Source organism: Podarcis filfolensis, assembly GCF_964270895.1.
Source record: "Podarcis filfolensis genome assembly, chromosome: 9".
NCBI classification, from domain to species: Eukaryota; Metazoa; Chordata; class Lepidosauria; order Squamata; family Lacertidae; genus Podarcis; species Podarcis filfolensis.
This window is the reverse complement of record NC_139610.1, coordinates 52,648,616-52,792,794: the sequence shown is the minus strand read 5'-3', so window position 1 is coordinate 52,792,794 and position 144,179 is coordinate 52,648,616. Positions and strand designations below refer to the sequence as shown.

At 42.4% G+C, this 144,179-nt stretch overlaps 1 long non-coding RNA gene across 3 annotated transcripts; it reads left to right on the top strand.

Annotated features, from left to right (window-relative positions):
- The first annotated feature begins 76,061 nt into the window (after positions 1-76,061).
- LOC310742553 lies at positions 76,062-120,214 on the top strand. Of its 3 annotated transcripts, XR_014538544.1 has the most exons (7): positions 76,062-76,269; positions 98,132-98,199; positions 110,697-110,906; positions 114,299-114,399; positions 115,519-115,568; positions 118,424-118,499; positions 120,075-120,214. It is a non-coding gene; the product is annotated as an uncharacterized lncRNA (long non-coding RNA). The 3 variants fall into 3 exon arrangements; XR_014538546.1 differs by lacking the exon at positions 118,424-118,499 and having other exon boundaries at positions 76,063-76,269; positions 120,075-120,096; XR_014538545.1 differs by lacking the exon at positions 110,697-110,906 and having other exon boundaries at positions 76,064-76,269.
- The last annotated feature ends 23,965 nt before the right edge of the window (positions 120,215-144,179 follow it).

Sequence of the window (144,179 nt, the reverse complement as noted above, 5' to 3'; positions counted from 1 at the left end):
CTTTGGCAGCCCTGAGATGAAGCTCCTTCTCTGTGATAAGTCCCTTTCATGCCATGAGCACCCGAAAGATTGTTTCAACAATCTGTACTCAGGTGACTCTTTCTGTGTTACTGATTTTGCTTCTTTCGCGAGCACAGCTTTGTAACTGCATATCTGCTTCTGTATTCAAAATTAAGACATTTCTTGTGGTAGTGCAGGGAATTTGAATCCCTTTGCATTCAACACAAAATGCACTCTTTGCTGTGTGACTAATTTTCCAGATAACCAACACTGATTTAACTGAGCGATGGGTTGTGGAGAGGGTGAGGGAAGGAGGAATTACAATGCATCATCTGTTCAGGTCATTCAGTGTTTCACAGGTTTAATCAGGCTTTCTTCATCCTCCATTACACTCATTAGGTCCTGTTAGGCTAGTGCTCAGAGTTGATCTGTATCTTGGTAAAGACTATTGTGGATGATTAACTGTAATTACCAGTAATGGCCCCATACCTGCTCGGAGTAGGCTGATGATGCCATCATCGTGTGCAGGCATCTGTTCTGCGGCAAACAGGCTCAGCCTATTATCCATTTAGTCATTCATGTTTGAACCCACAGGTTGCGATCTGTGTGGGCTCAGCCCTCCTTGACAGGTAAACCCATGTTTAGATATTATGAATTGATGCAGATATGTTGAGGACAATGAAAGGCAAGCTAGTGGCACAGAAAACAATAAAACTGATAAAACAATCAAGATGAAAAGTAATTCAGCTGAATGATCTTTGTAACTGTTCTCAATATTTATAAGACTTCTCTCTCTCTCCGCTACTTACAGTGAACATTGCCATAAGTTTAAATGAAGACAGTATGGCCATAGGCACAATCCTAGCAAATTAAATCACTTAAAAATTACTAGGGGCATAATCCAGCCAAAATTAAGCTCCCATTAAAAAGGACTGAACAGAATGTTCTCTGGTTTTGATACTTGCTTTGAAGGTAGCACATTTTCTGCTATATTGCATTTTCCCTGTTTCAGTACTGCTTGTTTCTTTGACTGCTGCTGTTTCTTACTTCCTTCTTTGCCCTCCTCACTGCCCTCAGCCTTGTATGTGCATAGTCCTGTTTACACTGATCACTGCAACCGGTTAGATTAATACTGTTTAGGAGCCATCACATCAAATGTAGCACCATGGTATCATTGACAAAAAGCATGTCGTCCACTGCAGTCAATAAAATTAAATGGCAGTGTGGGTAAATGAGGCCATGGGCAGTGAGGGCAAAGCCAAAGGAGATGGCACCAAGAAGAACAGTACTGACATAACACATTTTTGCAAGTGCCCCAAACTCCTCAAAACAGGAGGCACTTTTCAGCACAAACAAAAATTGACACAGAAGAGGGTAATTGGTTGCAGCTCAGCCCTACTTTTAATTCCCATTGACTGAAATGGAAGTGATTTAAGCGCATGCTTTATGCCGCAATACAAATCAATGGGGTTTAAAGATGCTCATGTTTGGCTGAATTGCACCTATTGGTTTTAATGGAAGAATTAAGTACATGCATAATTCTGTCCCATTGATTCGAGACTTAGCAGTGCTTAATTGTGGCTGGCTTGTGCCCCATTCTAATAGCTGTAATCTTAGAAACGTTACTTATTTGAACGAATGGTTATGCAGCCCGTCTCCAGTTTCATTGATTCCAGTCCTTGAGTGAGTAGCGTTGTATGTTTTGAACACACAGGCATCTCACTGTTTAAAGGACACCATCATTTAGAGATCGTAGACTTGGCAGGCCTGTGTGAAATTCTAGCATTTGAACCAATAAACTGTGGCTTAAGTAAAACAAATATAAGATTGCACCAATGGTTACAGTTGGCGACTCGGTTTACAAGCTGAGTTCCTGACTTGCGAACACAGGTATATGATGTTGGGCTGGCGTTTTTGTCGCAATTTGAAGCCAGAAAGTCACTTGGACATTGAACACAAAGGCTTCAGGACAATATCGATTGTTATTCGTGTTGCCTTTGTATCTGCCCTTCCTCCAAGGAGCTCAGAGGCTTCCCCAGCACCAACCATTTTATCTTCACAACAATATCCATGTGACAGCATAGAGGGAGGGATGAAGAGCCAAAGTCACCCAGACAGCATCAGGCTTTTCTGCTCCCCAAAGACCTCCAAAGTAATCTCCAAAGTAAAATCTCAGGGTTACACGTTAATGAAGCTATGCATGTAAGGGAAACCGCATTGATCATCCTTTCTTTGTGGAAACGTGACGTAAAAATAAAATGAATGAATGAATGAATGAAGATAAAAACTTTTACAGTGGTACCTCAGGTTAAGAACTTAATTCGTTCTGGAGGTCCGTTCTTAACCTGAAACTGTTCTTAACCTGAGGTACCACTGTAAAAGTTTTTATCTTCATTCATTCATTCACCTTAGATCAAATCTATGCTGGGGTTTTAGAGTTTTTAGGTGGTTTTGAATGTTTTATGTAGTTTTGTAGCAGTTTTATGTAGCTTTTATGTAGTTTTATGTAGTTTTCTGGTAGTTTTATGTAGTTTTAATGTAGTTTTATGTAGTTTTCAATTTCATTGTTCCGCAAGGGACAATGACAATAAAGATATCGTATCGTATCGTATCGTACCACTTTAGCTAATGGGGCCTCCCGCTGCTGCTGCGTCGCTGCTGCGCGATTTCTGTTCTCATCCTGAAGCAAAGTTCTTAACCCGAGGTACTACTTCCAGATTAGTGGAGTCTGTAACCTGAAGCGTCTGTAACCCGAGGTACCACTGTACATGTTCTGAGGCTTGAACAAAAGTAAGGGTCACATTTGTTGAGCTACCAACTTTGCCTTCACGCACCCCCATCCGCCCTGGCATGTGGCCCCCATATGTTGCCAACATAGAATCACAGAAGAGTTGCAAGGGACCACGAGGGTCATCTAGTCCAACCCCCTGCGGTATAGGAATCTTTCGGGGCTCAAACCTACAACCCTGAGATTAAGAGTTTAATGAACATGTGGTCCACAGGCTGAAATAGGTTTCCCACCCCTGCATTACACTCTCCACGTGAATTTCCACCCGGAAGCAGTTAGGATTCATTGGGGAAAGCAATTTTTATCTGTAATTGCTCCATATTGGAGCTGTAAGCCTTAATCAATGAATTGGTTGGTCAATCAAATGGGTTAATCAGTGAGAGCAAATGTGAACCATGGCAGCTGAGACCAAAGAGAAGACTTGCTTATTTGTTAAAAAGCTGCAGTCTCATTGTGATAGGGAATGAGAAAGAAAAATGCTAAAAACAACCTGAATAGCAGCTCTTATGGAGTATTAAATTGCCAGGTTTTGCACTCCTCTTTTTTCTCAATATTCTCAAAGATGCACCTATATTGGGCTTTCTAAAAATATGCAGATGCATTTTAATTTAATGCATTAATCAATTAAGCTGCAGATTTTATCTCTTGAAAGGACATCTGTATAATGCTGATTTCCGTGAGCACGCTCTGAGGCTGTGGCACTGGAAGAAGATGTCTTATGGGTAGAGCTCTGTTATCTGGTAGAGATTAATAATAATAATAATAATAATAATAATAATAATAATTTATTTAGACCACACCCATCTGGTTGGGTTTTCCCAACCACTCTGGGGATTCAGAGAAACTATTGGAAGGCAGATACCATGACTTAGGTCCTGCTGTCTAAAAGAATTTACACATTCAATAGCCAGACAGACACAGAGCACAGCTTTAAAGCATTTAGAAGTACAATACTGGATTTCACACAAAGTCTTTCTTTGTCTTTCTTTTTATGAATCGTAGCAAGGGAAAAAAATCATTGCTCTCTGAGAAGTTTCTACATTTTATCCTGACTAAGCTTTTATTCATACTTGGCTTTGACCAATGTATCATTAGCACATAATGTGTTAAGCACCAGATTAAACAAAATTGGTGCTTGGAAGCATTCAAGGCTGGGATTTTCCACTTCTCCATTCCCTCCCCCATTTCTCTAGGGTGCAACCTTCAGATCATTTGCTCCAGGTTAGCCCCACTGACTTTAGTAAGATTGCTCTAGGGTGCATCTTCAGAGGACTGTGATGCTAAGTTCTGCACTACATGCAATTGTTCCTACAATAAATGTTCTGTTGAAGGAGTGCTGTTTCTTGGTGTACACGTAAGACCACTTTGAGGATTTTTTCTACAGTCAAGAGGTATATGGATTTTATGAAATAAATAATAAAATAAATAAAGGAAAAAGGGAGAACCTCAGGCCAAATGTAGCCTCCTAAGCCTTCCCATCTGGCCCACCAGACTTTCCTCAGACCACACCCCTTTTTCAGGACCACCCTTCCTTGAGTGGACGTTCTGGGAATCAGTGTGTTTTCATATGAGTAGAATATGTCCTTTTATTTAAAATGCATCTCTGGGTTATTTGTGGGGCATAGGAATTCGTTCATTTTCCCCCCTTCAAAATATAGTCCGGGCCCCACAAGGTCTGAGGGACAGTGGACCAGCCCCCTGCTGAAAAAGTTTGCTGACCCATGTATTAGGATGTTATCATGTAAAGCTATGGTTGAGTTATAGGTGCCAATAATAATAATAATAATAATAATAATAATAATAATAATAATAATAATTTATTATTTATACCCCGCCCATCTGGCTGAGTTTCCCCAGCCACTCTGGGCGGCTTCCAATCAAGTGTTAAAAACAATACAGCATGAAATATTAAAAACTTCCCTAAACAGGGCTGCCTTCAGATGTCTTTTAAAAAGAAGATAGCTGCTTATTTCCTTCACATCTGAAGGGAGGGCGTTCCACAGGGCGGGCGCCACAACCGAGAAGGCCCTCTGTCTGGTTCCCTGTAACCTCCCTTCTCGCAATGAGGGAACCGCCAGAAGGCCCTCGGTGCTGGATCTCAGCGTCCGGGCTGCACGATGGGGGTGGAGACGCTCCTTCAGGTATACAGGACCGAGGCCGTTTAGGGCTTTAAATGTCAGCACCAACACTTTGAATTGTGCTCAGAAACGTACTGGGAGCTCGGAAACGTGCTGGGAGCCAATGCAGATCTCTCAGGACCAGTGTTATGTGGTCCCGGCAGCCACTCCCAGTCACTAGTCTAGCTGCCGCATTCTGGATTAATTGCAGTTTCCGGGTTACCTTCAAAGGTAGCCCCACGTAGAGCACATTGCAGTAGTCCAATTAAAATAATGGAGTAGCCTAATTAAAATAAACAAAATGAGATTTGCAAAGAAAGAGGCTTTGGCCAGTCACATCAGTGGGTTTCACTCTAACCCTTTTGTGTACTGAATGAATACCTGAGCGAGCTGTGGAGGTCATGCTGTGTAATGCTAGCAACACCCACATGTACACATATGCTCATGGAATCATATGGCCAACAAACACACACCACAGGAGGTGTGGCCAGCAGGGTTCAGGCTTCAAGAAAGGCTCTGTGCAGGCATTGGGGGTGGGAATTCAGTTCCATTTTATTTAAATGTGAACCTATGCAATTCACATTTTCTGAAATACTGCATGAACAAAAACTTAACCAACCATTCCTTTGAAATGCACACTTCTCTGAATTTTGAAATGTGGTTCTCCGGCCAAATAGCATGCAGCAAAACTGCCTTTACTAATGTGAAGTGTACATAGAAATGCATACAACAGTGAAAATAATTTTTTAAAAAATGCATTAAGTTTGGAGAAATGTGCTCTGCAAAAATGTGTATTTTAGACAAAATTGCATACAGGAGAAATTCGCCCTAAAATTCTGATGAATTTTCACTATGCCTTTTTAAAAATATATATATCAAACTGTTGTGGGAATGTGCAGAATTATCTTGCTCTCTTTAAATATTAGCTTTTTGGGGTTTTATTGTATTATATGTTGAAAACCTTTAATAAAATTGAGCTTAAAAAAATGTGGAGAACTGAATTTAAGATTGGAAAAATGAGAAACTGAGAGAAACCGAAACTGACAGATTTGTGTATCTCTAGCTATATGACACAAATCTTTCCCACACAAATAAGGTCCGTTTAAGGGTTTAAAGTCACGCTTGCACTGAGGAGCACTACTGTAAACATTATGCCCGTTTACTCACATTGTATTAGCATAAAACTTCTCCTCTTTTCATCTGCTCTCACTGGAATAAGAGCTAGAACATTATCTTTCTTCTGCTTAAAAGTGATTGGCAGTGGAATACTAAGTCATATAGCTACAGAGGCAAACCACAGAGCTAGACACAGCACAGACAGTACATTCTTAGAGCCTGCCAACAGACCTGTTCCTTATGAAATGCAACCAAGGAACTACAAATTCTGGAATAACATTTCCTTGGCTAATTTTTTAAATATCAACGCAAGGAACATTTATTTTCACTGCTCAAGTGTATGGTATGAATAACATTCTGCTTTTTGAAAGCAGCCTTAATTCGAAGCATTAGATGCTTCCATTTCCCATCTTTTCACAGGAAAGTAGTCGGCAGAGCATGAAACTTGTAATCTCAGGGTTGTGGGTTTGAAGAAAAGATTCCTGCTTTGAGGGGGTTGGACTAGATTACCCTTGTGGTCCCTTCCAACTCTACAATTCTATGAGTCTATGAAATTATGATGAACCATGAAAAAAAATCCATAACTTTGCAGGGGAAAGCATTTGCACCTCCCAACTGAAGTGTGCCTTCAGGAGTCTTTGGTTCCAAATAGTACATGGGTAGAAAAGTCTAAAAAACCTGGGACACAAATTTTCATGACCCTCTAGCATCCATGTTGGCTCATTTACAAGAATTAATGTGTTTAGCATTAACTCTGGAAGTGTATACTCAATTCTGACCGAACTAAGCCTCCTGGTGTATCTTTTGCTCTGTTATATTTTCATCTGAACTAGATAGTGGGTTAACAACTCACTTCTCACAGGAGCTCAGTTGGTTAGAGCAGACATAGGCAAACTCTGGCCCTCCAGATGTTTCGGACTACAATTCCCATCATCCCTAGCTAACAGGACAGGTGGTCAGGAATGATGGGAATTGTAGTCCCAAACATCTGGAGGGCTGGAGTTTCCCTATGCCTGGGTTAGAGCATGGTGCTGATAAGGCCAAGGTTGTGGCTTCGATTCCCTAATGGGCCAGCTGCATATTCCTGCAGTGCAGGCGGTTGGACTACATGATCCTTTTGGTCCCTTCCAACTCTACAGTTCTATGATTTTCTGCAGGGCTGGCCCAAGAGGTTTTGCTGCCTGAAAGAAAAGTCCCATTCCATTCCATGTACAAAAGCCCAGCAGAGCATGACTGTTATCTCAACATTCTCCATTGCATCCCAACGGCAATGGTCGAGTTTAATGGATGCAGGACAGACTGCATGGCACATGCTCAGAATTCTCTCCACTTTCTGCCCCTCAATATTTGCTGTCTGATGCAGTTGCCTCACTCTGCCTCATGTTAGAGCCAGTCCTGCTTTTCTCTTCCAGTACTACCATCCAACTTCTTTTTGTTTCTTTTTCTTTAGATTGTCAACCTGTGAGCAGTTCCCGTGTCATTTCAATTTCTGTACAGTGTTTTCCATCTGTTTCCACGTGTGTATGTGTTTTCTGACGTGACTATGTAATTTGTTACCATTAGAATTACTGTTATTATTGCTTTCCCCCAATTAGTTGAAGGCAGCATACATAGTCCTCCCTCGCTCCCCACCATTTTATTCATACAATGTGAGGTATGCTAGGCTGAGAGAGTCTCCCAGTAAGGTTTCTGTCTGAGTTTTGAACCTGGGTCTTCCCAGCTCTATTCCAGCCACCACACCACACTGCTCCTCTTTAATTATTAACTTACTACTGAGAATATTGATAATATTAGGGCAGGTGGCTTTTTTCACAATAATGCTATTTCTTGTTAAAATTAATGTGTGGGGGGAAGCTCCCGAGTGGTGAGAAATAAGCTAGCTGCTCCACACATGAATCCGTCAAACTGTGGGCTTAAGCAAACTTCCCTTTTGCTCACTAAAGAACTTGATTTGCTTGTTCACAAGTGTAATTCCTCTGGACCTATTCCAACCAAATGCCAAATAAATGAGATTTAAAGCACTGCTTAAATATCATTTCATAATTCATAAACTACCATTTCATCAGCACTGCGTTATATAGTTATCTTAATGAAAACACAATAAAATGTTAAAACCCCATTTTACTTCTACGTTAATCTCAGCACAAACAATGAAACAAACTCGGTTGGCCAATAAAATATTCTAAAGCACTAAAAACCCAGTTTACGAGTCGGGAGAGGAGAGCCTCGATGCACTTCATTTGTTTAAGCTTTTCTAGGGCTCCTGCAGGCATTGGTGCTTTGAGAGCAGGATGGTCAGTCTCATAGGCTTGTATCCAGCGGTGAATTTGCCTTAACAGAAAGCACTTCCATGGGTGGAAGTCTGGACACCTAGTTTCTACTGAAAGCTCCTGCATCGTCTAGCCCTCTGCACCACATTGCTTTCTGTTCCAGAGTAATCCTCGACCCTCAGGGCTGGGGAGTGAGGCTTAAGTGGGTGAATGGTGGGTGGGTTCAGCAAAAATCAGAAGTGGTTTCTGCTAAGGCAAAGACACCACTGAATGCAACGCTTTTTTGTTTCCTTATATTATTATGCTGATAGCCAAATCACCACACCAGGCACCTAAAAGCTGCTTGTCATTACTTAAGATCTTTAAAAAGAATAACTTTAATTTGTGTATGTGGTACAATTAAAGACTAACTTTAATTTGTGTCTGTGATACAATCCTGTGTAGGATTATATTACTCAGAAATGCAACATTTAAATTTATTTATTTTAAAAACAAAAAAACAACCCTTTTCAGTATTTTATGCTATATAATGAGGTACTTGGTTTGTTTTAAGATGAGTGAAATTATCTAGACAAGCTAAGTATAAATATAATATTGCTTTGCACGACGTGTTTACCGCTTAGGCATATTTCAAGTGACAGTAAGGAAAAACAGTTTATAACAAAAAGAAGAAGAAGGAATGAAGCCAATTCAAAACAATTATTTAGACATCCTCTTTTTTGTAGGATGGTAGATATAAGATCAGGGCAGCTCCTATTTCTACCTGGCCTTGTTCAGCAAGGGCTGGTGCTTTCCTCTGATCCAGCAAATAGTAGATGGAAGTAGGTGAAGGTAACAATAGAGAGAAGGCAATAGCCATTTAACAAGCAAGAGCTGCCATCTAGTGTTCAAGTTCCCCTCTGTGATCCTGATACCAACACAGCTTTGCTTCCCAACAAAATGTACTCAAGGAACAGAATAGTATGAGGTTAAGAGAATATACTCTGGTTACTTTGTTTTACATGAGCTCAATAAACTGAGAGAACAATGTGTCACGGCAGTTTTGGACCTGATGTGCTTGTCTGTGCGCACACATGCACATGTTCATTTTAAATGCATGTCGTGCTGCACTGTTTGATTGTGCTTTCCAGCATTATGTTTACAATCCCTATAGATAGGCATTCATAAACTAGGTGCTTGTACATTGAATAATCGTATGCACTCAGAGCGCATATGAACAGGGGAAAGACCATTTTGTAAAGAATTTGCTCAGGCTGTGTGTGATCCCCCCCCCCCCCCAGGATTATAGATTCTTTAAAAAGTAAAAACTTGTAAAAGAAGCAGTAACACCATACATTTGAAGTGGAAAAAAATAAAATGAAAACTAAGATGATTAATTCACCTAAAGATCTGGGGCATTAGGAAGATATCTGTAATATATCTGGTTCTCGTTTCTTGCATGCGCACACTTTGAAAGTAAACTTTTGTGTATGTGGCAGATCTTCATTGCTCACAGAGACAACACAAAGCAAAACAGGCTTGAAAAAGACAAAGGAATGTCGCCTCAAAATATTTACTCCTTGGACTTCTTCTATTACATAAATGGCTTGCTTTTAATCTGCAGGAACCCCTTCTAAACTAATCATATTTACTCCCCGATCCACTTCCCAGTTAAAACAAAGTGCTCGGATTAAGCTGAGCTGAACGGCCTTAAGTCTAAGTACTTTGGCTTAATTGGGCTGTGCATCAGGAATACAGCCTTGTTCCCCTTCAACACCCCACAGCCATCCCATTCCTAAGCATTCCTACTTGGAAGCAAATTTTATTTCAACCGCCGGTATCAGCGTATAAGCATTTAGAACCACGGCACATTTCCTTTTAAAGCGCAATAGAAAGAACATTGAAGTGTTTGGAACAATCTTAACAATTAGCAGTAGTGATACCTTTGTTGTTGTCATCGTCAGTTAGATTGCTGTCACATTTCATTTGTAGCAATGATGTATTTTTAAAAGTCTTAAGAATGATCCAGGTAAAATTAATCATTTCCACCAATAAAGTGCCACTGATTTCAGCAGAAAAGTTAAGCATTTGTTGAAATATGAGTGACTAAAGGGGGCTTATTTTGGCTGAATTGGGTATGTATGAATGTATGTACAGTATGTATGTATGTATGTATGTATGTATGCAATGTCCTCACACTAATGCTTTTGAGTGATACCAACTAAGTCCTATTCACTGTAGAGCCATTAAAATCAGTGAACCTAAGTTCATTGATCTCAATGGATATACTCTGAGTATAACTAACATTAGATATCACTCTTTGTATTTATAAGAAATAAAAAAGAGAAGGGCTGGCTTTTTGGATTATTGGAATATTGCTATTATTAATAATGGCAAAAACAACAATTGCAATCATATTTGCAGCCAAATCTAATGTATATTTGCTTCATGGTATGTCTCACTAACATTTACTCCCTTGTAAGCATATATTGGATTATACCCTTAACTTTTATAAAGTCTTTTGGTGCTTTCCTGACTCTTCATATGCATTGTTATGTGCAATAATCCTTACCAAAATCCTGTAGGGTTTTTTATTTTTTTAAAAAAAAAAATCTGGAGTTTTTGCAGGACTATTACAGTGTTGGTCAAAACTATGGTCATTTCTGTAAGCTTTGATCACAAAGATGATATGAAACAATGAATAGTATTTTATTGCATAATTTGAATGAAATTGATATTGCCAACTTATTGGTGCAACAATAAATTCTTTCAGTTTTGTAGCTCAATTTGTGTATATATCAAAACTAATTTGTTTAGCCTAGCACTGAAAACATTCAGAGGACATGCTTATAGAAAAGTATTAGTTCCTCTTAATTATAACCTGACACATTTTCTGAGTCACATTTATGCCAGAAACACTCTCCCAAGTGTGCATAGTTTCAGTTCAATGTTCTCCTTTTAGATCCACATTAAAAAATAAATAAATCCTAATATCCTTTTTAGGCAGTTCTCTTTATGAGAACCACAAGGAGGATTTGGGTCTTAGTGCACAAAATAAAACTGAAATCTGTTCCTCTGTGAGCATAGAGGTAAAATAATTTCTCAGCTGGTCAGCAAAGATTTTGAGTCAGTGAAAGGAAGGATGCTTAAACTAATTTGGACATGGAGAGAAACACAAACTCTCTCTCTCTCTCTCTCTCTCTCTCACACACACACACACACACACACAACGTTGAGATAAGTTGCTGGTTCCTTATTGTGTATATACTGTGCAACAATCTAGAGATTTGGCTTCCTAGTTACAGATGTGGCTGTGAGACATTCCTGGAGAAAATCTCCCAACCCTCTCACTGGCTTTTCTTCTGCATTTGCAAGAGCACAGGAAGGTCACTGGAGATGATTTCTGATGGAAAAGAGGCCGCACATTGTGGAGGTAAGTGAGAGAGTATAAAATGGGAAAGGGATGGAATGAGTCAGCAGGACACAGATGTCCAGAGCAAAACCACAGTAAGGTCTTCCAGTCCACTGTTGCAAGCCTCTTTAAAGCAAAATCCAGACAGAGTCTGCCTCTCTATAAATCTTTCCCCTCTCTCCATTACTATTTGGGTATTGTTGGCCCTAAGCCACCTGATTTGTCTATGATTTATTAACTGCTATGCATTATATATGAGATTCAGGTTTGCCGAAGAGTTACCCTTGCTGCCACTGTTGCATACAAATCAGCTACTGTTAGAGAGGTTTATTGCATCACTTTTGTGTTGCCGGGACTTTGGTGAGGTTTGGGTACCGGGAGCCTTTCTGACTTGGGGGAAAGGGGGTCTGGTCATCATGTGGGTTTTGTGCGGCTTGCAGTGGCTTGTACCAGGGCTCTTTTTAACAAAAGGGTCAGACTGAGACAGATGGCTGTTTAGTAAGAGATTTCAGGTTCCATGGATTCACTAACTTGGAGACAAGGCTGCCATTTATACATCAAAATGAGTTAAAAGCCTTGGAAGAAAAAAAGGAGCACTCAGAAAGGGGGGGTGACTTTATTCCCTTCCTTCCCTTCCCCAGGACCTGCTAGTGACAGGTGTGTAGTAACAACAACAACAGAATTTAAGTTTCTCAGTGGCAGGGCCCTGCATGGGGGGGGGGGGGAGGTAGGGATGTTGTCTAACATAACCTGTCATGTATATTGACGGTACTATCTGAATAATAAATTCAAACAGTAAATACTGTGGACTGTAGTTCAGCGGTAGAGCATCTGTTTTGCATGCAGAACATCCCAGATTCAATCCCGAGCCTCTCCAGGTACGACAAGGAGATTCCCCACCTAAAATCCTGAAGAGCCACTGCCAATCAGTGAAGACAATACTGAGCTAAATGCACCAATGGCCTGTCGCTATAAGACTGCTTCCTATGCTCCTATTTTTGTCTATGTATACAGGCAACGAAGTGGAAATGAGTCCTAGTTGGCTTTCTAAGAAATCCTATTGCACACAAGGCTGACAAAGAAATGCAATACGCAGTCAAGTCACGCTGCCCTTACTTGGGCATCCAAGCCTGTCCTGCTAATTGATGTAATGATTTGGTTGAAGCAAAGGCTGCAATAATTGGCCTTTGCTCACAGTATCTGTTTGTTGTGTTCTGGGAATAGCTATCACTATTTTTATTTTTATGCCAGCAATGCCTAATGGGCAGGAGTTGGTGTTCTTGTTCCACATAGAAATTGCTGTCTTTTATGCAGAAGCAAGCAAGCTACCAAATTCTTCTTCTTTGCTATCCCCGTCTCATTCCTTGCATTGATTTTAAGAGCAAACAATTCTGGTGGGGTGGGGGGGAAGCGTCAGCTCCAGGTAAGGGAGGGTGGCTTTGCACAAATAGCCTTCATCTGTTCTGAAACTAATGAAAAGACAAAACGAGACCTGTATTTTGTGCAGGTAAAAGTGGTTATGGGGTGTACAAAGGACTGATGGAAGGTCAAAGGCAGAGTCTCTTAACATCTGAATTGTTGCTACGTTATTCAAGCCACAAGCCGCACAATCTGTTTCTGAGTGGCATCTGTTCTGAAGTGTTTCTGAAGAAAGGAGTTATTGTTAAGTGAAAGCATTGTGCCTTAAAAGGAGCATGCTAAATATTACCTATTTGCTTTCATGGGAAACATAACTCAGCTTTGCAAGGGCTTGTTTGCGTGCAGCTAAACTAGCATTTGCAACATCATTTCCAGGTTTTGCATAAGGCTAATCACAACAGGCATAATCCAGCCCAAACTAATTGTACTTTTCACTCGTCATTCAAAGCCCATAATGGTAACTGGATCATGCACACTATTTGTAAGTGAAACTAATATCTGTACTCTATTCCCCACCTATTCACTGAAAATACAGCTCTCATATGCAAAAAGCAAGACTCTGTCTTTCTCACAGGATGAAGCATTTATTTTATTTTATTGCTCTAGGTACATCCTGTACACACCTCAGCAATCTTTCCAGCAACTCTGTAATATATGCCAGCATTATTATTCCCAAATTAGAAATCAGAGATAGTAGTTTGCCTAAAGTAAGTTATCAGCAAGGCTTTGGCTGAATTAAAAATGCACAGTGAATATGCTGTGTCTTAACTGCTCTGTGACACTAGTTTTGTTTGCCAAGGATGTTTTCCTAGATGCAACCCATTTTTGTTGATATATTACCTATTCATTTGCAGTGAATTTACAGTTTATTTGTAAGGGCATTTGGCTTGTGGAAAATAGAAAGGTGGTGGTGTGCCTTGCGCTAAACTGTTATTGCAGTTGGATGTGATTCCCCATACATCTGCTTGGGAACAAGTTACACAAAGACTGAGAGAGAATCTGGTTCTTGGTGGAATTCTGCAGCCATTATTTCTATAGCTGAGATCCAGCAGAAAATTACATACATATAAGTCCCATTGAAATTAGTTGAAATTGTGGGTATGTAATGGTTATCTTGCCAATGGACCACCCAACTGGGCTAATAAGTTTGAAATGGTTTAGTTGGTCCGAGTACATATACTTTGCCCTCACACCCTTGTTGTGGGATCCCCAGGAGCATTGGCTTGGCCACCATTGGCAATATAACGTTGGCCTCTTCTTTATGTTTTATAAATGACATCATGGATTAAGCTGCATTTTGGTGGCTAGCTGTAGCCAAGTTGTTGAGGCTGTGTGTCTGCATCCACAAATGAGTAAATTGAAGCTCCTGCTACCCTGTATAATGTAAAATCCTAAGAGCATCTGAATATGACCAAGATTGCATTTGATCATCATTAATGTACAGCTCATGGCATGAAATTGCATCCAGGCAGGGGGGGAAATGGCTAGTTGCCTTTATAAAAAGGAGTTCTATTGCAGTCAGATGTTTACACCAGTCTTTTTCCATTGACACTACAGAACTTAACAAAAGCAGTACGTTTCCTTGGCAAACTAGATACTCCAGCCTACGGATAAAACCTAATTAAACTAAGTGCTACCTGTAGCAAGGACATTCAGGTAGTCAAAACAAGGAATCATTTTTCAAAGTTCAGAACCATCCTCAAAATTGGAAGGATAGATTGTTGTAGGTTCGTGTGTGTGTGTTTACAAAAAGGTGGAGAGAAGAGTCTGCTTTGTGATAAAGAGCTCAAATGAAAAGCATGCAAAATATTCATTTACATGCTTCATTTTCTTTGTTTCTTTTTTCATATTCTCTCATTGACATTGTCTCATAATTAATCAGAGAATTAGCAAAGATTAATAAGAGTGCGCAATAAAATAAATATGAATAATTTAGCAGTGGAACAGGACAACATTATTAGCCTCTGGGACAGCTCGCTTCCTCGTTCGGGTTCTAATATCTCATTCTGTTGTGTGAAAGACAGTCAGAGCAGTCTTATCATTAATATGGGCATTTTAAATAGCATAGGGTGTGGGGAGGGGCGGAGAGGCAGCAATTGGTGGCAATTGCGCGATGCAATGCAGTAGGAAATTGTTTCCAGTGCTGACGTGTAGCATCTCGTATCAACCCAAATGGAAGGACAAAATCTTATTGGCAAATTAACCTCTTAAAGTGTATTAACTTGTATAAATTCTAAAGTCCCGTTTGTAGAATGAAACAGATGTCTCAGGTCTTGGGGCAGGGGCGTGATTTGAATATTGTATATATGAGGCATCGCTTGAGAAGGAATGGTCTTACAATCCCTTGAATGGTATACAAATGGGTAATAAAGCATATGTTTTCCGGCACATGTTTATTATGTTCTCAGAACAATTATGCCATGCTTAAAGATAAGCAGAAGACGCCAGCTTTGGTGATGAGATTATGTGATTGTATTAACATCTGATGTATATGATGGTCTTCAGCCATATTGACATGAGAAAGGTTACTGTGTAGCAACTGTTCAATACCTTCCTTTGGACTTCTCTGATAGACCACTTAACTATCTCAGCTTTCCCAGTGATCATCTCATTTATCTAGGATTATTGCACTGAATTTACTGTTTGGTTTTCTTCCAGAACTGAAATGTCAAGTCCAGTGTCATGTATGCAGTAGCTTTGTGCCGTGAGAGCTCAACAGATCCACCAAAAGCTGCTAGCAGTTGATCTTTGGATAGAGCTAGAAATAAATAAATCCTCTTTAGCAGATCAATATTCATCCCATTTAATGCTTGATGTGAAACTTGTGGATTTGCGGTGGTAATGCTGATGTACAGCTAATCGTTGAAAATGGGCATTAGGGCTTTTATAGCATGGCAACATATTGTCAGGCAGGAAGGGAGAATAGCAGTTTGTACAGCTGTGGGTGTGGGTGTGTGCTTGTTTAACAATATTTGCATTATCGTATGCATAATTTTGTAATCTGTACAGAATGGCTCACAGAACAGCCGTTCTGTGAGGTTGTGCATAGAGAATGTTGCACAGGCAATGGGTGCAAATCTCATTCATAAAACATATTAGACAATAAGAAGTAGCAGTTTACCTTCTTCCATCCCTCCACACCAAGATGTGGACATTTATTCCATGCATATCTTGAAGCAACTAAACCCATGCCCTTGCTGTCTTGAATCCTGACCCAAATCCATACACATCTAATGACTCACTTCAGGAGAAAGTGGCTTTGAGGAAGTGGAAGGATTGGGGGTGGGGTTCCTGTGGCAGGGAGTCCCAAAAATGGAAATAAGCACTGCATTTATATATATGTTTATGTAGTCATAAATATCCTATTTTCAGTGGGACTTAGCATGTTTAGGATTGCACCTTAAGAATGTTAACTCACTAGGGAACCAATCAGCAATTTTCATTCTGAATATATATTTTGAATCAGGATCAGCAAATAATGGTGGTGTGATAGAGATGATGTATCACTTTTCCAAAATGGTTAGAGCACTGTTTCTCAAAGTTTGGGGTGGGCCTCACTTCCAGTCCACCTTCACGTGGGCCTCATCACTACAGTCCACCCACTGGCCATGCAGAAGCATTTAGGTTGAACAATAGCAGCTCCATAAGTAGTTTTAAAAAAATCGTAAATAGAGAAGAAGAGAGTGAAGCTGCCATAGGAAGGAAAAGTGAATGTAATGTGAGCAGAGAGGATGGATGAAAGAAACTGGCAATTCTAGGACAGGCAAAGCACATAGGATTTTAGAAGAAGGAAAGTGAAAATATTTTGAAAAGCAGAGGAGGGGGAAAATAAAAAGTATTTTCTACTTAGAGCCTCTGAATCAGCAAATAAAATGGGGGAGACTGAGCCACAATACTTCTGTAGTCAAGGTTTATAATTAGGAATGTCACAGAATTCCAGCAAAAACAGAAATGGGAGCAGAAATTGTGGATGTTTGCTTATTCGTCCCATATTAGGAATGGAAATGAATCCAGCTAATACAGTCAGTATTTCCTATTATTGCTTTCAGTCCACAAATGATATGTCATTGATTATGCCCCCCTCCAATTTGCACTGCATTTCCTTTGCACTGAAATGAAAGGGGAAGAATAGCATAATGGCAATATACCTTAAGTAATTGTGCAAGTTGTGTAATTTTGCCACAGTGGACAAGAAGAACAATAGAGTTCTTGGTGGAAGACGAACTGCAGCAGAAAATAAACAGCGTTGCATGCATTGAATACAAGGTGGAACGGAAAACGATTTCTTAGTCTTGAGGAAAGCTGCACTATGGAGTCACTGTGGCAAAGAATTTAACCATTTGCAAAGAGGGATTATATACCAAGAGGAAATGATGCCAGTGATTGCCAACTGATGATGTTAGTCACTGCCTCCAACTTCTTACTGTTTTCTGCCATGCACTGCTATTTTCTGAGCTCTCCCAAGTGGATCTTATTATGCATCAGGAGATCTATCTGATTATTTTAACAACTACGTTACACTGAAAATTGTGTTCTTAGCCCTGTGAGTTAGGTTGCTACTATTCTGTAATTTTGTGTGTGATAACAGAATAAATGATGTAAGGAGGGAGCTGCAGCCCAAGATAGGAAAAGAGGTAGTAAGGGAACACCTAGCTACTTTAAATGAATTCAGATCTCCAGGACCTGATGAGCTGCATTCAAGGATACTAAAGGAGCTTGCAAATGCAATTTCAGAGCCTTTGTCTATTATCTTTGAGAATTCTTGGAGAGGAGAACAGGTGAGGTCCCTATAGACTGGAGGCAGGCAAACGTTGTCCTCATCTTCAAAAAGGGGGTAGTTACCCAGGTAACTACTGACTGGTGAGCTTGACAGTGATACCAGGGAAGGCCATAGAACAAATATTTCAACAGTTGGTTTGTGAGCATTTAGAAAAGGAAGCTGTGATTACTAAGATCCAGTATGGGTTTCTCAAAAATAAGTCATGCCAGACCAATCTGATTTCTTTTTTTCTTTTCTTTTTTTAATGGAATTACAAACTTGGTGGATCAGGCAAGTGCTGTGGAAATAGTGCATCTTGATTTCAGTAAGTCCCCCCATGATATTCCCACGAGGAAGCTGGTAAAATGTGGGTTGAACAAGCTAACTGTTAGGTGGATTTGTAGCTGGTTGACTGACGGAACCCAAAGAGTTAATGGTTCCTTATCATCCTGGGGGAAAGTGGCAAGTGGGGTGCCACAGGATTCTGTCCTGGGCCCATTGTTGTTCAACGTCTTTATAAATGGCTTGGATGAAGGAATTGAGGGGATGATCATCAAATTTGCAGATGACACCAAACTGGAAGGGGCAGCTAATGCCGCAGAAAATAGAATCAGAATTCAAAATGACATTTCCAGATTGGAGAACTGGGCGTAAGCTAACAAAGTGAATTTCAATGTAAGGTTCAGCACTTAGGCAGGAAGAACCAGCTGCAGAAATATAAGATGGGGGACACCTAGCTTACTAATGGTACATGTGAAAAGGATTTAGTGGCTCTTAGTGGACCACAAGGTTAACATGAGTCAACAGCTAGTTTTCTCCTGCTCCAGAGTATAGGACTCGAATCAATGGCTTCAAGTTGCAAGAAAGGAGATTCTGACTAAACATTCGGGGAAAAACTTTCTGGAAATAAGAGCTGTTCAGCAGTGAAACAGACTCCCATGAGAGGTGGTAGACTCTCCTTCCTTGGAGGTTTTTAAACAGAGGTTGGATGGACATCTGTCGTGCATGCTTTGGCTGAGATTCCTGCATTGCAGAGGGTTGGACTAGATGGGGTACCTTCCAACTCTAAGATTGTATGATTCTATTATTCCATGGCAGTGGCAATTGAGCAGTCTCTTCTTCTATATTGGTACTAGATCCTACATTGCTGCTCGGAATTGCTGGCACCGCATTCTTCTTTTACTGCCTATAGTTTGTTTGGAAGAGCTTGGAATGCTGCTAGCTTACAACTTCAAGAGAGGTGTTTATTTAAGCATTAAGTGCATAGAACACTTGGCTGGTGACCCTGGAGGGATTTTGCCTTCTCCTTTAATGTAGCATGGCTAATGCTTGCCTGACAACATACTTATCATCCTTTGAGCACATCAGGAAGGGAGGTCCTTGATCCCTCCTGCTCTCTGTTTGTGTCAGAGGTAATATTCTTCTATTTGGGGATGGGGGGAAGGTATCTGTAAGGAATATTTTCCTTACAGGGCTATTGCACAGAACGGAACTTGAGTCTTCAAGTCTATTGATGGTGGTGCTCTGTGCTGAGCAGGGATGAGGAACCTATGGCCCTCCAGCTGTTGTTGAACTTCAACTCCCATCAGCCCAGCCAGTCAGGGATGATGGGTATTGTAGTCCCATAACATCCGGAGTCCACAGGTTCCTCATTCCTGATGCTGAAGATAGGATGGTAATATGGGGGCTTTCCACAATGCCTATATGCCCTTTGGAGGGCAAGGCAAGCAAGTAGAGGCAACTGTTGTCTTCCTTTGTTGTGGTCTTGGTTCCTCTTCTGCACTCCATTAAAGAATCATGTTGGCAATGATGTCGTTTTGTAGTGGGGCCAAGTTTGGCAGCAGAATGAAAGAGAGCGAGCGTGGATTAAGTCTATCTACAGAAGAATATTTTGTTGCAGGAGGAGAAAATGTTCTGTGTTTCAGGACGCAAGAATAAAGGAGATGGATGATCCAGAGGATGTAGAGTGATTCCCCCGGGGGCTGAATATTATAAGCAGGTCATTGAGATACCATAAACTGGTTCTTGATAACAGTTGTTTTTAACTGTTCCCATTTCCCCCAGAAAATATAACTCCAGATTAAATTGTGGGAGTATGAAACTGGCATTTTGATGCTAACAATGTCATGCGGCCATTGCAAAAGATTAGCATGTATGGGAAGTTCCTACCCCATAATAACCCTGCAAGCCCCCACCCCAGCTACTGGCAGGCAAATGGAAAGAGCCTGCATGGTTTCCTTGGATATCATGGGAATCTGCATTTTTTAAAGCCTGTCATACTATTGACCTAATCCAGACCTTTGGGGTTCTAAATACACCCCATATACTTTTTGTTGCAGAATTTACATTACTATGCTACAGTAGGCCTGTAGCACAGTCTTTCTAAGACATTGTTACCTGCACAGCAGTAACAAGTTTCAGCAATTTACCATTTACAGGGTGTTTTTTTCTGTACCCAAAAAGCACCAAGGACACACCCACACCCAAAATATCACAAGGAAACCAACTGAATTTTACACTTGGGGTGGAGCTGTTTTTTCAAATCCTAGCCAAGGTAACATATCATGGTAAAAAAAAAAAATCTCCTCCAAAAAGGATACAGGTTTAATTGCCCAAATTAAAGTTTTCTTTATGACAAAAGAAGATCCCCCACAACCTATTGATTGGAATCTGTTGTTTTTTTGTTCTTCCAGCCAATGTTAACGTATTTGGAGGACAGAAACAAAAACTTATCCAGAGAACCAAATGTCTTGATACCACACCCTTGGTTTTGGTTTGGGCACATTTCATTCCCTTGAGTTACATTGGAATTTAGCTTCTGGTGAAATGAGAGAGATTGAGATCCCTGCCCAAAAGTAATTTTTTAATGTTCTGAGTTACTGTAATGTGGTAACCAAAGGATTTTCTACAATCTATGGACTAATAAATATTTCTGTGGAGCAGCTATGGGTTTGCTATTTGAAGAAGCAGATGAGAAGGTTGTGAATTTTACTTACATTATTATCTGCCTCCCCCCCCCCTCCCCGCTTGTTCTAGCAATAGTCCATCTAATAGCGAAATGCTAAATCAAGTCTTGTTGGGCTCAATGGGATTGCAGCTTCAACCGCTTTTGCTGGGTGGGAGTGAGGAGAGCATTTTGCTTGCCAAAGGTACTTCTAGAGATCACAGGCATATTTTATTTCTTTATTCCAGTTGTTGAAAATATAAAACCATTAAGTGAACTCGGCCCAGCTTTTCTCAAAGTAAAGTGTAGCATTGAAGCGGGTGGGACCTCCTTCAGATATCAGTTAAAGGAAGCTCTGAGCAGATGACCAAATGGAATTTGTCTGTTTGTTATCCGTCTTCTGTGTTAAACTATGCCATTGGAAGTCAGAAAGAAAACATATCCACAAATCTTGTGAGGCAATGTTAATGTATGCAAGGAGGCTTTGTGACCAAAGCTATTCTATGTTGTTGTGTTGATTCCAAGAGTTAGAGAGAGAGAGATAAATGCATATAGATTTTTAGATTTGATTATACAAATTCTCATCACTGAGGCAAGCTGGAGTTCCCCTCTATTAAGAGCTCAGGCCTGATTTGAGGGAAAATACCCCCCTACACACTGTCTGTTGAAGTCAAAGAATGACTAGGATTCTTTCCCCACCCACAAAGACCCTTTGAAGTTTAACCTGCATAGCAAATGTTTGGCATTTTGAAGATGGCTGCCCACCGAATTCCTGTTTTCTTTTTCTTCAGAACGTATAGGCGGGTTCAGACAGGAAGTGGGGCTTGAAAGGCTAGGGCAAATCCAGTGGGATTAACCACAGCGCAGGGCCTCTGTGTGATCCTGGCTTACTTACTTCAAGATGTAGGGTGGTAGGAAAACGCATGCCTGGGTTGTGCTGCTGAGCTCTTTCTGCAACAAGAATGTCAGAGACAGTCACAATGATGATTCTGACACACACACACACACACACACACACCCCTTCTCTGTGGAAAAAGGCACCGCTGAAATCAGTTGGCTGCATTTGCACGAAACGTGTTGGCATAAGGGGAATTTTAACAGCTCACATCCAGTTTCTCAGTTAACCCGGGTCAAATTAGCATGTGCTTGAACCGGCTAGTTGAATGGCTAGCGTCTCCACATTGTGGGAGATTGACAAAATCCACTCTGCCTCATCGACAGGTAAATGGGGCCGAGACACTGTCTTCACTTTGGAATATGAACCTTCCAGGGTGGAACCCATCACTGGCTAATCTGCGATTCAGGTAGATTAAGTATCACTTTACATACACTTGATAAAGAAAGAAGCATGTGAGAAAACACATGTAACTGAGCTCCTGCAAAACAATACTAACTTCCTGCTGTTCCTGCTTCTGGTGTTCTGCATAGCAACCATTGCATATACAAATTTAATAAATAATAATAATAATATGCAGCCCAGGCCACTCACAGAGGCAGCAGCAGAACATGGTGGAAGGCAGATGGGGCCTGATCCCTGCACTAGCTCCAGGCCAGTGCAGTGTCTGGGCCTAAAATGGATCCAGTGCCAGTCAGCACCAATACAGGATCCAACAGATCCCAGGTCTGGTCGCTTATCTTAATCCTGTGTTTTTAAATTGTTGTAACCCACCCTAGGACCTCAAGCGGAAAAGTGAGTAAGAAATCTAAATAATGATGATAGCAACTTATATCTCTACAGTTCATAGAAAACGAAAGAACAACAAATGTGCTAGCGAAACAGCTTGACTCCTAAATTAACAGGATAGAAACGGACATTGTTTGCATTACATTTCCTCCTTCCCTTTTTCCTTTTCGATATTTAAAACTGAAAATGAACAGCAGAGGGAGCCCCAACACGGCTTAAGTCAAAAGAAAGGAAGACAGACACAATAGAGTCAGGAATTCAAGGGTGGGGGAGGCAAAGGCTGCCCTCTTTTGGAGCTCTTTAAGCAACACAGCTTGCCATCTTCCCTGAAGTTTGTCCCTTCCCTGCATTTCACCCGAAATTTCAGAGCAAACAGACGCTACATCTGCCAATCTTCCCGGAACATCCCGAAGGCAGAAGAGTGACCCACCTAATTCCCTTCAGTCTTTCTTAGATGAAGCTCTTTAGTATTTGGGTATTTGTGTAATGTATCATCTAATTAGAGATGATCGTTCACTATGCTAAGTAAATATTTCTTTTTAAATATCTATATATTTATCAATAGATCAGGGATAATCCTCTCATGCTGACACAGAGGGATTGCCTATTGTTTCTACCTTTGCTTCATATTCCACACCAAAGATCTGCTGTTTGCTTTAATAGCTCGCACAAGAAGTTTGAGCTGAAATCACTTTCATATTTGCCTTAACTCTTCCCCCCGCCCCTCAGCAAATAAGTGAAAATCAAACACTGACAGTGTCACTCAGGCTGCTGTTTCATGGTGTGGATGATGAATCACGGGGAAATGACAGCCTGGGTATTATGGGAAATCACTGTGTTGCACTTACAAAAGTACACCGAGGTGTAGCTGCACTGAATTTTGCACCAGGGAAAAACTGGAGCATTTCTGGTTCTAAAATGATTCCCAGGTCCCTGCTCCTCTGGTTTTCCTTGAACATGTTGTCATTTGGTGTCAATGTACTGCCATTATTTTTCTGGTCTGCTGATGCTTCAGAGCATTTAAAGCCAACCAAGCACTGGGTTGTCGTCGTCATCTTCAGAATTGTCACCACTGGCAATTGCAGACAATCAGGGATTCAAATAACTGTTGTTGGAAGAGTAGTTGTTCAGCACTTCTAAAGCAACCAACATTTTTAAAGTGCAGCAATGTATGAAAAGATAAATCAGGTAGAACCATAGAATCATGGAGTTGGAAGGTACCCCCTGCCATGCAGGAATATTTTGTGGAGCTTGAACCCATGACTCTGAGGTTAAGAGTCTTATGCTCTACTGACTGAGTTATCCCAGGGTAGACATGATACGAATGGGAAAATGTAATGGAAGGGAGGAAAGGGGAAAGCAAATATTGGGGCAGCTGCTTTTGGTTTGGCCAATGGATGGAGCTGTAATGGTCTTCCTGGGAGGAAGGGGCTGCCTCCTGGTGGTGCTTGGAGTCCTGGCTGGTAGCAGAGACCAGACTATGCCCCCCTTCAAGGGCCTAGCAGTCAGGTGAGGTGCGTGGTGAAAGGCCCACTCATCTGTTTCTATGGCAACCTCTTTGCAAATCATGGTACTTAACTAGCCAGCCAAAGTCATTCCTTTGGAACTGGTTTGATTGGTTTCCTCTTATAGATTCTACCTCACATACCTGACCACAGGTTTCAAAAGGGCACAAGGTACAATCCAGACTGACTGACCCACACACACACTCCAAACGCATAACAATATTGGTGACTACTGTCTTCATTGATTGCTGTTTTCAATTGCTTTGGGGCTGAAAGGCGGAATATTAATATATCAAACCAGTGGTGGGGAACTAGATCGGACCAGTGGTCCAGCTTGTAATCTCCCCTACCCCTTGCAAGTCAGGTTTGGTAGGTGGGTGGGGCTGCCTGCCTGTCAGTTTATTGATATCATTGCCTGCACAGGTCTTGCAGATCACTTTGCCTGCATGGGTCCTGCAAAGTGCTTATGGAGACCTGCCAGTCAGTGGGGAGAGTATCATTGAACCCAGATCCTCCTTTCAGGTTTCCTGCAAACATCTGGTTGGCCACTGTGAGAAGCGGCTGCTGGGCTAGAGGGGGCTTTGGTCTGATCCAGGAGGTCTCTTCTTAAGCTCACAGCCCTCAAGTTGGTCAGTTCCTTTCTATATTCTATATTCAAGTTCTATATTCTTACATTCCCTGCATACTCTCAAACCACAGAGGCCACATGTTTCGGTCTAGGCTGAAAGAATGCAGTCACCGACCCTACATGAATTTGACATGACTCTGAAATGGTTCCAAAGTTCAAGAGATAGCTCGGTGCGGCTCAAATGCTTAGCTCGCTTACAAACTGTGTTGATTCTACATCATGTTAAATGTATTTTAGTATGGTAATGTGACAAAAGGAATTCTGCAGTGCAAACAAGAATCCAGTCCATTGATTTATGCAGGCATGTCAGCCCAGAAACTAACTGCAGCTGCCTCCACTTCATATGGTTTCTGTACATCTCAGCTAGACAGTGGTTTCCCAAAAAACCTGGAGGGAACACAATTTACTTTCAGGTATATTCTGACAGAATGTCAGATTCATTTAAAGATGGCTACAATTTATTGAGTTCACATTTATAATTGCAAATGGAATTTACAATTTATTTTGCCACAGTGGAACTTCAGTTAGGGGAAGATACAGGAACTGTTTATAATGGAGAAAGTGCCTATGCAAATCAAGGCTGCTTTGCACACTAATATCAAATATGATTTATTAGGGAAATGGTTCCCATTCCAGCTATATGTTGATTCTAAAAAGGAATTGCATAAAAGGATTGATAAACTCAATCTTTCAGAGAGAGAGAGAGAGAGAGAGAGAGAGAGAGAGAGAGACTCTTTCAATTACCGTATTTTTTGCTCTATAAGACTCACTTTTTCCCTCCTAAAAAGTAAGGGGAAATGTCTGTGCGCCTTATGGAGCGAATGCAGGCTGCGCAGCTATCCCAGAAGTCAGAATAGCAAGAGGGATTGCTGTTTTCACTGCGCAGCGATCCCTCTTGCTGTTCTGGCTTCTGAGATTCAGAATATATATATGTCAGGGAACTGTCATCGGAGACGAAGGAGGTGAAAGGGCTCATGGAGGGTGAGAGAGACCACTCAGCGGAGGAGGGGACCAGCAGGGGGAGAAGTGGAGTTCCAAGGGAAAGTGAGTCGGAGGGAGGGCTCAGAGACACTTCAAGCGAGAACAGTGGGGAGGTTTCAGGACCTCCCGTAGGGACACCCACTCCTCGGCGGAAACTGTCACGCCGAGAGTCCAGAAGACGCGTTTCCGTTAAGGAGCTTTTATGCTGGAAGAAGTTCCGTAAACGCCCACTGTCCGATTCAACGAGCGATTGATGGAGCCATGCTTAAGGAGCTCCATCACAGACAGAGGTTTGGGAACTTAGCCAAACTCTGAGGGATCAGGATTTTACGCACAAGCAGCTCACCATCCCATCACAGCAATCGGACAGTCCCTGAAAGCAGCTTGTGCAGAGAGGCATCATGAGCAACCCAGCCGGAGCCGGAGGAGCAGCAGGAGCTGGAGAAAGTCCAAGTCTGGAAGAAAGGTACAGAATGTTGGAACTCCAGCTAGCAATGCAAACGGCGAGGCTAGAAGAAAGGAGGGCGCAGGATGCCGAAAAGGCAAAAGGCGCTACACTAGCAAGAAAGATGCCAGGAATGGTGCAGAAGTTTGGGGGGGACCCCAGGAACTACCAAGCCTTTAGGACAGAGATGCAGTATGCTCTCGAACTGCAGTTTAACGACTTTCCCGATGAGGCATCGCGAGTGGCGTTTGTGATTGGCCATCTCGAAGGAGGGGCGAGAGACTGGGTCCGGCCCCTGATGGCAGGGAATAGTGACATGCTGAAGGACGCGAGGAAGTTTTTTCGCGCCATGGATTTGATGTTTTCCAGCGAGATTGAACAGGGACTGGTGCGCAGACAATTGATGGCTTGCAAACAGGGGAGCCGATCGGTTCGTGAGTACTGGACTGAGTTTACAATGTTGATACATAAATTGGGGTGGGACCTATCAGCGGAACCCATTCAAATGCTCTTTGAAGAGGGGCTTTCTTCGGCGGTGAAAGACGAACTTTCCCGGGCGCCCAGGGCGGAGTCTATGGACCAGCTGACCAAATCAGCGCTGACCATTGGAGCGCGCCAGGAGGCAAGAGCCTTGGAGAAGCGGGAGGGGAAAGGAGAGCGTTGGAGGGATTTCCGCATTCCAGAGATTCCAGAACCAAGTTTCCCGCCCGGAGAGCCGATGGAGGTTGGAACAGCGCGCGCGCGCGCAGTTTCAAATCCCAGTGAAGGGAGGAAGAAGGAGGGAAAGAGCGCCAAGAAATGTTATCTCTGCCAGCAGCCAGGTCACTTTGCCAGAGTCTGCCCGCAAAGAAAGGAATGGCAAGGGATGGCGGGAGCTGTTGGGGGGAAGGAGGAGGAAGTCCAGGAGCCAGTAAAAGCCAACGCCTGTCTGCCACTGTCAGGGCACTGCAGACAGGCCAAGGAGCAGTAAAAGTGCCCACTCCGGAACCTCCAAGACCAGCCCTAGTAATAGAGGTGTGGCTAGAGCTGGCAAACGGATACCCACTGAAGACCAAGGCGCTGTTGGACTCAGGCAGCTCCTGTAATTTTATGAGCAAGGAGTTTGCAGCTGAACACCAGATACAGACACTCCCTTTAAGCAACCCCCTGCAGGTCACCACGATCGATGGGAGGGAGCTGTTGGGGGGAGAAGTTAGCCTACAGACCGTCCCAATGGTTATGAGGGTGGCAAGGCACACCGAAAGGATAGCGTTCAATGTAGCCACCCTGGGAGGGGCGCCAGTCATTTTGGGAATGAGCTGGCTAGCGTTGCATGACCCGCTAGTGGGCTGGCATCAGAGAGTGGTCTCCTTTGGGTCAGCACATTGCCTGGAACACTGCAAAGAGGGGAAGGTGCCAGAAGGGGCAAAAGCCTCCCTAGCAGGGACGGAAGTGGCGGACAAAGGGAAGGTGCCCAAACAATACGCTGACCTGAGCAAGGTCTTCAGCGAAAGGGAAGCAGATAAACTACCACCGCATAGAGACTTTGACTGCCAAATTAACCTGGTCCCTGGGGCCCAGCTCCCCGTGGGCAAGCTGTACGCCATGTCAGACAGGGAAATGCAGGAGTTGAGGGAGTTTATTGACAAAAACCTGAAGAGAGGTTTCATCAGAGAGTCCAGAGCGGTGGGGGGCAGCCCAGTGTTTTTTGTGGACAAAAAAAACACGGATAAACCGAGATTGGTCGTGGACTACCGGCGGTTGAATGCCGTGTCAGAACCAGTGACTTTCCCCATGCCCAGGATTGATGACATTTTGACCAGGGTGAGGAAGGGAAAGATATTCACGAAACTGGACCTGAGAGGAGCTTACAACCTGATACGAATAAAGAAGGGGGATGAATGGAAGACAACGATGTTCACCCCCCTAGGGGCTTTCGAATATCTCGTTATGCCCTTTGGATTACAAGCAGGCTCCGCCTGTTTTCAATCGCTCATGAACCATGTACTGGGACCTTTGCTCTACAAGAATTGCGTGGCCTTCCTCGATGACGTGCTGATATATTCAGAGAATGAGGAGCAGCATGTAAAGGATGTCAGGGAAGTGCTGAGCCAGCTGCAAGCAAACCAGTTGTGGGTGAAATTGGAGAAGTGTCAGTTCCACACCAAGGAGGTGGAATTCCTGGGGTACCGCTTATCAGACAAGGGATTAGCCATGGATCCAGGCAAGGTCCAGGCGGTGCTGGAATGGAAGACACCGAAAACGAAAAAAGATGTGCAAAGGTTCTTAGGGTTTGGGAACTTTTACCGTAAATTCATCAAGAACTTTGCCCACTTAACGGCTCCCATCACGGACTGTCTAAGCAGCAAGAAGAAATTCGTTTGGACGGCGGAGGCGGAGCACGCTTTTGAGGAATTGAAAAAGGCATTCGCTTCGGAAGAACAGCTCCTGCATGTGGATTTACAAAAACCCATGAGAGTGGAAACTGATGCCTCAGACCGGGCGGTGGGGGCGGTGCTGCTTCAGCCAGGGAGCAATAAGTCGGAATGGAGACCGTGTGCCTTCTTTTCGCGTAAGCTGAACAAGTCCGAGAGGAACTACACGGTATATGACCGAGAACTACTCGCCATTCACGAAGTGTTCCGGAGATGGAGACACTTACTAATTGGCGCACAGCATAAGGTGCAAGTGTGTACGGACCACAAGAATTTGGAGTATTGGAGAACGGCACGAGTGCTCAACCAACGACAAGTGAGATGGGCCCAGGAGTTCTCCAAATTCCATTTTGAAATCTGCTATGTGCCAGGTCCAGAAAACATCAGAGCGGACGCTCTCTCTCGCAAACCTGAATATTTGGAGGGGGAGGGAGCACCAGAAGAGAGACATATTATCCCAGAGGACCACTGGGTGTGTGGTGCGGCCTGGGTGGGGCAAAGAGAACTGGTAGAGGGAACGGTAAATGATGAGTACGCCCAGGATAAGCTCAGAGGTTTAAGGAGAGAGGGAGAAGACCCCGGAGGTTTTGAAGAAAGAAACGGGGCATTGTATTACAAAGGGGCGCTATATATACCCGAAGGGGAATTGAGGGGGAGAGTACTCAAACAGCTGCACGACAATCCCACAGCGGGGCATTTTGGGCAACACAAGACCATGTGGTTGGTGACCAGGGAGTTTTGGTGGCCCAAGGTGAGGGAGGATGTACGGGAGTATGTGAGAAGGTGTGACCAATGCCAGAGAGCCAAAGGAGAAAGGCGGGCACCAGCGGGGTTATTAGAACCGTTACCCACACCAGAACGACCGTGGGAGGCGGTGTCGATAGATTTTATGACTGATCTGCCCAAATCCCAGGGGAAAACCGCCATACTAGTCGTAGTAGACCTGTTAACTAAGATGGGTCACTTTGTAGCTTGCTCACATGCAGTCACGGCGGAAGAGACAGCGAAATTGTTTGTAGAACATATTTTTAGGCTGCATGGCGCCCCCTTGAGGGTGGTTTCCGACAGAGGGAAACAGTTCACGTCCAGATTCTGGAGGAAGCTTATGAGCTTGTTGCACGTAGAGGTCAACTTTTCGACTGCCAGGCACCCTGAGACCAATGGGCAGGCGGAGAGGGCAAACGGTATCCTTCAACAATACCTGAGGTGTTATGTCAATGACAGAGAAAACGATTGGGTCGAAAAGTTGGCACTAGCGGAATTTGCTTACAATAATGCAGAGAATGTGTCCACCGGGATGAGCCCCTTTTTGGCTAATTATGGGTGCCACCCCAGGGCGTTTCCAGGGGAAGGAGGAGAGAGATGGAGTGTTCCGGCCGCTGAACTTTTTGTAGAAGAAATGGAAGCGATCCATCGTCAACTCCAACACAACTTAGAAAGGGCCAAAGAAGAATATAAGAGGCAGGCAGACAAGAGCAGAAGGGAAGGTGAAACAATTAGGGTGGGGAGTCGGGTCTGGCTATCAACCCAAGGATTGCCGTTCAAGGGGGGTTGCAAGAAATTGAGACCCAAAAGATTGGGACCATTTGAGGTCATCCAACAGGTCAACCCAGTGGCTTTCAGACTCCGGTTACCGAATCACATGAAACTGCACCCAGTATTCCACAGGTCATTACTGTCACCATACAGGGGGGAAGGTGAAGGGGTATCCACACGGGGGCCAGCCATAGAAGAAAGGGAAAGCCGCAACTATGTGGCGGAAATCATCGACTCCAGGTGGAAGGGTAATCAGGTGGAGTATTTGGTCGCGTGGGAAGGGGAACCGGAGTCGGAAAACACCTGGGTGAAAGCAGAGGAGGTCCATGACGAGATCTTGATCGAAACGTTCCACCAAAGGTTCCCCAGGAAACCTCAGCCAGTAGCGAGGTTCCGGAGGGAGTACTTCGGCACCACCGACGATGAGGAGGAACTGGAGGGATTCAGGGAATCGGGGTTGGAAGGAGGTACAGACTCCGAGGAGGAGGAGTACTTGGAAACCGGAAACAGCAAAAGGTGGAGGGAAGTGTTCGAAACTTCGGAAGATGAGGGAGGTTCCTTCAGGGGTTTTGCTCCCTCGCCTCCCGCAGAGGAGGGGAGGGAAGGGGGTGAAGGGGGCCCTGGAGGGGAGGTGGATGTCAGGGAACTGTCATCTGAGACGAAGGAGGTGAAAGGGCTCATGGAGGGTGAGAGAGACCACTCAGCGGAGGAGGGGACCAGCAGGGGGAGAAGTGGAGTTCCAAGGGAAAGTGAGTCGGAGGGAGGGCTCAGAGACACTTCAAGCGAGAACAGTGGGGAGGTTTCAGGACCTCCCGTAGGGACACCCACTCCTCGGCGGAAACTGTCACGCCGAGAGTCCAGAAGACGCGTTTCCGTTAAGGAGCTTTTATGCTGGAAGAAGTTCCGTAAACGCCCACTGTCCGATTCAACGAGCGATTGATGGAGCCATGCTTAAGGAGCTCCATCACAGACAGAGGTTTGGGAACTTAGCCAAACTCTGAGGGATCAGGATTTTACGCACAAGCAGCTCACCATCCCATCACAGCAATCGGACAGTCCCTGAAAGCAGCTTGTGCAGAGAGGCATCATGAGCAACCCAGCCGGAGCCGGAGGAGCAGCAGGAGCTGGAGAAAGTCCAAGTCTGGAAGAAAGGTACAGAATGTTGGAACTCCAGCTAGCAATGCAAACGGCGAGGCTAGAAGAAAGGAGGGCGCAGGATGCCGAAAAGGCAAAAGGCGCTACACTAGCAAGAAAGATGCCAGGAATGGTGCAGAAGTTTGGGGGGGACCCCAGGAACTACCAAGCCTTTAGGACAGAGATGCAGTATGCTCTCGAACTGCAGTTTAACGACTTTCCCGATGAGGCATCGCGAGTGGCGTTTGTGATTGGCCATCTCGAAGGAGGGGCGAGAGACTGGGTCCGGCCCCTGATGGCAGGGAATAGTGACATGCTGAAGGACGCGAGGAAGTTTTTTCGCGCCATGGATTTGATGTTTTCCAGCGAGATTGAACAGGGACTGGTGCGCAGACAATTGATGGCTTGCAAACAGGGGAGCCGATCGGTTCGTGAGTACTGGACTGAGTTTACAATGTTGATACATAAATTGGGGTGGGACCTATCGGCGGAACCCATTCAAATGCTCTTTGAAGAGGGGCTTTCTTCGGCGGTGAAAGACGAACTTTCCCGGGCGCCCAGGGCGGAGTCTATGGACCAGCTGACCAAATCAGCGCTGACCATTGGAGCGCGCCAGGAGGCAAGAGCCTTGGAGAAGCGGGAGGGGAAAGGAGAGCGTTGGAGGGATTTCCGCATTCCAGAGATTCCAGAACCAAGTTTCCCGCCCGGAGAGCCGATGGAGGTTGGAACAGCGCGCGCGCGCGCAGTTTCAAATCCCAGTGAAGGGAGGAAGAAGGAGGGAAAGAGCGCCAAGAAATGTTATCTCTGCCAGCAGCCAGGTCACTTTGCCAGAGTCTGCCCGCAAAGAAAGGAATGGCAAGGGATGGCGGGAGCTGTTGGGGGGAAGGAGGAGGAAGTCCAGGAGCCAGTAAAAGCCAACGCCTGTCTGCCACTGTCAGGGCACTGCAGACAGGCCAAGGAGCAGTAAAAGTGCCCACTCCGGAACCTCCAAGACCAGCCCTAGTAATAGAGGTGTGGCTAGAGCTGGCAAACGGATACCCACTGAAGACCAAGGCGCTGTTGGACTCAGGCAGCTCCTGTAATTTTATGAGCAAGGAGTTTGCAGCTGAACACCAGATACAGACACTCCCTTTAAGCAACCCCCTGCAGGTCACCACGATCGATGGGAGGGAGCTGTTGGGGGGAGAAGTTAGCCTACAGACCGTCCCAATGGTTATGAGGGTGGCAAGGCACACCGAAAGGATAGCGTTCAATGTAGCCACCCTGGGAGGGGCGCCAGTCATTTTGGGAATGAGCTGGCTAGCGTTGCATGACCCGCTAGTGGGCTGGCATCAGAGAGTGGTCTCCTTTGGGTCAGCACATTGCCTGGAACACTGCAAAGAGGGGAAGGTGCCAGAAGGGGCAAAAGCCTCCCTAGCAGGGACGGAAGTGGCGGACAAAGGGAAGGTGCCCAAACAATACGCTGACCTGAGCAAGGTCTTCAGCGAAAGGGAAGCAGATAAACTACCACCGCATAGAGACTTTGACTGCCAAATTAACCTGGTCCCTGGGGCCCAGCTCCCCGTGGGCAAGCTGTACGCCATGTCAGACAGGGAAATGCAGGAGTTGAGGGAGTTTATTGACAAAAACCTGAAGAGAGGTTTCATCAGAGAGTCCAGAGCGGTGGGGGGCAGCCCAGTGTTTTTTGTGGACAAAAAAAACACGGATAAACCGAGATTGGTCGTGGACTACCGGCGGTTGAATGCCGTGTCAGAACCAGTGACTTTCCCCATGCCCAGGATTGATGACATTTTGACCAGGGTGAGGAAGGGAAAGATATTCACGAAACTGGACCTGAGAGGAGCTTACAACCTGATACGAATAAAGAAGGGGGATGAATGGAAGACAACGATGTTCACCCCCCTAGGGGCTTTCGAATATCTCGTTATGCCCTTTGGATTACAAGCAGGGTCCGCCTGTTTTCAATCGCTCATGAACCATGTACTGGGACCTTTGCTCTACAAGAATTGCGTGGCCTTCCTCGATGACGTGCTGATATATTCAGAGAATGAGGAGCAGCATGTAAAGGATGTCAGGGAAGTGCTGAGCCAGCTGCAAGCAAACCAGTTGTGGGTGAAATTGGAGAAGTGTCCGTTCCACACCAAGGAGGTGGAATTCCTGGGGTACCGCTTATCAGACAAGGGATTAGCCATGGATCCAGGCAAGGTCCAGGCGGTGCTGGAATGGAAGACACCGAAAACGAAAAAAGATGTGCAAAGGTTCTTAGGGTTTGGGAACTTTTACCGTAAATTCATCAAGAACTTTGCCCACTTAACGGCTCCCATCACGGACTGTCTAAGCAGCAAGAAGAAATTCGTTTGGACGGCGGAGGCGGAGCACGCTTTTGAGGAATTGAAAAAGGCATTCGCTTCGGAAGAACAGCTCCTGCATGTGGATTTACAAAAACCCATGAGAGTGGAAACTGATGCCTCAGACCGGGCGGTGGGGGCGGTGCTGCTTCAGCCAGGGAGCAATAAGTCGGAATGGAGACCGTGTGCCTTCTTTTCGCGTAAGCTGAACAAGTCCGAGAGGAACTACACGGTATATGACCGAGAACTACTCGCCATTCACGAAGTGTTCCGGAGATGGAGACACTTACTAATTGGCGCACAGCATAAGGTGCAAGTGTGTACGGACCACAAGAATTTGGAGTATTGGAGAACGGCACGAGTGCTCAACCAACGACAAGTGAGATGGGCCCAGGAGTTCTCCAAATTCCATTTTGAAATCTGCTATGTGCCAGGTCCAGAAAACATCAGAGCGGACGCTCTCTCTCGCAAACCTGAATATTTGGAGGGGGAGGGAGCACCAGAAGAGAGACATATTATCCCAGAGGACCACTGGGTGTGTGGTGCGGCCTGGGTGGGGCAAAGAGAACTGGTAGAGGGAACGGTAAATGATGAGTACGCCCAGGATAAGCTCAGAGGTTTAAGGAGAGAGGGAGAAGACCCCGGAGGTTTTGAAGAAAGAAACGGGGCATTGTATTACAAAGGGGCGCTATATATACCCGAAGGGGAATTGAGGGGGAGAGTACTCAAACAGCTGCACGACAATCCCACAGCGGGGCATTTTGGGCAACACAAGACCATGTGGTTGGTGACCAGGGAGTTTTGGTGGCCCAAGGTGAGGGAGGATGTACGGGAGTATGTGAGAAGGTGTGACCAATGCCAGAGAGCCAAAGGAGAAAGGCGGGCACCAGCGGGGTTATTAGAACCGTTACCCACACCAGAACGACCGTGGGAGGCGGTGTCGATAGATTTTATGACTGATCTGCCCAAATCCCAGGGGAAAACCGCCATACTAGTCGTAGTAGACCTGTTAACTAAGATGGGTCACTTTGTAGCTTGCTCACATGCAGTCACGGCGGAAGAGACAGCGAAATTGTTTGTAGAACATATTTTTAGGCTGCATGGCGCCCCCTTGAGGGTGGTTTCCGACAGAGGGAAACAGTTCACGTCCAGATTCTGGAGGAAGCTTATGAGCTTGTTGCACGTAGAGGTCAACTTTTCGACTGCCAGGCACCCTGAGACCAATGGGCAGGCGGAGAGGGCAAACGGTATCCTTCAACAATACCTGAGGTGTTATGTCAATGACAGAGAAAACGATTGGGTCGAAAAGTTGGCACTAGCGGAATTTGCTTACAATAATGCAGAGAATGTGTCCACCGGGATGAGCCCCTTTTTGGCTAATTATGGGTGCCACCCCAGGGCGTTTCCAGGGGAAGGAGGAGAGAGATGGAGTGTTCCGGCCGCTGAACTTTTTGTAGAAGAAATGGAAGCGATCCATCGTCAACTCCAACACAACTTAGAAAGGGCCAAAGAAGAATATAAGAGGCAGGCAGACAAGAGCAGAAGGGAAGGTGAAACAATTAGGGTGGGGAGTCGGGTCTGGCTATCAACCCAAGGATTGCCGTTCAAGGGGGGTTGCAAGAAATTGAGACCCAAAAGATTGGGACCATTTGAGGTCATCCAACAGGTCAACCCAGTGGCTTTCAGACTCCGGTTACCGAATCACATGAAACTGCACCCAGTATTCCACAGGTCATTACTGTCACCATACAGGGGGGAAGGTGAAGGGGTATCCACACGGGGGCCAGCCATAGAAGAAAGGGAAAGCCGCAACTATGTGGCGGAAATCATCGACTCCAGGTGGAAGGGTAATCAGGTGGAGTATTTGGTCGCGTGGGAAGGGGAACCGGAGTCGGAAAACACCTGGGTGAAAGCAGAGGAGGTCCATGACGAGATCTTGATCGAAACGTTCCACCAAAGGTTCCCCAGGAAACCTCAGCCAGTAGCGAGGTTCCGGAGGGAGTACTTCGGCACCACCGACGATGAGGAGGAACTGGAGGGATTCAGGGAATCGGGGTTGGAAGGAGGTACAGACTCCGAGGAGGAGGAGTACTTGGAAACCGGAAACAGCAAAAGGTGGAGGGAAGTGTTCGAAACTTCGGAAGATGAGGGAGGTTCCTTCAGGGGTTTTGCTCCCTCGCCTCCCGCAGAGGAGGGGAGGGAAGGGGGTGAAGGGGGCCCTGGAGGGGAGGTGGATGTCAGGGAACTGTCATCTGAGACGAAGGAGGTGAAAGGGCTCATGGAGGGTGAGAGAGACCACTCAGCGGAGGAGGGGACCAGCAGGGGGAGAAGTGGAGTTCCAAGGGAAAGTGAGTCGGAGGGAGGGCTCAGAGACACTTCAAGCGAGAACAGTGGGGAGGTTTCAGGACCTCCCGTAGGGACACCCACTCCTCGGCGGAAACTGTCACGCCGAGAGTCCAGAAGACGCGTTTCCGTTAAGGAGCTTTTATGCTGGAAGAAGTTCCGTAAACGCCCACTGTCCGATTCAACGAGCGATTGATGGAGCCATGCTTAAGGAGCTCCATCACAGACAGAGGTTTGGGAACTTAGCCAAACTCTGAGGGATCAGGATTTTACGCACAAGCAGCTCACCATCCCATCACAATATATTTTTCCCCTCCTCCAAAAACTAGGTGCGTCTTGTGATCTGGTGCGTCTTATAGAGCAAAAAATATGATAATTTGTACTCTGATGCCTCTGAAAAGAGAATTTGAGAAAAGAGAATATGTACTGTAAATGAAAATTGGTGGTTATGTTTGAAATGAGTACTTAATATAATAGTACTTAATATAATGTAGTGCTCTTTCCCAATGAAAATATCTTCAAAATAATAATGTATTATTATCATTATCATACATTTTGTTGTATACTTAACTAATCAAAGTTCTCTCCTAACCCAAAAGGTCACATTATTCCCACCCACTGAGGCTCAACAACAAAAACAAACTGGATTTGGCCATTCAATACTTTGCACTACCATATATTTGCATTACTAAAAATATGCATTACTATAATGTTACTAAACTTGAAGAAGTGGATTAAGTTACTGATGGCTTTACTACAGCAAGCAGAAGCACAAGAAGTTAGTCTTCCTTGCGTGTCTGTGTCTGTGTGCACAGTATACCCATAAAGTGCATCAAATGCACATTTTCTCACTCTCAAAGAATTCTAGCCACTGCAATTTGTTAAGGGTTGTTGGGAATTGTAAATCTGTGGGGAGTAAACTGCAGAGGGAAAGAATGTGCTCTGAATGTGCTTTAAATATACAGTGTGTATATTTAATGAATGTGCTTTAAATATACAGTGTGCATAGCCTCAGCATAACATGCAACTGTCCCAGGAAAAAATGGGACATCCTGTTTTTCCCTACAAGAGCACGGTGGCCATTTTGGATGCCATGCTTTCGCACAATTTTGGGACACAATCTTGCCTCAGAAAAGTGCTTTTTTGGGGCTTTCTTGCGCAGAGCCCCAAAATATGCACCATGCCAGAAAAAGTTTTTTTCCAGGGTCACGGTCTTGCATAGGTCATGTGACTCATGGGAGTGCAGCCCCAGAAGCTGCCTTCCTGGTTTTCCCATTGGAAGGTATGCCTCAGTGTTTTACAGCCCAGCAGCCCAACCTATGAGTGAATTGGTTTCTATTTTACGTTTACTCTTTCACCCTACTATATTCTTTATCCATTTTAAAAGCTTTGTTTAATGTTCTTACCACCTCATTTGTATCCTTGAGAGGAGTTGTGTATGTGCTCTACCTCCCTTCTTCATCCATGTGCAGGGAGAATGTGTTATGTCAGGATGCTTGTTTATACGACCAAGTAGACAACACTGGGACATACATCAAAATGTTCAAAACACATGTACTGAATCAGCACTAAGAACACATTTGTCAAACTGCAGCTGCTTAATGGGCAAGGGGAAATTGTTCTGTGGGAAAGTTCAAAGGATTTGCTGGCAATAGGAACTGTGCAGGATTTGAATATGCCAATGTTGACTGCATGCATTTTTTGTATCTCAAGGGTAGTGCGCCTGGGGGAAAGCTTCTGTAGGAGTATCACCTCCATATAGCAAATGATGCTGTCATTTCGAAGCAACAACACACACCTACCATATTGGCCCAAATATAAGCCGTACCAGAATATAAACTGCACCTTTAAAATTCAAGGGGGGAAGAGAAAAAAAGATAATACCCGAATATAAGCCGTTCCGCAGGCACTCACACCCGTTCTGTTTTACCATATGTCTGTTTCAGCAGCAATATCGTAAAAGCCATTTTTTGTAAGGCGGCAAATTTAAGCCACCCTTTAACTTTTCACGGTTGGAATTTGGGGGAAAAGTGAGGCTTATATTAAGGCCAATATTTCAAGGGGTGAATTCACATTCTTGAAAGCCCTGGAAGGTGGCAAGAATCAAAATTAAGCTGCAGCTTACACAGAACCCAGTTCATGGTCACCCATTTACATTAACTATTTACATTAAATTTGCTCAGGAGATAAATGTGTGAAGCGTAATGCATATCCATTTTCTACCTTTCTGTTTCATAACTCAGATCCATGACTGTGTGAGGATTTGAGTCCAAGGCTACTTCTACCCTTCAAGTGTCAGACACTGCAAAAGGAAGCCTCCTACCTCACACAGATGCACTGCTGAAGTTGCATTTTGGAGTGAGTAGGCCAAGACAAGTGCAAAGTGCTAGGGACACATTGGCACAGTGCCCTGACCTCTGCATGTTCGAATGTACCATTTCCATGGAATCTGCGCCCATACTCAAGTTGGCTCCTGTATGCACAATTCAGAACCCTCCAGTTCCCAGGATACTGGATTGCATCCAAAGGCAAGTTCATAGATTCTATTCAATGGTACACTTGAACCCATGGAGGACTGGTGTAGGCATAGCAGATATCAACCTGTTTAGTGTCATCCATAAAGTCATTTGTACCTAATGAACATCTGAACAGGGCTAAGGACATCCATGATTCTGCTTACACATCAACTAAGTGGTGGGTTTCCTCTAAAGATAAAAAAACTGTCACGAGTTGAGTGTACAGCAAAGTAGGGTTTTTTTTAAGCACAATTAAAGCACATCTTTTGAACATTGTGGATCAAAGGTTACAAAGATGTGTGTGATCTTCAACATAGGATCTTCTTCACCTTCTATCTACCAAAACTTAAACATGTGTCTAGTTCTCTTATCTTCTGTCCTCTGGACACTCACAGAGTAATCCTTGTAGTGCCTGAGGACATTTCCCCATTAATACAACACAGTTGTCACTGACGAAAAAAGAAAAGAGTGTTGGGTGTGTGTTTCTGGATGTGTGTCTTTACTGTGAAGGTAAGTTCCAACTGGAGAGATAAAAATGACCATGAAAGAATTTGTAATGAGATAATTATTTATACTTTATTGCACTACACAGTGTTGCGGGGGGGGGGGGGAATCTTGATTAGAAAATCAAATTAATTAAATCCTAAAATTAATGAGGGCCAAATGAGACGCTGCACACCATTCAATCAGCTATTGTATGAATGAACAACACACACACATCACAGTGAACATCATCTGGATCAGGACCTGATATGGGAGAAGCGGCTTTTAACCCCTTGTTGTTGGAACACATAATAACATTCTCCAATTAAAAAAACAGGTATGGGGAATATTTCGGCCGGGACTATATTGAGGTTGAAGGCCACTCATACAATTGTTAATTGTGAAACTGTTATCTTGTCTAATTGGGCCCTAAGACTGAGGGCAGACAATAGCTTTTAAGAAACTCATTGAAAGTGGTTTGAGCAAGATGTTTGCTTGCTCCCACTGCCAATCCTGGTTTTTCAAGTTTTTTCAAGCACTACGAAACAAAACTTGCAAAACCTGTTAGCGGAGACAATAGTGGGATGCATTCTCACACAAAAACATATTTCTCATACCAGCTTGAGACCTGTGATCCCACGTGTGAGATTTTTTTGATTTACATTTGCATCCCACCATTCCTCCAAAGAGTTCAATGTTGTCTCCATGGTTTTCACCTACTGTAGATACTTTATCCTCACTACAACCCTATGAGGTAGGTTAAGACAGAGTGATTTGACCAAGGTAATCCAGTGACTGCTGACTTAAACCCACATCTCCTCTATCCTAGTCTAACCCACAGGTAACAATCAAGTATCATCCATATGTTGTTGAGTAAACCTCTCATCAGCCCTAATAATAAATAGTCAGTGATGATGTACGTTGTTGTTCAGAAACATCTGGCTGCTTCTGCCCTAACCACTACTCCATTCTTGCTAAATTTATTTAGTTGTTGCTATTAGCATTAGCAGCAGCAGCAGTAGTAGTAGTAGTAGTAGTAGTAGTAGTAGTAGTATTGGAAACATTTATATACTGTGTTTCTGGTACAAACCTATATGTGCCTGTACAGTGAGAGATACAGTAACAATTCCCTGCCCCTCTCTCTGTTCTCCTGTGCTTTCTAACCCAGTTAGTCATGGTATGATAGTATTGTTACAAACAGTGCTACTTATTAGGCAACACCAATCCTTGTCCACCTGTCTAACAAATAACAGTCACTGCAGGAGCTCGGTCAAATTATGGACTGGCAAATCCTGTTTCATAAAGAATTTTCATAGGTAAAAGGAAAACTCTTAACACTGCCCCCAAAGGCAAAGTGGAGGAGAGAAAGAAGGAGAAGATTAATCACTCTGTTTCCACTGTCAAAGCTCACTTTCTAGATTACTCCAATTTAGCCGGAGAACACTTAGCGCTGTGTATTTCATACCCCCAAATCACATTAATGCATGATTTAGGAAATAAACAAAGGTTAAATATAAAATCCTTCTGGATCCTCTGTTGTTTTAAAATGCAAGGGGCTCTGTAATCCTTTAAACCGGTAAACACTAGCACAGAGACCGTTGTCACTAAATCAAAATCATCTTTGAGGAAACAGCACAGTGCAGTTTCCCCCCACTCATGCTAAACACCACTTAATGGGCTGGCAGTTCCATCTTCAGCATCAATACGCATTGAGTCTATGGGCAGCCCTTAGGCTGGCTTGTTATCCATCATAAACCAAGATAAAAACTTGCAAAACCCTTAGCACATTAGACGAACTGTATAAATGAAGGTTGTTTGCTGCTTTTAACACTAAGCATGCATGAACCAATGTTTGAGTAGACCCATTCCCTTGTGGGCATCCTTCCAGAGACAGCATTCTGTGATGGGTCAGGCCAGAGGCAAATGTGAGCAGAGTAATAGATGTGACTCTTAACTTTGTACAGTGGGATACACTCCAGCCATGACAAAATCCAAAGCTTTATCAATATGCACACTCCATGTCCATATCTCCTATCCACTCCAGGCAAACATCGGCCATTCCCACAGTTTAACGGCACATTCCAGCCAGGCAAAAACACTCAAGAAGTTTGTGGAGCAGGACTATGGAGGGGTGTGGTCTAGGGAGATAGTGTCTGGTCTGAGGCAGGAGGTTAAAGGCTCACCCATGTCCTAGAAGCTCCAAGTGAAATGAAGGGCAGTACTACGATAATGTTTGAACAAAGATTTGGGAGTGTAGATCTCTTCCATTTTGAAACGGTGCCCTTATTCATTTACACTTTTTTACTTTGAACATTAGATGAGCATTTTTGCCATTAGCTTCAGTACTCAATGCAAACTCTAGGAATATTTTAACATATAAGGCATTTGCAATAATTGTTTGGCAATACTAAGTAATCAGTATCTGAGCCATCTTCCCCATTCTCCTAGTAACAACACATCAAGTCCAACCATTCTTTCATCTGGTGTTTTGAGTAGCAAGTAGAATTGTTGCACCCTTCCCCTAACTCTAGAGAAGCCAACGTCTAGATGCTTTGGATTCTCATGACCCCCTGGCCAACAAGGCCAATGGTCAGGGATGATGGGAGTGGCCTGCACATTTTATTATACTCTCTTTCTTCTACATCTTATTTCATTCTGAGATAATGGATATCTGAGAGCTTCGTTATTTTCTGCCGGTCTCCCATTTGTATAATGCAGCAAAGTCTGGCATCTAAACATTTCTAAAACAGGATAGTAATGGATTGCACTGAGAGCATTCCCCATCTTCCTTTCAGGCCAGCTTCAACCATTCTGCTAGTGTATAATTCTTGGAGATGAGATATAAACCTATTAAACCGATGACAGCAGCAGGCAAGAATTCAGAGTCGGCAAAATGCCTTGAGATGGACATTTCCCAGACAGACTGATAGCACTTCAACTTTTAAGTGACACCTCTTTTTGAAAGCCATTGGGAGTTGGGAGTACATCATATCCTAGTGTCAGGTGGGATGTTAAACACGGTTCATCTTTATGACTTGACAATCTTTCATCCATGGTCCATATCTTAACAAGTGGTATATTTTGAAGTCACTTTCCTCCGGTGCAAAAAACATATTAGGCAGACATGTCTCCTCCTTGTTTCTTTAGCTGTACAAACTGGGACAGGCAAGTATTAATCTATTACAGGTGGAGCTTTTCTTTCTTTCTTTCTTTCTTTCTTTCTTTCTTTCTCTCTCTCTCTCTCTCTCTCTCTCTCTCTCTCTCTCTCTCGGCTTTTATGAACATTGTAATTCTCTGCATAAGATGCAGACATGAGCCCCAAAGCCAAGGTACAAAATATCTGCTTGGCATAAGCAAAGTTTCAGCATTAAACATACAGTCTGCATGCAGAAGGTCCTCCAAGGTTCAGTCGCAAGCAATCCTAGGTAGGTCCAGGGAAAACTGCTCTCTGAAGCTCCAAAGAGCTTCAGCCAGCTCAACAGAGTAGACAAAACTAAGCTAGGTGGACAAATGTTGTGGCTCAGTAACTATTCCTTGTGGGTTTTTGGTTTTGTTTCTTTGGTATTTGGAAAAAAAATCTAGCATATGCTAGATTCTTAGATATTAACACAAATTGGGATCATTACCAAAAAAAATTGCATTGTCTATACATAAGATGTCATAGGAATTTTTCCTGCAAGCATCATCCTTAACTTATAGATTCTATTGAGCTATGGATCTGTGAGAATAATGAGAACAGCAGTGAGAACAGGGTATAAATTCAATTTAGTATGCATTTTAATGTGGACCTAGATAACTTTCTGAAACAATCTGTAAACCAATCCACACCTATCCTTCAAAATTCACATACTTCTGAATTTTGCAATATAGTTTTTTCCAACCAAAAATACATAGAGAACTATGTATACTAGGGGGGAGTGTGCACAAAAGGCACTTACTGATGAAAATCACACACAAAATTACATTATATTAGGAAAATTGCTTGCAGAGAGCTACGTATACATTAGGCAAAAAAATGTGTATTTGGAGAAATGCTGGCAAATTTTCATGAGGTTTGAAGAAAAAAAGGGACAGAGATGCAGAAATGTGATGAACTGAAGATGAGGAAAATACCTAGTTACCAGTCTACCCTCACAGCACATAAGTGGGCTGAATATGGTTGAACTATAGGTATGAAGTTTTGATCCCAAATAATTAAAAAAAAGATTACAAAGTCTAACTGCTGATTAAATCAGCAGAGTGGATGGGGAAGCCCAGCCAGATGGTCGGGGTATAAATAAATAAATAAATTATTATTATTATTATTATTATTACTACTACTACTACTACTACTACTACTACTACAATTCATTGCTTTGTTAGAGTATCAGCTTGCTAACCATCCAGACTTCTGCCATTTTGGTCTACAACAAACTGCTCCAACTTCCATTCTGGTTGTTCGTGGAAGGCAAACTGCATTTGGTCATTTCTCCAGTTAAAGCAAACTGTAAGCATTTTGTCCCGTTCAAGAAGGATTGCTAACTCTGTAAGTGTCTATAGACAGTTTTCTTCTTATCTCTGGTTCTTTTCTGTCAGTTTGGTGAATCAATGTTTAGATTATTTCCAGAGAGAGAGAGAGAACAGCCTTCATGCAGTGACTGGGAAATGTCAAGGGGTCATCTGAGTGTGGATCCACGATTGGAGCCTGCCTAGGAATGTGCTATTTATGAAGGAGGGGGGTGGGAGTTGGGCTGCAGTTGCAGCCTGTGAAAAATTAAGGTGTCATCGAACAAGCCTTTTAACAATGTTTGGGTAGTGGTTGGCCTCAAGAGCTTTAGACCCCATTTAACTTAGAGCTACAACACCAGAGACAAACAATAGAATATTTTTAAAGCCAGGCTGGGTTTCAGGTCTGTCTGGAATGGCAAAACTTTGAACTTCCCAAAGGAGACAGATGGGGAAGGACTTTATCTGAAATTATTTTGGTAGGTTTTCCCCACCCCTCCTGTATTAATGATGCAGCCAATGCAGTTTGAAATGAAATCGATTTTTCAGTGATGGTTGCTGTAAGCAGGTATTGAAATTGGTATTGGCAAGTGCTCTTTTGAAATGCCCTCCACAATTACATAAGAACATGAGAAGAGTCTGCTGAATCAAGGCAATGGCCCATCTAGTCTAGCATTGTTCAGCCCAGACACTGAGGTCCAGCTCCAAGGGCCTTCTGGTGGTTCCTTCACTGCAAGAAGTGAAGTAACAGGGAACCAGGCAGAGGGCCTTCTCAGCAGTGGCCCCCACCCTGTGGAATGCCCTCCCATCAGATGTCAAGGAAATAAATAACTACAGTGGTACCTCGGGTTACATACGCTTCAGGTTACATACGCTTCAGATTACACACTCCACTTACCCAAAAATAGTGCTTCAGGTTAAGAACTTTGCTTCAGGATGAGAACCAAAATCGTCCTCCAGTGGCGCGGCAGCAGCAGGAGGCCCCATTAGCTAAAGTGGTGCTTCAGGTTAAGAACAGACCTCCGAAATGAATTAAGTACTTAACCTAAGGTACCACTGTATCTGGCTTTTAGAAGACATCTTTATCTCGTGTTTTTAATATTCTGTTGGGAGCTGCCCAGAGTGACTGGGGAAACCAGCCAGATGGGTGGGGTATAAATAAATCATATCATCATCATCATCCCATCATCATCATTCTGTTTTCAAAGCAGTTACCTGTGGGAAGCCTGCAAGCTGGACCCAAAAGCAACAGCATCTTCCTTACTGGTATTCAAATGCATTACTGCCTCTGACCATGGAGCACAGCTGTCAGGGTTAGTAGCCATTGATAGAGCTTTCCTCCATAAATTTGTCCAATCCTCTTTTAAAGCCATCTGAGTTTTGTGGACATCAGTGCCTGCTGTGGGAAGAAGTTCCATAGTTTAACTACGTGCTGAGTGGAGAAGTACTGTCTTTTATCAGTCCTGACCCTTCCAACATTCCCCTTCACTGGGTTCTAGAGTTCTAGAGTTCTAGAGTTAGGAGAGAGGGAGAAAACCTTTTCTCTGCCCACTTTCTTGATGCCATATGGAATTCTGCAAACTTCTACAACGTCTCTCTTACTTGCCTTTTCTCCAAACTGAAAAGTCCAAAGCACTGCAACCTTTACTCACAGGAAAGCAGCAAGTTGCATACCAGTAAATCACCACTGCAGAATTTAACTGCAGCTGAAACTGCTTCAAAATTATGTGATTAGATGTGGAAATTTGCAATGTCACTGTGGACACATTATCCCGGACTGAACATGATAACACTTCCACCTGATACGCAAGTGGTTTGCACCTTTACTTTAGATATCACCAAGTAAAATGCTCTTAAAAGTGCCGTTTCTCCTGTCTTACACTTGAATTCATAGATGATCCAACCCAGAAGCTCCTTAAAGGAAGGCAAACAAAAAAATCAGTAGGCAGGCATGACATGGTAGCAATTTCATCTGCAGGAGTTTTTGATTGCCATTAATGTTAGCCTACATTTTATTGAAGGAACTGTGAAATCCACTAAGGTAAGCAGTGAATTCTTGATGGCTGGCTGGCAGCTAGCCTTGTCTTTGTACATGTGGTTAAATTAAATGGTCGTCAGTCCCTGGAAACTGTGAGAGTGGCAGCCCCTAAGTTGGGGACTTCCCTCCCCACAGATATATGTCTGGCTTCTTCACTAAGCAGTTTTCAGTGAATGCTGAAGACACACCTCTTCACCCTGGCCTTTGACTCCTAAGATGTGTGCTTTCAGGGCCCACATTATTTCTGTTATTGTAATCCAAGAATAGGCAAACTCTGGCTCCTCAGATGTTTGGGACTACAATTCCCATCATCCCTACCCACTGGTCCTGTTAGCTAGGGATGAAGGGAATTGTAGTCCCAAACATCTGGAGGGCCGGAGTTTGCCTATGCCTGTTGTAATCCATTTCCAATGTTTTTAACTTTTGATTTTGTATTGTTGTAACCCACCCTGGGACTTGTTGGTGAAGGGCCAGTGGTTAATAGTAGTACAGTAGTAGTAGTAGTAGTAGTAGTAGTAATAACTACTACTACTACTACTACTACTACTACTATTATTATTATTATTAGGCCTAGGGTGGGAGTGGGAGACCCAATGGAAAGATTTCCATTTCTGTAAGTTAAGCTACCTCTATTTACAGCGGCTGGGAATCTGAGTACTCTGTAACTACATTTTGAAGAGTGTTTTGAAGTAATCTCTGTTATGCTTTTATGTGCATAGTTAGCTAATTATATTGCAGGGTCAGCACACAAGGAAAGGGGATCAAATTATACTCTAAGCTACATCCTCAGAGCTTGTTGATGTTCATGAAGTGCATTTTCAAAACAAACAAAAACACCACAGGCAAGTAAATGTCTTACAAAACGAAGGTCATGCCAGACCAGAAGAGAGAGAGTGAAAGATACTTAATTTATCATGTAACTATTTTTATTCATGGTGGAGGGGTTTCTTCCCCTGAAACCAAGAGTTGGTTTGCCTAATGGGAAACCAGCAAAGAATCCCAGGTACTGAATTGCAAGCCTCTGTTGGAGATCATGGTCCGAAAGGACTCGGTTAATAATGAGCCTTGGATCTCAGTGGGATGCCCCAGGAAATGGATTAGCATTGCTCTAAACATCTCTGGCGATAAATAAGAGGAAGGGGACCCTACATGAGGCTACCAATGGCTTAGCATAAACCCCCATAACGCACTTCAGGGAAGACTTGCTCCTAATAAATATCCCAATATTGAATATAAAGGGCTCTAGATGGAGTTTGTGGAGATTGCTGACACATGTAGCCTGCATTCCTGGGGTCTGGCACCAGCACAGCTTCCTTCTAAAGAAAGCAAACAGTAGTGGCTCAAGAAGAGCTTTAAACCTGGATTTAATTTCTCACAAATGAAAGAAATGTGTCCCTTTCCCCCTCTTTACTGATAGCTCTTTCTGCAGTCACACAAGAGGCAAACCTCTGATTGTTCCTCCATTAGCTAACAGATTTACATGGTCAGAATAAGAAGGGAAACAATGGCTCCTTTTTTAAAAGCTAAGGGAAGGGGAAATAATATCTCAAGGTAGGAACTCCCTGATGACTCGTTTGGAATGGAAGGAATATTTATGACCAGTCATGATGCCAGTCTTTTGTTTTATAGGAATGCACAGCATAATGGAACCAAACTAGTGGGCTGAAATGGATCCTCCCCATGGCACTTCGTCTGATTTTATTGGCATTTGTGTTTCTAGAGAAACCGTCAAAAGTTGCCAGTACAAAGCTACCACTTGCCCTAAGTGTCAAAAGAGGAGAGTGAAGGATTTCCTGCTTTTCCTGAGGGGAAACATATAATGATGTGATGCACCATTGGGGGGGGGGAGTATTACGGGCCTAAAGGCAGGACAGTCACATATATAAAAGCATATTGAGAGCAGAAGACGTTTTTCAAGCTATGCCAAATAAATGCTAATGTAAACTTCAGATCAGATCACACAATTAAGCTACTGACTTGAAGCCTTCATCTCCACATCTGCAATATGGAGGATAATAATAACTTACAAAGTTATTGTAAGGATTAGAACTTGAAAATGGTATACACGTATCAAGTAATGTTGTTATACCAAGCCTTAAATCAGAGGTGAACTGGATTCAGCTGATGGGCCAGTTGTTCTTCTCTATGTCCTACACCTGGACAGGACCACCAGCCTATCAATCACCTGATGTCAGGTGATCCCTTTTGGCCAACCAGGTTTGAAATCAAGCAGTGCAAGCAAAGATACAGCTCACATATTACAAACTGAATAAGCTGATCACCAGGTCTTGTTAAATCTCGTGCATACAAGTGTCACACAAGACCCAACAACTGTCAGGTCCTGCAGTGTGCTATTCAATGAGCTTTACAAGACCCAATTAACATCAGACTGTCAGGGTGCTTTGCAAGAGACTTGGCAAAACCAGATGATCAAGGATCTTGTGTGTTCTCAAGACCCAATGATGAGCTGAGTCATCAGCTGATCAGCTGTGCCTGCAAACCTTGTTTTAGCTGAACCAGGTCTTGACCTGCCCCACACCTGATGTCAGGCATAATGTGAACGGTCAAGAATTGTCTGAAATGGCCTCATGGGTCAAATGAGGAGGCCTGGTGGGCCTAATTAGGTCCACAGGCTGGGGATTACTCACCCCACCTTTAAGCCTATCATATACAATTTGAGTCACCAGTGTGATGTTGTTGGACTCCAACTCTCATCAGTCATCTGGTTATTCTAACACTTCAAACACAGGTATAAGGTTCACCCTGAAGAAGAGATAAAGACAGCAGGGAGAACTGGATCTTCTGATATCCACTCAAGGAAGCCAGGTCTTCATGCCAACCCTGTCCTGCCCATCTGTAACTCCTTTTCTAAGGGGGAGCACATTATACCTATTGGGTTTTTGGAGCATTTTTGGTCAACCCTTAAGATTTTCCCATTGTTCTACAGGCATACTTCACAAACGCAGATGGTTCTGGTGGGAGCCAGTGAGAGCTTGCACATCTCAACAAATTGTAGCAGGTCCTAGCTCTCTGAGACACCCTTGCTGAAGCCCTCATACACACTCTCTGCACCTGAACACCTCTCTTGCTTTTTATTTGTGCATTATTGCCTGAAATTGTGGACCAAAGTTGCTAATGTGTTACTACTGTTACACACCACCCCAATCTCTGCTGAGCGGTAACTAGATTCCAAGGGTCTCAGGGTTGTATTTCCGTTGGAAGTTCAGACATGGCCGAGGCTGAAGCGTTTTAAGACATGTTTTACAGATATATGCACCTAGAGTCTTCCACAGAGAGGGAGAAAGTTCAAAGCATTACTTCTCAAGCAGGGATTGTTCCCAACAGCAGCACAGCATTACAGTCCAAGACACTGAGCATGCCATTTCTGTGCCTCTCTCCCAGCCTCTCAAGATGGTTCTGCCCTTCAGCTCCCCCACATGGGCTTCTGCCCACTTCCCTTTCTTCTTCTCAGAAAACCCTGCCAAAACTCAGACCTCCCTCCTGCCATCTCACACCCCCTCCCCATCACCTTGGTTTTACACAGACCTGGGGGGTTCCTCCTGAGGTGATAATGACTGTCTATTGTTTCATAATGACCTACAGTGGTACCTTTGGTTACGAACACTTCGGGTTACGAATTCCGCTAACCCAGAAGTAGCTGCTCCTGGTTGCGAACTTTGCCCCAGGATGTGAACGGAAATCACAGCGCGCAGTGGGAGGCCACATTAGCAATAGCACATCTTGGGATAAGAAAGGTTTCAGCTTAAGAATGGACCTCAGGAACGAATTAAGTTCGTAACCAGAGGTACCACTGTACATTCAACTGGCCCAGACAGGCTACTTTGCATGGACTACACTCAGGAGAACTGCTGTAGTCTGTATTTTCCATTCAATGTCACAAATATTGCCTGAATACTATGATTTATTATTTCCTGCTACTCACTAATATACTGTAGTACTCCAAATCTGTAACAATACAGACTGGAAATGTTCAGCTGAAAGTGCGGAACATAATTTCAATTAATTAAATAGAAACAGCAACAATTTACCTCTTAGACAAATGGGTCTAAGAGACAAATGGATCTATGGGTACACACTCCCCTGACAGGAATCATATGAAAGGGCATGTCTCCTATGTAATAATGTCATAGGCAAGGATTACATGGTTTCGTGGAGTTACGTTTTGTTCACACTGGAACAGATGCATGTGTCAATCAAGCTTTAAAATAAAGAAAGTAGAAGCGTGTCATACCCCACTAAATTTCACTTTGAAATTTCCACGCAAGTGCTGCGAAACAGCTTCTGCCAGCTATACTAGGCTCCCTCGGCTGCTGAAAAACAAACAGCAGCCACCACCAAGTGTCTTATATGCATTACATTAAACAAGCGTGACAGTCGGAGATTCCTTTTATTTGGCAGGATTTTGAATAGCTTCTAAGCTCAATTTGAAAACAGTCTTTGAAATACTGTTTTAGATTTTTCTCCAAAAAGGAAACCTCATTCCTTTTTAAAAAATAAAAACCAAGAACAACTCCTGATTCTAATTTGTTCTATGTGTGGAAAGAGTATTCCTGTATTTGAAGAAGGAAAAAATAAATTGGGGTGACACAGCCCCCAACAAGCAGCAAAAAAGGAAAGAAGCAAAACTCCATAGGGTTTTTTGTGGTGGGGGTGATTTACACAATCAGCCTAAAATTAATCCAAATAGCAGACGTTTGCACAGAATGCAGAAACTGATGGTCCATTGGCCTGATTTATGCATATACAGATTGAAGGTTAATATAGTGGCCAGTGCAGACCTTTACTATTTACTAAGATCGCTACCTATGAAAAATAACATGCGCTGAAAAATGATCAATGGATTAATTAATTAATTAATTAATTGTAATATTCTGTAAATCAGGCAATTGGATTCACTATGGAACAAGTCTGTAAAGAAACCACCCTTCTCCCAACAATTGAGAGGATCTCCCTTTTCTCTTTTTCTTTTGTCATCCCCATTTGTAAAACTTAGCCAAACAAAATCTGGAACCGGTTGCCTTGATGACCTATGTGCAATTTATCAGCCCTTTACATCCCAAAGAATATCGTTTGATTGTTTGTTTAAACATTTCTAAACCATGGCTTAACCCAAACATGGATCCCAGGACAATATACATAAAAATCAAAATGTAAATTCAAGATTTGAACAAACTAACAGTCAAAACAGAAAAATAAAATCTAAACGATACTACATAAGTCAGCTGGTTTTTTTGAAGTGCTGTACTGTACTAAAGTTTACAGGAGTTCTAGGCTCTCCTTTTTGAGGCTCGTGTGTTAATCCCTCTCCTCTCACACAAAGGGAAGCTTACGTCAGTGCATTACTTCCTTGGTAGCTAGCAACACAGCCTTGGAAACCAAGCCTCCCACCTGTTCCTTATGATGCCATCATCCTAATATTGCTGGTGAAATATGGAACCTAGCCATGTGAAAGAAGCACACTTGATCCACATATAGGAACTGGGCCCATGACTCCTCAAAGAAGTGCTCGTACATCAAAAGCTGACAATCCATTTTATTGGGATTGTGACTGTACTGTGGGGAATGGGGGGAGGCATTTGAAAAGCATATTCCCACAATACATCAATACCTTTGCTTGAATATACTGCCCCCTCACTCCCAGTGAGTGGACTAACACATGGAAAGAATAAAGCGTTCAACTGGTCTTCCTCACTCCAGGACAGATCATGTGATTCGGATCCACCGGGCCTCAGAGGTTTGAAAGTCTGAAATAAGCCCTACATGCTACATAAGCGCTAAGGTAGAACAGGCTGCTGAACAGGCTTGCTCAACTTTCATCAGCAATATAAAAGGTAAAGGTAAAGGGACCCCTGACCATTAGGTCCAGTCGTGACCGACTCTGGGGTTGCGGCGCTCATCTCGCTTTATTGGCCGAGGGAGCCGGTGTACAGCTTCCTGGTCATGTGGCCAGCATAAGTAAGGCGCTTCTGGCGAACCAGAGCAGCGCACGGAAACGCAGTTTACCTTCCCACCAGAGTGGTACCTATTTATCTACTTGCACTTTGACGTGCTTTCGAACTGCTAGGTTGGCAGGAGCAGGGACCGAGCAACAGGAGCTCACCCCATCGCGGGGATTCGAACCGCTGACCTTCTGATCGGCAAGTCCTAGGCTCTGTGGTTTAACCCACAGTGCCACCTGTGTCTCAACAGCAATGTAGGGCAGCTCAATAAACCTCTTGTGTTGTCCTGTTGATTGGTTCATTGTTGCTGTTGTCATTAGTGTGCATTTTGTGCCTTCTTGTCTCCTATTGGTAGGCAGAGCAATCCTACGGTGACAAAGGCATCAATTCCTAGGGGCCGAGGCATGTTGCCCCCCAACCTTTTTTAGGGGGTTGGCCCACCAGTGTTCAGAAGGTGGAGGAGGGAGAACACAGAGCAGGACGTGTTTGGCTGTGCCCCCTGGCTCCTTGTGAAGTTGTTTGTGTGACATCAGGTCATTTTGTTGGGCCCCTGTGATTTCCAGAAGTTGGTGCCTATGTTAGGTGATATGGGACAGAGTTTCTTGTGTTTGGGTGTATGTGCATGTGTGACGATTCAGTGGCAGAGCTCCTGCGACTTCCTAAGCCAGTTTACTGCAGCCAAAGCAGAGAATGGGGCTGCACTTTCCCCCCATACCTTTAATGGTTCTCTCACCCCTCCCACTGCAGTGCAGGACTCCTTGTGGGGTGGGGAATGTCTGGGAAATTTGGATACTTGGGACCCTACAGAGTCTTGGACACCCTGACATGCTCCCAATAACTTTATTATAGACTCTAATGTCAGCACATCACTAGCAGAACATCTATGATTTCCACCTTTTCTAGGGGGCTTCTGTAAGCAAATGTGCCTTTTCAGTTTAATGCCACAGATGGGCTTTTAGATTAGGACTTGTGGGCCATGGAGCTCAGCGGGAGACCTTGGATCAGCCACCATCCCTCAGCCTAACCTACTTTACAGGTAAGGGTAGACTGAGGACGAAGAGAACCATGTTTGCCACCTTAAGAGCCTTGGAAGAAAAGTGAGATGTATATGTACACTTTTCACCAATAAAATAATTTCACCAATGAGTTCCCCTCTCCAGAGGTGGAGGGGCATGTGGACCACATGCCCCTCAGCCAGTCTTTAAGATTGTAAGAAGAGCCCTGCAGAGCAGACAAAGGTTCATCTGGTCCAGAATCCTGTTCTCACAGTGGCCAATCAAATGCATGCGGGAAGCTTGCAAGGAGGACACAAGTCACAGGGCTTGAGAATCACTCCAGTGGGTATTCAGAGGTATAAGCAGTGCTTTTTGCGGGGGGTACACAGTACTGTTATACCTGAAGGAGCATCTCCACCCCCATCATTCAGCCCGGACACTGAGATCCAGCTCCGAGGACCTTCTGGCGGTTCCCTCACTGCAAGAAGTGAGGTTACAGAGAACCAGGCAGAGGGCCTTCTTGGTAGTGGCGCCTGCCCTGTGGAACGCCCTCCCATCAGATGTCAAGGAAAGAAACAACTATCGGATTTTTAGAAGACATCTGAAGGCAGCCCTGTTTAGGGAAGTTTTTAATGTTTGATGTTTTATCATGTTTTTAATATTCTGTTGGGTCGCTGGGGAAACCCAGCCAGATGGGTGGGTGGGGAATAAATAATAAATTATTATTATTATTATTATTATTATTATTATTATTATTATTATTGGCACCTTTTTTCTAGAAGAAAAGCACTGGTCAAAAATGTGGTGCTTACTGTAGGAACCATGAGAACTGGCATATTTTTTTCTAGAAGAAAAGCACTGGTTATAAGGCAGTTAGCTCAGGTACTTAGAGTGTGGTGCTGATAATGGCAAGGCTGCAGGTTCGATCCTCGTATCAGATGGCTGCATATTCCTGCATTGCAGGGAGTTCAACTAGATGATCCTCAGGGTTCCTTCCAACTCTACAATTCTATGATTTTATGACCCAACTGCTTCTGACACCATAGTATAGCTTAATCCTGGCTGGCAGCCATGGATATCCTTAACCTCCATAGATTTGCATAAACCGTTTTTTAAAACATCCAACTTGGTAACTATCAATATGCCTTGCAGTAGCAAATTCCATAGATTAATTATGTGTTGTGCGAAAATTTGCCTTTGGCCAGTTCTAAGAGCACAAGCTTAATTGTATTAACTGCTATGCTTTTATTTTTGCTTTATCATCCTGCTTTAAAAAAATAAAAAAAACATGTAAACTGCATTGAGGGCCATGCCAATAGGAAGGTGGGATTTTATTTATTTTTATATATATATATATATATATATATATATATATATATATATATATATATATAAAATAAATAAGCAAAATAAAACACTGGAGACATGCTTTCGCTGTCTCTGAACACCTGAAATTTGCTCCCTTTGAATGGATTTTAAAATGTGAGTCTGTCTGGCTTTAAAAGAGGCAATATTTTTGGATCAGCTGCAATGCACTTTGTCTCCCCTAATCTGTAATTTATTTATATCAGCGGACCAAAGCTATAAATTCAGCCCTGACACGTTTCATAGTGTGAACCTCCCGATCTACACTAATCCCCAGATTAGATATTGAAGTGCTGCTTCAATTGTGCAGCATTATCGCATCCTATCAGTTGGCCTCTTTTCAAACTGTAGCATTTATTGACAATACTTTCAAAGCTGTTGCTAAGTTGTGAGCACTCCGCCTTATCGGTTCCTGCTTTTACAGCATCACTTAGGTAGACCTTGCTGCAAGCATCGCTATATTCCTATCGCTGACAAAAATGATGTGTGTTGTTTGACCTTTGTCTTCTGCTCCATGCATAGTAATTTCTTTTTTGGCAACGATCCGACAAGCTGATTTCTCTCCCTCTCTGTCTTTCCGTCTATCTGTATTTCAGTAGTTGCATATAGGAGTAACCTGAAATCTGCTGTTGTTAATGGGCTTTGCTTAATATCCACATTTTCCCTTTGGTTGATGAACTGAAGCAGCATAAATGACTTAGGACTTTGGAAAAATTGTTGTTTTGTTGTAGGGGTGGAGGAGAAATTTGATCCATTTTGCATTTAAAGATGAACCTACCTAAATAGAACTTTCCAATATAATACATGGACCAGAATATAGCAGTCTTTCAGAATTAATACTTATTTAAATTTTGCAGTACAGTTCTCCTGGTAAGTAGTGTGTAAAAAAAATAGATAAGCTAGGGTAAAGTGTTCATAATAAATGCATATATTGCTGAACTTAACACTCTAACCACTATACCACATTGTCTCTAATGGAAGCTTACCTCCTGGAGGTAATAGAAGCTTTGAGGAGCAATTTACATGGCAGTTTCCATTTAAAAAAAAACGGAATGTCATACCCTTCAACATGCCAGATCCAGAACACAATATTCCGAGTCTGAAATCCTACATGGATCACGTAACCTGTGCGAGATCGCAGACCCTGCAAGAACACTTTTTTTGGGCACAGCACCGCAAAACACAGATTTTGGAACACTGCACAAGATTGTGGACCTGGAAAAAATGCTTTTTTTTCAGAATGAGATCTTGGCCCAAGATTGCACAAGAGCAAGGCTCCCAAAATGGCTGTCATGGTCTTGCGGGGGGTGAGGCAGGGAATGGGGTGTCCGGATTCTTCCAGGGTAGTTGACGGATATAGAATGTGTCCCAAATAGATTTGAGTGCATATCCATGCAGAGGACATAATGTCTGGACATTCTAGGCTAAGAGGACACAGAAACCAAAGCTGTGTTAACGATACCATAATTTGCCAGGTCTTGTTCAGAGGTTAACTTTGGGCTAAAGCACCAATCCAGCAAATAAAAACCAGAAACAAACAAAAGCCCATCAGTCATGGACTCCAGTGGCTGCCTGCTCAAAACAAAGTCTCACTGAGTTCAAAGCAACTTGCCCCAGATAATTGCGTATAGGATAGGACTGCAGTCTAACTTGGTATAATTCAATTACCATCCATTTGGTTCCTACAGGACCCCCTAGAGCTTAAGAAGACCCATCACTTCCTTCTTGACACTGCACATATCCGTCACATCGCAATCTTTAAACAAGGGTTAGCTGAGAATGCATTTTAGCTCCAGTGGTTCAGCGTGGATTATGCATACAATGTGGACAAGCCAAACAGTGGCAGAAGCAGATATACGTCTGTATGTCATGCAGATGGTGATGTTAAGCTCAGGATTTACTTGTGGTTCTGCCTGTCGTAACTGACAAGTCCTCTGCTTTTTGCCAACTCTGGATAAGGCAGGATCAATCTGAAATAAGAAAACTCTAACTTGGCCTAGTTGTCAAGTGAAGGAGACTGAGATCCAGAGACATTGCTGTACAGTAGTTTGATCACATGAAAATGCTCACCTTCTCTTGCCATTCCCTTCCTCTCCCCATGTCATCACCCTTGCTGTCTATTTGAGATTGTAAGCTGGTTGGGGCCAGGGACCCAAGGCATCAGTCACATTGTAGTACCAGTAGCAGCAGCTCAGATCCAAAAAATGTTGCTTGCACTGAAGCCCTATTGACATGAACTAGATATACATTAATCACAACCAGCTTGTTCTATCAGGGCACAGAATGAAAGCATATGGAAAACTTACAACCCTACCTGAGAATGCCAAAAGTTCTATAATGACAGAAAGTCAGGATACAAATGTAATAAATAAAGAACAAAAAAAATAGTACAATGACAATATCACATGTTGTGACCAAAATGAATAATAAAAAAGGCTTTTCTTATAGTGGCAGAACTAGGTCATCTAATTTTAAAAAGTGTTCAACCATGCAGCACCAGAAGCCTGCTGAAAATGGTTTTCTAGTTTATTTGAAAGCCATTAGCACAGGAGTCAGATGGGGCTCCCTCAAGAGGGCATTCCACAGTCTGCACTCAGATTAATAGTGGAGTTAGAGAGAGTGAGGACGACACAGACCAGGTCCTTGGTTGTAAATCTGTGTGTATGGGCAGGTTCATATTCACAGAGATGGCCCTTCAGATAGCCAGAGTCAAGGCCTTTAAAGGTATCCGCTCATCATTGCGCAGAATTGCTGAATAGATAACGCTCACTGTGGCATGCTGATTACTTAGCCAGTTCACTGCTGTTCAACCACAAAGGCATGATCCAATGTGTAAATACTACCCCAAAGCTCTGATGCATCCTTCACAGGTGGTCAGATCTTCAGGAAAAGTAAGTTCTGCTTAGCTATATCAGCTTCATAGGTATGAAGTACATGTGCTGTGGCAAGGCTAGAATAGTACATTCAAGTCCCAAAGAGATGTGCGACATTAACATGGACAAGGACCCCAGCTCAGTGGCAGCGTGCACGTTTTGCAAGCAGATGGTCCCAGGTTCAAACCTGGCATCGCCAGGTAGAGTTGGACAATACCCTTGTCTCTAATCCTAGTGTGCTGCCAGTCAGAATAGGTAATACTGAACTATATGGACTAATGGGCTGACTCAGCGTACAACAGCTTCCTATATTCTCATTCACACACAACTTTGGGAACCATTCCCTCCCATTAGGAAACTGTGGGGCAAAGTTTGTACCACAGCTTGGTTGACCTTTTATAAGGCCATGAGGGTACACTGCTGGCTATCTCTCTGAGCTATATTCAGAGATGCCAAATGCAGCCTTCCAGGCTTTTCTATCTAGCCTTCCAGTCTCCCTTACAGTATATATAAATAATTTTCTGGAAGAGTCAACTCAGTACAAGCAAAACATTCCTGTTCAGTTGAGATCAAATCAACCATCACCAGGAAAAGAGCATTGACTTGATATCACCACTGAAAAATAATCTGCTGCATTTCTGAGTTCATTTAGTATAAATTGCAACAGTAGTTTATATCTTCAAACCAAAATAGATGTAGAAAAATTGGTTCACCTTACATTTCAAACAGACGGTTCTTGATATATGTTCCCGAGCTGCTGTTTACATCATGGAGAAAGAACATGGAACAGGTCCAATGGCAAAACTCCACATTTTTGACTGATGATAATAGAACGCAGCTGTACTCTGGCCCATCTATGAATGGAGATAATTTATCATTCATCCTTTCACTTAAAAAGAAAGTGTGTTTAAATAATTTTTGTCCTTTGAAAGAATGATTCGCCAAATGTACAAGCCGAGGCAACATATCTGCTTCTCTGGAACAGGGAAGAAGGAATGGAGAGTATTCTCTTGAGGACAGAAAATCACAGGGCCCTCTCATGCATGTGTAGCTTGGAGGATGAGGGCTTTAGGGTGCAGTGGCCAGACTTGTCAAATTAGTGTATTCATAATGTAGATACCTTTTCAAATCTATCTCCTTGCCATTTCTTATTTATTGAGAAGAAATGGGTATGACCAGTACTGATAGAAAACAGCAGTGCAAGGAATAGATTAACCAGGGCTCTCTATGGTCAATATTATAAATCATAAATGGGAGTCTCATGTTATGTAACATCCCACAAGCTGATATACTAATTGCTTGTTAATGTAAATATGGTAAGTGGGGTTCCCCCCCTCCCCAATCACTTTTCAGATTGCAAGTCTTGTTGCAAGCATTATTCAAACTAATTTTAAATCTGAGAGCTCAACTTGCATGCATCAGCCAATGAAATACAGGTAACTCGCAACTTCCACAGAATTGGGCCTACGGCATGGCTCCTAGTGTATTTGAAATGGGCACCTGAGCCATAAGGGCTAGATTTCTCCATTACTTAGAAGAGTCAAGGCTTAGTAAAACTGTGTCCAGACTATATCACTTTAGAATGCAGGTGGGGGCTCAAGTGACTGAAATATTTCTCCCTGCAAAAGATTTCTGCCACTTAAAAAACCAAGCTATCACTGGAAGCAGTTTTGCATAGTCATCTTCTTCTTAGCATTCTGGGAATGGGCTTATGATGTGTAAGGGGTTTTGGTTTGTGGAGAGTCAGAGAACTTAGAATTCAATTACATAGGCTGTGTATGAATAATACAGTTAAAGCACATTCTTCTTCCAAAAATAGTCCTGGGAAGTATAGTTTAAGGGTGTTGGGAATTGTAGTTTTATGAGGCTGTGGGGCTGTGTAGTGGGGGGCAAGCTGGAAAGGGGAAGCAGGAAAGTATTGTCAAACTTCAGGAAGCTCAGCCCCCATACCTCTTGTTTTTCCGAAGGCTATGGGGACATGGATGATTTGGTTAAAATTAGGAGGGGTCAAGTCAGGAGGTGAGACTTGAGGACGTCGTTAATGGTCTCATACCTTTTCTTCCACTGATAAGGAGGCTGGAAGAAACTGTGGACAGCTCAGATGCAATGAAATAGGGGTAGGGGAAAGCAGTAGATTGAACCATAGCTGTCTACTAGGCAAAGCAGTGGGGTGTTTGGAATAGAGAAGAAAAAGAGGATTTTTTTTATGTGTCTTGAAGTTTTAGGAACTTTTGTTTATGTCTGCTATAATATAAGGCTCTGAATATTACTGCAAGGCACAATCACTTATCAGGCTAAGAAAGTTATTCCCCGTTTGGTTACAAATTGAATTATGAGATGCTCTGTTGCCAAAAATAAAAGCTGAGTATAAGATTTTGGCAAAATGCACTTTCAACATCAGGCATGAATCAGTCAAACATGAAAGAAATCTTTCACAATGAAACCCAGAAGATTTACAGGGGCAAGCAGGGCTTTCTCCCTTTTTACAGTCCAAACTTGTAGATTTATTCCCTTTAATACATGAGTCAGAACGAAATAGGGCACAGAAGTTGTCTGGGAGCCAGGCTGTGACTTAGTGGTGAAAAGGATTTTTGTCAAAAGGCACACCTGATAGATTGCCTGTGAAAAAGAGCCAGAAGGAACGGGATCAGAACACTCTGTTCTGGAGTCATGTATGGCTTGTACAGCAGGCATAGGCAAACTCGGCCCTCCAGATGTTTTGGGACTACAACTCCCATCATCCCTAGCTAACAGGACCAGTGGTCAGGGATGATGGGAGTTGTAGTCCCAAAACATCTGGAGGGCCGAGTTTGCCTATGCCTGTTGTACAGGTTGCCTACAGTAAGAAAAGACTTGCCTAGTGGTTAGAGGAAGGTATTCAAAATGCTTCCATCTTTCTGTGTGTTCACATGTAGACAGATCAGGAAGCCAAGATATACCCTGACTACATCATTCAGTGGTCACCAACTTGGTACTTTCTGTGGCAGTCACAAAAGGTCTGCATAAATATCCCCTCGAAAATCCACAATGCACAAGAGTCTATTTCCTCTTCCTGCTCAGTCCTTGTTTGCATTGGTTCAATTTCTTCTGCCGCCACTTGAGCCAATCACCAGCCAATCACTGCATCCAGATTCAGATGTGGGCAGAAGCTGCAGAACCATTCTAGGCTTTCTTTCTTTCTTTCTTTCTTTCTTTCTTTCTTTCTTTCTTTCTTTCTTTCTTTCTTGCCTGCTTCTGTCTCTTGACACCTTCTCTTCCTGAGCGCCGATTGCCATGTTTTGTGGAGAGGTATCTGTGGGGGTGAGGGGCTGCTTTTGTTGTGTGCTGACAAGGAGGAGGAGTCATTTCCCACCCCCTCACCCTTCCAGAACTGCCCTGCCTCTGGTCAGCTTGACCACAATTCTTTTTCACGGCAGGAAAAAACATCCTGGTGTGGCTTCTTGAACACTCTCTTTGCATTTGTTTTGTTAACTCTTTGCCTTTTTCTTGTCCTTATTCGTTTGTCGTGTTGTTTCCCCATCCCTGCTTATAGAATTGTAGAACCACCCCCCCAAGGGTCATCAAGTCCAACTGCCTGCAGTGCAGGAATCCAGCCCACAGCCGTACCTGTGGGGGCTTGAACCACCAACCCTCTGGTGAATAGACACATTCACCCATACTGTGCTTAGTTTAAATAAATAAATATTCATTCATTCATTCCCTGGGAGCACACCCTAATAAAATGTACTGCAGAGGCCTATGGCAACAACAGCCATTTTGTGACTGGTGCCCACTGTGCTTTCTCAAAATTACAATATGTCCACTGGCCTCAAAATTTTGGTGACTCTGGTGTAATTTCATATCTCCTCCTAAACAGCACTCCAGTTGGACTGGAGCCTATGTTTTTAAAAAATTAAATGCTCACAAGTCCTCTTGGAAAAGGTTGATGTAGAAATCAAATTATACTGCCATGCAGTGCTTCAGACTATGTTAATATGAAGAAAATATGGGCAAAGAAGCACAGTTCAGCACAGTTCAGCATTTACTTACCCTTACTTCCAGGTATTACCAGATTACTGCCGTGATTAGTCTCCAAAAGGTAAATGGGAGGACAATACAAATGGCAATTGAATGTTTGTAGTACTGGGCTTCTTGGCAGAAATATTACTCAGTTTAACAGTACATCTGCTGGGGGGGGGATGAACTCCCCTTGGCCATGAATGCCTATTTTTCCAAGAGAGCTTGAAATGGGCCTAAAATATTATTAGACTAATGATTAAATGAGGTGTGTGGAGACATGAAGGTCTTGCTCTTCTAAATACATAAGGGAGGAATGGAAGTGGCTAGAGGCGGGATAGATCTCAGAACTGAATGCCCGTTAGCTCTAATGAGAATTACTCATTTAATTCCTTCATGTTCCATGTGGGAGATGAGGGTCCCTGTGCTGTAAAGCAAAAGAATCGTGGTGACCCACTTACTGAACAATGTGACCTTAGCTGCACCTGGGGGACATCTTCAATGAGTCTGTAAACATAACTGTAGAATGTACTTAACAGCTCAGCACACATGGAAATTGTATAAGCAGAAATAGCCTTAGCCCTACTCTTAAAACAGTTTTATTTTTTAATGGTATGAGGGCAATTCGAAAGCACCTCGGCCTCATATGAAGCACAAGATTTTGGAGTTTAGTGAAATGTAGTAGGGTACTAATGATGTAAATCATGTCCTTGTGTTTCTGCGTTTTGTAGGATTTATGTCACGTGCCAAACTATTTTTTTATATATCATTGTACATTTGTGGATGTTAATTTTCTCTGTTAGATCAAAATTCACCAACATGTAGGAAAAAAAGAAAATATATGTGTAGGTAGCAGCCTGGGTATGTGGGTGTGTGGGTGTGCTAAATAGTTGATTTGAAATACTACATTTGAGTGCAACCCAGTTGGCAGCACAGTTTGCCTCAATTCTTTATCCTCTTATATAACTGAATGTGCTGTAATTGGCATAAGTCTCTTATGAGTTAGTTGGTTGCACCTGGAGTGGATGTGAGTCACCAGAAGCCATTCGTTTAAATGCCTCAGAGCATCATCTTAAAACTGCATGTCTGTGCCGTGGTCCAGGCCAACTGAAAACTCCTGGACAGGCTTTCACAAAGTGTAAAAAAAGCACACATAGATGTCTATTTGCTATCAAACATTAATGACACTATAGGAGCCAACTCATAGGAGCTGAGGTCACTTTGGGCCCCCAAATAAAATATTTGAGGGGATAGGCCTCCCCCCCCCAAAAAAAGTTGATGGGCATTGCCATTCAATTGGTGTGTGTGTGCTGCATCTTATGATCAATTATGTGGGGCAGGGCTTACCTGCTGCCCCCCCCCAATATTTTATTCAAGTTGGCACCCCTGAATGGCACCTTCTTCTGAATGATGCTTTGTGGCAAAAAAAAATTGGCCAAGCCAAATAATGAATTATGCCCTTGTCACTTTCATCCTGACTAACTGACAGACGTAGAATGTTTTTGGTTCATTTGTGTAAAAGAAAGATAAGCACGCACACACACACTACTACAGTGGTACCTCAGGTTAAGTACTTAATTCGTTCTGGAGCTCCGTACTTAACCTGAAACTGTTCTTAACCTGAAGCACCACTTTAGCTAATGGGGCCTCCTCCTGCTGCCACGCCGCCGGAGCCCGATTTCTGTTCTCATCCTGAAGCAAAGTTCTTAACCTGAAGCACTATTTCTGGCTTAGTGGAGTGTGTAACCTGAAACGTATGTAACCTGAAGCGTATGTAACCTGAGGTACCACTGTATTCATTTTTTAAAAAATAGAACAATTTACAGCAGTTGTACATAAAACCATACAACAGGAACCATACAAAAATGTTAAAATCAGCAATAAGCTTTTATGAGAAGATGTATTCTTAATTGCCTGTATAAGCCTGCTGGAATAGAAAAGTTTTCAAGAGGCATTTAAAAGTTGACCCAGAAGGCGCCTGCTGAATCTCTATTGGCAGAGTACTCCAGTACTGGACTGATGACACTCAAGGCTCAGTTCCTTGTTGCTGTCAAATGAGCCTCGCCAACTTGGGGAAATGACCAGTGCATTGTATCCATCAGCACCAGCTGATAGACTTCGCCTTCAATAATCTAAGCTTTTTCTTTCTTGAGCACTATTATCTAACTGCCTAATATCTTTCGTTTCCATTAGAGTCAAACTCCAGCATTTAAAAAACTGTTTATCTGGAACTTTCACTTATGCTTCTTGAACTATAGTTAACACAAATCAGCCCTTTTACACCAACTATGTACCTCAGTTATTTGAACAAAAGTTTGCTCATGTAATAAAGCTCAAAAATGGTTTCTTCTGTCGTGACTTTTTTTAAAAAAAAGAAAACATACGAGTCACATATAAAGGGGAAATGCTTACTGTAAGGCAGGTATAAAAACCTTTTAAATATATTACAATTATTTTAGAAAGAGATCTAAGGCCAAATACTTGTTTTCCAGTTCAGAAACACTTTTGTTATTGTTGTCGAACACATGAAGCAGAACAACTATTTGGATGCTAAGTTTTAGGTTATATTGTATGGGCTACTGAACTAAAAACATAAGACTTCTGCTCATATTGCCCAGCCTTCTCTTCTCACATTGGCCAGCCAGAGACTGTTACTGGCTCTGACAGTGGAAGTAGAACATACAAACCATGGCTAACAACCACTGATAGCCTTACCCTCTATGAATTTGTCAAACCCTCATCATCATTTTGTCCTTTGCCTCGGGCAGCAAAATTTATTGGGCTGCCATTAGGCCCTTCCCTCCCATGCTCATCTTCCTTCCTTCCTTCCTTCCTTCCTTCCTTCCTTCCTTCCTCTTTCTTTCTTTTGGTAGCAGGGCATGGCATAGGCCTCTATGTCCTGCCCTTTGACTGGAAAGGTACCTCCAGGGAGCTCCATTCAAACATAATTGACATAGATGCTCTCCTCCTAGCTCTCTCCTTGATTTGTGGTCTGAGTGGTGGTTGCTCTCCATCAAAAGTACTCTGATCTGTTCAAAGATTTGAGGTGTCCAGGAGACTAATGCACCCAAGCCTTAATGCTGAACCCATTGTTTAGCTAATGGTGAAGAGCCTTTCCGAGACCTAGATGAACTATAGTGGCAATATTATTTTATCCATCCGCTGGCAGGATTTGGTGAACCTTTCTGTTATCTATTTGTGTACTTGTCTGATGTTCTCAATTTTTCTCCTCTAATGGGTTCTGCCGAGACGAAAGCTGGAGTGTTTTTCCGGCTCGGGATGGTAGCTCCAGCAGCCCTCATGAAAACCAATATGTGTTTAACATCTAAACATAAAACAGTAGATGAAAAGGTTGAGGAAGAGATAAACAGAGACAGATGGCACAGATCTAATTAATAAAAAGAAAACCACAAACAGGGGACTGAATCTATACCACTGATTTCACGTCTAATTTAATTAAGAAAAGAAGTTTCCATGAGTTTAGCTACTGCAAGGAAATTATACATGGGAGGGAGACAGGAGGTAAGCAGAGGGGGAGGGGAGGAGGTTTGCTTAACATCTCCACCTTTTCCTTTCTGTCAAAGCTCATATATTTTGTTGGAGTTGAAAGGCACTCCACTCTTTGGCAGACATTTTGCTGGCTAGTGAGCGAATATACAAGTGATTAAGGAATTCTAGAGGCAACATTGAGAAAGAAAGCTTAAAAGCCAAAGTCCAAGTATATAACCTAAGGTTGGAATAGGGCAGTATAAGAGGGCAATGGCCTAATGCATGAGATGGCTACAAAGGGCTAAATTACATGATGCTGATCATATCTCGAGAGAGAGAGAGAGGTGTTTCATTAAAAGCAGCTGCATAGGGGCATGATTTGGACTGAAGCCATTGTACAGCAAGAGCTTTACCGCCTTCCTCCCATTCTGTTTGTCTGATTTAAATTCGTTCTCCCTCCCCAAGCTAGTAGCTGAAAAGGGGGGAAAGAACAGACACCTGTGTACAGGTGCCCTCGTTGTACTCTTTCCTATGCTGGCCACTTGTGTATTGAAGAAGCAGCATTATCAAGGATAAGGCATAGATCTGCATTAAAATGTACACATGCAAATTTATATGTATAGATGCAAAGTCAGAAATTATTATTATTATTATTATTATTATTATTATTATTCAGAGAATACTTTTATAGCATCATGTGGTTCAGATATAATAGTTTAAATTAGTATATTTTAAGCAGAAATACATTGGACCATGTCTTCAACCCTTCACCTTGTCCTAGTCACAACTGGAATCCCCTCTGCCCACTATATACTGTCCCAAGTGCTCCAAGGTGGTCGATTTAATTTAAAAAATGTATCTTTTTATGCATTACTGGAACAGCAAGATGTGTAGTGCAACTATATACTTTGATTAGGTACTATATGATTAGCTACATGCTATGTCTCTGATTCCCTAGCTACTAGTTTCCCTTGTATTTGTATTCTATATTGTTTATGTGATACTGTTTATTCAGTTTTGCTTAATTTATAATATCCATTTCTTTTTCTCTTCTCCTGTTTTTTCCCTCATTTCTTGTGAAACATAAATAAGTAAATTAGCACATGCAAGTTGAATTTTAAAAAATCAGGGGAGAACAAGATGGACTTTGCTTGATGCCTGAAATATAAGAGCTCCATAATTTGAACAGCACCACAGAAAACTGTCCTCATCTAAGCACTCCAAGACACTCAGAAAAGAGAACCAAAACATGGTTCCTTTCAATGCTAGCACCACCTTTATTAAAGTCATTGATGGGGAGGGGAGGGCTACTTTTCACAGGTATACAAAAGGAGTCTGAGTAGTTATGTTTGCATGAGACATCCTGTAAACAGTTCATAAGAAGACCCATAACAATTGATGGATGGCACAGTTAAGGCCATGGTCATAAAAAAAAAGAAATTTCTTTCTGTCAGCATGCTTTATATTTTAATTGGTGTGTAAGATGTTAGGTCTTATAGATCTGTTAAACAATGCACAACAATAATGCCAAAATTGAAATATGTCTGGGTGCCAATTCTCACAGATAAACTGGTCAGCTAAGAAGAACTCCAAACTACCCTAGGAGTGCAAATGGAATGGTAAACATTATCACCAGGTAAAAAAGTAAGGCTTCCGCAGGGCTGCAGTAAGTAAAGATTGTTACATCTTCTGGTATTAATCATAATAAGTGCTTTATCTCCGCCTGTCATGTTTAGTTTCTGCATGCAATTTACCTCTCAAGAAAGCTGTTCACGGTATCAGTCAGGCTTATCTCAGAACTTACAGTCTTCAAGTGCCTAAATGTATTTCCACCAGAGTTCCCACAGTTAATGCGACAAAAGCCGACATAAGTGCTATTTTAAGACCATGCTGCATCCCTTTACAAAAAACAGGGTTGCTTATATTCTGACCACTCCTATCAGTTGAGGAGGAGGAAGGAAAAAACCCTCCTAGATTCCCAAACCAAACGATAGCTTCAGTGCAACTCTGCAGTTTGCTGTGGCTGCCCATGTGTCTTTCTGCTTCCCCTTCCATTTTTACTTGACACAAATTAAACTTCAGACATTCCATTTTCTCTTCAACACAGCGCTGTGACTGGCAACATGCTTGCAAAATCTGCTCAAACGCGATGATTATTTGTCAAGTAATAATAGTTGGTTGAAAAGCCTATAACTCTTGTTATTGGGGGAAGGGACAATCTAGACTCTGTGGTTCTCAACCAGCGGGTCCCCAGTTGTTGTTGGACTACAACTCCCATCATCCCTGAGCTCTGGCTTTGCTAGCTAGGGGTGATGGGAGTTGTAGTTCAACAACATCTGGGAACCCACGGGTTGAGAAAGTCTGAAAGGGCCAATACAGTTTCTCAAGTTCCAGTCACCAGATTGTCAAGTAGGCACTGTTATTCGCAACACCTCTTGCACACTGCCAGCCATCACCACCAACATCCGCACTGGAAACACTATCCATGTGCTTGGATGATGTGGGAAAGGGCTCTGTTTGCTTCTCAGGTGAAGAAGCTCTCTACATGTCCATCAGTACTCATGGAGAACTCTTTCAGTTTCGCTTTAATTCTGCAAAGCTCTAGCATGTACCACCCACTTGGCTGGACCAATTTAGTTCAGTCTGGTTAATTTGAATTCTCTAACTTGTTATAGTCAATAAATATAACCTGTTTACCCAAAAAATATTTCTCTCTCGACTCTTTGGTGTGTTGGCAACTATCTCTCATATCCCCAGTGGCACAATTTGTCAGTGCACCTGGTTGTTTACTAGAAGGTTGCTGCTTCGTGGCTGCCCAAGGAGGCTGAGGGCAAGATTCCTGCATTGCAGGGGGTTGTTAAAAATGACCCTTGGAATCCCTTCCAGCTCTACAATTCTATGATTCTATGAAAGAGCCACTTTTGAAAAGCTAAGCCGATGAAAATTCAGCACAGCCTTTAAAAAGGCAATGTTCATCTTGGTATTCTGTTTGGGGAAGGGTCTTAGCTCAGTAGTGGAGAATATGCTTTGTAAGCAACCGCCCACCAATGAGGGTGAGTAGACTAATATCTCAGGCTCAGGGACGCGGGTGGTGCTGTGGGCTTGCCGATTGGCAGTTTGAATCCCCACGATGGGGTTAGCTCCCGTTGTTCTGTCCCAGCTCCTGCCAACCTTGCAGTTCGAAAGCACACCAGTGCAAGTAGATAAAGAGGTACCACTGTAGCGGGAAGGTGAACAGCATTTCCATGTGCTCTGGCTTCCGTCGTGGTGTTCCGTTGCTCCAGAAGTGGTTTAGTCATGCTGGCTACATGACCTGGAAAGCTGTCTGCAGACAAACGCTGGCTCCTTCAGCCTGAAAGTGAGATGAGTGCCACAACCCCAGAGTCGCCTTTAACTGGACTTAACCATCCAGGGGTCCTTTACCTTTATCTCAGGCTCAGGCTCTGGCACCGAAAGGTAGGAATGGGAAATATTTCTGCCTGAAACTCTGGAGGGCTGCTTCCAGCCAGTGTAGACAGTAGTGAGCTAAACTGAGCAATGTTCAAACTCTGTAAAAGTCAGCTTCCTATGCTCCTATTACGTTTATGCCAAAATAATGTGGAGAGACAGTTTGAAATATTAGCCAGCTTATAATATTCCATGCTACATGATCCTATTGCAGCATTATATTCTTATGATCTTGTAATAATCCACTCTAATTAAGCTTCCATGAGAATATTAAAATGTAATCCATACGAACGCTGGATGTTGTATATAGCAGTGACTGAAGCAGCTCTTACTTGGAGCCAGACTTCATTCTGCAGTCTTTAAATGGTTTGGACTAAGATATAAAGACAAATTGTATTGCACGTCCAAATATAATATAGTGGGACTAGTTTAATTTAAAATTCTTATGTTACAACAAAAATGGTATCATAAATATTGCCAAATGTAAATGATGATGAAAGTAAAACATTTTTGGTGCTATCCAAATAAATATACAACTCTTAAGATGGTGACATTTGCAGTAGCAGCAACCAGGCCACGATAGATATGTTTTAAAAAAAGCAAAAGCAAAAATAATGCTGTAATCATTTTCCGAAATTGACATAATGAGAGTTTTAAAACTCTCCCCTGCATATATATATTTGGATTATCTTTATTTTAACATTCTAATAGTAACATAAATGTAATTAATATTGTAATGGCTTATAGATAAACAGTGAACTTTGCTTAGTCACGAAATATTCACAGTCCTGTTCTATATTACTGCATATGCAAATACTGTTAAATCTGTTTAATCTGTTTGGGGATCCAAACCCTCTAACATATAAACATGCAAAATACTTATATTCCCCCTATTTTAAAATGAAATAAAACTGAAAGGGGGGGCTGTTGCAATGCACGCAATTTAAGCACACAGGTTTGTACATACTGTGATGTGGACGGGATTTAAAGTAAAGGCTCGTTAACAAATTGTGATATAGCGAAAGCATGAAAGTTGCTTTGTGGTATGCCGTTCAATGGGAGTGTCCCACTAAATAAAATTGGGTGTTTGTTTCTGAATGTTCAAAGGTGCGCACGGGAATGCACAATGCAAGCTCTTTCCCTTGACAAGGTGCCTGCTAGTAACATCATTCAGCTGATACAGGATTGGCTCTGCATGAGTATCAGAACATGAGCCCTCCTGAATTGGGACCAAAAGTCTAGCTATTCCAATATCCTGATTCACAGCTACCAATCAGATCCCCTAGGGAAGCCTGCCAGCTGGACCTGGGTGCAACAGCACTCTCCCCATAGGAATTGGTGTCCAAAGGCTTGCTGCCTCTGTGAGTGGAGGTAGAACCTAGTTATCATGGCTAGTAGCTGTTGAAAGGAGCCTCTTCAATACACATAGGCTTTCCTCCACAGACATGAGGACCCTGGCCTTTGGAGTAAAGCCTATGCATGCTGAAGAGATTACCTTCCAGTGGTCTGGGAAACGTTGCTGTGTGTGATGTCTGTCTGAGGACAGGTCTAGCCTACTTAGCACTTTGCATGTTTGAGACAGGTGGGTATGGAAGCTTATGGTAGGTCGGTAGGTAGGTAGGTGATAGATATTTGTTCAAAGATATGGCAAAAGTTCATACCCAATACAAAGTATATTTTTATAATACACTAAAATAAAAGAGATGTTTAATCTAGAAAGGAAAGGAGGCGGAAAGAAGAAGAAAGAAGTAAAAGGGAAATAAAGAAAGGTAGGAAGAGCTAAAGAAGAGAAGGGGGGAGGGGAGAAATTAAGAAAGCTAGAAAGATTTCCAGTTCTTTGTCCTGCAGCTAAATATAGTGTTCACTCATTAATAGGGTTGCCATATTTCAAAAAGTGAAAACCTGGACACAAAAATCCTTTCTTTCTTTTTTTGCAAAGTTGTGGAGCTTTTTTTAGTTTTGTCCAAAGTTCTTGATATATAGATAAATAGATGATAGATAGAAAGATATAGATATAGATGATATAGATATAGATACGCAATGGAGATTTTGAGCTAATTTAAAGGGAAATTGCCAGAACCAACACTGCCAACATACAGCCAGATTTTAGTGTTTACTGTGTTTTCCACTGGACACCGACTACAGTATTCCGGCTATGTCCAGGAAATTATGGATGTATGGCAACACTACTCATTAACTTCCAATCATCCTTCTACAAGCTGATATTTTTTTAATCTTCACATCCATATATTACAAATTTATTTCATCTTTCACACAAAAAGTCCATAGGAAGTTTCCAACCCTTAATACATGTCAGTGATGATTTTTTCTATAATTAAACATGTCCAATAATTTTATCAACCATTCCTCCATAGTAAGTGCTTAGGACATTTCCAAATGGGCTGTTTATTTGCACCAGATTTGGAAGCTGGCTCACACTTTCTAGTGCAATGATCCCATCACTTTTCTAACTGTAAAAAGTTAGAGAAACACGCATAACCACCACCGGCTGGCTATTCCACGTAATCTCCATGCAATCCTCTCAGGATAAATGCTCCATAAATGGGTGGCATTGTACATCCTGCATGGAAGTTTTGTGCAAATGTATCAGCATGAGTGAGTGCTCAATAAACAGCCAGTCTGGAAACTTTGTTGCTCCATCACACTAAAATTCTCATAGGCATGCAATGAATACTTGTGCTGCAGCTACATGAGCCATCAGAAAACTTAGGAAAATGTTAGATTTTGATTCCCTTTGATTGCCTGGGGAGGGAGACTGTTCAAGGAATTCAGAATGTGCCGTGGAATATTTAACACACGGTCCTTCTGCTTAATCAAAACAAGAGCAAACTCTAGCTCTGAATATTTGGTTTCTTCAATGAAGCTTTGAAAAGCAATCTAAAAAGTACGTTCAACTAGTAGTGCTCAGATAAAGGCATCCTAAACATGTAATTTGCTCTACAGATCTGGCTTCCTAGAAAATGCAAGCGATATTAATATCTAGCGTATATTGCTATAATGAGTCAAAACCCATGAGTCAAAATAAGCACCAGTGTATTCCATGGCTGGAAAACAGCATTCCAGAGCTTGACCCACAGTTTTCCACAGCTGCCAAGTTTTCTCCACTGAGTAGCAGAAATATCAGATTATCTGCTAGAGCAAATTGAGTGAAGAAGGCAAAGAAACCAAATGTCATAATCAGCAGAGAGGAACACTGCCAGCTTGGTATCGTCTCTGTGTTGTTGCTATTTTGGAAGGCACAAGTTGTGGCAAGACAAACCTTATCTTAGTGGGCAAGCAATTACAGGATTATTGGAAAAGATGTGGGGGATATTTTGGAATAAATGAGGATCACATGGAGACCTTCAAAGAGTTCAAGAGCTGGGCTTAAAAGCAGCACAACTTCAATTGGATATCATGCAGGAGCATAGCATCCTCTCCAGTATTCCAGGATTTTACGGGGTATGTTTGAGATTTTTCTCATCTCAAATGGACTTTTTCAGTAAAATTGAGTTAGGCACAACACAGGAATCAGACCATGGGCCCATCAAGTTCAGTGTTGTCTACACTGACTGGTAGCAGCTCTCCAGGGAACATTCCTAGTCTTACCTGGAAATAAATGCCAGGGATTGAACACAATACCTTCTGTAAGCAAAACAGGTGCTCTATCACTGAGCTATATCTCCCACTTTCCCCCCTAAGGACAAGAGGGAGGGAGGGAGGGGAGGGGATTTAAAAATGCCCCCCCCCAGTCTCTTAAATGATTCAGCATATGTCCAACTATGCAAATTCATGGAACAAAAGTCAACCTATGTGGAGTGCTTCAGACCTAAGTAGAAGATCAAGGACTGGATTTAGGTTTGATGAGGCCCTAAGCTATTCATCAGATGAATAGGTAATGGGGCCCTTTATATGTCCAGCTGTCCTTTGTCAACAACAAATTGCCGCTGTTTTTTGTGTTGAATATATGCTGTATGGTAATTTATGGACCAACAGGTATCTAAAGCCATTTGCACATGTTGCCATGCAACCAGTTCATGCAGAATGTAGGCACCCTATATATAGAAATGAGCAAACCAGTGATATTTTAGGGAGCAGGCTAGCAGGCGGGGCCCATTACTTATAGAAGCCTACACAACACAAAACACTGTTGCTGCATGTAGGTTTTATTTTATTTGTTTTTTAAATTATATTTTGGAAATGTACATCCAGGTTTTTCCCCTTTAATTTTTTTTTGGGGGGGGGGCAAGCTATAGCTTGTTTAGCTTATACATAAATCTGGCACTGAAAGGTCTTTCTTCTTCAGGGGTTTTCTGGTTTATAAACCAAGTGGGAATTTCATTGTTGTACATAAGAACCTCTCTCCCCATGGATCCAAGCTTTACCAGGATGCCTTGTTCAAAGATCACCCAAATTTCAAGAGAGGTTTGCCAGTCAGCAGAGAGGGTGGCATAGATGGGGATGGATCTCAGTAGTCACATTGCACATGGACTCTTCAGCAAACATTCTTTTGTACCCTGGCTGATATTAGGATCATTAGGTGACGGTATGTTACATTGTACATAAGGCACATATTGTATTTGTGTACAACATTAGCTCTTGCATTTGTTACATTTCTTATACTTTTCATTGTAGAAGTGAGCTTTAAGTGCCACACATGATTGAAAGGGAGGAGACCAAAGTAAATGGGGTCTAACAAAACATTCCAAAATGATTAGTGAGACTGATGGATACTATCTATTGTTTATTCTGCCTTGAAGTTTAAATAGGCTCACATTCCCCAAGTTTCTAATAATCACTTAGGGTAGAGTAGTTTTGCAAAAGGACAAAGGATATTTTATTTGTGTGTGTTAGCTTTTGGAAATGCATTGATAGTGCCACAATTTACATGTGCCTTTAAGTTATTAAAGAAAGCCCAAGAACCCAGACGCTTATAACACACGTTCAGCATGAGGTGCCTGTTCAGTATCAACAGATTACATAGGACACATTTTAGCAATATGGCTCTTTAGACGAACAAAAGATATATTTAATAAAATAGAAAGGAATAGGGAATCTGCATAAAATTATTCTTGAGACTAACATATAACGGCATATCTTTCTGAATATCATTTGAAAATGTACCATTTCAACTTTACAGGACTCTTCTGGTCTATCAAACAGAACTCTTATGCTGGGAGTTGACATGGAACAAGTCTTGTTTGAGCCCGTAGCCTGGATGACTCCAAAGAGACTGCTTTGGGAGATGATGGGCTCTCCTCCACTGAAGGAATTTAAGCACAGGCTAGACAGCCATAAGTCAGGAATGCGGCAGGAGGCCAGAATCACTCCAGGCCTGTAGTCAAAAGGGTACTACAGGGATACCTGTAGAGGGGGCGCTTTTATTTTTGAGAGAGTGCTGTGGGTGCCAGTCATAAAATGGCTGCCAAGGGACTCATGGCATAACCAAAACTTGAAGAAAGTAGTCCCAGGACAACCTTGTGTTTTCCACCATGGGAAGCTAGCTATGTTCTGCTGGTTCTGATTATGGAGATAGAGCTGTTAAAGACACAATGACCCTGTTTTCCGCAATGCCAACCCTAAACCAAAGCCTAGACTTCTACCCTGTATCCACTCACCTGGGAGTAAGACCCATAAAACACGGAGGGACTTACTTCTGAAATTGATAAATAAAGCATTGCACTTTAAGTTAACTGCACAATGACTTCTTAATGAGTGCCTGGCCACCAGCTCTTGCACAGCAAGATTCATTTATGAATCGCTTTCCATGGGGCATCACAAAGTGATTTACAATATAATGGCACATACAAAAGTTACATGTGTTAAAACAGTTAAAATCTTGACTTGCCTTCAAAACAACATCAGGAAGGGGGAAAGAGCCAGCTCAAGCCATTCCCTCCACCAAAGTAACATTATATATTGTTTGGTTGTAAATCCCTTTGGGTTGCCCTGGATAAGATAAAGTGACTAACAAATACTACTACTACTACTACTACTACTACTACTGCTGCTAATAATAATAATAATAATAATAATAATAATAATAATAATAGTGCCCACACCAGGCAAGTTATTTTAGCCACTAAAGCAGAAAACCCCATGGACATTCCCCACACCCAATGCCATCTTACTCATAGGCACCAGGGGTGCGGGGCACCCGGGCGCCAGGCTCTCAGGGGCGCCAGGCCAAGAGTCCGGGGCCCAAGAGTTGAGTCTGGGGAAGAGCCCACCTGTTGGTCGGAGCGCCATGGTGGGCTCTTCTGCTGCTGCTGCTCTGCGCCGCGAGTTCAGGGGCGATCAAGCCAGCAAGACACTGAGGCGGCCGGCCGGCTCTGCCCTCCTGCGCACCTGGGACTGGGCAACTGGGGGGGGCGCCGGGAGGATCTTTGCACCCCAGCGCAGCATATGCTTAAGTCAGCCCTGCCCACACCATCAGTTCAACAATACTAAGTTATATAGCTAACAATTTGTTCCCTTTTTGTGACACCCACAATTCCTGTCTGGGGCCCCCACCTCACTCTGCCTAATGGCTGGAGTAGGACTGGAAGGTGGCCGTATGGGAGAGAGCATTTCAAAGTGCTATGGAAACTATAGAAAAAGCCCTACTTCTTGCAGAGGCCACTCTAGCCTTTGTGTGAGACCAAATGTGAAGCAGGACTTGGGGTTTGCATCTCAACCCTCAGAACCTCCTGACCTTGCTGCTCTTTGTTCAGCTGTCTGGGTGCTGTTGAAACTGGACTTAGGCCAGTCAGCCTTTCAAAGAAAGTGAGCCTTGAGCTAGGAGACTGACCTCTGAATAGGAAAACACATTGCCATCCTATTACTATATTTGGCTCCTATAGCTGGCTGTGCTAAAGTTATCGCCCCTGAACATACAGAGTTCTTTCTCCACAGCCAACAAGCACAATGTCCCCATGCACACAAAAGACTGTGTCTTGCACTAGCACTTTATTTCTTTTTCTCCTTTGGTCAACATTTAAAAGGAATTAAAAACAACAACAGCTTGAAGGCCATCTATACTTTTTACTTTTACTCCCCCCTCCTGCCAAATATGAGAAGGTTAATTAATGAATCCAAGTTGTTTAGATTTCGCAGCAGCTACAAAGACGTATGTTGTGAATAGCTGATAAGTTGCATGATCAATAGCTGACAGAACATCTCCCAGCTGCTTTGTCAGGAAGAAAAATAATCAACAAATGACCTAAGTAGTCGACGTTCAATGGAAATACACTGAGCTTTAAGGATGGTGGTTGAGCTATCATAGCAAAACTATCAACCACTCTGAAATGAAAATTTCAATGTGCAACAATAATGATGCCTGCGATGTGTAGTTTCATTGACTCATGTTGCTTAGCTCTGCTATGACTCTTCAGTAAATCCTGTGCTGGTTGCTGAACTACTGCAAAACAGTAATCACAAAAGAAAAGAGATTTAGCTTTAAACTGAGGCATTTCCTAGGTAACCACAGCATGAGGTTACTTCAAAATTAATTTGCTTTGCATCCCTAAAGACTGGATAACTTTTGGCAGCCAAGACTAAGATTATTTTGTGGCTGCAGTTTTCAGAGTTCCACTTTATTTCTTATATGTCTTTACATTTTGATCAGCAAACTTGCCATCTGTTATTCTTTGCAAAAGAATTCTTTTTGCTGCATGAATTTAATTTAGCCTAGGATAACATTGGACAATTCACATTTATTAAAAGATAATAGTTTAGAAAACAGATGTCTCCAAGGTATTTGCTCTAATAGCATAGCCAGAATGGTGCCTACATCATTTTCAAATAAAGCATTTAACATCTGTCCAAAAAGCCTTCATATTCAGTTCATTTTTACACAATAATTTATGCACTTTCCTAAGATTTAGTATGGCTGAATTTTTATTAACCTCTGAAAATCAGTTAAATATATTCTTTCAGAAGGTTTGACACAACATTTTATTTTTTAATTTCTGTGAAAATAATTCCCAGATATTTATATATTATTCAAAAATAACAGAACAATAGCTTAAAAGCAAGAAAAAGGTTCAATTTTCATTACCAAAATGAATGAATGATTAATGTTTACATGAGAAAATATAATTGTAAAAACTTTCAAGGTGCACAAAATTACTCTGAATCTGGTTAATGAAAGTGCTGCAAATGTTCCTTAACAATTCTTCACATTTATTGAAAGTTAAGTGAAAAATACTATTACAGTATTATTTTGCAGGTTTCTCCAGATTTCTAACAGAAAATGTTTTTTGAGGGCTGTTGTTTTCTTAGTGCCTTTTTGTTTTGTGATCAAGATAGCAAAGTTGCTGTGTTCAGTATTTTTTAAATACTTCTGATTTATAGTACTGTACAAAATGTTTTGCACTTTTGTACATACACATATATGAATATAAAGAATCAATATCATCTCTTCCTCCCCCAAGAGACTGCCAGGAATTTAATTGAGTTAAAATGAATGTTCTTATCACAAGCCACAAAAGATCTTCCCTTCCTACTTTTGTTCATGACAGAGTTCAGGACCACCTCCCCATGGGTAACTCTACCTCCCCCCACTTCAGATATTAACCTGGAGTCCTGGACATCATGCCTTCCAATCATTAAATGAGCTGAGCAATGTTTTATTACAGATCTCATGTGGCTGAGCTTAGCGGGGCTTTTAAGTGCTCCCGGGTATGCCGTGCTTACGCAAGTTATTTTCTGCTGTGGATTGTTGATGCTGCCACAGAATGACAGAGTGATGTGCCTTGAATTCCAATGAGGAGCAATGGTGTTTTGTTTTGGGTCTCCCCCCTGCAACACCAAATAAAGAGTGAGTACTTTGAAAAGTCTTTGTTACTCAAGTTGTGCTGTGTGTTTCGGATTTTAGGAGGCCTCCAAATTGAAAAAGGCTTGAAGATGCTAGGCAATTTTGATTGTAAGCAATGTGTGAGGGAAGCAATTTTATGATGGCAAGGGCCAGTTCTTACAGAAATTTATTTTAAAGTGCAGGTTTCAAAAATCTAAAGCTGGAGCTGTACTGGACAGAGGAGGGAGATATATGTAAAAGTGAATTATAAGAAGCAAAACCTGGAGGAATAAATTGTATCAAAGGTAGAGCTTCTTGGGCTTTCTTTGGATTATTGTTTTTTCCTGACCTTGTGCTGACAATTCAGATGGATTCATAAGCAACTAGGTGGCCTAGCAATTTGATGCATGTGTTTTCACACACTGCTTTAAGTGATTAAATCCTTTCAGTGTGTCCTAGCCATCTGCTGCTTTGGGGCTGATATACTTGGATGCACTGACTTCCCCTTTTCTAACAGTGATGCTCAGATCCTTACTACTTAGCAAGTGTGTATGAAGCAGATTTTAAAAGATCCAGCCCTGATTAGCGCAGTTAGCCCGTTAACGCTACATATTTACAGTGGATTATTGGAAGGGAAGTAGGGGTTAAGTCAGTAGGTCTCTCGCTTTCCCCAGGGGTTAACCTGGCAGGCTGTCTGGCACACACAGGAGGGCTGACAGGTAGCAGGATTTGTCTAAGCAGTGTGCATGAGAGCCAACAAGGAAAACTGAATGCTCTGGATTAGTTTTGGATTATGTTGTCAGAGTGAAGCCTGATGGACAAACTGCAGAGGAATAAAATGCAATCTGTTTGGGAAGAGAGACGGTGTGCATAGCGTTCATTTTTCAAAAATGGCAAGAGAAATCATTAATAATTTGTAAATCTGTGTCCATTAACTTTTCTCTTTGTTATCCCAAAGACAGCCTTTTGAACATGAGTCTGCCACTGTTCTATATCTCGTCTTCTTTAGTGACAGATGGCAAGAGAAAGATGGGTTTTTTAATACATAAATATGTTGGAAGCCTCCATTTGAACACCTGTAGTTCCCTTTGGGGGAAATGGCAACTCTTTCTTGATTTCAAGGGAAATGAGGCAACCTTTGATTTGTATATTTTGCATTCTTTTTAAAACTTATTTTTCAAAAGCATATGCCGTAATCCTTTTTTGGATATATTTTTTTAAATAATGCAAAGGATAGTGATTAAAGCTAGCCTTGATTCATTCATTCACTAGTTGCTTCATTATGGGAAGTTAGATCACAAGAGTTCTGCATGATCTAATGTGAAATATGCACAGGACAAACTCAAGTTTGTTTTTGTGGAAGACTGGTGCCATTTTTCATTAAAATAGTGTTTACCCTTCCAACAGTCAAGCGTTATTGCACATTTCCTGGTAAAAATGTCCATCTTTGTCCTTTGAAGTGACAGAGGGAACCAGTGAAAAATAATCCCTTGCAAATATTTATAAACCTGTTATCGGTTTCTCATTGCCTGCAAGATTTTTAATGGGAATGCTATATGCTTTCAATTCAAGTCAGTCTTTACGTACTATTTCTGCCAAATAGCTTTAAATTCTGTATGAAATTTATTTTATGAATTTGAGCCGCTTTCATTCTGTTTTATTATTTTTTTGTAAACTGCTTTGAGGTTTGTTTGTTTTTATAAACTAAACTGGAGTATGCATTTGGAAATAAATAAAGCATGACCTTACAAAAAGAAGACTATTTAAATCGTATAAGAACCCCCAGCCATTTTAAAATGAAAATAATTAAGCAATATAAAATCATTCAAAGTCTAAAATAATAAGTGACCTTTTGATAAGAATGGATTAGCTCTTTTATGCTTAACATAGCAAATATGTTCAATGAATATATAATCTTTGAGTCAAAATCCTTGAATAACCATATGGGTATTTCCTTCTGTCAACTAACTTGAAATACTTAGCAAATTATATATAATGCATCAGAAACAACCTACAGACAGAAGAGTTGCAAAGACAATACCCACAGAAAACTCAAGGCACAACTACCGGTAAATTAGGCAGAAGACTTTTGGTTTATGCTAATGTCCTTCTTGGGACAGGGGCAAATTGAAGTCAATTCATTTCACATTTAAAGGCAAATTTGCACTTTTCAAATCAATATGCAAACTGAAACATAACTCACACTTATCCAAATTTTGCAATGTAGTTCTCAAACCAAACAATGCTTATAAAAATATATAAATTAGGGGAAGGTGTGCCTAAAAATGAATATATTAGTGAAAATTACACAGGATACATTACATTAGGGCAAGTTGCTTGCGGAAATGTATACATTAGTCAAAACTGTATATTAAAATGTTCATTGGAGGAAATTGTACTAAAATACCAATACATTTTCATTAGGAATATATATATATATATATATATATATATATATATATCCCACATTCCACTGAAATTAATAGGATTTCTTTATAAATCATGCATATATAATTGTGATATGCCAATTACTCTGGACCCAAAAATCTATAATCTATGAGCATTCAAAAACCTTTGCTTAAAAACCCAAGTTTGTTCAGTTTGTTTGTTTGTTTTAAACAACACATTGTTTCACACATGAGTCTTAATTTGCCCTTGAGCATTTTTCTTTCCCCCCTGCAATTTATGTTAGCATCTGATGCTAGTTTATGCAGAAGAGGTGATGTATTTGTAATGCAAATGAACATTCTGTCCAATGTAAGTTTTACATTTGCATTTCAAATCTGACAGGCAAGTCCACATTGATATATTTGCTGCTGGATCTAATATTGGAAATGTCTGTTCTCCTATACGGTTTACAGTTAACCAGAAGTAGTTTGAGATAAAAAAAAATCTGGAAGATCCAGAAATAATTTACTGCTGTTTCCTGAGGAAAAGAAAGAGACAGTGCAGATGGTTTAGAAGCATAACGTAACTATTTCTCATCAGGTAGTGTGACCTTTCTTCATAGACAGCAAATTCCACTGTCCCTTACGCAAGGCAAGCAAATATGACAAAACCATGGTCTTTTTTTCTCAACTGGGAAACACAGGAGAGAATAGTTTGACCTAAGTCCAGCCAGTATTTTTACACTGCTAATTCCTGGCTTTAGTAAATTCTTCACCAAGGCAAAAGAATCTCTGCTGGCCACAGGGAGCGGGGTGTAATTAGCAAAATACAGTTCCAGAGTTGGGAAGGGGGAGGTTTCCAGAACTGCACTGGGTTATGAGGTAAGCAAGCCGGAAAAAGATGTATCTTTTGCAAGCGGGGGTGGGGTGGGCAGAGAATAAGGCAGGCAGTTGGTTTTATGCTGCAGAAGGGGTTAGATGTGATGCTTGGGGTCTCTTGGAATTGGAGGCTGCAGCAATGGTAGGAACAGGACCCTCTTGAGATGTGACTACTTTGCACATTCTCCATCCAGACTCGGGCTGTGTAAATGTGTAAAGAAACCATATATCATAAAGTCACCACAGACTCGGCTGTGCCTCATTGTCCCAAAAGGGAATGCAGGCCTTGGTAAGCACATCTGCAACCCCTGGAATCTTGCACAGTTCATGGAGAATGGGGTAGCTTGTTACAATATTTTCTCTGCCTGTGAAATAGATAAAAAAGGACCCCTGGGCAGTTAAGTCCAGTCAAAGGCGTCTATGGGGTTGCGGTGCTCATCTCGCTTTCAGGCCAAGGGAGCCGGTGTCTATCTGCAGACAGCTTTCCAGGTCATGTGGCCAGCATGACGAAACCACTTCTGGAACAACGGAACACCGTGAAAAGTGCCAGAGCACACGGAAATGCCATTTACCTTCCCACCACAGTGGTACCTATTTATCTACTTGTACTGGTGTGCTTTTGAACTGCTAGGAGCAACAGGAGCTCACCCCGTAATGTGGATTCGAACCGCCAACCTTCTGATCAGTAGTTTAGACCACAATGCCACCCACATCCCTATTGACTGTCCTGATTCATGTTTAGCTATTGACTGTGTGAAGATGTACCTCCTTTTGCCTGTCTTGGCTTTTCCAACACATTTATAAATTTTGAAATACCGTATTTTTCGCTCTATGAGACGCACCAGACCACAAGACGCACCTAGTTTTTGGAGGAGGAAAACAAGAAAAAAAATATTCTGAATCTCAGAAGCCAGAACAGCAAGAGGGATTGCTGCGCAGCGAAAGCAGCAATCCCTCTTGCTGCTCTGGCTTCTGGGATAGCTGCGCAGCCTGCATTCGCTCCATAAGACACACACACATTTCCCCTTACTTTTTAGGAGGGAAAAAGTGAGTCTTATAGAGCAAAAAATACGGTATGTTTATATGTTTTTAGTGTTGTATTTTGTTATGTCCTGTTTTATTGTTCTGCTTGAAATGAAAGGCAGTGTACAAATGAACATAAATAAATGAACATAAACATTCTTCTAGTGGAAGAAAGTGAGAAAGTGATTTTCACTTATTGATTAGACTTTGATGCCTAAACTTTGTTTTTGGGTTTCTCATATTAATATAATAACCAGCATGAGATAATCTTGCCATAATTGATTTATTTTCTTCTTGAGGACTTCTTTTGACTTCAGAGGATGCCACTGCAAGACCAGGAATAATGATGAATACTTCAGAAAAAATAATGCTTTTAACGTGGATTTCTCCAGACACCTTTTTCAACTTGCAGTAGTTTATGACAACTTTCAATATAAATCCAAATAAGGGGGGAAGTTAATAACTCAAACAGTACTTAAAGTAACTTCAGCACTGAAGACTGAGTAAATGCCAACCACTTAGTGGAAGAGGGAGGGGAATTTATTTAATACCCTGGCAGACCGTGGTATGAATGAAAAGATGAACTACAGCTTTTCATGCCTTGCTATCCAGTGGAATGAAATTATTTTAGTGAACTGTGTCAATTCCCTTAGCAGGCATAAGAGTCCTTTATTTAAGAACTTCTAAATGGCACATGAGGAAAAATAAGTACCATCGTACCTAGAAGATACAAAGCAATAAATCTGAAACTTTTTTTCCAATTCACACTTCAGAGATACAATTTCTATTCTCTGCTCATGATCCTGAAGTTCATAAGAAAGAGCAGTATGGTCATTAAGAATGGGATTATGGGCATTCTACATTCTTGGAGCAGAATAAAGTGCAAAGAGTGGCAGTCTAAATAGATTCACTAGTTCAATCTTATGTTCAACTTAGTTCTATGGGTCTTATTCCTCATAATTGTTTATAGGATTGTAACCTATGGCTGTTGTCCAGCAACTTTGTACAATCAGGTGTATTCTAGTACTTTTCTATGAGTAGGAGGAAACTCCACAAGTGCAAAAGGATTCTGCAGACAGGACAATGAACCATACTCATTGTGTATAATTATTTTTAAATATAATAAGAATACTCAACCTTGGAAAAGTGTAATTGTCTGATGAATGATATTCATTTCAAACATCGGTTAGGTAAGATCTTCAGAAGCCCATATAGACAACTCTCTTATAGGCTTCAGTTTTGGTATTTGCTGTCATTTATGTAAAGTGATGCATAGAGCACTGGTGTGTGGAGAAAGTGAGGCTGGAGGCAAGATTCCACACACCCAGCCCAGCCCAAACACCAGCACCCTGTTCTTAAGGCGCAACGTTAGGTGGCATTTTGACAATGGGGGGGGGGACAAAGGCATGAACAGGTGTGAAATATGAGGTGTATGGATCAGTGGCACAAACTGCACTCCCAATACCCATCAAGCGCCATTGTTTTGTACATAATGCTCCAGAATGAGGGAATTAAGCACTGCCCTTATTCTGATTTGCCTTCATAATTAGATGTTGAGTAATCCCATGCCAAAATCTGTCCACCAGTTTCCCAAAAAGTTTTTCTTCCCCACAAAAGAGGATTCTATCTTCTGCCACATTCACAGTGTGCTTTAAAATTACTTTAGAATTCCAGCCGCCACTCTGGGCGGCTTCTTCTAAAAATCTGGTAGTTGTTCTTCTCTTTGACATCTGGTGGGAGGGTTTCCACAGGATGGGTGCCACTACCGAGAAAGCCCTCTGCCTGGTTCCCTGTAACTTGGCTTATTGCAGTGAGGGAACCGACAGAAGGCCCTTGGCACTGGACCTCAGTGTCCGGGTAGAACGGTGGGGGGTGGAGACGCTTTTTCTTTCCATTAACCATTTATCCAGCATTCTGCAGCCTCCATGGCTTCCCATACTTCCAGATCTGGAAAAGCACCCTGGGAGGAGTTACATCATGATGTCTTCTCCTGGGCTTTAATGGAAGTGTGAGCTGTCGGGGAGCCTGGATGCCAAACACCTGAGATTATTGTGCTCACCAATTTTGTTCTTAAGGGAAGCCTGACTCCATGGAATAAAGACAAGAGATACAGCAGATGGCCACCACTCCACCAATTTTAATGTGTCTGAAGCATCCTGAATCTTCTAATGGCAGCTATATCTCAGCGCAATTGTCTGACTTCCAAGGTTGCCAAGCTGGGCACACAGAATCTCCTGCTACCCACTTTCTTAGGCTACATAATGTGACTCAAAGCTTCTTCAGATGCAGGCTTTACTTGGTCCTTGCTTTTCCTGGCTCATATATTTTATGTATGTTTTGAGAAGTGTCATGAGACTCATAACCTTAGGGTCAGTGAGACCACCAAAACCCAAGAAAGGGGCTATCAAACTTAGGCATCCTCAAGCTAGAAGACATGAAAGATTTGTTGATGGAGAACTCGCTTTACGACTTTGGTGCATTAGGGTACGAGTGGTGGACCAGGAGTAGAAGGTAGTATTGGCAGCAAGATTGAGAGCCAGTGTGGTGTAGTGGTTAAGAGCGGTAGACTTGTAATCTGGTGAACCGGGTTCGTGTCTCGGCTCCTCCACATGCAGCTGCTGGGTGACCTCGGGCTAGTCACACTTCTTTGAAGTCTCTCAGCCCCACTCACCTCACAGAGTGTTTGTTGTGGGGGAGGAAGGGAAAGGAGAATGTTAGCTGCTTTGAGACTCCTTCAGATAGTGATAAAGCGGGATATCAAATCCAAACTCTTCTTCTCTTCAAGATTGGGCCTGATCCCTTCACCAGTCCAGACTAGCACATTTATTAAGTACAGATCAGGCCTCATGGCATCACCTCAGTGCTGCCTCTTCCCAAGTCTCAGAACTCTCCATTTCTGAGCTGGCCCCAGAGTCAGATTTAGGGGAATGCAACCAGTTTGGTAACACTGGGTATGGAGCCTCAGGGGTGCCGCAACTATGAGGTAGAATGGAAGGTGAGAGGTGAGGGCACTGAATTTTGGCATCACACAGAGCATCACTGAAATTAGAGAGACCCCAACGTCCACCACTGTTGCCCCCCACCAGCAGGCCACCAAAAGTCCACCTCCACTCAGTCCAAACTCCACACAGACTGATGGGGAGACTGGATTGCTCTACCAGTTACCCCATCCCCTTGTTGCTGAGTAGATTTGGTTTAGCAACTTCAGCCACACTGGGAATAACCAGCACTACAAAGAGTTTCACTTTCATGAGTAAAATGATAAAATTTCCCTACCCACCTTAGTGAATGATTCAGAAGGAGTCATTGAATAATATGTATATAGGAAGTTAGGTGGCAGATGTTAAGTATTTATGAATGCAAAGCGCATGACACAATGCGTTTCCATTTGGAACAGGAAAGAATAAGAACATGTTCCAGCTAAAGCAGCAGAATATTTTAGGTATTAGCAGAAAACATTGTAATTATATGGCAATGATTTAGTTGAAGATACTGACATATTGTATCCAAGTACTGTTCTCCTTTCCCTGAGGTAAGGTATGTTTCCTTAAATTTTAGTTGCAAAGAGCATCTGGTATTAAATTGCTATCATCACCTCATAAAGTACTCAAGTGTGCTCTTCAAAATAGAAGCCTATACTCTCCCTGATTCTCTTTCAAGAAATTACAAGAATCACCAAACAATGACTAGACTCCATGAATCCAGAAGAATAAAATAAGCATTACTATTAATTCTGTTATTTAGCTTTCAAAACCTTCCTTGATTTGGCCAAGTTATGTGACCCAAGTTGGACTAATCATTGGTTTCCCGTGCAAAAAAATGCATGGTTCATGACAGAGTATAATAAAACATGTCTGAATCATCTTATTTGGGCCATTAGTAATTCCCAACTTTAAGAAAACTCCAATATCCTGTCCCCCTTTTTAATATAAAGGAGGTTAAGCAGTAATTCAGAGAAGTAACCCAAGCAATAAATCATCAGGGGGACTCGCAGCTTTAATGGAAAGAAGTGCATAACATCAAGACCCATTTGTCCATTTGGTTTATGGGGAAATGCTTAATGCATGATTTATGCCAAATGTTTTGGTAGCTCTGGGGGGAAAACCCCAAGTAGTAGTAGTAGTTTATTTATTGTACAGCAACAAAGCCATAAACAGCTTGAGACCAGGATACCTAAAGGGCTGTCATGGGAGGCTAGGATGACACAAAGCTAGACAAGAACTTTATTGTATCTCTTAAATAAGAACAGCAATGGGAAACTTCTGAGTCTGCCCAGGTACAAATGAGACCAAGGCCACCTAGTAACTAAACTGTATAATGGTATTACCTACACTGGGCATTTTGCTCCTGTATGATCCTGCCTGTTCACTAAGGTCAATAGGAGAAGCCTTTTGTGAGTCTCATTTGAAGAACAGCTGGTGGAATGGAGGGAAAGGGCCTTCTCTGTAGTGTCCAGATTGTGAAACCCCTAACTGAGGCCTCACCTTTGTGGGTCTTCCACAGTTACCTGAAGGCATGTTTGTGTCCTCCGACTGGATGATTTCCATCATCCATAGGATGTGTCCTTTTTTGATCTGCTGTACTTGTTTATTAATTTCATACTGTTTTTAATTGTTATGATACATTTCCTCAGGCATTCAAAGAACATGTGAGGGCACAAAGTAGGGAGGTAGCCTGGGGACAGAACCTTTGCCTTGCTCCTGCCATTTAGGGGGATTGGACTAGAAGATGATCCATGGAGTCCCCTCCAACTCTACAGTTCTCTAATTCTATCTCTATCCCTGTCTGTATTCAGAAGAATGGTCTGAAAGGGGATTCCAAGAGCAAACAGTCTCTAGTTGCTGGGAATCACAAGTGGGAAGACTGCTATTGCATTTAGGTCCTGCTTGTGGGATCCCCATGGGCATCTGGGAAAACTCAATTGGTAGAGCATGAGACTCTTAATAGCAAGGTCATGGGTTAAAGTCCCATATTTGGGCCAAAAGATTCCTGCATTGCAGGGGGTTGGACTAGATGATCCTTGTGGTCCCTTCCAACTCTGTGATTCTGTGATCTGGTTGGCCATTAGAAGAAAAGGATGCTGAACTAGGTGGGCCACCAGCTTGATCCAGCAGAGCTCTTCTTGCACTTGAACTTCTTTGTACATGCTTACAAACCTCCCTGTAATCAGGAATCCTGCATTATCAGGGTTCCTGAGAATAGGAATGGCTATTTATTTGCTTATTATTTATAAGATTTTTTTAACCTGCCATTCACTCTGAGGTACCAGGGTGGGTTACAACAATAGAATATACAAATTTATAAACAAATAAAAACATTACAATTGGAAAACATTTTTAAAAAACCTTTTCCGAATGGAACTCAACAGTGGTGTTTGCAGACTGTTTTAACTAATTTTGTTATTGTATTTTTATATGGTTGTAGCCTTGTGGTGAAGGGTGGATAAGAAACCCAGGATGATGCAGGAGGATGATTATGATGCTGGTGATACAATAAGCAAAACCCAAAGTGTCTGACTTTTGGCATTGTGCTCTTAGCATCTAACATTTCAGGATGAGCACTTTATAATGCCTTCACTAATAAGTCGCCTTAACTCTGCTCAAGCAGCAGCATCTAGTGTGTGGAATCCAAAGGGCTTCCGGGGTTAATTCTGTCACCGCAGTGTTGACATGAGGCATGTAACAGCTTTCAACTAAAAATGTTACTTGTAATCTTTTAATCCCAAATTAGTTCAACGTATTAGTCCAAAGATCAAACATGAAGATTAATTAGACTAGTTAGCATAAACTCACAGAACCTATTTGTTTTGAGGTTACGTTTAATCTCAGAATAAGTCCTTGGTAAAATAGGTAACTTTTTTTCCTTACCTAAGTTTTATGTGAGCTCTTCCTACTGACAGATGGCACAATCCGCCTGAACTTCTGTACAGGTCCTGTTCTAAACAGGGCTTGTGCAGAAGGTAATTCCAGTGGACTGAGCCCATTATGCTCACCTGGTAAATTATCAGCCTGGAGGCCAGTCCAACTCAGTGTTAGGAACACTAAAACCAAATATCTATAGACATCAATGTGTTGAATCTGCTGGATTGGAGCCTGGAAAGTTAGCGGTTTGTTTATTTTTCTACCTGCTGCGCTACAGTTCATAATTAGGACAGGTAGATTTGTCCCAAGCCATATCTGTGCCTTATTTCAACTGTAAACAATACAAATAATCATTAAGTTTTAAAGCTCTCTCTGTCCTGTTCACTACAAAATTTGACAGTGTAATATATAGCATTTGAGGATCAGGAGTCGGGAACCTCAAGCATGGGGACCAAATCCAGCCCTCCAGCTCTCTTAATCCAGTCCTCGGGACTCTCTCCAGGCCATACACCCTTCTTTCCAGCCCTGCTCCATGCTTTCCTTGAGTGCTTTTGCCTGGCTAGAATGTGTCCTTGCACAGTAATGAGCCCACTGCTTGCCTGGATGGAGGGTGGAGAAGTTTTTGTTTGGGTGTGTAAATCCTCTGACTTTTGCATGGCTAAAATGTAGCCTCCAGTACAAAGCTAAGAGTCTGTAACATCCATTGGTCTATCCATTTTTGTCTATGGTCCCACCCACCCCTGGAATGTGGCCCCTGGAAGCTTGCTCAGAAGGGAATGTAGCCCTGTGAGTCCCTTTCAGGCCTGTGGTCCAGTATCTGTGAGGTTTGAATCTAGAAAAGACAATCTGCTGAACCTGCCAAACCAGTTCCTCTGTTAAGCTACTCAGCTATGTACCCATCAGCATCTTAAAGAGTGGGCTCTGTTGCCATAGAGACAAATGGGGGTGGGGTCTTTTCCCTCCTCACCTGGCTGGATGTTATGTCAGCCTAGGCAGGAGAGCAATATGATGGCAGGGGCAGGTGGCTGTTCAGGCATGAGTTTTGGCTGACGCTGGATGCTGGAGACACAGAGTTGTCTTGCTCTGGGCTAGACCCAAAGCTATGGCTTGGAGATTTCCCTGGGAATCTAATGAGGAGGCAATATATGTTGGAATGTTAATGCTGTGACCTCCATCCTATGCTCAGTTTGCATATATGTGTAAATACAGTGGTCCCTCGGGTGAAGTACTTAATTCGTTCTGGAGGTCCGTTCTTAACCTGAAACTGTTCTTAACCTGAAGCACCACTTTAGCTAATGGGGCCTCCTGCTGCCGCCACACTGCCAGAGCACAATTTCTGTTCTCATCCTGAAGCAAAGTTCTTAACCTGAGGTACTATTTCTGGGTTAGCGGAGTCTGTAACCTGAAGCGTATGTAACCTGAAGCATATGTAACCCGAGGTACCACTTACAGAGACGAGTCTCCACTGTCCTTCATTCCAGGTAAACTAAACACTGGGAAAGCACAAGTACCTTTACTGCCTGCAAAGAGAGCGACCGAGAGATATTATTTAGCAGTAGTTTAGTGCAAAGCCTTGTTCATACCTCACTCTACAGGGCCAAAGCCTTGTTTGAGGGGGCCGTTGGCACCCACAGACACAACCCTGGAGGCAGCAGCCCTCCCTCCACTTGGCTTACTAGCTTACAAGCTTACTAGGTGACAGGCGAAAGCATCAATGGGTCATGGCAGTGGGGACAAGCGGTGGAGCTGAAAGGACTGGTTCTTCTCTCGGGGCCATCCAATGCCTTCCGCTGCCAGGCCAAGAGACTGGAGCTGCCAGCACAATAATTTTCCCATTATACCTCTGGGCCCTGTGCTAGCATAGCATTGCAAAGTGCTGCTACATTGCAGGTGGGACCCAGGGACATTATGGGTGAAATTAATATGGTAGTGTCTCCAGCTGTCCGGCCCAGAAGTCCTCTGAAGACTGCGCACCCCACATTTTTTGAAAATGAAGAAAAAGACACCATGGTGCTTGGGACCCCTCTGAGAGCAGCATAGTGACACTGGGCCTGTTCCCCCATACCTCAGGAGCCCGTGTGTATAAATCCACAGTATCACTGGAAGCCCTCGTAATCCCCTCCATGTATAGAAACATATGCAGCCCACAGTATTCTATACCCACTGATGGAGGCTCCACAAGACAGAACCTGGTCTTTCCCATATCACCTACCCAAGACTGTTTTAATAGGAGATGGCAGGGATTGAACATGCAGCCTTTTGCATGCAAATCATATGCTCTGAATCTGAGCTATGGTCCAGGAACTGCAATGCGCTACATGGCAACACAACAGGAGTATACATACAGATAGGTGTGTGTGTGCATGGATATATGCAATATACCAAACTGTATCCTATGCATATGGGGTGGGTGTGTGACTATAAGATTTCTATTTTCTTTCCATATATATTAATAACCAAACCTCTGCAATAAGATAAAACCAAACTGGGTTATTTTCTTCATTTTTTTTCTGGTTTTTGGAATGTTGTTTGATTAACTCGATAACGCATTTGTTTGGTGTGAGGCGGAGGGGACAGAATCTGTATTGAGGGAGGGGCATAAATCTGTTAACAGGGGTCATTAGACTGGACAAATGCCTTTCTCCCCTGCGTTTCCTAGATAAGGAAACCCTATCTAGTAGTTAAATTCCAAACGTCACGCTGGATAGCATTACAGATCCCCAGAGTGTTGCTACAGAGTTCATGCCCTGTTTCATCAAATACCCCATGACATTTAACAGGGGCCCATGCTAATTATAGGGATTTAGCAGACGCTGTCACAAAATTTAGCAGACATTTCATCACAAAAAAATAGCACACCTTTGTCTTCAGCATCTTCAGACTTCTGGGGACATTAACAACATTTTGGCAAAAAGCTGCCATTCGTTAATGAGTCTTTCAAAGCAGCACTCATCAACTCACTGGCATCATATGCCCCATCCTGTTCCATCTTATTAGTGTGATCTATGGCAGTCAGTAGGCTTGAGATTCAAGATGGTTTTAAAATTGTCAAATTCGGTTAGTGAGAAGATGGGAAGTTAAGCAGTTTCTTTTCTGAGCATCAGAGTGGATGTTGTGACTTGATCTTCTCTGGAACTTAAACAGTCAAATTTCCTCTCTTCCCCGCACTTACATAAATTAGGAACAGCTGGAGGCCTTGTGCATCTGATTATAATTTCTGTGAGATAATTTGGCTCCATTGCAACAGTTGATTGCATCTAACTGTATTCTACCCATAGAAGATCCACTGAGATTAACGGACCTAAGTTGGTTATGTCCATTAATTCTTAACATTATTTACACCTCCATCATTAAAAACATTCAGGAGGAATTTAAAACATTCCTGTTCATCCAGGCATTTGATGTCTGAAAGATGCTCTTCCTGTCAACCTTGAAATTATTAGAGGTGAGGATATGTGACTGTACTTAAATATTTGTAGAAATTCTTAATGCTTTAAATATTATTTGATTTTTTAATTGCACTGTTTTGCTGCTTTGTTGTTTCCTGCCCTGAGCAACTTTGGAATGGAATGTAACAAATGAATGAATGAATGCAATAGGTTTCTTCTGAATATGCCTAACACAGGATACAATCCTGTATTCCTAAGAGCAAATGACATATCTTTCAGACGTGAGTGTCTCCGCCATTCATTTTTATGGGGGGGAAGTAAAAGAAAAAAGCACATTCAGGCATGAGGTGCCTGGTGAACACAGCCCAAGTGCCTCTTCTCAAACATGTTGCAAGATTTCAACTCTTGTCTTATAGAATTCAGTAGAAGCCAATGACTCATTGCCAACTGCAGGGCCCCGCCTCTTAATTTACATATTGCCACCCTGTATCTTGCTGTAGTGGAATCTTGGAAACACAAGAACCCTTTTTTAAAGCATTCAAACTGTATATTTAATGAATGCTCAAAAGTAGAGAGTGGCAGGCTCTTCGCCTCCCACTATGTGTATCCTTGAATGCCTGAATGGGGCATTTATATCTAGATGCATGAAGGGCTGTAGCCCATGCAAACCAGAAACTGGTCAAGGGCAAGATTTCCATTCTCACCAACCAAACTATCTGCATGTCATACACATGGGGCTCTTTCCCCATGTGTAACATGTAAATGGGCAGTGCTGGATTTAGGGCTGTGTGGGTTATTCTCATGCACAGGGTGCTGAGCCGAGGGCGTGCAAAATTGAGAAGATCCATCACTGAGAAGATCCATTTCAGGATGCCAAATTTTGGGCTCATTCAGGGCAACATGCTACCAAAGATTACCCAAGTCCGCCCCTGGCATGGGGTGGGACACAGCCTTTCTGTACACTCCATGTGACGCAGAAGAATGTTGAGGGGCTACAGATCAGTGGCAGAGAATATTCTTTGCATGCCAAAGGTGTTTGTAGGTATAATCAAAATTAAGACTGTTGCAGCATAACAGAGGCATTGTCAGGTATTCAGGCTACCTGGTTTTGGCCACATGCTCAATCCTTGACCAAAATAAAATAAAATTGTCAGCTCAAATCAAATGTGCACATGGTGAATAGGTCACCTGGCCATTCCCTCACCAGCCTAGATCCCACTGTACACATTACTTCAAGAGGAAGCGGCAGACCCCTCAGTATCCCAGTTTGTCTGCCTAGCATCTGCTCCAGAAGCACATTGTCATGAATTCCCCGCACAGTTTCATCTAAATGTTTCCTTGAATCTGCAATTATGTCCATTGATCCCTAGCAAAGATCACAGCTTAGTACGCTTAGTAAGAGATGAAGCAAAGACCCTTCCTGGTCTTGTTTCTCTGAATTATACCTTCATCTTCCAGTATCATGGTGGGTTTCCAAGAGGTTCATGGGGGAAAGAACAGTGCTCTCATAAACTGATGGTGTACCAGACCAGATAGATTTGGTATTAGAAATAAAAGCTCTATGAATCTCATCACACTATCCTGTGTGACCAGTTTACTGTCTAGATTCTGAAATCTAGGAATCAGAAAGGAGTCATTTCTACAGCCAGAAGAAAGGCCACTTTTTAGCAAGTGACAGCAAAGTATGGGATGAGGCCGATTTTTAAAAAAAAACACAGCCCACAAGTCAAGCTTCTAAATTAATCAGTTTCCTGCAAGAAAGCATACAGGAAACTGGAATGTTACTTTGAAATTCTAACCACAAGCGCCTGTGACATTCACATTCACCAGTTCTCCCATTCACTCTCTTGAATAAATAGCTTAGCTTCCACATTTTCGTCATTCCAAAATCATACATGACGTTCTTGAGCACAAGGCCAGCAAAAAGTTCTCCGCTTGTAGTCTAATCTTATTTTATCACTTGCTCTGGAAAACAAAGTGCTGCAGTCCAAACTTGCACCACAATGAAACTGCATCTGAACATGAACTATAAACTGTAAAACTTAATACTGTTTAAGAGATGATGGTTGAATCCCTACTGCCAATATACATGTCACTGAAATAGATCTAGCAAATGTTGCTTCTTAATTTAACCCTGATTGATTTGGCATAGCATTTCAATAGCTGACAGTAATGTGACTAATGCTGTAAAATTTACCTGAGCAGACATGCACAGGACGGTGCTGTAATTTACCTATAGAAAAGAGGTAGTGCAAACCGATGTTTTCTCCCTGGAGCATCCAAGCCACATCTTTTCCATCGCTTCTGCTTGAGTTGGTTGGGGACTGGAATATGCTGGACAGTCTTCTTAATGCAGGCCTCTAGGCCATTATTGGGTTACAAGGATTACACACATGAAGGTGGCAGATGGTTGGTGGAAGGACCTGAGTGAGAGGCAGGGAAGGGAAAATCTCCCAGGGTGAGAGACTAGAAGAAAGGAAAGCTCCCAGGTGAGAACTGTAAGTGTCCACTATCTGCAAGTGTCATGGGTTAGGAGCTACCTTTGAGAGAAGATTCTATGTATTCTTTCTTTTTTTTAAGATTAGTTTCTTTTATCATATTGTATTATGAAAAAGTATTAATAAAATCTTATGGAAAAAATAATAATGCAAGCCTTTACAACTAGTCAAATAAACTGGGGAGAGCAGCTGGTGGTCAGTGTAGACCAGGGTCTGGAACTGGATCTGGCCAGAGGGTTAGTCCCAGAACTACATTGACAAGTGAGCTTCTTATATGCATTTTTATGCATGCTTCCCCCAATACACGATATGCATTTCTGTACACATTTTTGGGATGCAACGCTACGTCACAAAATTTGGCCAATTTTTATGGGCAGCTGTGTTTTGGTTCATGTACTGCAAGGTGTGGGAGCAGGATCCAGTCACCAGGCTGCAACCTGAGAGCACACACAAACACATCTTCTGCAGGATGCACTTCCAATACTAAGTATGTTCCTGATTCTTTTCTTTCTTCCTTTGCAGGCACAGTTTGAATGTGCCTGTGGGATGTGGAACACATAGCAGTCAAGTACAACATTCCTAGAGTGAACATGCTAGAGGATGCTTTGTACCAGCCAGGAGAAAACTTCCCGTTTCCTCCTGAGCTGGGACAAACTTTCTCTGCATGTGACTAGAGGTGGGCATGGTCTAATCTGGCCCTCTCTCTCCCTGGGAACAAGAGCAAGGCAGGGAACACACCTCTCCCTCTTTCTGCTCTTCTCCATTTTGTTTTTCCATGTGTGAGGAGAAGTGACTGCTTGTTCGCAGTCACTTAGGAACTAACTCTCTTATGGGATAGTTCCACATGTGTATATACTTTTGTAACATAAGTCTGCCTTCAGGGATCCAACTGTGAACTGAATGAATGTGAGTAAACTACTTTTATGTTGACTTGAATAAGATTGTCATGTTTATTCTTTTTAAGAGGGACAATAAGGGATCTTACCAGGAATCCTATATTTAAAGGCTAAAACTAGCCTGCAACAAGCAAATCGCTGTGCGTTTAAAGGGGAATGTTTAAACTCTGCTTAGATATAGAACTTGCTAATTCAAGTTAGGAAGGATATCATTAAATAATATATCCTCTCCTGCCTCCCTGAACATTCCTACATTGCCTTGCAAAGGGACATTATCAGGTAAGGAAACACTGGGAAGTTGAATAAAACACTATCTGAATGCAGCCGCTGTCACGTTTCTGGCATTGATAATGTTGGACTAGATGCTGATAGTTCTTTGTTGGTGGATTTGCATCAAGAAACTGCTTCTGCTATAGTTAAGGTGTCTTGTTTGAATATAACATGTTTATAAATGGCAACGGGCTAAATTTGCCTTCTAAACAAAAGATTTAAAATAGTTAAAGATTAAGTGTATGAAAGAGCAATATTGATTGCCACAAGGAAACAAAACTTTTATCTTTTCTTATCCTTAGATCCACAGTCCACACAACTGATATCTGCAGGTTGTTCACAGTGGAAATGCTGAACAATCCTTTTCAGTGTGTCAAGTAAGCAGGCCACACCTTGGCTTATGTAAACTTAGCATACAATGCGTATTCCCTTTCAAAGTACTTAGCTTATTCATTTCACACCTTTCCCCCTTATAGTCTGTGTTTAAAAGCAAAATAGGCCTATACACAGTGATCTTTCAGGGATAACCTCTATATTTGCCTCCTTTCGTGTAACTGGTAATAGCTGTATTCATATGACAGGTTATTTCATTTTCTCAGTTGATTTCCACATTATATCTGAACTTTCATATGATATAAAAGCCACTTCTGGAAAACTTATGAAATATAGTGCATGCTTAGGACTCATTTCCATGTTACTTGATTCCAGAAAAAATCTGACGCAGCCCCCTTAACCCAGAAAATTGCAGAAATAAAGTGACAAAATTTGGAATGGTTCTGCCTGGTAAGTCCACCAAAGCCTAACAGAGGTTCTTCAGACCTGGAACTGATGTTATCACACTTCCTTGTACAAATTCCCAGTATCATTCCAAATAAATTCCTTTTTCTCCTGGCTCCTCACTAGCCAGTCCATTCCTGTCTTATAGTCTTCCTCCCATTAAATCTCAGTGCTTGTTGCTCATGATTGCTGCCTTATAAATCCCACTCCTTGTAAATACATCACCTATGACCCAGCTGAAGCTTCTGCGACTCCTTGCTTCTGTGAAGACTTCTGCTTAACTGAATGAACACAGAGGAGTATCCACAATCGGAGTAGAAGTTTTAAAAGCACTGAGCAAGAGTACTTGTCAAAATTCATTTCCAAGAGTTAGCACTGTGGCTCACTAATGCAATCCTTCCAGTATGGTTCTTAGCTTTTCTTTCTATATATATGGATAGCCAAGTCTTTCCAAAATCCCTTTAAAGGTGATTTGTTTGCCAAAAAGGCTTAATAATGTTGCTTTTTCGGATTATTGTACTGATTGTGGGTAAGAGTTCCTCCATTTATCAATTCTATAGTGACTCCAAATGGTTTTCATAGACTTAAAGTCTTTCCTAAATTGTGTGTGCATTTGGCATGTTCCTTACTTACGTTAAATGACTCTTTAGGACAGAGAGCAGACTGAATTCAAGCCCACTGATAAATTATGTTGTGCCTTTTTTCTGGAAGACAAGGCAATTTATACTCTTTAGGAATTATGCCTATAAACAGAAATGGGGTGCAGTCTTTGAGTAGTTCCCACCATCTACAGGTATGATGAGCACAATGCAGTCAGAAAGGTAAATAACTCTGCACTTATAGCATGACCTCAAGGAACGGGCCGTGCTGCTCTCTGCTCTGCCACGACACTTTGCTTGATGCTGCTGCTGTTGGGTTGAGTTACTTGAAAGGACAATAAAAACTCCATTGAGTGCAGCTGTTATCCCTTTCCTAAATACAGTACTTCAGTTGGGTAGCTGTAAAGCTCCATTCGTAAGTCAAGCTGTGGTCAATATAATATTCACATATCTTGCCACACAGGAAGCATTCAGGAAAAGTGTAGGAGCCTCTTTCCAGTTTGAAATATTACTACTAAATTCCCATCAGGTATGGTGCCAATCCTTTCTCATTTTTATATGCAAGTTCATAACCTCGGTTATACTGCTCTCAGCTCCTTAAAAGAGGGGGTGTCAATAAATAAGCTGAGATCCAAGGAGTTGGGATTGGTCTGATGTTTACATACACACAGCTAGTCTCAAGAGACTGGAGGCCCTCCAGAGCAGCATTCTATGAGTGGCAAGGCTCAGCCGGTAGAAAGGGAAACTAGCATATGAGGCTATTTTGATCCAGTGCTCCCAAGGAAGATTTCTGTGGGCCCAGAAAAAGCTTGTAACATTCTTGTTGTGGGGTGAGAAAAACAAGTAATTGATAAGAAATGCCCCATCTAGATGCCATTTTTGTTGTGCTTGTTGTTGTTTAGTTGTTTAGTCGTGTCCGACTCTTCGTGACCCCATGGACCAGAGCATGCCAGGCACTCCTGCCTTCCACTGCCTTCAGCAGTTTGGTCAAACTCATGTTTGTAGCTTCGAGAACACTGTCCAACCATCTTTTGTTGTGCATTCATGATTATTTCTGATGGTATTGGGTTGGTTACAACCGACCCCACTTTCTATACATTCACTGTCAGGAGTGAGCCAGCTGTAAATCACACAAAGTGGAGTTAACTCTTCATTAAAAATAAATGAAAAAAACCAGGATCTGCACAAGGAGTGTCAGACCTAATGAGCACACCAACTCTTCTTCGGTATGTATTGCAAAGCAGTTGCAGAGACTGAAGGTCCCCACCATCCCACAGCTGCCTAAGTCCCTTCCTCTCCTGGGTTTTTCCCAAGCAATCTGAGACTGCACCCACATGACTAATTTCTCCTCCACCCTTTTCATGCCTCTCCTGGTTCTGGGAGACTAGGAGGGAGGGGAGCTTATCGCAGCAGGAGTGGGAGACACTCACCAGCCTGACATCTCTGCCTCTTGGCATCCCTCATCCCACTCTTCTGCTGCAGCTACTGATTCTTATTCTGGACTTCTCTGTGCCACAGACTTGCCCGGCTCATTAAGCCCTGTTATCTTTTCAGCTTCAGACACCTCCCAGTTTCCTCTCTCTGATCACTCATCGTCATCCCTCCACCAATCCCTGGGGTCTGAGTCTTCTTCCCTTGGGGGTTCCCCAGCTGGTTCTTCCCACCATTCCTCTGCATCCATCCAGTCCCTGACATCCACACCTGCAAATGTTTCAAGGTGGACATACAGCTTCATTGCCAGCCTCCTGCTGAAAGCCTGCAACTTTTTTTAACCACCAATGTTCCACACTTGTTGTTTTGTCCTGCTTTTGATCTGCTATACTACCAATTTGCACCTCCAGATCGTAAACGTTGGACAACATTGAGGAAGCATTGCAGAACAACCAATAAGGCAGAATGATATCTAGTTGGTCCACTATAAATCCACCTCTGTTGCTCCTTGATTGCATCAATGCCATATTGCAGAATACACCCACGCAAAAACCTTCCAAGGACCTTGTTATGGAAAAACAGAAGAATTGTTTGGTAGTTCACTTAACACATCAGTTCCATTTCAGAAACAAGAGCAAGCAATTCAAAAATCCAAAATTCAAGGAGAAATGCAGATAAGGAGAAATGCAGATAAGAAAAAGTTTCCATTGCTAATCTGGTCTTAGTTACATAGCTTTTGGTACTGCTGTGAAAATAATAAAATAGGAAGAGATAACAATGGGAATGGGTTTCTTGAGCTTTCCCCACATGCAATTTTGAAATATTTGTAACTGCACTTCATGTCAAACACAATTTATGCAATTCAGTCCAGATCCTACTGTAAAAACACAACTGTGCATGGTGTGTGTGGGTGTGCATGTACATGTTTTAGGAATGTACAGTGGTACCTCAGGTTAAGTACTTAATTCGTTCTGGAGGTCCGTACTTAACCTGAAACTGTTCTTAACCTGAAGCACCACTTTAGCTAATGGGGCCTCCTGCTGCCGCTGCACCGCTGGAGCACAGCGGTGTTCTGTTCTCATCCTGAAGCAAAGTTCTTAACCTGAAGCACAATTTCTGGGTTAGCGGAGTCTGTAACCTGAAGCGTATGTAACCTGAGGTACCACTGTATATGTAGAAATGTATATAGCAGGTAACAGAGCCCATTTTCACATTGGGAAGGATGACGCCTCGCTGCCAATGGCATCAGAGTTTGGTCCTTTGGGGAAAGTGTTAGAGAAATCAGAAGCTTGGACTTATCTGCCCTACCAACCTATATTAGTTTTATAGCACTCTAACTGAAAATATCCTAGGGATAGTAGTTTGGTCCGGCACTGATAGTTCTCTGCTAGAAATTCCCTTATCCCACTCTCAGAACTAGGGTGTGCTAGTCCACACTTCCATTGTCCTGCTGCTTTCCCCTGGGAAAACCTATTCTTTTTTGTGTGTGGAATCAGAACATACATCAACTGGGTTTTCTGTGGATTGGAATTTGCTCCGATTCAAAGGCAAAGAGCAGGAAAGTGGTGTGGCAAGTGGAAAACTGCTTGGAGCAGGGTCGGACCTTGGTAATAATATTTCTGCTCAAACTATAATAATTCAACAGATAAATTGCCAGCTGCAGATTTCATGAAAATATTGTTGGTGACACGTTGTTTGGCTGTTTTAACTGAACAAGTGCCCATCATAAGCAGAACTAAAATTCCCAGTATTTGCTGGGAAAAGGGCTTTATTCCTTAGTGTAACTATGTCCATACTGAACTGGGAATATTATTTTCATATTGTCGGAGAGCATCAAACCAACTTGACACATCTTTTCTTTTCTTTTCTTTGAAAGAAGTAAGATGAATCCTCCTGCCAGTGGAATGGATTAAGAAGGGAAAGGCCTGGAAGACTTAGGATGAGGTTTGTCTCAGTCTGCCTTCCTAACTTCTAAATATTGGAAAGGAATTAACCTAATTAATTCAACTGTTTCAAAACCAGATACTACTGGGATGCAACAGTATGAGTGATTTATTGTCCCTTCTTCCCCCCTTCCAAAAAACCCCCACACTTCCTTTATACTACACAAACCCATTTTGCTACTGGTTGCATCCACTCCGGCCAATTTCTCTGGAAATGATACATAATTTGAACACTTGGTTATTATGGAGGATCCAGACCACCTCACTGCCTGTCTGAAATAAATGGGAATAAAACTGAGAACATCTCTGTAGTAAGCTGTGCATGCTGGGAGATTCAGGACAGACAAAATAAAGTGCTGAAGAACATAAAGACATGTCCAGCTTGCTGTTCTCATAATGGCCACCCAGATAAGGGCTTGGGAAAAGTCCTCAAGCAGGAGAGAGGCACAGGAGCACTCCTCCCCTTCGGTGGTTTCCAGCTACTGCTTCTTTCACACAGCACATCATTAACCTGGGGAATTTGCTCCCACAACATACATCTTGGGTGGCTTTAAAAGGGGGATTAGACAAATTCATGTCATTTTAAAACTATGTAATGTTAGGACTCTGATCCTAAACACAGTAGGCGGTATCCAAGTAGAGCCACTGTGACACTACTGCAGACCCTCCAAGCAGACCCTCCAGGGACAGCCCCAGGTTTACAGAAGCCGTCCCGGTTTCTGATTTGATCCCAGAATGTCCTGTTTTTCTTAGGGTGTCCCTGTTTTCATCAGAAAAATGTTGGAGGGTATGGAGTTGTGCGACCCCCGAACCAAAGAGATAAGTAACTATACAACCTTTAGAAGACATCTGAAGGCAGCCTTGTATAGGAAAGTATTTAATGTTCAATGGTTTACTATGTTTTTATATACATTAGAAGCCACCCAGAATGGCTAGGGCAACCCAGTCAGACGGGCAGGGTATAAATAATAAAATGATGGTGATGATGATGGTGGTGGTGATGGAATAGGACGCCCCTATTTTCATTGGAGAAATGTTGGGAACCATACATTTAAAATGCTATGATGCCACTTTTTTATATTAAATTTTATTTATTTTGTTTAAGTAAGTAGTACAGGGAAAAAAGAAAAATAGATTGAATACAATCCAAAAATATTGAAGGCAAATATTACATACTTATCATATAATACTCCCCCTCCCACCCGCAGCTTCCCTCCACCACAATTCAACTTCTTTGATTTTCTATTTCCACCTTTATCTTTGCATTCTCCAAATGTATCATTCTTTGTATTTCTTTTATCTCTTTTGTTTTCCAAATCATAGATACACTTTACATTTTTATTCTAGGCATATTAGCATATCTTTCTTAGAACAATATTTTAACATATAATCTTCAAAACATTTCCATTCCTTTTTAAATTTTTGATTTGACTGATAGCTATGATGCCACTTTAAACAGTCATGACTTCTCCCCAAGAATCCTGGGAATTGTAGTTAAAGGGTAATGAGAGTTGTTAGCAGACACCTATTCCCCTCCCAGAGCTAAAATCCCAAGAGTTCTCTGTGAAAAAAAGGAATGTTAAATTGTTCTGAGAATTGTAGCTCTGAGAGGGAAATACAGCAGACAAACTGAAATATACTCAGAGTCGCAAAGTGATTTCATGCTCTTTATTCAGCTCATAGTGGTGAGGAGGAATGAATGAATGTCCCCTCAAAGCATCTGCTTTATATACATTATTTACACAATGGGCTGCACATGATTGGCTAATTCCGGAATTCTACTGTAAGCCAATCAGGTTGTGGATTCACTTCTATCTGGAGCATGATTGGGTGGTTCCTGCCAACCAATCATACTGCTGCATTGTTCTAGGACCAATCAGACTGCTGCATTCTGAATCCTATTGTTCTAGGACCAATCAGACTGCTGCCTTTTGGATCCTATTGTTCTATGACCAATCAGACTGCTGCAGTTTGGATCCTATTCAACTCAGTACATAACACAAACAGAGCGCCATCTTTGTTGATAGCAGGTTGCTTGTTTTCAGAATCTCCATCTGAGCAAAGCCCTTTGTGACTTGATATGTTCAGGGTCTGCTTTCTCTCGAGATCTCCAATTATGCCATAGCTGCCTGTTAGAACACTGAAGAGCCCTAGCTAGCAGCATTTTTCTTTTCTGACCCTTTTCACTCTCTTCATCAGTGTTCTGGGGAAACAATTGTTTGGTGTGTTATATGGAGATCAGTTTTGACAGTGCTATGTTTGCATGGGTCTCAATATAGCTGCAAAGGGGGGCGGAATAGCATTTCATAGGGAAAATGATCTCATAACAGAGGCCTACATAGTGAGGCTCGTCGCAAGATTTATGTTCTGAAAAATCAAGGAATCGTGGATGTTTCATGCAAGTGTCTCCAAAGCCTGGATTTAACTGGATCATATCAACTGAGGGAGGAGAAACAGATGTATCTCCAGAGCCAGAAAGAAGCAGAGCAGGACAGAAGTGGAGTGCGGGAAGAAATTATGTGTGATGTACACGGCATCTGATTTCAATACGATAGCTCTTCTGCCCTTTGAAAGTGTATCTGGAGTATGCTATTTGTCCTAATGCCTATGGATTACTTGATTATTATATTAAACATGACCCTTCTGTTCCTCTTGGCTTGAGAAAGGCTCACAGCTTTGCTCGCTTTATGAACAGCATGGCAAAGTGGAGTCGCAACCCATTTATACAGGTATTTCTTAATATCTTCAAATGTTATCTCAGTGGGGCTGGTGCTTCACAACCATTTCCTGGCTCAGAGTTCTGGGACCCTTCTTTCTTCCTCACTCATTTGAATGCTGTCTGGTCCTTGCTTGGTTATTTTGGTTATCAGCTTCCATTCCTTGGACAGCACTCTGGCTTCCTTTGAAAGCACAGCTGGTACCATAATTGTGTCCAGCACGATGACAACCCAGCTTCCAACAGGTCTTGCTCGGATGGCTGCATTGTGGGTCAGATTATATTTCTAAACGATCTGGAGTTTCTAAGTCATGATATCCTTCTCTGACTTTGGAAGTTCCTTGATATTCCAACTCTGAATGACTAGGGCTAAATCTAGACACATCAAAGAAGTATTTCCGTTAAACACGTAATTTAAACGGGGAAATCCAGCAGGAAGAAACAGGACTCCAACAGTGCCATCTGGTGGCACAATGTTATACTGCATATACAACACGTATAGATCACTTCTTCTTTACCAATCTAGCTGAGTCCTAGCAGTTCAGAGAAAGAGAAGGTTTATGAAGTTATGGAAGTTGGCCAATATCCCAATTTCTTATATTATCCTGGTGTATGCTCAGAGCAGGGTCCAAGTTCTGTTGAGAATCCATGAAGATTGTTCCACTAGTTGGACACTCCACATGAGGATCACATTCTCTTAATGTATTTATCTGTTTAGAATGTTGATGTATGGACTACAAGGGGAGCAGAGTTCATTCAGGAAAATGCATTGTAAGTGAAACTGTTGCCTTTTATTATCTTCCCCTTGTATTAGTCATCAAATTATTATAATACGAGTAAAATTCCAGTCAGTGTCACTGGTATTCTGTTTCTATAGGGAAAATTCATATAGTGCAGCAGATGCACTACACCAGTGCAAGCATTTCTCATCACAATGGCTGAGCTAGCGCTAGCCAATGTTTAGGCTGGAAGGTGCTTCTCCCACTGCAAATTTGGACAGTGCTCTGCTTTTCTTTCTCCGGAGGAGTAAATGGCAACCATTTACCTAAGAGTGGATGCACCATTGCACTCAGTAACACCATTTGAATACCTGCCCATTAATCTTGGCAAGCACAACCATAGAGATACCATGCCATTTTCACGGAAAAAAGATGGGGAGGGAAAGCATGTGAAAAGTGCCCTCGACTAGACAAGAGACTGCCATCAACAAGAGGAATTGAGAAACCAAGAGAAGCTTTGCAAACTAAGGCTGCACTCCCTTTGCTTCTCTGGGAGTAAGCAAACCCCGTTGAACTCAGTGGGACTTACTGCTGAGTAAGTAGCATTGCCATGCAAATACTCCAGCCATGGGGATCTACACATTCAGAACCAAACCAGAATGCTAAACGTTTCATGTCTTGCATGTGAATTTTGTTTCACATTCAGAAGACAGACCATAAGGTAGATGCTGCCATCTAGAGAAAAACAGCAAGAGTTTCCCATTTCGCTTTGTGATAGCCTTTTCCTCTTGGGGAGAATCAGCAGGAACAGCTTGTGAATCTAGAGAGGATCTCTGGAGAGGGGCTGCAGCTCAGTGGTAGAACAGCTGCTTTGCATGCAGAAAGTCCCACATTCAAGCCCCGACTGGGAGTAACCCCTTGTCTGAAACCCTGGGAAGCTGCTGCCAGTCAGTGTTGAGTGAGTCAAGTATAAGCCAATTATTCCAACAATGGATTCAGTGATAAATGCACGTATGGATGGAATACCTTGCTGCTCTTTACTCTGTGCAGTATAGCAATTAGTGGTACCTCGGGTTACATATGCTTCAGGTTACAGACTCCACTAACCCAGAAATAGTACCTAGGGTTAAGAACTTTGGTTCAGGATGAGAACAGAAATCGTGCTCCGGCTAATGGGAGGCCCCATTAACTAAAGTGGTGCTTGAGGTTAAGAACAGTTTCAGGTTAAGAACGGACCTCTGGAACGAATTAAGTACTTCACCCGAGGTACCACCGTACCACTTTCTTGCCCCTCAGTAGATCAGAAAGACCAGCACACAAACAAAGACCAGATCAAATATTTCTGGTGTGTGTTTATGCCATTTGGGGGGGGGGTTGGGGTTTTCTGGGAGGGTGGGATAAAGGGTGGGGGGGTGCATGGGGTTTTTAACATTTTGTTTTTAAACGCAAGCATTTACTCTTAATTCTCCAGGTTTGAAAGAAGAAGTGCCAAAAGGAGTTAGTGTTATTTGCTGTGTCGATTGTTCAGCTGCCTCTTCTCTCCCCCCTCCTTTCTTCATAATGCAAAGGTGCTTTGTTTACTCCCCTGTTCTATTTGAAAGAAAAAAGGAGCCTCCTCAAATCAAACAGTCACGCACAAAGAAACGATGGAAAAATACCTGAAAGACAAGAAAGAAAAGTGGGGGGGATTTACCTTGTCTCAGGCTATTATGCACACATACAGATAAATAAACAGCCCACTCTGTTCAAAGGATGAGCACACAGACTAAGCCTTAATGGTAAAAAGGAATCTTTTTTTAGATAGAGGCAGCCTCCCAAACTCTTATTACTGGCAACAATTCTTGGAACACAGCCAGGGTGACTTATTATGAACTACTGGATTCTGTGTGGTTTATCATTTACTTCCTGGGCCTGCAAATAGTTCTATATCCACAAATCTTTACAAACATTCAGGACATCGATTTCAGCAAAGCTACTCGCATCTTTAGAGATTAACATGTGTGTTTTCAGTGCATTTTAAGAGTTGCATCCATGCTGAATGAGCCCCGCCGGAGGAAAGTATAGATGAGATGGCAGCAATTTCATGTCTTATTAGGGGTTACTTCACTTCAGTTTTAGTTAGAAGGGGAGATTCCATAACATTTGAGAATGTTCTACAGCACGTTGTTTAAAAGGAAAAGAATAATCAACAAGTGCTGGGAGAGCTTCCAAACTGATCTGGGAAATGGATTGGCTTCCTATCATTTGTAAGGCACAACCCAAGAACATTCTTCCAGTACAAAGCATCACATGATACTCATTAGTAGGTCCTATGAAGTCTCCATGCACCTGTGTTATTGTGAATATTAATGGAAACAAGGTACAGTGGTACCTTGGGTTAAGTACTTAATTCGTTCCGGAGGTCCGTTCTTAACCTGAAACTGTTCTTAACCTGAAGCACCACTTTAGCTAATGGGGCCTCCCGCTGCCACCATGCCGCCGGAGCACGATTTCTGTTCTCATCCTGAAGCAAAGTTCTTAACCCTAGGTAGTATTTCTGGGTTAGCGGAGTCTGTAACCTGAAGCGTATGTAACCTGAAGCATATGTAATCCAAGGTACCACTGTAGATCTCATTGGTTTCTTTGAGACATACTTAACCTCCCATTTAAATCAATGAAACACAAAACAACAGCATAATCTTATACATTGTTGGGGGGGGGGGAGCATAGCCCTCCAGATATTGTTGGACTGCCACCTGCATCAGCCCCAGCCAGCTCTGGCGGTGGTGAGAGATAATGGGAGCTGCAGTTCATCAGCATCTGGGGAGCCACAGATTCCCCATCCTTGCTATACATAGAACTGGTGCTTGTATGGAACTTTTCCTAATTGCCCAAAGAACTTCGTGCACATAATCTTAAGAACATTAGGAGAGCTCTGCTGGATCAGATCACATAACTATCTCTAGTACAACATCCTGTCTCCCACAGTGGCCAACAGAATACCCCTGGAAAGTCCATAAACAAGGCATGAGCACAATCGCCACCTCTTGCTTGTGTTCTCCAGTGACTGGAGAAGCAAAACTTCATCTGATCCTGGAGGTATTATGACCAGAGGCCATTGATAGTCATATCCTCCATGAATTTGTCTAATCCACTCTTAAAACCATCTACATTTGTGACCATCACCACAGCTACTTGTTAGGTAAGCCACTATTATCATCCTGATTTTACGGATGGTGGATTGAGGCTTTCCTAAGGCTATCTAATAAGCTTGCATGTGAGCTGAGATCTGAATGCAGGGCTTGGCAGCTGATATCCCACTCATATGCCTGGTGTTGTTGTTGTTAAGTCATTTAGTCATGTCCGACTCTTTGTGACCCCATGGACCAGAGCACGCCAGGCACTCCTGTTTTCCACTGCCTCCAGCAGTTTGGTCAAACTCATGTTGGTAGCTTCGAGAACACTGTCCAACCTGCTACACTGTGCTAATAATGCCATGTGTCATGTTCCATGTACGACACACTAACTTTTGCTCCTTTCCCAACATGAGATCACTGCATGGACATATCTGCTAGCACATTCTCGTGCTTCCACATTTCTGTCCCCTGACACTTCTAGTATCATGAATGCATCTTCCTACTTTTCTACATCTCTCATGATTTAGGCCTCAAATTTGCAACTAGTGAATTTCAGAAGCCCCATCATATGACTAAACCCAAGACCTCTGACCTAGATTTCGCCTCGATTTTACAAGATTGTGCACAGATTGCCTTTTAATCCCTCGTTGCCAACAAAGAAGAATTGCTGCTTATATCTTGTTGCTGCAAACCTATCTCTAAAGTCATGTCTGGAGATAATTCCTGGGGAGAACATCAGTCTACCCCTAGAGTATGGTTGGGTGAAATGAGAGCTGTGATGGTTGCCAGCCAGGTCGTCACCTGGTGATATTGCTTTTATCACTAAATACACCAGTATGGTTGGGCAGGGTGGCTGAAGCTACATTCTTCTCACTCATTGCTCCCCAGCAGCTGTGTCCCTCAGGACTTGTAACTTGGATCCATGGCAGGTATGGGAGGAGAATGAAGAAATGACATGGCATCTCTGTGTCCTTAGGATATCAATGCCAAAGGATGGGACTAGTTCTGAGCCGTCTTCAGCTTTTGCTGCTAATGAACAGAGCATGTGAAGAATAAAGATCTCGTTTTTGAGGGAGGGAGTGCAGCTCAATAGGAAACATCTGCTTTTCATGGAAAAGGTCCCATGTCCCATGTCCAATATCGTCAGATAGTACTGGAAAAGACTCTCTTCCTGAAACCCTGGAAAGCAACTGCCAGTCAGTGTAGACACTACTGAGATAGATGGATATAAGGCATCTGCCTGTTTTTTCAGAGGCTTTTGTAGAGTGCCTTTGAGTTTCTCTTGGCTGTAACACTTTACTGCCACCATGCTTGATTAAGAATCCCAATATTGCATATAGCTTTATCCTGCTCTGGGTGTATAATATTATTTATCTTTTTTTTTTTTTAAATAGATTGTTATTGATTTTACAACATATATTAAAACACAACAATTGACGACACATAAACAAACAAACAAACATGTAAACACATATAATTTCTTAACCTCTCTTTCTTGAACCTTGTTTCCACGACTTCCCCATACCTCCCTTTTCTGCATCCCTGTTTTAAACTTTTCCAGCAACCCCTAATTTCAGTACTTGTAATTCAGTTTCTAATCTTTTTCCTCTTACCCATATAATATTATTTATCTTATTAACTGTTACATTTATTGTTTGGAATCCATAGAATTCAAGCAAGATTTTAAACATGAGTTAAGAACCAGGTACAAGCGAAAACAAGATCTAATAAACGTAATTTCTACAGAACTCATCCAATGTAACTATAAAAAGGATAAATTCTCCCCACCCTACTAAAGTAAGGTTACCAGATTTCCCCGCTTCCCGGGGACAGTCCCCGGATTTATAGCTTTCTCAGCAATCACACGTACATAGCAAACAATAAGTGTCCCTGGATTAATTGAAAAAAATCTGGTAACCTTACACTAAAGAGCACCACAAACAAAGCTGCCATCAGATCCAATTTAAGAACCCTAAGCCTGGATGAACAGAAAGGTCTTAGCCTGGTGCTGGAAAGCTGACAGTGATGGTATCAGTCGTGTTTCCCTGGGAAGAGCGTTCCACTACAGTGGTACCTCGGGTTAAGAACTTAATTCGTTCCGGAGGTCCGTTCTTAACCTGAAACTGTTCTTAACCTGAGACACCACTTTAGCTAATGGGGCCTCCTGCTGCCACCATGCCGCCAGAGCACGATTTCTGTTCTCATCCTGAAGCAAAGTTCTTAACCCTAGGTACTATTTCTGGGTTAGCGGAGTCTGTAACCTGAAGCGTATGTAACCCGAGGTACCACTGTACTGGGGAGCTACCACTAGAAAACCCTCCACACCTCCCTTAGAGGAGGCACATGGAGAAGGGCTCCTGCTGATGAGTGTCTAGTGTTGTGTGGGTTAGACTACACATTTACACCAATTCTGTGATAATTTTCAAAATTCTAAATAGCAGCTGGGGGGAATCAAGATTGAGGGCAGGATTTAACTCTTTTATGTGCGTGCACACACACACACACACGCACACCATGGTCCCAAAAAAAATCTCCACCTAGGAAATTGTTCTAGGAAGGGAAATCCTATGAGTGCCAATGGAAGTTCCCCACTCCCCCCCCCAAGTGAATAGTAGCTTCAGAATAGTTGGTAACGCACCCCATGCTCACTGCAATCATGCAATTAATGTCACATCTAGTTTAGCCCTTTCACCAAGGCTCCCAACTCAATTGATCTGAAGCATTTTGGACTTAAGCTGATTTACTTCTCTTGGTTTTCTTCCCATATCTTGAACTCTGCCCTTTGGTCACTCCCCAGCCCATTGTTGTCCCTGTCAGCTTTGATTAGCCACTGACCTACACTTTGCTGGTGTTTGTGCAGTCCGGAGCATGCTGTTTGTTTTTTAAAATCTATCATGATTTTGCCTTCCTCCACGATGAGAAACTCTGCATTTCACTAATAGAGCTATAAAAATTAACTAACCTAACTTTTATTAGCTTGTTTGTTTCAACTACAAACGTGGTGGGACGAGGTGCACCCTTGACCTGACCCCTTTTTGTCACTCCAATCATGTGATCATGTAAACAGATGTCAGTACCAATGTCTAAATACCATTTAGGAAAAGGTATGGGGCAATGTTTTCTCTTTTTATGGGCCAATCTTTCTTGGGATTCATGGTCCTTCATGAAATGCCATTTGGCAAGATTTTATTTATGTATTAATCCGCTGTAGGGAATAGGTCCATCCTTTTGGTAGACTTCAACACCACCTAGGATGAAGATTGACATAAACCAAGGTCAGAGTGAATATTTGACTCACAGTGCAAGTCTAGTTTTCTCCTGGGTTCTCACAGGAAAGGACAAGTGTGGATACCAGCACATGGGACATGGTTAAGCTTCAGGACTTCCCTGAGACATCATGCCACTTGAGGCAAGATTTTGCTGCCCATCCCATGCCCAGATGTCAAGTGTCATTTGAATCTTATTTCAATGGTGGCTAGGAGATAGTGTCCTCTATCTCCTAGAGGACCTCTAGGAGGTCCTCTATTATATCTGTGGGCACCAGGCTATTTTCAAGGGTGCAGGCAAACCCTGCTCAGAGTGAAGTGCCTGGGGAACTCATGAGAAACAGCCAGGGAGTTGGCACCACTGTCCTGCCACAATTCCCCAGAATGTCCTACCCAAGGCAGCTGCCTCACTTTGCCTAATGGAAGTGTGCAGAAGCTTTGGCCCTCCAGATGTTACTGGGCTCTATCTCCCATCATCCCTGGCCATTGGTCATGCTTACTGGGGCTGATGGTAGTTGTAGTTCCGCAAGATCTGAAGGACCAAAGTTTCTCTACACCTAGCCTTAATGGTAGAGCCATCCCTGTTCAGTCTTGTTCGCCCCACCCCATACTTTGGGGAAGCTGTTGGCCTTTTAATTTTTCAAGGTGCCATATACACATGTGTGCATGTATCCATTCATTCATTTCCTTACTAAGTAAAAAAGGGAAAGAGAACTCTTCTTAAAGAGGGATAAAAATTCTAGGGCTAACCTGGAATGGCTCATCTCATACCTGTCAGCTGCCCCAGAAAAAAAAAAAACAGGACATCTTGGTTTTCCCCTCAAGAGCACAGTGGCCATTTTAGACATCTTGCTCTAGCACAATTTTGGGCCAAGATTTCACCCTGAAAAAAGCGTATTTTGTCCCATGCCCCCAAAAAGCACTTTTTCAGATCCACAATGTCACTCATGTCGCATGACTCATGCAGGATTTTGAACACCAGGAATATGTTGTCCCAGGTTTGGGCCATGTCAACTGGTTGGGTCAGAGCCACAGAAATAGCCACACTTGCAGCAGGAGAAATTAGGGGAACTTGCTTTGGGGGAAAAATTCATATTAGGCAAAATTGTATTCAGAAATGTGTGCATTCAAAGAAATTCACACTGAAATGCTAATTAAATTTCATGACAATTAAATATATATATATATATATATATATATATATATATATATATATATATATACCGGTATATATATATATATATATATATATATATATATATATATATATCACAAACTGATCTGGGAATGTGCAGGACTGATGACTGGAAATGTGAGAAACAGAAACAAACCAAATTTGACAGATTTGTCCCTCCCTATTCAAGACACTGCCTTGTCATGAGATAGATGGAGCATGGTTGCATTAGGATGGTTGAGGAGACACCCACTCACCTAGGTTGAAAGAACACCATCTGAACATTCAGACAGCATGTGAAGGGCACTCTACACATATGAGGAACTGTTCCACTGGGGGGGGCCTGCAAAGGGCTAGTGTTTCCGATGAGTAGGATCATTGTTTGAGATGCACACAGTTTTAACAGTTTTAATTTTCTATATACAATAGTTTTAATTTTCAGTTTTAATTTTCTATATACAATAAAATTCTACAGTTCACACTGTGCTCAGCATAGATTTACAAAATAATTTGTTAACATATTTTTTATTCACGGTGTTCTTGAATTACAAAAGAGGGTGCAATGTGTCTTTCCTCTTGTCCCCCCCCCCCCGACCATAGGGGTCTTAATTTGAAGTTGCAAATCCAGACTCTGATGTTCAAACAAATTGATCTATAGATATGGGTGGTTTTGCATCCTAGGTATATATGTGACTTCAAATGCCAATGCAAACGGCCCCATTACTTTTGTATTAATAACTGCCCCCCCCTTTCTCCCTCACTTGGCACAGCTGAATGTTTGTAGTTAGATGGCTTCTTTCCAGAGAGCAATGAGTGGGGTCAGATCAGCAACTAACTTTTTATTCACGAACATACCGGCTGACTGATGGAAATTTCTAACAGTCTTAAGACTTTAAGCTCTTGGTACAAGGGTTTACATCAGACCCTTCATGGAAGGGGAAAGCTAGCTAATCCTTGAACTGCTAAAACTTCCCACAAGAAAAGACAAACCACCACAGGATGGGGTTTGTGTATTGGATTTATTATACTCAATTTATTTATGAAGGATAATAGACCTTGATATCTTAGATCTCAAGGACCATCGTCAGGGGTGGGAGCTCCAGAATCAGTGATCTTTGGTTGGTATTCAGTGGATTGCCTCCAACTAAGTCTTACTCAGAGTAGACCCACTGATATTAACAGGCCTAAGTTAGTTGTCTATTGATTTCAAAACAGACTTCCTCTTTAGAGCAAAGAGGATTCAATTCAAGGTCTTCAGTCGTTATTGTCAACTTCACCATTAAAAATAAACAGCACATATTGGGTTGTTGTTGTTTTGGTAGGCTGGTTGGCTAGTTGTTTCTTAGAGCAATTCTAACTCTAGCCTGGGGTAGATCTGAGCTCTGGAGCCACTGGCTGATCCAAAGCCCAGCTGCCTCCTAAGGAGAACAGAAGCAAGGGTGGGAATGACTCTCTCTCTCTCTCTCTCACTCTCTCTCTCTCTCTCTCTCTCTCTCTCTCTCTGCAGCACCAGCAAATCAGGCACTCCTTTTGCATCCAGATTCAGTCAGCAGGCTCCAAAGCATGCCATTCCTTTGGAACAGAAGCTTTCAAGCTACTGAACAGGATATATTGATTTTATCCAATAATGCATGAGATTTGAAAGCTTGCTGTGGGCAGGGAAGTTGCGGCTGCTTCTTTCAAGCATTGCTCTTTAAATGGAGAAGTCAAACGAGCAGTAAGCCCAACTCAGAGCACTTGAAATGACTCCCAGCATTTCTATTCATCCATACAATAATCTCTTGAAGTCTAGGGGTTTCCAAGCAACCTTGACAACGCCAGTGCATGTCTGCATGAAGCCTCTCTGCCATTGTGCTTAACTTGGCTTTCTTTCCCCCTCTTTAATTACGAATGGGAGAAGCGTCCGGCAGGAGTGTTCAAACATGTCCTTGTTAAAATAGTCAATAAAGGGTGCTGAGATTTGCGGTGCACCATATATACCATTACTCAAGAATATACATTATAGGGTACAATTTTTCGCTACAAGGCACAGCCTTCTCTTTACCACAAAATGATAACTTAACGTAAAGGTTAATTGGAAGGTCTGAAATACAGATCTAATCGATAATTGGACAGGCTGCCCAGACATTTGTCATTGTTAACAAATACACACAGAATAATTACACTTTAAAATTCTGTGGTGCTCTATTCTTTGTCATTTCCCTGTGCAAAAATAACCTCCAAAGTGTAAAAAAAAACCCACCACTTGGAAAATCCCCTATTTGTCATCATATGGGGTTTAAGATACAATTGTATATAATCTTTCGTAGGCTGAAAAATTCAAAGTCTTCACAGGAAGGTTGACTTCATAGAACCATCTAATTTGTGACACCTTAATTCTCATTGAATAGATTTCCCCCCCTGTAAGTCTTAGGGGGTGAAAAATATTGCCCCCCCTTCCTCAAAGCTTTTTGTTTGTTCGTTTTCACTCAGACTAGGCCTCATTTACTGCCGGATTTGCGCTGGATCCTTCTGGAGTACCTCAGAGTTGTTAAGCGACAATCTAAAAGCCGATTTAGGATTAGGATAGCTTAACCAGGTGAACTGGGGGCTTCGCTTTGATTGGGTAGGAAAGCTAGCGCTGTGCTTGGTAGTCCATCTTATGATACCGAAAGGCTTTATCAACATCCTGAGAGGAGTGCATTCAGAATAGGTGGCAATGAGAATCTCACTAATCAGCGAAGGATTATCTGGGGCTCAGAGCTATACTGCTTCTAATTCCTTCTTCATGACGCTGTTCATGCACTGCAAAATGATCTAGTGCAACACCACCAGTATAAATATTAGATGAGCCTCTTCAGTCTCTTAATTAGCACTTTCCGAGGGAACTGGGTGTTGAGCAGTCAGAAGTAATCAGTTGTGAAATAATACAGGTTGGGTGGGGGGGAGAGGACGGAAAGCCAAAATTACAGCAGGATTTAAAACAGGATTTACGGACCTCGACACAGGGTTGTGCACTGTACTTTTCTCATCTGCTCTTTCCTATTTCTGAAGTTAAGTTCACTCTAGGCTTGGTCTCATAGCCTCACGTTAAACCGCACCAGTTTGTCAAAGGCGCTGCTATCAAATCGACATGTTAGTTTTGGGGCTTCTGTAAATGTTTCCTGCTCATCCTGGAGTGAACACTCCTGTGGGAAACAGGGAAACATTAGGCGAGTAAAATGTCAGATTCTGGCTGCATAATCTTCCAGGATTTTTAGCATACATTCCCTAACAGGAGGAACTTAAGCATCAGGAAGAACTTTCTGACTGTAGGAGCCATTTGACAGTGGAATGGATTCCCTCAGGAGGTTGTGGACTCTCCTTCCTTGGAGGTTTTTAAGCAGAGGATGGGTAGCCATCTGTTACGGATGCTTTGGTTGAGATTTCTGCATTGCAGGCGGTGGGACTAAATGACCCTCATGGTCCCTTCCAACTCTACACTTCTATGATTCTATTGTGCAAGATTGTGGAATAATGTAAAACATTCTTCATAGTGTTTTAACATTCAACCCTTTTTCACAGGGAACTCTAGGAATTCATAGAATCATAAAATCTTGAGTTGGAAGGGACCAAAGGGTCATCTAGTCCAATCCCCTGCAATGCTGAATTATAGCTCTGGGAGAGGCTCTCAGCACCCTGAACAAACTACAGCTCCCAGAATTCTTGGTGAGAAGCCATGACTATTTAAAGTGACATCACAGTGTTTTAAATGAATGGTGTCAATGTGGCCCCAGTTAAAAAACATCTGCTGTGTTTAGGATCAGAGTCTGAACATCAAATTAAATGTCCTTAGAATATCATTATTTTCAATCCCATTTTGCCCTTCACGTATTTAAATACAATGTAAAACCACTCTTCTATAGAGCTCCAAGAGAAGTGTATACAAAATTAACTTGTGGCTTTTCTCCCACACAGAGTTGTATTTGAATTGTCAACACTGTTGTTTCTTTTGCTCAGGAAAACAAGCGTCTTCTTCACCAACGTGTTTCACTGCACACATTGTCAAAATGACAGAACAAGATAGCTTTAATTAGTTAACATCCAATTAGGTCCAGAATCTGGAAGACCACCAACAGCGTGGAACCACACTTGCTTTCTCTGTTGTTTTAGATCTTACAGCCCCTCCTGCTCTCACCTTTCATGCCTCTGTGAACATGACGCTGACATACAATCACGCCTACAAACAACTGAATTCTGAAACTACTTCTCCCACCAAATTAGAGCATGTCTGCATTTGACCTCCCTCTCCTCATTTTGCCACTATAGAATAAAATGATCCCGACTGTAAAAGCTGATTTCAGAATAGATCTCCACACATTTTATTTCCTGAAGCACACACTAGTAAGGTAATTTGGGGACTAGAGTACAAATGATTCTGACTTTGGGTATGTCCACATTTTCAGCTCAGAGTGACTTGAAGTCTGTTTTTCCAGCTGTTCTTCAAAACGCCAGTGGTAGACCTTGGGCTTTCAAATTTCAGTGGCACCCTGCATGATGCCAAAATTCATTCCTTCCCCACCTCTCACCTTCTGTTCTCCATCATTGTTGTGGTGCCCCCTGTAGCGCCCTCCCAGCTCAGCTCCCAGTGCAGGTAAACCAGTCACGCTCCCCTAAATCTGCGCCTGAAAATGCTTTCTACCTGAGATGTTAACATCACCAAAGGTCCCATATTGCTGATCAGGATATGATTTGTTTCAATATGTGGTCACACCAGGGAATGTTATGGGGAGGTAATGTTTTTACCCCATCCGTAGTTGACACACATTTGTACCATCAGTCTCATCTGCACACACTCAAAGTTTTGACAGTAAGAGCGGATGTGGCATTGCTGAGAAATACTAGTGGGTGTCAAGTGCATATCTGAACATGCATATTCTGACCACTCTGGATGCTTGCACTCTGAAGACGCTATTTTGAATTGGGTCCTTTTCACTCCTATGATGATATCACTACTGCAAGAACACCCACAGCAGCAGAGGTGGCTTTGGCAAAGGTGTTCAGACTTGTATTGGCTTGTGGATTCCAATTGCTGTGAAGCTGCTTTGAGAAGAAGAAGAAAATCCTTCAAATGTTTTTGTTTTTCTTCAGAAAGAAACAGGATGACCATGCAGAACACCATAGGATGTGAACATCATGGGATCACGGATTTGAAATACAGCACTGGAAAATGTGATAAGTGTACATTAAATGTAAGTGTAAACATACTATTATATTCCAGTTCCCAAATTTAGTAAACAGAAGTTTCCATTTCTTTCAGTGGTATTTACTTCTAAATAGTTTCCACAATGCATAGGTCTACATTCCCACGAAGTCCCCAGCACACAGGCCTCTAGCTATGGAATAGACATTCCCCACTATTTTAGCTTAAAGGGACGCGAGTGGCGCTGTGGTCTAAACCACAGAGCCTAGGGCTTGCCAGTTGGAAGGTTGGCAGTTCGAATACCCGCGACAGGGTGAGCTCCTGTTGTTCGGTCCCAGCTCCTGCCCACCTAGCAGTTCAAAAGCACATCAAGTGCAAGTAGATAAATAAGTACCACTCTGGCGGGAAGGTAAATGGCATTTCCGTGTGCTGCTCTGGTTCGCCAGAAGCAGCTTAGTCATGTTGACCACATGACTTGGAAGCTGTCTGTGGATAAACGCCGGCTCCCTCGGCCTATAGAGCGAGATGAGCATGCAACCCCAGAGTCATCCGCAACTGGACTTAACTGTCGGGGTACCTTTATCTTTACCTTTTACTATTTTAGCACTGGGTTCAGATCTAGATAATAAATGCAAGGCTGTATACTTTTGTTTCTGTTTTTAAATTTAAGCTATTGTGTTGTTATATTTGTGACTTTGTTGTTTGATGTTAGTAACAGTAAGTACTCTCACTCTAGAAAGGCAGGGCAGTAATTATTATGATAGCAGATAATAAATAAAGCTGTAAGCCTAACCATGCCTACTCAGAAGTAAGTCTCATTGAACTCTATGACGTTTTAAGTGAAGATAGGACTGTAGTCTTTCCATCTCTAGCTAATACTTCCAAAACAATACACATGTGTTGGTTTTATCAATTTAAACAAATTTTGGAGGAACAAAATGAGGAAAATGCAGTTATAAGTTATTGTATAAACGTGCACTATTTAATCTTAGAGTATGACTGGAAAATTGTATTTAAAATGGTAATGTCATTTGTTCTCTTGCTGCCTGTATGAAAAGCCTTTGCTCATTCAAGTGGGCTTGCCATGCTTTCATGGGGGGGGGGGAGAGAAAGGGAAGAAAGCAAATAGCTTAGAAGTCATATGTCTCATATCTAGTGCTACTTTCAGACCCAGAAAAGGGACGGCGTTTAATCTCACCACCCTCAACATATTTCCAGGTAGGCTTCAGATACCACGTCGGATGGGCTTCCATTTCTATCACTCCCTTAATGATGAATGAAATTCTCCATCTAAACAAATAAGCACTTCAGAGACTTCCCCTTGACAGGGCTGTTAATCCTAAGAGTCTGTCTTATCGCTGTACGATTCAAGGGTTGAAGATGTACAGTATCCCCGCACCGCCTGGCTCTTACACAGCTATGCATAAATGCTGACACATATAACAAGCAAACTTCTGTTCGGGTGGGTGCTTCTGTTCCACTGCTTGTATAGGCACAAACACTTTTTATCAGTCTCACAGAGCTGTGGCCCTCTTCATAATTTGGCCTTGTGGTTTAGACCAATTAGACCACCTCAAGTATTTTGTTGACTGATTTTCCTTCAGATAAACTATTTGATTGGCTTTAGTGGAATACATTCCCCCCCCCTCCTTCTCTCTCCCCAACCTCTTTAAGCATTGGCGCTATCCCCTAGAGGTCCCGTGCAGGGACGGGGGGTGAAATTCATTCACATTTTCATGTGAGCTTACTGAATTCACACTTCCTGAACCAAAACACAGCTAGCCTTCAATATCTGAAGCAAAAATTTACATGTCTCCAAGTTTTGCAATGCAGTTATCCATCCAAAGAACATCTAGGAAATGTAAATGTGAGTGGACAATGCATACAGATGTGCATACTTTAGTGAAAATAATGTACAAAAAAAGAATTCTACTACAGGAAACTTGCTTGCAAAAATCCAGTGAAGCTGAATGTTGCAAAATTGGAATATTCAGGACAAATAAAAGATTGCTTCAAACCCCAGAGGCTGTGGCACAACCCAACTTAGGGCCTTTCCCCCAGTCCAAATTAGCAAATAAGTACAACACTGGAAGCAGAAGCAAAGCCTTTTACCTCCAACAATGTTCTTCTACCCTTGTTGTCATCTACAGCAAAACTAACCCCATCATTTGCCACTGTCTTTATGTCGGATTAGTGTATCATGCTGTAAGTACTCAATGGAACTAGCAGGAATGCAGCACTCCAAATTATGTTGTCTAGGGTGGGGTGGCCCAAACTATACATTGTTAACAGACAAGGCAGCCTGTCAGATGACTCCTGTGCCAAACTTCTGATGAAAATCACAGAACACTACCAAATATTGGGGAACAAAAGGGCATTTTTTCTGTTGTTGTTTTTCATCCCACGTCTATGGAGGGCATATGCAATATGAGCTACTGTTTGAAAAGCAGAACATCATGTGTTCCCAGTTTATAAATTATAAAATATTCAAAAGCACAAGCTCACTCCTAGGAATTGGTTACACTCCACGGTATCAGGAGCTGTTTTGTACTCTTTTATCTCTTCTGTGGGATGCCTCCTCCTCCTTCTCCTATCCAGGCTGCTCTTAACAGCATTACTGCAAAGAAAATAGATATTTGCATGCCCCGAGATCTGGAAAGATTTGGAAGAAAATAACATTGCCCCCCAAAAAGAATAAATAAGGAATGTGATTTGGATTGATCCATTCATTACTTTCAATCTTGTTCATCATCAAGATGCTTATCACAGATCACTAGCCTTATTAAGGTGTCTTCGCAATTATACTATAGTCACTTCTATTCCAGGCTCTCAAAGCTTTTCTCAAATGTTGACTAAGCCTGACAACTATTGTCAATAACAACAACAGCAACAACAACAGCAACCTTCTTTGGCACTGGTGGAGATATAGAAATGAATATGGTGGCTTGGTTCAGGGACGGCTAAGAGGTGACTGCATCCTTCTTTAGTTGCCAGTTTGTCTGCCCCATAACCCTCACCCTCTCTTTCCTTACCCTTTGTTACACCATGGAAGGAGCAGCTTCCTACCTGACAGGCCAGCAAGAAATACAAGCTGATCTATCCTATCCCACCAGAAGGGGTGTCTGCCAGGTGGAAAGCAATGAATGGCCACCAACTTGGATGGCTTTGAATGAGGATTAGGCAGATACATAGACAACAAGGCTATCATTGGCTACTATATCCTAACTCACTGGATCCTAACTTGCTCATCCCTGCAGAACTTGGGTTCAGATTGCTCCCAAAGTGAGAAGCAGTGCCTTATATATGTGTGCTGCTCTTAGACCAGCCTGCCTGCCCCCAAGCCTAGAGAAGTAGTTCTGGATGATCTGAAGTAGCATGCAAAGTACTGCTGCTTCTTTGACAAGCAGTCATTCTTCATGCTGGGGAATGGGATACAGCATTTTTCAATACAATACTCCCATTTCCTATCAGAAGAGATATTCTGCAGTCCGCTCTGTTCTTCAGCCTGGGGAGGGGCCCACTGTGTTCAGCCAAGCTGTTTCATGGAGGAATTATGCCACTGCCCAGAGTTCTAGTTTGCCTAAATAGGCTGAAGAAGTAGGCTTCGTTCCAGACTTCTGTATAGTGCTTTCTTCTGCCATTGTCAACACCAGTGAAGGGCACTGCTTCCAACATTGAGGCAGATGTGTTTCGGTACAAAAACAGCACCTACAATCTAAAGTATTTTGTTTGCAATGTCGTATCTCAGCTGACTTTATAGCCCCTTATCACCTCGTTAAGCAAAGAGCTGAGTATTTGCTATATCCACAAAGCAGAATTTTCAAATCCATTGATCAAAATGAACCGCAAATGTTTCTGAAAGGGCTTTATGCCAATACAAATCTACTTTGCTTAGAGTCGTTACCTTGCACTTTCCCGGCACATGCATTTTTCTCAATTGCTCTTCTTTAGTCTATATGCATCTGTTGACTGGGATATTTATCTAAAGGGCACACAATGCCATCTTGGGCAGCACTATCATGTGTGATGTAACCACTGCACACAGAGACTGATCTTTATGTTTCCCTACGCAGGTTATCTTGGAAGCGGCATCATTTGTTGAATTGCAGCCTGAACTTTGCAATAATTAACGATCTTATTATTTCAGAGGTTAGATTTTTCTGTATTTGAATGGGTTGACCTTTTGCATGGAACTGGTCAGGGTAAAATGTAACCCGTGTTAACAACTATTCTATAATCATACTGTGCTGTGCAGAAAATCATAGCTTTAATTGAACTCTATCCTAAATCAAATGGGACGCAGGTGGCGCTGTGGGTTAAACCACAGAGCCTAGGACTTGCCGATCAGAAGGTCGGCGGTTCGAATCCCCACGACGGGGTGAGCTCCCATTGCTCAGTCCCTGCTCCTGCCAACCTAGCAGTTCAAAAGCACGTCAAAGTGCAAGTAGATAAATAGATACCACTCTGGCGGGAAGGTAAACGGCGTTTCCGTGCGCTGCTCTGGTTTGCCAGAAGTGGCTTAGTCCTGCTGGAAGCTGTACACCCACTCCCTTGGCCAGTAAAGCGAGATGAGCACCGCAACCCCAGAGTCAGCCACGACTGGACCTAATGGTCAGGCATCCCTTTACCTTTACCTAAATCAATCTTTTAAAAAAGTGAATGGGAGACAGCATAAGAACATAAGAAGAGCCTGTTAGATCAGGCCCATCAAGTCCAGCATCCTGTCTCACAGTGGCCAACCAGATGCCTGTGGAAACCCACCAAACAGGACCTGAGGACAAGCATACTTTCCCCTCCTGTGGCTTCCAGAAACTCCAGCCATGAAGGCCGAGCATGACCATCACAGCTAGTACCCATGCATAGCTGTATAGCTGTATCATCCATGAATTTGCCAGTCCTCTTTTCAATCCCTTCAAGTTGGTGGCCATCACTGCCTCCTGTGGGACTGAGTTCCAAAGTTTGACTATGTGCTGTGTGAAGAAGTACTTTCTTTTGTAAGTCCCGCATCTTCCAACATTCAGCTTCATTGGATGTTCATGAGTTAGTGTCTGCTGGTCAAAATGTCCCGAGGGCAGGGCTTTTTTCAGCTGGAACTTACTGGAACTCAGTTCTGGCACCTCTCAAGTGGATGCCATTGCCATTCTAAGAGAACAAGGGAGCTGTGTTCTGGCACCTCTTTTCCTGGAAAAATAGCACTGCCTGACAGGAACTTGAATATATTCCCCTATTACCAGCAGACACAAGTCCCTGGTGCAGAAAGAACCTTCCCATCTCACTTGAGAGACAATGGACAAGTCCCTCCTTTCAACATGATGAAGAATGGTTGCCAGTTGGTGAGGATAACTGCCTTGGACCACTGAGTCATCTAGCTCAGTGTTGTTTGCAGTGCACTGACCGGCAGTTGTTTTCTAGGTTTTCGGACAAGGGCTATTCCCAGCTCTAGCTGGAGATGCTAGGGATCAACCATGAGGCCACCTGCGTGCAAAGCATGGGAGAGAGGTCGCTGCACCCCATTGGTTATACATCTACATCACATCTGTAGCTGATTTCGAGAATCAAAATGGTAGCTGTGGTTCTCATTGTACGTTGTCAGGGCTGCAGCACCGGCATAGACTGGAGCTGTAGGCCCATTACAAAGAATCCCAAGCTGAAATACCCAAGAAAACAAAACGACACCATTTGAAATAAATTAACTTTTCCACCATCTGTATCCATTTCTGCCAGATCCACTGGGGACACAAGCCTGTATCTGCATTGATTGGATGAATTTCAAAGACCTTTTACCTGCTCTCTGTTTGTGCTGCTTCTCATATCTTTATGACATGAAATGAACTACTTGGCGCCACATTGCTGTTATCCATTAACCGTTCCTGTTTTCCTAATCATCTCAGACTCCATCTTTCTCTGTCCTATCTGTTATTGTCTTCTGAAGAGGGATGCAATGTTCCTTTAGCTGGGTCTGGTTTGCATGACATGATTTGTGTATCTGCCTACCAGAGTTTCTTCTGCGGAGCCCTGTATATTATCTTCTTTCCCCATTCTCTACCCCACCCCCGGCTTCTCCGTAACCAGGCGAAGAGGGTCATACATCTGTAAAATGACAGCAGTTATGAAAAATGGGGGCTTGGTACACATGGCTCTCATCACACAGAGACTCATCTTCCACACCACAGACAATACTTGTTTCCTTGAGAGGCAGACTGCAGTTAAAAACAGACAAAACACCTAATAAATTGCTTGGCCCATCAATTTAGCAATTTAGCAACTCATCAAAAACAATGCTGGAGATCAACAGGCAAATCAGAATTGTAGGGAGGTTCCCTCTGCTCCCTAGAAGGTGAGACATAGAAAATATGTAATTTACCATCTCTTTTTTCTGTGATGCTCAGTATTTAAAGGGGACAGTAAGTTTCCATATAATCAAAGGGAAACCATGCAAAGGCTCTTCCTAGGACTGAAAGATCTAAAAGGAACTTCCTGCCTTAACTCTGTTCACACCATAAAGCATATGTGTTTCCCCAAAATCATGGGAACTGTAGTTTGTTAAGGACACTGGGAACTGCAGTTCTGTGATGGAAAACTACAGCTCCCAACGTTCTTTAAATATATGGTATGTACACAGCCATAGTATCACACATAACCCAGCCCAGCCCATCAGCAGGGCTTGGATTTGTTCATTTCCCCCCACCCTTTCTCCAAGGTGCTTTCAGTTCTTAGAACTTTCCCATTTTAATCTCACAACAACCCTGAGAGGTAGATTAGACTGAAAGACAAAAACTGGCCCAAGTTCAGTGTGCAATTTGAAGTGAACTGAGGGGAAATTTGAACCAAGGGCCTGATACAGTAGTACCTCGGGTTACATACGCTTCAGGTCACAGATTCCGCTAACCCAGAAATAGTACCTTGGGTTAAGAACTTTGCTTCAGGATGAGAACAGAAATCGTGCTCCAGCAGCACGGCGGCAGCGGCAGGCCCCATTAGCTAAAGTGGTGCTTCAGGTTAAGAACAGTTTCAGGTTAAGAACAGACCTCAAGAACGAATTAAGTTCTTAACCCGAGGTACCACTGTACTACACTCTTACCCAGGGGTGTAGCCAGTGCTCAAGACTGATGGGAGTTGTAGTCAATGTTATCTGAACGGTACTATGTTGGCCACCCCGTGGTAACTACTTCAACACTGGCTTTATAGTCTCACACTGGAAGCTAAAGTGGGGAGCTGACATTTTTCATTGTTTAGAAGCTTGTGTTAACTTCCCTCCCCATCCCATTCCTCAGACTCCAGTTCTGATGGATGGATCCTCCTCAGCCTAAAGGAAATTACAAAATCAGGTACAGCATTCTATTTAATTGCTATTTTAATCATTTTAAGGATAATTACAAATGATGAATTCTCAATAAACTGCAATCTAATCTCACACTAAGGAATTGGGTGGGGAATTAGGGATGCTGGAGGATTCCATTTGAAATGGAAATGAGAGCAGAAAGTCCTGCATTTCAAATGTTCATCAGAGGTCATGAATGGAAATCATACAAGCAAATACCATCACTATTGGCAGTATTGCATAACTGCCAAATATATGCAAATAAGGATTTAATTTACTGTATTGTTTTTGATGTTTGACTTACACTGAAATGCATTGAAATTAATAGTGCAATTAATTTCATAAGTTTTGCACAAAGTAGATAATAAGAGCAACAACATATGTTTTAGCAGAAGCGGAACTGCAGCAGAATGGAAACAGCAGCGAGTGAGACAAACCCAGCATTGGATGTGCCTTGCTAAACAGATCTAGGAATATAGGGTCAATAATAAATGTGAATATACAGAAGTGGAGACAGAAAAAATCCAGCCCAGATACTCTTACATGCTTAAATGTGTGACAGTGAAGAACTTGGAGAATCAGGCACAAGTGCACCACAGTGTGTTTTGACATGGAAGTGAAGGCAAGGGAGCAAGCAACTGAGAGATGCAGTCTTTGCAAATGAGATCTCCTCTCTTCCATCTTAGCTTTGCTAGTCTTAACCACAAACCAGGTTTCATAGAACCAGAAACGCTTGGAGCAAAACAAATTAGATATGATACAGGCAGCCATATAGCCATATTTGTTCACACACCTGCCCTGGTCACATCTTTAGAAATGACCTGATAGGTTCTATTTTTTATGACCAAAATATGCCAGTTAGTGAGGGAAGTGTAATTCTTCCCCAACTTTCTTCCCCATCTTTCATCAATTACCGTATTTTTCGCCCTATAGGATGCACTTTTTCCCCTCCAAAAATGAAGGGGAAATGTGTGTGCGTCCTATGGGGTGAATGCAGGCTTCAGGAAGCTATCCGCAAGCCCTCGGAGCCCGGCAGGAGTTCCCGCCATGCTTCCTAGGCTTGCGGATAGCAGCCTGCATCCCGAAGCCTGGGGCGCGCTGAGCTTGCACATAGCAGCCTGTTCTGGGGGCTGGGGTCGGGGGAAGCTTCCCCCGCCCCAGCCCCGCACCTGGGGGGGGAATAAAAAAAATTCTTTATCCCCCCCCAAAAAAAACTAGGTGCACCCTATGGGCCGGTGCGCCCTATAGGGCGAAAAATACGGTATTTTCTCACCAGCTCAGCTCACTTCTAAAATCAGGCTAGGAGAACAGTGAATGTATAATTGTAATTAGCTCTAATATATTTTTTCTAGAAACAGAAGAATATAAATATTTTTATAAATAAATAAATAAACATGGTTTCAAAAGGATCAGCTGAAAATCCTGCCCTTCAGTATATTCAAAATGGACATGTACACATACCCAAGTTTGGTTTTCAAATGTTTTGAACAGGTCCTGTCACCTTTCACATTGCCCTTCTTCAGAGATTTATGCATTGCTGTTGAGTGACCTCCTGTGGCAGAAGCTTGGATATACTTCAGAGGCAACAGCATTATTCATTTTTCTCCAAATATGCAGAGGTATTTTCTGGGAAATAGGGCTCAACATGGAAAACTGGGATTCTGCAAACGAATCAGAGTGCAGATGAAACAAATTCATGCCCTTGCTGCCATATTCACTTCAAATCTTCTCAGCACACTGAACTGTACTATCTCACCCTATTATAGCAAGAATCAACAGTTTACAATTTTTGTCCTCGTGAAAATTTGCTAGCATTTTACTGTAGTGTGAAATTTGCAATTTTGCCTAATAAGCACAAAGCAAAGCAATTTCTCCTAATAATATGGATTTTTAATGCACACGTTTTTGTACACATTGCTTTGCTAGAGAAATGCATATCAAAATCTGTAGAAGTGTGAATTCTGATGGATGGCTGCGTTTCAGTTCTCATAGTGTTCCAGAAAGGTTGAATTGGGTAAATTCAGCTTTCAGTGTGAACTGAATTCAATTTCTCCCCCAACCTTGCTCCTGAGTAAACATCTATGGGACCTGGTCTGTTCATTCCATTACCTTCAGTAGTTTTCAAACAATCTAATCATGCCCAGGATACAGACCTTTATACCGAAAAATTCATTTTAAAACACCTAAGATGTGAAATGACATGTTTTTGGCTTCTGAATTCATAAAATCTTTGAGCTGACCCCCCCCCCCAATCCCATCAACCACACTTTTAGAAGCAGAGAATTGTACTCGCTGTTCACACTTAACAGTGTGCATATGGTACCAACTATATTCTTCCCACTATCCTTAATAATTCTAATTGTGTGTTAATGAAACTGATTTTAAATTTCCCATGTTATACACACCAATAAACAGATACTATTTTAGGCTCCAATCCTTACCCTACTTACCTGGGAATAAGACCCATTGAATTCAGTAGGACACAGTATTACAGCCTAATTTCACATTCATAATGGTTGGTTCTCTTCCCTAATGTCATTCTAGATTTCTTTTTTTAGAAGAAGTGTTTATTTTGACTCTGAGGCTGTGCCCACATTAGCAGCTTAAAACATATCTAGTTCTTTTTCTCATTGTGGATAGAAGTTTGGGAAATAATAGGATAGATATAAAAAGGTAAAGGGACCCCTGACCATTAGGTCCAGTCGTGACCCACTCTGGGGTTGCAGCGCTCATCTCGCTTTACTGGCCGAGGGAGCCAGCGTACAGCTTCCGGGTCATGTGGCCAGCATGACTAAGCCACTTCTGGCAAACCAGAGCAGCGCACAGAAACGCCGTTTACCTTCCCGCCGGAGCGGTACCTATTTATGTACTTGCACTTTTATGTGCTTTCGAACTGCTAGGTGGGCAGGAGCAGGGACTGACCAAGGGGAGCTCACCCCATCATGGGGATTCGAACCGCCAACCTTCTGATTGGCAAGTCGTAGGCTCTGTGGTTTAACCCACAGCGCCACCCGCGTGTCACACCGCTTCCAAAACCAGCAGTGGCAGCATGCTTCAGGCAGAGTAAACAGGCCTGTTTCTCTTTCAAGAAACAATCTAAGATGGTTGGCCATTTATTTAAAACTGAGTGATGAACAGGAAAACTCGGGGATAGATGATCATGCAATATCTTCCAAAAGGAGGCAACTCAGGGGGGCGAAGGCCGTGCTTTCCTTGCACGCGTGCTGAAAGAAAACTTCATATGAGATGTTAGCACATAAAAACTTGAAAAAGAGGATCATAAAATATTCATTCAAGTCTCCAGCTTTAATGACAACTTGGTTCCTGCATTTCTCAAACTGACTCTTTCACAGATGTTCATTGAAAAGAATTCCATAGCCATATAAATTATGGTGGATTAAATTGCTCGTTTTAGGGCTTGACAAAGTGATTCCAGGAGCATGCCCTGGTATGCACAACTACAAAAAAAAAGTGGGGCATGACGCTTCTAGGGAGGAGAGAACAACTTCCTGTCTTTCAGAAAGAGACTTTGTCATAAAAGTTATGCCTACCACCTAAGCACCCAAACCAGCTGCATCCCATGTGCTGTTAAGGCTCAAGGGTCTTATTTCTCCTGTTCAATTATTGTGACTATAAATTGCAATGGGCCACCTGTGCAATGCACTCATGCAGAATAGTCCCAGAGGAAGCATTAAGACATCAAGCCTCATAAAGCACCAATCCTTAAATGTAAAAACTGACACTTTCTTCTTACTTCAGGCTGCCTGTCTCTCTCTGTAGATGGAGCAGCGCATCGTTCAAGACGCTTTTGGTCTACTTTCAATAGCAAAACACCCTTTTGACTTTGAGTGGCTCTCCAGTCCAGCTACCCAACACTGTTTGACAGCTTGTTTATTTAAGTCAGGGATGGACAACTTGTAGCCCTCCAGATGTTGTTGAACTACAATGCTCATCAGTCTCAGCCAGCATGGTCAGTGGTCAGGAAAGGGCCCAACAACATCTGGACAGCGGCAGCTTAGCCACCCCTGATTTAACGATACAGGCTGCTCAGTGCTATTTTTTCTAGAAACAGAGGTGCCTGCGCTCACCATGAACTTCTTCCTTGTTCTCTTCGAATGGCAATGGTGCCCACCTGAGAGGTGCCGGAACTCAGCTACAGTGAGCTCCAGCTGAAAAAAGCCCTGAGGTGAAAGGATGTCTGCCAGGTACGAAGTGGCTCCTTCCATAGTGTAAGAAAGGGTAAGGAAATAAAATAGTGAGGAAGTTGGGGAGGGCAGACAACTTGGCGACAAAAGAAGGCTGTTGACCATAAAACAAATAGGATTAATACAGCAAGCTGACTAGGCAACTTTTTCACATTTCCTAGTGTCACCAGAAAAAGTTACCCAGTCAGATTGTTCCTTATCAGTCTCATATGGTTGAAATTTGTTACAAAGAAGAAAATATGATGAAGCTCCTCCACTGTGTACGGATACCTTCTTTTGTCTCCAAAGTTCAGAGTGGCTTACATAGGATTCACAGGCAGTGCCCCATCTTGGCACTGTCTAGGATCAATTCTGCTTAGTTTTTGGAATCATTTGTCCATTCCTTTGTTGCTGTAAGATAGGCAAGAAATAGTTAGAAGGAAAGATCCAAATATGTGCGTGTTTCTGGTTTTGTTTTTTACACCAACTTGTGTTTCTGCTACTGCTTATCCTCTTAAAAGGATCGCAGCAAGACATTCCCAAGGCTTGTTCTTGTTCTTTGGAGAAACAACCATCTCAGGGCTATGAAACGTGCAGTAGTTGAAATCTGCCCCAGAAGTCTGTCATTGCATGATGATTAGGACTTGCTCACGAAGAGTTGGATTATCTGCTTCTGCTGGTGTACCCTTGAGAAGCTGCCCTGCTTCTTAGCAATTCCCACTTCTGCAATTCCTTCCTGGAGGGAGGGCACGTGTTACTGAGGACTGAGACACACACTGATCCTTCTTGGTACCCTCAAGTGTTGTTCTTGAAGAAGATGAAGACTCCCATACCAATGATGGTCTTCTTGAATTGAAACAAATGGGACCCCCAGTGACATCTGCAGATATCATCACTGTTGGCTTGTAAAACTAAAGTCGTAAACCCATATGCTGGATTTCTAACCTAATCACATTTCACAACCCTGGACTCACTCTCCTCTCACTCTTCTGCCCCTCCACCCACTGCCCAAATTCATCCTGACATTTTTCACTAGCACAATATTCACTACTGAGGAAATATATAAAGGCCCTCTTGATCGTTTGCCTCCCAGCCTTTCCCAGCTGATACTATTCTTGTTGCCAAAGCATTTTATTTATTTATTTATTGCACTCCCTTAGATTGAAATCTAAGACGGCTCTGAATACAGCTACATGCTACATTTCTTCCTTTCCTCTCTTTGCGGTATAATTAGACCCAATGACCTTCTATTCCCAGATGCTACAAAGTTGCCAAATTGCCGCCAGCACTTCATTATGATTATAGATTGATCTTGTGGGACTCTGATATCTTTCTTACTATCCCCTTCCTTCCTTTCCACCTTCCTTGGGTTCTTATTTAGAAGAAACATACAACTTTCTGTAATATACTAGAAAATCGCACTGTTCTCTGCAGGAAGATCTATTTCCATCTAAAAACTGTTTGTTTCAAGCTAATAGTTTTATCACCCTGGAGGGAAAACTATACAGTGCAAATTCCTTTGTGAAATTTGTGTGTTTCTATTTTCCTTTTCATGAAGTGCTACACTGGGAAATAAGAATGAGCACCAGGAATTTAGCAACATAGGCACAACACCGTTTGCTTGTTCTCTTCATGCAATTAGCAATTAGGTGGGGGACTTCATGAGAGTTTGTAGCAGGGCACATTTGTATATGGTTTCCCCATTACCTGCACACATTTGTTCCTATAAGATGATTTGGTAGCCATTCATAATGAGCTTTGAGCATCATTGCATCTAATTAGGTGGGGGAAAGGAGTTGATTGGCATTTCAGCCCCGCCTTGAGCTCATTGTTACACTTTCATTCTAGGTATTAGTAGATGCACAAGCAGGGGCAGAAGAAGGGGGTGCGGTGGGTGCGGTTCACCCTGGGTGTTACCACTGAGGGAGGTGACAAAATGCTGGGCGGGGCCTGCACGCAGGCTCTGCACTGCCCAAATGGTCTGCCTGCTGCCCCTCCAGGTGTAGGGCGGCTGAGTGGGAGGAGGCAGGCAGACTCCAGAGGCCCTGCTGTGTGCCCCACCCCTATGGGTGGCTGGCCCCGCCCCTAGGCGCATCACCCCAGGTGCCCGAGCGGCTTCCTCCACCACTGTGCACAAAGCTAAAGTCAGCCCACCCTTGGTATATACTATTCTCTTATTGTAGGGGGTCTACTGTCTTCCTCTTCCAAGTTGAGGGACTGTTGTTTAAGTGGGGCTTCTGATGGCAGAGTGATTTGAAAATTAGTACTCTTGGGATATAAGAGTCCTAGCAAGCAGAAGGTCTTCACTTGTGTGTTAATGGCATTTAAATCCTGGTGTTTGTTTGGCTGTGGTTTGAGTCCCAGCATTTGCTAGTCATATCATCTTTAGCTGCGGCGATGTTGAGAGATACATGTTTCTTTGGTCTTAACGCAAGGCGTTGGGACAAGGGCACAGGGAGAGCAATCATTCTTCAGCGCAATTACTCACGGAACGAAGTCGCTTTGCACATTTAAGCCAGTTAATGCCTCCGTATCTGGTTGTAGCACACCATCACGAAGTTGCGCTATATGATCTAGGAAGTGGGCTATGGATACCACTTGTCAACAGCAAATGCCTTCTGATGCTTTGCTGCCAAAAGAGCTACTGTGTTTTATAAAAGAAAGGAAATGGCTTACAGAAAGTGAAAGATGATAAGACATTTATACATACAGAGAGCGAGCGAGTGTGTGTGAGAGAGAATAATCCATGAAATGACCAAATGTAAGACCATAGGAATGTAGGAAGGTGCCTATTATGGAGGGCTTGTACAATTACCTTTCCTCCAAACTTTCTATGCATGGTCCACACTTTAAAGCTCTGTGTCTGAGAGCTCTCTGGTCTGTTTGTTTTAGTCTGGAGCTTTCTCCACAAAATCCTGCTCTTTAAAGCTGAATCGGAACAGATGGTGAACTGCAGAAAACCCAGATTGCCAGTTGTTGCCCTCACCCAGACCATTGGTTCATCTTGCTCAGGGTTGTCTACCCTGACCAGCAGCAACACTCCAGGATTTCAGACATGGGTCTCTGGGGAATTGGACCCGTGGGCCTTCACAAGGCAGATGCTTTACCACTGAGATATGGCTTTTCACTGAGGCTTTCAGCAAAGCCTAGAGTACAAGCATGGGATTGAATGGAATCAGAAGGCAATCAAGGCTGCTTCCATATTAGGGATTAATGTGGAATCACCATGTCTCGTTCATCCGCATGTTATGGGGGCCCACATGATGCCATTGTCCATTTGCATCCCCCCAATGTTTCTTCCATCTTTTTTCTTACAAAAGGAATGTGAATGCATTCAGCACTACCCTTTACAGGCCAGCACACACTACTTATATCACTTGTGATGGGGCACCCTGCTGATTTTTTTAATCAGTCTTCTATTTAGTGCTAAAATGGCTTTCTGGCTCTATTTTTAATATATATCTTAAACTATTAATGAAATACAGCTTAAGAAAAAGAGTGTTTAGCACTGTTACATCACACTGCTATTTTAAAATGTTGATAGTCACCACCATCTTAACTGTGCACCTTTCTTCCCAATTAAACACTTTAAATACATTGAAATGCAAACAACCAGATTCACACCAATCAGGTTGTGGCTGGAAATAGTAATGTATAAAAGAGTTGGAAACGGTTTAAAATTGGGTTCTCTTCCCATGGTGTATAAACACCTTTGTTTCGTCCAGTTGTCAGCTTTGGTCAAACATACATTGAGGGGAAGGCACCGTAACTCAGTGACAGACCACATGTGGTAAATGCAGAAGGTTCCCTCAGCCTCTCCATAAAAGATCATCAAGGGTAGGAAAGATCTCTGCCAATCAGAATAGACAATATTGGGCTTGACCAATCATCTAACCTAGTATAAGACCAGCTTATCATGTGCTAAGACAAAATCAGCCAAACTTGTTTGCCAGAAATAAATGTGGGATAAATATACATACTGTGAGCAGCAGCCACTCTTTAAAGCCACATTTGACTCTTGGAAAGAGCTACTGTCTGCCTTCAGCTGCTGATAGTGAAAAAAACACATAGGCACATTCTGGTAATAAATGTCACCTCACATGAATTTAGCTGAGGAGCACAGAATTTGTCTAGGGGTGGCACCATTACCCAGTTCTGATCTCTATGACCTTATCTTCTCCTCCAGCAGATCAAGCTTCGCTATGCAGTACTTGTGATTGGCCAGGGATTTCTTGTGCCAGATTATCAAATCCATCTCTAAGGCACTCACTCTTGTTCCCACTAGTCTTAATCAATGGTGGGGAGGAGGGCAATTTAGCAACGTATTTTAGTAGTTCTCTCTGTTCTGGAAAAATGATACCACAGAATGCCAGGCTTAAGTCAGAAGACCATGATTCCATGAAACTTGTTGGATGATGTTTGAATGACCATCTAATCTATCCAGAATACGGTCAGAAGTTACATAAGGCCACCACCTTGCTGATGCCAAAGAGGTCTGGCTCTGGTCAGTCCGTAGATGGATAACCATCTGGAAACCACAGCTACATTGTCTTGGGTTCCATAAATGAAGAAAGATGAGATATAATGTGAGAAAATAAATGTTTTACAAGGCAAGGTCAAAGAAGAGGCAGCCCTCCTGGAAGCCACCCTGAGCTCTTTAGAGGAAGGGCAAGATACACATGTGAAGAATACCATTAGTGCTAACAACAGCAATAACAAGCAAACAACAAACCCGTCACACACTGAACCAATCTGCTTCCCCATCTACTTTACACTGTGGTATAATTAGTTCGATGGAAAATGCTTCTTGTCATGAGGATGATTAAAGAAAATAAATATACGTTTCTTCATAAGCCAATATCAACAGAGATGTGTCCTCTCCTGACCTCTAGACACTCTCAGTTACACATGTGCCATGAAGTAGATGCTTGAGACAGAAATCCTCTTTGCAGCCGACTCCACCTGCCATTTCCATCACACAGAGGCAGTCAGTAAAGCTGTCAGTAGCATAGAATGAAATCAGGAGTTTCAGATCCAAAAGGCCTCTTTCCTTCCCTGCAGGAAGCTATGCTAGAGTCATTGAGGTCCTCCAGGTGACTCGTTTATTGAGCATGCATCCTGATTTCGTTCTGTTTGTTTGCTGAGAGTTTATACATCTTCCTGTTGATCATTTGTTCATCCCACACTGAGCAGCACTGCCACTTTCCTAACCACAAAAAGTCCATTTCTCTTTTAGCGTAGATTTGTTACACTAGGTCAATAGAACACTCTAATCCACATTCGTTGCACAAGCCTAAACATACTGTATGTGCTTGAATCCCTCCCACAAAGTACTGGAAGTCTAGACGTAGCCATAAAGAGATTCCAATTGCCTCCTTTTAGCCTTGTTCCTCTCACCATTAATATAGTGTTACCCCCTAGTGATTACTGGTCCATGAGCAAGGCACTGCCCCATCAAGCTCAGACAGCACCCTCCTGCCTACTTCGTTTTTTACAACCAGTCTAGTGGGTGGCACTGGCTGTGAGCCTCCTCCTTGGTCTCAATGCCTTTGTGGAACTCAAAAGGAGGAAAAGGCTGCAGACAAAACCAGAATCAGTTGACCTGTCATGAGATCTGGCTCTGTCTACTGTTGGCCTCCTTGTTTTCCATCCTACCAGACCCAATGAGCACCAGCCTCCAATGGCTACCTTATTTCTGGAATTCCACCCCCATGAGATACAGCTGCTGCCTTCATCATACCATCCAACATTTCTCCAGTGAAAATAGAGATATCCTATATTATTATTATTATTAGTAGTAGTAGTAGTAGTAGTAGTAAGTAGTAGTAGTAGTAGTAGTATTCATACCCCCACTGATATGATTAGGTTGCCCCAGCTACTCTGGTTGGCTTCCAACATTAAAATAATAATAATAATAAAACATTAAATATTAAAAAACCTTCTGATACATGGCTGCCTTCAGGTGTCTTCTAAAGATTGTATAGTTACTTATCTCCTTGGCTCAGCGGTCACAGAAGGCCTCCAACATTTCTCCGATGAAAATTGGGACGTCCCAAGGAAAAGTGGGACATTCTGGCATCAAACCAGAATTTGGGATGGCTTCTGTAAATCCAGGACTGTCCCTGGCAAATAGGGACACTTGGAGGGTCTGCTTCATTGCTTCCCTCTTGGCACACCTCTCAGAACAAGGTCTTGCAGGGAGTACCTGATGTGTCAGCTGTAAACTGGTGATTGCATGCTGTTGCACTATGGATTGTTACTTTATATATTTTATCTGAGTTGTCAATTGCTTTAACTGGCTTTTTTCTGGACATTTTGATGGTATTTTATGTTGCAGCCTCCAGTGGGACCATGCATTGATGAAGGACAGGACAGAAATTGAAATAATAAATAAAATGAGAGAGATTGGGGTGGAGTAAAATTCCCATGGTGTGAAGGGGATTGTTTTGCAAGATCCATAATATTTCTCAGCCCAACCATACTTCCCTCTTTTTTGCATTGTTTTGCTTTGTGTTCACTGCCTTTTTCAGCAACTGCTTCCTGGCTATGTGATCTAGCCATGAAGGCTTCAGGTTACCAGTGTAATGGTGACATGTTGCCATATAGCTAATCAAATTCTTACACACACACATGGATTGTGAATTGATGAAGGGTGGGATGGAAATTGAAACAATAAATAAATAAAAATACTAAAGATTTGGGGTTGAGCTAAAGTTCAGTGTTGTTTCATGTTGTTCCCTACCACCTCAGTCAAAATAAGTATGGCCAATACTTATAATCCCAGTTAAAAATTAAGCCACATAACAGTAAGGGCAATGCTTCTTGCCCTCAACTCTGAAAGAAATTATATTTTTGTCCCATTTTGTAGATTTACTCAATTATCTCCAAACTAGGAAGTGAATTTTGCTGGGGCATGAGAACATGCACACACACATCATCATCATCATCATCATCATCATCATCATCATCATCATCACTGTCATGAAATGCATCTACTGTGTTTTGATGTGGAGATGTCTCATTTTTGCTTCTTACTATCTTACTCAAAATAAATATGGACAGTACTAATTATTCAGCTTTACAAAGGACTGTTTATCTGTACACAGCCAAATATCTCATGCAATTCCCTCCACACACACACACTTTTAATCTTTTCAATCTTTGTCAGAAAATTCTCAGAGTCATCAAGGAACATATTACACAATCCTTAAACATCGTGCACTAGGATTATATTTCTCAGCAACTAAAAATATATGGGCTGAAAGCCAGTTTCATGTCAAGGGTTCTTCAGACTATCCCCCCCCCTCCCAAGGATGTTCACTTCACAAGGCTAAAAATCTAATATCCTGAGACTTCTTGACAACCACAGGATTTGAACTCAGTGCAAATTTTACACAAACAGATTGGGGAAAGGGGATAATCAATTATGGTGCCCAAATTGTGATGCCTGAATCTCAGGGGTTTAAAGGCTGAATATAAATACTTCCCATAAATGTGACTGGCCCAATTTTGCTGCTTGGGGAGCATGCTTGACAGGTTATTGTAGTTTAGAGTGACATTTTCACACTAATTCCTGCTCTTTGTGTTCTTTGTGCTGTGTTAACAGGTCAAAACCAAGGCAATGCTCATCTCTGGGGAAATTGTCCCAATATACAGAAAAAGATGCAGATATAACGTCCGAGAAAAGAAGTGGTCTCATGTAGCGCAAGTATAAAGCATAATCCCTCAGTGCTCTGCCCATCCCCACATAATTGATGGTGATATGCCAAGACTGATATTTAACCTAGAGTGTATCAGTATTCTTGGGTTGCATTTGGGAATCTTACTCAGAGTAGGTCCACTGAAATCAATGGACTTAAGTTAGCCATGACTTCCTAGGATGCAACTCCTCATGTCCCCTGGCCCTGGTTGAGAGACAGTTTCCATCATTGATTTGACATTGCTCTAAAGTCAGGAAGGCCCTGTTCAAATCTCATCCCTCCCATGTGAACTCTTTAGGCAGCCTTAGGCAAGCAACTTTCCCCTGACATATGGTAATATGGCATATTGTAAGGATTCCAACTAGACAATGCCTTCAATGCACTTGGAATCCCTATACTGCATTCTGATATCTTTTCCTGTTTTATGTTTTATTGGTCACCTTGAGAAGCTTTTTACGGTCAAAGGTAACAAAAAAATATTTTACATAAGACTGTGGGAGGCGTGTGATTGGTCAGGCCAATGGCACATGTGATCCAGCATCCTGTTCTCACAGTGGCCAACTAGATGTCAACAAGAAGCCGACAAGAAATAGCTTTGTGCAACTGCACTCTATTTATGATTTCCAACCACTGACATTCAAAGACATCCTGCCTTTGACCATGGAGGAAGAGCATAGCCTTTGGTGGCCTTGTCCTTTATGAATTTGCCTATTCCATGTTGGTGGCCATCGCTCCTACTTGTGGGAACAAATTCCCATAGTAAGTACACCCTGTGTGAAAGAGTACTATCTTTTGTCTGTTGCGAATCTTCCAACATTTGGCTTCATTGGATGTCCACGAGTTCTAGTGGAGAAAAATTAGACACCATGCACAATTTTATACACCTCTGTCCTCTCACTTGCCTTTTCTCTAAACTGAAAAGCTCCAGGTGTTGTGACTTTTCTTCATAGGGGAGTTGCTCTGTTCCATTTTCTTACCTGCTGCTGACTTCATTGAGCAATCTACAATGACCCCAATATCTTGTTCCTGGTCAGTCACCACCAATTCAGACCCAGCATGTATCACTTTGCACTTGTTTACACTGAACTGCATTTGTCATCTTACTGCCCATTCACTCGATTTGGATAGATCCTTTTGGAGCTCTTTACAGTACCTTTTTATTTCAAGTGCAGTCATTATGAATTTCCCATGTTCTTGCTGCTTTATAAGTCATCATACGGATGAAATAATTTGCAGAGTTGAGGTTCCAAGTTCCAACATCATCACAATAGTTATTTATTGTTATTCAGCAGGGAGGTATTTGCTGGTAGGATTGTAGCTAAAGTGGGTTCACGGAGAGATCACTGTGTTCGGTGGAAATCTAACATTTCCAGAAGTATATTAAAAAAGGAAAATAAAAATGGGGGAAAGGATGGGGGGATTGTGAGGATTGTGATGATGTTGGAACTTGGAACCTCAACTCTGCAAATTATTTCATCTGCATGATGATTTATAAAGCAGCAAGAACATGGGAAATTTCTAATCCTGCTTAATCTACTTATAGTATGCCGGAGAACGATACTGTGGGAGGTGAAGATATACTGCAACATTTGATTGCAGGTCACCCTCATAGCATATCATTTTCATGTCAGAGTCCTTTTGTAACACTGGTGATAGAAGGGTGGAGAGGACAGGTCCCAGTCCTCTGTGTTGCATCCAAAGTGCTATGGGAATGGGTCTGAAATAATTGGCCAAAATAACTTATGGTATGTTAAGCAATTAATCTTCCATATAGGTCTCCTTCCTATCTAATACAAAGTAGCTTTTTATATTCAGAAAACTGTATCCCAACAAAAAAATCATCCCCCCGAAACATCACCTTCCTGAATTTTGCCTTCAAAGTTTCTGAACAGCCACATATTTTTCTAGGAGCCAGAATCATTTGCTCACTTGCCATCAAAGACCCCTTTGCTTCCCCTCCATGTTTTGTTTTGTTTTTTTAATGATTATTAGTTGCCTATGCCTTGAGCTTCCTGGGAGGGGCAGGCAGGGAAGACCTGACCGGGTGCATCAGACTTTATGCAAACAAGTGATGCCTCAAAGATGAGACATTTGAAAAGTAACCAGAAAGATAATCTCCCCTTTATTGCCTTCATTCATATTGAAATGCACGATCAGAGTAGAAATCTTAATCTTCACTGAAGTTTACTTCACAGCTGCTGGGCTAAATTTAGAGTGCAGGCCAGCTCAGTGTGAGAAAGCAAGGTCTGTCTGATTGGATTAAAGGGCAAAGAAAGGGAATGTCCTGACACTCCTTTAGGCTGCAGCGATTCTCACAAGGAAGCTCAAATAACAAAAGGCAAGGAATTTGATCCAGCAAAAGCACAACAGGCTCCAGCAGTAGCTGTAAAAAAAGCCACTGCGAGGTCGTATTTGCCACACTGTAAGGGGTAGCTTCTCAATTTGTCCTAAAGCAGACAGTGGAAAAAGTTTTCCTCTGCAGACAGTGGAAAAAGTTATGAGGTCTTCCCTTTCAGAGAAGCGAGACAAAGCATTGGCTGGAAAGATCAGCTAAAAGTGAGGTGACATTGACTGTTCTTTCCCACCTTAAAGATTCCAAGATTATTATAAGTCAATTCCTGGTCAAGGGCACAAAGGTCTCTGAATCATTCAACACACACAAGTCAAGGTGGCTTTGGACAAGCTTCAGAGATGCAGTCTGCAGAGTTCAGGTTGACCTGTCTGGGGTGAAGATATGTGCAACCACCAGCAAAATTGAAAATGCATGTGAACAGCCACCAACTGCAATAAATTTCATCATGATATGGGGGGGTGTTATGTGAACCCAGCATAAAAAGCATGGGGAAATACAGGCAGATCCCCCCGTTGAAACATGTGAGCCCTTTCCCACATGCCTTCCGGATATGGTATAGACCAATGAAAGCTATACCACATGTCACATGGTTGGATGCAGAGGAATGGTGGGAATAACCAGCTTGGGAATCCCCGAGGGAAGAAGGCTTGGAGCTCAGGGAGTGGTGGTGGGATGATGATGAGTGGTCAGAGGGAGAAGACTGGGAGGAGGTTTGGAAGCTGAAGAGGTACAGGGCTTACTGAGTGGGTGGGTGGGGAGTCTTTGGCAGAGAGAAGTCCAGAATTAGAAGCTGAAGCTGAAGAAGAAGAGGACAGAGACCAAGAGGCAGAGATGAGTCCAGCTGGTGAAGAGGCATGGGGTGTCTCCCCCTTCTGCTTTGACAAGCTCCCTTCCTGTCCCCATATCCCAGAACCAGGAGAGACATGAAGAGAGTGAAGGAGAAGTTAGCTTCACATAGGAACAGTCTCAAATTGCTTTGAAAAACCCAGGGGGGGTGGACTTCTTATTATTTATTTATTTATTAAATTTATATACTCCCCTTTATCAGAAGATCTCAGGGCTGTGGGGAGATGGGGACGTTCTGTTTCAAGAACTGCTTCATGGAGGCAAGATCTGCTGGAGATGAGCTGCTGAGCTCATTAGGCCTGACACTCCTGTACAGATCCTGTTTTTGCTAATAAAGAGTTAACTCTGACTTGCTCACTATGATTTACTGCTGGCTCCCTCCTGTGACCGCTGTTCCAATCATATATTTTGATTCAGAGTCCTTGCCTAAAAAGCTTACAAATGTATGTTAGGTGAACAAGACAAAAATGGAGACAAAAGACCATACATGGATGCCTGGAAGAACCTTTGACGGGATGGGGGATTGGTGAGAGGTGTAAAGGGAGGGGTTTGGGTTTGCAAGGGTGCTAGGGGGAGGGGAGAGAATAGACAGGTGGGTGAGCAACATCAGCAGCAATGGCAGACCCTAGTTAAACGTAACTATTGTTCATCATTCAAAATTGGAAAGGAGTATGACAAGGCTGTATGTTGTCTCCCTGCTTATTTAAATTCTGTGCAGAATTCATCATGTGAAAGGCTGGACTGGATGAATCCCAAGCCGGAATTAAGATTGCCAGAAGAAATATCAACAACCTCAGATATGCAGATGACACAACCTTGATGGCAGAAAGTGAGGAGGAATTAAAGAACCTTTTAATGAGGGTGAAAGAGGAGAGCGCAAAATATGGCCTGAAGCTCAACATCAAAAAAACTAAGATCATGGCCACTGGTCCCATCACCCCCTGGCAAATAGAAGGGGAGGAAATGGAAGCAGTGAGAGATTTTACTTTCTTGGGCTCCATGATCACTGCAGATGGTGACAGCAGTCACAAAATTAAAATACACCTGCTTCTTGAGAGAAAAGCAATGACAAACCTAGACAGCATCTTAAAAAGCAGAGACATCACCTTGCCGACAAAGGTCCGTATAGTTAAAGCTATGGTTTTCCCAGTAGTGATGTATGGAAGTGAGAGCTGGACCACAAAGAAGGCTGATCTCTGAAGAGTTGCTGCTTTTGAATTATGGTGCTGGAGGAGACTCTTGAGAGTCCCATGGACTGCAAGAAGATCAAACCTATCCATTCTGAAGGAAATCAGCCCTGAGTCCTCACGGAAGGACAGATCCTGAAGCTGAGGCTCCAATCTCATGAGAAGAGAAGACTCCCTGGAAAAGACCCTGATGCTGGGGAAAATGGAGAGCACAAGGAGAAGGGGACGACAGAGGACGAGATGGTTGGATAGTGTTCTCAAAGGTACTAACATGAGTTTGACCAAACTGCGGGAAGCAATGGAAGACAGGAGTGCCTGGTGTGCTCTGGTCCATGGGGTCACAAAGAGTCGGACACGACTAAACAACTAAACAACAACAACAACAAATTGTTCATCATATGCTTATAAAACCCTCTTGCACTAGCATGCACACTGGCAACTGTAGGCACTGTAGGCATTGTGTTGCTGACTCTTTCACATCAGGGAGCATGGTGACATTGTCAGTTTACCTGTTTCCAATTCATGGTATCATCAGTTGCTCCTAGCAACAGGCAAGGAAACTCACAACATGATGAAGCCGCATCATGAAGTGAGTTGTTCTACCCAGTATAAGGGAAGGAGAAAATCAACATGGGGGTGCCATTTGTGGTGGGAAATCCATGGTGCACATCATGTGTTGCTTGAACCTTGAATCCCCTTCATGTATTTTACCACTGTATACATATTTGCACTTAAGTTTGGAACCTTTCCTTTGCCTTTTGAAGCCTTTCTTCCCAGATGTGAAACATTTAACACATTTCACAAAATGCTTTATTTGATGCTTTTGGCGCATACAAAATGTCCAGCTGCTGTAGCTCAAGCAGAGCAAGTTGCTGCTGTCACAGCAGACTTGTACATGTACTTAGTGACCCATCTATCAGATCAGAGGCGCTTTGATGGCACAACAGACATGAAGTCAGTGTTTGTTTTTACATAACTTTATTTTATTTTGGGGGGCCAGAGTGTGAGGAAGACTGATGAACTGAAACAAACCCTGACTTTCAGCTAATGGCCCAAATTAATTACTGCAAGAGGCCACTGCTGTCTTGCCCCAGGTGGAGGCATCAGCTGATAATGCTTTCTCAGTGTACAAGCTGAGAGCTTTATATTTGCTTCCATGTTTACATTGCTCAGAAAGCCAGCTTTAATAAATCGCCATGCTGATGGTCAGATTATCAGTTGTATGTTTATTAGTATAATATGAGACCCCAAGCCTTGTAACAATAGTGGAAAATCTCAGGCTTGAGAGCCAAGTCAGTTCAGCTCCCATTTTCCATCTCTTCCTTCTTCCCTTCCCACTCTCCCCCCTTGCCCATCTTGGTTTCTCTGGAAAATAGGCATGATCCAGACAAGCTGATCTGTGAGCATTCATCCTCATTTGTTTGCAAAGAGATTAGGTGATGCTGGCTATTTAATGAGCACTCTCTGGTTTGTTTTTGGGGAGACAAAATGACATTGCATCAAAGCAAGTGTTATCCTGCACTGTCCACAGCATTTCCCTATCACTTCCCTTTCTTGAGAAAGCAAGTTTATTGTGCAAGAGCTCAGAATTATCTTTAATTGTACAGCTTGGTATTTCCAGTATGTGACTGAATTCCACCCTAAAATAGCAGCAGTCTGGAAGCAACCATAATCAGGATTATTTTCTAGTGCAAGAGCATTCAAAGTGGGGAAAAGGTGTTCCTCTGTTCCATGGGAAATCATTGCCTCCTGAAGTGGCATGCGAACCTACTGGTGAGTGAGGATGTTTCTATAGGAGTCTCTACAGGTCCTGGTTCAACATTTTACTTCCAAACCACAGACTGAAGTGTTGCTCTCACATGCACACAGTGGAGCAGTATAGCATGGGAAATAGTGCATGTGCCATGGGAAAGGGGGAGGAATGTGACCTGTGAAGCCTGTGTTGATGTCCCCATTTGGCTTAGCAACTAGATGGGAAAGTGGGCCTGCAAGAGGTCATCTCAGAGCATGTAGGTTATGGGTGTGCTGGATGAATATATTCCAAGATCCCAAAATCCCTGCACTGATAAAGACATCTGCATATGTGATCTGATAAAGAATGAGAGAAAATGTACAGGGGTGTGGGTGTTTGCGAGTATAATACAGAGAGGCCACATTCACACCATTTAAAGCACTGTGATACCACATGATGCAGTCATGGCTTCCCACCAGGAATTCTGTGAACTTTGTTAAGGGTGCTGGGTGTCCTATTCACCTCCCAGAGCTACAGAGTGGATTAACAGTCCATTCCTCTTCACAAGGAACTCTTTCTACCCTGACAGGCAGTGGCTCTTTGTCAGAGATCTTCCCCATTCTCTGATACCCATTCCTTTAAAATGCAGATATCAGGGTTGGACCCTGGTACTTTCTGAATGAAAAGCATGTGCTCTGTCACTGAGCTATGGTTCCTTTGCAAAAGTGGAATCTCTAGCTTTAGGTAGATATGCACACACACACACACACACACACACACACACAACATTATACTTCCTAGGCTGCACAATATTACTGATCCTACATTGTTAAGGAAATGCTGAATACAGTAGCTAAAAATTCATTTTTACAAAGTGGAAAATCATGTGATGAAGACAGGGGCAGAGGCCTCTAGGTAGCTGAGCAATTTGTCTAGTGCTAACTGGCCATACTGGTCTTCAAAAAGAACTGATGAATTGCTTTCAGGATTGCCGTCACAGCCTTCTTAAGGCATTAATTCGTCAAAATACCAATGTGGGAAGATCCCTCCATTCATCCCCAAAGAGCATGATTCAAGGTGCATAGATTCTCCATTGTCTGCTATTGAACAGGCAACGCAAGGCAAAGAAAGCTTCATTAATATGGAATTAGTGCAAGTCAACTTTGGCTGATTAGATTGTGTTGCCCTTTGTGGCCTTCAGGGCAGCTGGCTGTTGGACGAGAATGTGTTTGTAAGAGTATTGATCAAACAGATTATTGGACTGAAGAAACAGTGTGTGCACTGATTCTCACTGTCCTTACCACTCAATATAATCATGGCCTGCAGGGCTTCATATTTTTGTGGGAGGAGATCCAAGTTATTTAAAAGAGCAGAAGATTGTGGACTAACAACTTCCTCCTTACCATGAAACTGAATTCTCTGTGCCTTTATAGAGAGATTGTCCAAAAGCTTACTTGCATGTCAAGAAGGCATTTGGTGGAGGAAGAAGTGGAATCCAAGTGAAAGCTTCTCAGTTATCAGCCTGGCAGGGGCAGACTTCGGTAAAATGAGCAAGGGCAAAAATTGGTACAGAATATTGCTTTCTAAGTTGCAACTTGAGACTTGCTGTCCCTATCAAAATGCACACTGGCTTGTTGCAGCCCCTCCAAGTGTCCCTATTTTCCAAGGACAGTCCTGTATTTACAGAAGCCATTCCAGTTTCTGATTTGATCCTGAAGTGCCCTGCTTTTCCTTAGGGTGTCCCTATTTTCCTCAGAGAAATGTTAGAGGGTATGGTAGGATGTCCCTATTTTTATCAGAGAAATGTTGGACACTTCTGAAGTCAGCCCTGTATAGGGATGTTTTTTAATGTTTAATGTTTTATTAATGTCCTTCTATATGTTGGAAGCTGCCCCAAGTGGTTGGGGCAGGGTATAAGTAGTAAAATGATTATTGTGGAATAGAATGCCCCTATTTTCATTGGAGAAATGTTGGAGAGCATGTTGGTGCCCTTTGCAAAGGAACACACACACACACGTTCAAAACTCCTTTCAAGGGTGATATATTTCACTCTGTTTTTTTCTATGGTTGTTTTCTGTTAAGGAAACCACAATGCTTTTCCTTGTGCTTGTTTATAGGAGGAATGGTGACATGCTATCAGGCCACCATCACAACAGGAAGACCCTGTTCCAGAAATCATCTGTACCCCAAGCTACAAAAATTCTCAAACTGTCATACAAGTCTGCACTTTAGATCCCCATATTCATATAAAGCTAATACATAATGGCTGTGATTATGATAATGGCCTTAACATCAATTGCCCAAGGCTGTGGGGTTATACTCCTACTCAGATCTGCCATTCCCCTGCTTTATTGACCTACAGGAAGGGTACCAAATGCACCTCTTTTTATTGGTCTCTGGTTCTTCTAGCTTTGTTCTTATTGGTGATTGTTTGTACTGATTTTGTGGGCTGCTTTGTTTTGCTTCACATTCATTGGGAAGGCAGCTAATAAATTATTTTGCTTTAAAATAAATACATCACACATGTTGGTTAAGTATCATTGCACATCATCTCAGGCTATGTACTGATGTTTAATGAACTATGGATTAGTAAAAACATAGTGAGCCTCAGACTAGTTTAATTCATTCACTGATTCCTCCATGAAAGCATAAGAAGAAGCTTACAAGACACATAGAGTCTCTCCTCTTCACCACCACCACTTCCTCTGATTTTCAGCAAAACATTTTGATTGACTGGGTCACTGGATCCTCTTCTGCTTTGCTCTTTAAAGCAGCAGCATAATCATTAGAAGCAATAAATGAATTCATTTTACAGTAAGCCCAAGCTTAAAAATGAACTTCATATGCAAATCATCTTTACAAGATTGGGGCCTGTCTGTAAAGTGCACATGTAGAGAAACCAGTCTTTGGAGAATTAATTCACCCCATAAACAATTCATCTTCAGCCTTTGAATTCCTAATTAGGAGTAAATTAGGGCAGTAACATTCAGCAGTAGTTGTTCTGTGAATAACCAGGAAAACAAAAATCCACCATGGAAGAAGTGTAGTGCAGAGCAGTTCATCAGTTAACAATAATTCATAAAACCGAAAGGATTATGTAATCTAACATCAGCATACGTTACAATAACACCAATCTCTAGCCACACTTCCACATAGCTATAGGAACAGTGCTCTGCTAATACACAAAACTCAGAATTACACCTGAAGATCATCATCATTCACATAGTAATGGCCCCACCACCACAACTATGTAAGATTTAGTGTTTGTGTTCTTTTTCACATTTCAAGGTTTTAACTTTTGTGTCTGAACCTCCCAGAGAACTTTTTGTTAACGGGCAATTTAGAAATGCTGTTAAATAAATAAACTAACAAAAATAACTTGCCCATGAAGACCATGATCTTGTCAGATACAAGAGATGAGCGAGAAATTCTGTGCACTTTGCAATTAAATTTCAGTTTACCTAATTCACACAACCTACCTAATTCATACACAGACTGAAATTCAGCATTAGTACATCTCCAGATTTTGCACTTCAGTTTTGTAGCCAAGTAATATGTACAAAAAAATGCATGTTCTGAGGTAAAATATGCATATAAATGCAAATCTAAGTGAAAAATCACATATAAAAATGCATTCTTTTAGGGGAAATTGGTCTGCCAAAATGTGTGTATTTGAAGAAACTGATGAATCAACCTCAGATCTTCTGAGGAAGGGCTGTATATAAATGTACTAAATAAAAATAAAAAATGCTGATGAATTTTCAAGAGGATTGTGTGGCAATGTGAAGAACTGAATTTAAGATTTGAAAAATGAAAAACTGAAAGAAACCAAGATTGACAGATTTACCCATCCCAATCAGGTACACATATATTTTGTTATAGTCTAATAATTCACTGGCACTGACAGGTGATTTCAAAGTAATTTTATGTGTGGAAATTCATACCAATGCAATATTTTGTCCCAATTCTTTTGTCTGAACAGAAAATACTACTAAAAGCAAAAAGCATAACAAAGACAGTGTAATGCCCCCCTCCAATTAATTGCTATTTCTGTAGTTTCTATCTCTTCAGAATGTATTTTCTGGTTTTATGAAAGAGAGCAAACAGATCTTTTGCCTGCATTGAAACCTCTCTCTCTCTCTCTCTCTCTCTCTCACACACACACACACACACACACACACACTGTCAATAGTTGTGCCATTCTGATAGCACCAATGTTGAAGGTGGCACTACGAAAAGGTTTTTCTCAGTGACATCAACTCCACAGCGGCAAAGTGATTTGCAGTTGGGTTTTCTATATATGAACCCAATACTTTAGACACACTGGTTTTCAATTGTGGGTTTTGAGAAGCCATTCTATTATGATTGAAAGACCAGCAGCTATGAAGAATCATAACAGGATCATGCCACAGTTATGAACATGCTGATTTAAATCATGTGATGTTGCCTGTCATATACAGAAAAACAGGACTTGTTTCCCTGTTGATTTCCCCCCCATCCCCTGGG